The sequence below is a fragment of the Abramis brama genome, assembly GCF_963993115.1.
Source record: "Abramis brama genome assembly, chromosome: 21".
Taxonomy (NCBI): Eukaryota; Metazoa; Chordata; class Actinopteri; order Cypriniformes; family Leuciscidae; genus Abramis; species Abramis brama.
Window position 1 is genome coordinate 21,692,569 of NC_139983.1, and position 113,564 is coordinate 21,806,132.

General features: G+C 37.7%; 4 protein-coding genes across 5 annotated transcripts; 2 read left to right on the top strand and 2 right to left on the bottom strand.

The window, feature by feature from the left end:
- Positions 1-924: 924 nt before the first annotated feature.
- msrab (methionine sulfoxide reductase Ab) lies at positions 925-30,587 on the bottom strand. The gene is made up of 6 exons (XM_084097026.1): positions 30,332-30,587; positions 23,003-23,071; positions 21,777-21,896; positions 19,258-19,362; positions 8,962-9,068; positions 925-2,904 (listed from the first exon to the last, which is right to left on the bottom strand). The coding sequence occupies exons 1-6, from the start codon at positions 30,570-30,572 to the stop codon at positions 2,731-2,733; spliced, it is 816 nt and encodes a 271-aa protein (XP_083953152.1). The 5' UTR covers positions 30,573-30,587; the 3' UTR covers positions 925-2,730.
- A 9,289-nt stretch (positions 30,588-39,876) lies between these two features.
- Positions 39,877-63,843, bottom strand: ythdf2 (YTH N6-methyladenosine RNA binding protein F2). The gene is made up of 6 exons (XM_084097200.1): positions 63,660-63,843; positions 63,471-63,495; positions 60,769-60,848; positions 57,372-58,994; positions 52,125-52,187; positions 39,877-47,862 (listed from the first exon to the last, which is right to left on the bottom strand). The coding sequence occupies exons 1-6, from the start codon at positions 63,684-63,686 to the stop codon at positions 47,839-47,841; spliced, it is 1,842 nt and encodes a 613-aa protein (XP_083953326.1). The 5' UTR covers positions 63,687-63,843; the 3' UTR covers positions 39,877-47,838.
- A 14,102-nt stretch (positions 63,844-77,945) lies between these two features.
- Positions 77,946-86,877, top strand: vgll2b (vestigial-like family member 2b). Its single transcript, XM_084096401.1, has 4 exons — positions 77,946-78,266; positions 78,920-79,226; positions 84,038-84,457; positions 86,047-86,877. Exons 1-4 carry the CDS (start codon positions 78,180-78,182, stop codon positions 86,088-86,090), a joined length of 858 nt encoding a protein of 285 aa, XP_083952527.1. The 5' UTR covers positions 77,946-78,179; the 3' UTR covers positions 86,091-86,877.
- Positions 86,878-91,897: 5,020 nt separating this feature from the next.
- On the top strand, positions 91,898-95,338 carry ctsl.1 (cathepsin L.1). 2 transcript variants are annotated; one of them, XM_084097503.1, is made up of 9 exons: positions 91,898-92,059; positions 92,235-92,335; positions 93,027-93,169; positions 93,270-93,467; positions 94,123-94,314; positions 94,414-94,579; positions 94,694-94,799; positions 94,907-95,009; positions 95,155-95,338. In XM_084097503.1, the coding sequence occupies exons 2-8, from the start codon at positions 92,236-92,238 to the stop codon at positions 95,004-95,006; spliced, it is 1,005 nt and encodes a 334-aa protein (XP_083953629.1). In that variant the 5' UTR covers positions 91,898-92,059; position 92,235; the 3' UTR covers positions 95,007-95,009; positions 95,155-95,338. The 2 variants fall into 2 exon arrangements, with proteins under 2 accessions (XP_083953629.1, XP_083953628.1); XM_084097502.1 differs by lacking the exon at positions 91,898-92,059 and having other exon boundaries at positions 92,143-92,335.
- The last annotated feature ends 18,226 nt before the right edge of the window (positions 95,339-113,564 follow it).

The following is a 113,564-nucleotide window of genomic DNA, read 5'->3' on the forward strand; positions in this document are numbered from 1 at the left end:
GCGTTATAATGCATGTTACCATGAGGCAGAATTAGTCATTTGTATTTTAAATCAGGGGGTGATGTATTAGAATGCGGCAGAACTATAATGTCCACAGAGATCAGAGATTGGCCAGAGCACAAGGCATCCACAGAGCAGATGCTCTAAAGCAGACAGTATGACAGATTTAGCTTCAGGAAATATCACTGGCAGAAGGTTGCTGCTAGCTTTGAAGCTCCAACTTAGACTATCGACATTTTGTCAGGAAAATCCATTTTTACATGCATACTACACATGTATCTGTCATTTTATACATGGATCACACAATACACTTGCAAAACAGCACTCCCATGTTAAAAGAGTAATTCACCTCAAAATGAAAAAGGTTTGAATTTCTTTCATGGGGAAAAAAACTAAGCTTTTAAACTTCACAAAAAGTACACAAAAGCACAGTGAAATAGTGCATACGATTAGAGCACGATATTCTTCTGAAGATATACCATACGATAGTTTTGGGTGAGTAATGTTGTTCTCCTTTTTAAAACATGAAAGCTATAATCCCCATTTATTTTAACTGCATGAAAAAGAGCATAATTTTCTGTGCTTTACAGCAGTGTTATTTTAGTATCATTGATATGCTATTATAGTTTTTGTTAATGTTTTGAATTTTAATATTTTTTTGTTTTCATGTTAATTTAGTAGTTTTGTTATTTTTATTGGTTTTCGTTCTCATGATATAGTCTAAGTCCCCCCGCAGTCAATAATTGTATCCCTTAAAACTCATCTTTGATTATCAAAATGGCATATTTAAATGCTTTTTCCTGTGAAAATAATTTCTACATGCACAGTTGCTTCATTTTACCTGGACCCATGAATTTGCAAATCACTCACACCAGCTCGGACTACCTGATCCACTCAGTCAACTGTAGTAAATGCTACACAATAGCAAGTGGAAACATTGGTTTAATTCAGTCATATATGTTTGAACCAGAAACTGATTCCGCAGAAAATGGAGCGATTTATACAGGCTCGTATACAAGTCTATGTATCAGAATGGAAATGCATTTTATGTATCGCTCTCTACAACATCGGACACAACGGTAACTGATATTAGACTTTGGCTTGACTACGTTTTCAAACAGCTGAGAATGTGTTGCTTGCTAATGTTACACAAACGCTAATGTTCCCGTTCACCATTTGGACTAGTAACCACGTAATTATCGATATCAAAAATAAAGGTTTTTACTAGTAAGAATTGTATTTCTGATATGTGGAATTTTAACTAGTAAGATATGATATCAACAATTGAATTTGAATGGCAGCCTATGGTGACATTTCACTAGTGAAAATATTTTATTATATTTTATTTTTACTAGTTGAAATTTAATTCTTGATATCAAGAATTCGTATTTCTGCAAGTGATGACGTTATTGTTGATTTCAAGACTTAAAATTTTTACTAGTGGAAATGTAATTCCTGATATAAAAAATATCCATTGTTACTAGTAGAAATCTAATTCCTGATATTAAGAATTTGCATTTTAACTAGTGAAAATGTGATTGTTAATATCAATAATTCATATATTGAGAATTAATTAAAGTCATAATGGCTTGCCATACAAATGTCTGTTCTTGATATCAACAATTAAATTGCTACTAGTAAAAATTTTGGTATCATGAATGTGATTGTTATTAGTAAGTAAGCCATTTTCAGATGTCTGAAATTACTCTCCTAATTATTGATATCAGAAATACATTTTCAGATATCAAGAATTAACATTTCAACTAGTGAAAATTGAGTTCTTGATATTAGGAGCTTACATTTTTACTAGTAAGAATTGTATTTCTGATATGTGAAATTGGAATTTCAACTTGTAAGAAATCAATTCTTGATATGTATTTGAACGGCAGCCTATGGTGACATAGTGAAAATACAATTACAAATATCAAGAATGAAAGTTTTTACTAACATTTTCTAACATTTTTTTTACTAAAAGCTGAAATTTATTCTTGATACCAAGAATTTGTATTTCTGTGAGTGATGACGTCATTGTTGATATCAAGAATTAACATTTTTACTAGTGAAATTTGAATTGTTGATCAATAATTCATATCCTGGGAATGAATAGAAGTCAAAACGGACTGCCATACACTCCAGATATAAGGAGAAAATACTCAGCAATGGTGTTGACTGTGACTGATGAATTTGCACATGGTTTGTCTTAAAATATATTAAAACACCACATAGACATATAAACAAGATTAAAAACAGGATTTTCACCATAGGCGAGCACTTTAAGGTTACATTTTTAATTTTTCATACAAGGCTTAAGCTAGTCCCAGACTAAAATGAATGTTTGAGCTGTTTTAACTGAAAGCAACTTGCACTGACATACCTTAAAATATGTCAATGTCATTGTTTTGTCTCAAGATGTACATCAGTAATGTTTTTTTTCATGTTTATAAAAGCTACTTAAATGTCCTAATTGAACTAAGGCCTAATCCTAGCTTAATCTAAGCCCTGTCTGTGAAACCAGGCCAAAGTTAACTAAAAGAAGCTTAACAAAAATGAGAAATGTTTTGTTATAGTTTTAGATAACGATAACCCAGCTATTCAGAAGAATATTAAATATTAAATATGACTTTCCTCAGAAAAAAAAGGAACTACATAAGGGTGAATAAATTATGACAAAATGTTTGTGGGTAAACTATCCCTTTAAAACAGCAGACAATTATGTCTGTCTGCCCCGAGTCAGAGTTCGTCTTTTTCTCCTCCAAAAGAACAGGTGACACCTGTGCCCTTTAACCCACAGTATCCTTTAGGCACCTTGTGCAGATATTGCTGGTGATAGTCTTCAGCATAGTAAAACTCGGTGTGCTCCCGGATCTCTGTGGTGATCTCACCCAGGCCTTTCCTCGTCAGCGCCTAGCAGAAGAGCAGAGAAAGAGACGGTAAATGATGACACATTCTTGATATCAAGAGGGTAAACGTGATCGCTGTCTAGGGAGAAGCAACTCGATCTGAACTGAGACTTTCTTGTGTGTGAGATGTTAAAGCCAGGTATTGTGTCCAAAACTCTTTAAAAGGGACATGGTTGAAGTTCTGTCTCCCTCTAGAGGTCACTTAAACTCCAACAGCAGAAAATTGCTTTAGGTAGTACTAGTACAAAAACATAGAGAACAAAACACATTTGAACATCAATCACAGTATTTCTAAAGCTCACATGTCTCTAGAACAGAAAGAAAAAGAGGAAAGAATCATTGTGCCTTCACAACTGTCCTTTTTGAATTGTATGTAGTTTCAGATCTCAGTCACTAGGTGGTGACAGAAGTCTGCTGCATTTACTCCGGTTCTGATTTAATGTCTAACAAAAGAGGCTGTGTGTGCACCATAACATCCTGATATCCTAACAACAGCTGGGACATAAACAAAAACAAAGATACCTATACAACAACATAAAGCCAACATTTCCCATATGCTTTGTATTTAAAAATCTTGTCTGTGAAATTAATATTTTTAAAAAGGCAAAAAGGTGAGAATGATCTTACTGGATTATCACATGGTTACACTTGCTACAGTGAACAGGAATGAAGAAAACATTTAGCCAGGTGTGCATAAAGAGAGGACCAAACACTTGATGAGAAAAATGAATAAGAGTGTGTGAGAAAATTATGATTTCATTATTATTTATTTATAATGTTATTTATAAGAATAATAATAATTGTCATTACAATTACTCATAAATAAAATGCTGTTATTTTTGGTAAAGAAAATGTTCCGTAAAAAATTAAAAATAAATAAATTAATTAATTAAATTCATTTAGGCATTTTTCTGTGGTTCTAAAGAGCACATCGGTTTCCCCTTTTCTTAAATTATTAATTAATGAATTAATTAATACCTCAGGCACAAAATAATTTTCACAAAAAAATAAATATAATAATAATAATAATAATAATAATAATATATATATATATATATATATATATATATATATTTTTTATTCTTATTTTTTTGGGGGCTAGGCCTACATTGGCAGGTCAAGAACAAATCTAATGTTCCTGGCCTGGATGGGCCAACAGAAAAAAAAATCTTTATTGCTGAGCCCGGTTTTATGACCCTTTAAATTGTGGCAATTATTTCAAATAGTGTACATTAAAAGCAGAGGAATTGTAAATTTGGGGAAATTGTATGTGTGTGTGTGTGTGTGTGTGGAAAAGGTGTCAGAAACTTGGCGCTGTCAAAGCTCGGTGGTCTGTGTCTCTCCGGTGGACAGTCAAGCAGAGAGAGATAGAGAGAGAGATTTAGATAGAGAGAGAGAGAGAGAGAGAGAGAGAGAGAGAGAGAGAGAGAGAGAGAGAGAGAGAGAGAGAGAGAGAGAGAGAGAGAGAGAGAGAGAGATTACATAAGCATTTGCATATCTGAATATGCTTCATGTGACTCTGATGACTCAACTAATGCCACTAACACAAAAGGGTTTCTGCATCCTTAAACACACTCATGTTAATATTAGTCCAACTATTTTCTGGTGTATATACTGTCTTCATAACAGCTGTTTCACAACCAGAATTGCCTTAATATTCCCATCAGATTGAATTTAATTTGGGTTTCTCTGTGGGTCTCTGGCACAAACTCACCTTATAAGACTATTTACACACACACTCACAAATCTGCACAAGAGTACGCTAACTGCAACAGCTTGTCCTACTTTTAACATTACAACATAAATAATGAATATTAATGCAGCTCTTTCTATGAACCAAAAAGCTATGCTGCAAAATATCTGAATATGGAAACTGTGACAGTGTTTTAGCTTAGCTATCTTGCTTATATATCAGAAGCTGTATAGTTCTGCAGCACAAATAGAAAAGCATGTGTAGGTGTATATATACACATCTGTAAATACATGTGTGATTCACTTTAGGCTAAACATTCAAGAGGACGACATAATTATGTAAAAAGAACAGTGTAAAGGCCAAGGCTGTTCTTTGCATGTTCTCTGCATTTATGCACATCTCCACCCATGTTTAGTTTGCATGTAAGCATGAGTGTGTGTGTGTGTGTGTGTGTGTGTCTATGTGCATGAGATATAGTCAGGAATCCATTTTGTCATACTTGGCTGTTCCTGCATTTTGTGAGAGGGAATAAGACAGCGGAGGGTCATGTGACCCGTGAGAGGAGACAGATCAAAGCATCTATGTGTTTAAGATTACATGACATGGAACAGAGAGAGAGAGAGAGATTTTGTTTTTAGATAGAGCGCTTTTGGGAACCTAAGCTAGGCATCACTAGCGATTAGCATTTTGGAAGAAAAACTTGTCTATTTAGGCCAATTACTACTACTATTTATGATTATTACATGGTTCTTTTCATTCTCGAAATCTGCTAGCATGGTCAAAATGATAATTAAATCGTTTTCCTTTATTCTTAAAGTCAGAACCAAACACCATTCAAAACGCATTTGGTTTCCATAAACTGACGTATTTCACAATAAAAGGATATTCCACCCGAAAAGAAAAGAAAAACGGAAATAGATTAGATTGTGAATTTAATCGGTTAATGTCAGCTAAAAAAAATTTTACATAAAATTTGACATGGGTTATAAAGGGAACAAACAAAAACATGACTAAAGAAAATAATAATGAATTAAAAAAGACATATGGGTGCAACATCAATACGGTCTATTCATTTCATAAAAAAAGCTTTTTACATAAAAATCGTACATTTTACAAAATTTTATTTTGATAATAAAATTAAATATTATGATAACATTTTGAAGTGGGATTAACAATAGCATTAGATTGCACAAAAGACGAAAAAATATAAATAATGTAAATTTTGACTTTAAAATGATTTTTTTTTATCCCATTTGTGCATTGCCTTTTTCTTTAAAAAAACTCATCTCTCCACATTTGATATGGGCAATGAAAAGAACATATCCATGATAAATAAATAAATAAATGAAATGTTGATGTCTGCAGCATAACACAAGCAGATAAACAAAGAAAATTCATAAACTTCAATTCAAATCCCTAAAATAACTCCTCTGAGAAAGTGCTTCACTGCAGCAGAATTGTACCTCCACTCTCTCTTCCTGCGTCTCGCTCGCTTTCGCTACTGAATAAAAACTCTTTGATGTTCTGCAAATTCCTACATTTTATTACAGCACCCCTCCCGTCCTCATCCACAGCATTTAAAAGAGCGTTTCTTCCTCTCCCACTCCTGCTTTTCCTTCTCCCTGACTGCCCTCACTGATGATGGCAGAGTTTTGAGAGACTCTGATGGAGTGCAACTCTCGACGGGTGCTAATAATTCATTTCCCGTCTGCATGTGATGTCGGATTCATCACCTGAGTTTGACCTTATGGAAGAGTCCTCAAAAAGGCCTCATCAATCTCTTCACACTCATCACGTCTGTCTTTCATTTCACTGTCCCTCTTCAAATTCTCACTCTCCGCTGCGAGACAATCAGTTGTGCTTTTCCAAAGTAAGAAGGACGCAAACACACGCGCACATTCCTCAATATTTTAACAAGACTCTGGGCTAACATGTCTAATCTCATCACTGCTGCTGCTTATGTAACCAAGCTGCTCTTCGAAACCACTTCAGATTTGCTCTGCCCTCAGAGAGAAAAGGATCAGGAGAGAAGCACAAGCATCGACTGCAGGGAAAAGCTATAAAGTCTAGGAGATGTGTCGCACTTTTAATAAACATATTTAAAATAGATTTCATGCAATCCGGAGCCATTCGTTCCATTAAAAAGGCCTATAGGTTTCAGGTCATATCACCAACAACTTCACATGCCATATAGAATTTCTAGAATTTCACCAGTTCTCGTATATAATCATATATCGCTCATTATTTAGACAACATTATTTTTCTTTTTATTAATCAAGGACGCATTCAATTTATCAAAAGTGAAATATAATAATAAAATAATATTTCTGTTTCAAATAAATGCTGTTCTTTTGAACTTTCTAATCAAAGAATCCTGAAAAAAGTTACACCGTTTCAACAAAAAATATTAAGCAGCACAACTGTTTTCGCCATTAATAATAATAAGAAATGTTTCTTGAGCACCTAATCAGCATCTTTAGCACATTATGCAACACTGACTGCGAGTAATGACTGCTGAAAATTCAGCTTTGCCATCACAGGAATAAACTATTAATAAACTATTACTTTTTTCCTGTATATTTTTTCCAAAAACTTTTGATCAAACATTTTGACTTTTTTGATAAAATAAATGCAGCCTTGGTGAGCATGAGACTTCTTATATACATACATACATACATACATATACATATACATATACATATACATATACATATATATATATATAATAACTGCATGTCTGTCCAATTCATCCATGTTTTCTCCTTTCTTTATTTAGCAAGAACACTTTAAAACATTATAAATATAAACACTTTAATACACATAAAATTTAGTTGGTCAATTTTAACCCCTGCTGACATGCAGTTTGTGGGGTGCACCCCCTCGTCCTCACTACATCTGTGTGTGTGTGTGTTCATTTAAGCTTGTGGGGTCACTAGGGCCATCAACAGCATGTCTGTTTCGTCCCCTAATCTAATTGCGTCCCTTTAAACACAGCTGCCTCCCGCAAGCCTGACCTTTCACCCCTGATGCGCACAAGGCCAAGGCCAAGAGGGGTCACCCAACCTCCCTGCCACCGCCTCATTCCCCTCTCACCCAAATCACATCTGAGCCCTAGAAGCAAGACAGATGACATGAGGAGCAAAGCATACCACGGTGATGTTTACCCAAGCTCCTGCATCTCACAAAACAAAGCATCATCACGCTAGTTCGACAGGGCTAACAGTCCAGACAATCAGACGAGCAGCGTTCATGAGCATTCACAAACGCATCTTTCTGACAGGTGTGGGCGGTCAGTGTTTGACAGTGGACAGTTTGAGAGAGGCAAAGAATCGAAAAGAGAGGACAGAAGCGCTTCTGGAGATGTGATGGGGAAGAAAAAGCAAATCATTGGCTAAATCTGTGGTTATATAATGCATTCATGAAAATTACTGTTTGGGGTTGGTCTTTTTATTTATTTATTTTTACATTTCTCACCAAGGCTGCATTTATTTGATCAAAAATACAGTAAAACTACAATAAAAAAAAATATTGTGAAATATTATTGTAATTTAAAATAACTTTTCTATTTTAATATATTTTAAAATGTAATTCATTCCTGTGATGCAAAGCTGAATTTCAGCATCATTACTCCAGTCTTCAGTGTCACATGATCCTTCAGAAATCATTTAAATATGCTGATTTGCTGCTCAAGATACATTTCTTATTAATAATGTTGAAAACAGGTGTGCTGCTTAATATTATTGTGGAAATCATGACACTTTTTTCAGGATTCTTTGATGAATACAAAGTTCAAAAGAACTGCATTGCATTTATTCGAAATATAGATCTAACAATACAAATGTCTTTACTGTCACTTCTGAACAATTTAATCCATCCTCGCTTGATACAAAAATGAAGTACATTCAAAAATAGAAAAATAAATCTTACTGGCCACCAATGTTTTGAACGATAATGTACTTAATTGCTCATGAATGCCCCCTCTAATACATCATTTAGAAAAATTACATAAATGAGCACTGTATGTACAAAACTGTCCCCTAAAGTTAGCAAAATCTGATAATAAAAAAAAAATCATTCTCAAATGTAAAAATAATTATTAAATAAAAAAATTATAAAATGCAAAAAGTTATCTTGTAGGGCTTTTTGTACAGCAATTATATTTAACTTTATATAAAAACAATAAAAGTCTATGATATGTCCTTATTTTAGCTAAGTAATATCTTAATAATCATAGTAAATAGTAATAAATAACAGAATCGTAATGAATGGTTTGAAGGGGCTAGTGTTAGGGGTTATTAAATATCATTAACTCATTATAAAAGCAACAGAAATCAATGTAAAGTTTGTGTGTTTCTGGAGATACTGCACCTCCTGGTACATATGCTTGCTCATCATGGCCAGCTCTTGCTGTTCTGGGCTGTAGGTGTAGATGGCAGAACGGTACTGTGTGCCATGGTCATTCCCCTGTGCCATTCCTAAAAAATACACACACATATACATGCTTTAGACCCATTTAAAATCTCACACTTCAAGAATTTGCAGTCATGTCAGACACACTGGATATGTCAATATTTTTAATGATGTTTCTAACATTAGCAAGCAACATTCGATTCTACCGTGATGTTACTGAAAGAAAAAGTTAAAAAATGTAAAAATATAGCAGTCTTGGAATCATTTGCCCCTTGTTAATATATGGAAAGCTATTTGTGTTTCAGTACATTCCTGTAATTTAACCTCCACGGTGAATATACTGTCTCTCATCCATCTTTCCGTAGAACTGGATGTCGGCCATCTTGCTGTGCGCTCTCTACCGTGTGGTGCCTTCTGTAGCTCTCTCTCTCTTCAAAGGCCAAAACACTGCGTTCTGATTGGCTGATCCTACAAAGCCAAAGTGACAGTCACTGACCTTCCTTGTGACCCTGAGGCCTGTGTGTCATCACAGCCGCCAAACACATCACACAGCCAAATTATAGAAAATGTTTCTAGAAAGAAGTATTTGCACACTTAATTAACACTTAAAAATGTCTGAATACCACTGCACAGACCACAATATCAAATCAAACATTTACAATCTGATTTTTCTGAGACATTTTTCAACATCTAGTGGATCTAGAAAGTCAGTTCCCCACAAGTTAACATAGGTGCACACAGAATTAACTATGGAAATAACGTTTGACAACCAGAGACCACATACCTTTAGTCTGCATTTTGAATAGTATTCCATACCGTTCAAAAGTCTGGGGTTGGTAAGATTTTATAATGTTTTTGAAAGAAGTCTCTTATCCTCACAAAGGCTGCATTTAGCTTTTTCAAAAACACAATACAAGTAATAATATTGGGAAATATTAAAATGTACAATAGCTGTGTTCTATGATGATATATTTTAAAATGTAATTTATTCCTGTGATCAAAACTATCAGTATCATTACTACTGTCTTCAGTGTCACATGATCCCTCAGAAATTATTCGAATAAGCTGATTTGTTGCTCAAGAAACATTATTATTATCAACGTTGAAAACAGCTCTCTTTCAGTATTTTAGTGGAAACCGGAAATGTTGTTTTTAATGAAATGGCATTCAGACATTTTTAAGTGAAGTTTAAGTGCCCACATACTTTTTAGGGCCACTGTATTTCAAAACCATTTTTAAAAATCTCTCTCTTCTCACATGGGTAAAAAAAAGAGTTAAAAACAAAAAGGAAACAGCGAGCACTCAATGTACTCCACCCGAGACAGTGGAGCACTTCTTTTTACAGCCTCCATCACAGCGCTTAGTTATTATTGATGATCCTCCCTGTTCAAGCTGAATAATATACAGAATCTCTCCTCTCAACACACACACACACACACACACCGCACATGAACCGTGAGTGGAGACCGCTGCAAATGTGTTGTCAGCGCACAAACAGGGTGAGAGCGGAGAGCTGGGCAGAAGCTGACTCCATAAATGTCACGCGCAGTCTCTCTCTCCCCACAACACGGCTCTCCCGCAGGAAAACTATTTCTGTTAATGCAGAGGTCAAGAAGCTTCACCCTTTGATTTAGATGGAGGGAAGAAAGGAAAGATTTACTATGTGTGCTAGTGAGTGAATAAGCTGTACATGCACGTGAAAGCGCGCACGCACGCACGCATGCACACACACACACAAACACAGCATCATCCTGACAGAGACCAATCCACTAAGGATGCTTTGACCAATCCAGACATTTCAAATATCAGCACTTATGTGGCTTCTCCTGGTGGGAAAAAAGAAAAGATTTGGAAGGGTGGATGAAAAGGAAAAGATGGAAAGGACTTGAGGACATTAGTTCGCAAGTTACAAGTAAGAAACACAGATGTGTCATTGTTTATTCACCTTCATGTTGTTCCACACAACAGATGTCAATGGTTACCAAACCTGTTTGGTTAACTATATATATATATATATATATATATATATATATATATATATATATATATATGTAAAATTATTCAACCCCCATTGCAAATCAGGTTTATTGGCAAAATTTACAGACTTTCAGCTGTTTGCAATGAACAAATCAAACAAAACTTATTGAAATAGCTCATCACAACACATGTTTCAAGTCGTATCCCCAAATTCAACTGAAAAATCAACTTTTAATGACTTCTGCAGTCTCAAAACTATTCAACCCCTTCATGGCAAGCATCTTTAGTACTTAGTAGAACACCATTTTGCAGTTATGACCTGATGTAAACGACAGGTATAACCAGACACCAGCTTTTGGTAGCGTTTCTGAGGAATCTTAACCCATTCCTCATGAGCAATGGCCTTCAGTTCAATAATATTCTTGGTTTTGCGTGTTGCAACCACCTTCAAATCCCACCAGAGATTTTCTATGGGGTTCAAGTCAGGTGACTTTGATGGCCACTGTAGAATCTTCCAGGACTTCTTCTGCAACCGAGCCTTGGTGGAATTTGAGGTATGCTTGGGATCATTGTCCTGTTGGAAGGTCCAATGACGCCCAAGCTTCAGCTTCCTCACTGACGGCATGATGATTTTCTTCTAGGATTTCCTGATACTTAAATTAATCCATCTTGCCTTCCACAAGCTGCAGGTTTCCAGTGACAGAGGATGCGAAGCAGCCCCAGAGCAGCACGAGCACAACCATGCTTAACTGTAGACAGAGTGTTTATTTTAGCATATGCTTCATTCTTCTTCCTCCAGACATAACGCTGATCCATAGGGCCGAAAAGTTCCAGTTTTGTTTCATCGCACCACAGAACAGAATCCCAAAACGTCTGTGGCGTATTTATATGATTCTGAGCAAATTGGAGCCAACTTTTCTTGTGCTTTTGGGTCAGTGGTGGTGTACGTCTTGGAGTTCTGGCATGCGTTTAGTAAGCGTTTTACTGTGCAGCTGAAACCTCAGTGTCTGTTGCCACGAAGTCTTGCTGCAGGTTTTTTGCAGTCACCCGAGTGTTTTTCTGAACCTGCCTTCTCAGAAATCTGGCCGTGGCCGTTGATAGCTTCCTTTTTCTGCCCGTCCAGGTAGAGTAACCACTATTCCTTCAACTTTGAACTTGCAAACTATGCTTCAAACTGTGTCTCTAGGAACAATTTGTGCATTCGCTATCTTTTTGTATCCTGTTCCTTGTTTGTGAAGAGCGATATCATCTTCTCTAAACTTTTTGAACCATTCTTTTGACTTAGCCATATTTCTAACATGCAGTGACACTCAACAAACCCAGCCAGTTCAGATATTTCATGTGTTCTAGCTCAAGAACACCTGGTACAACTAATGAAGCCCTTGATCAGTTACATCAGGTGTGCTAGAGACAACACCTGTTTTGCAGATTTGTTCTGTTGTGAGGGATTCTATTCAGGGGGTTGAATAATTTTGAGACTGCAGAAGTCATTAAAAGTTGCATTTTCAGTTGAATTTAGGGAAACCCCTTGACACATTTGTTGTGATGAGCTATTTCAATTACTTTTGTTTGATTAGTTCGTTGCAAATAGCTGAAAGTCTGTAAATTTTGCCAATAAACCTAATTTGCAATGGGGGTTGAATAATTTCGATTGCAACTGTATTTATATCTTAAAAATATATTATTTTGTGTTCCAAAGAAAAAAGTCATACAGGTTTGGAACAACATGAGGGTAAGAAAATTAAGACAGAATTTTAAAGGAATTGTTCACCCCAAAAATGATATCATTCCCATCAACTCTTATCATAAACTATAATTTTAAAAAGAATCTTCACATAGATCTTTTCCATAAAATGACAGTTAATTTTAGTTCACGGCCAATAGCTTTATTTAGGTATTCAAAATATAATCCTTAAATACCAAATCAATTATCAGCCTCTATTTTTTTATGATTTTATTTTTTCAAGATTTTTTTATTTCAGTACTGGTTGATGATAATTAATTATATTACTTTATAAAACAGTATAATTTAATAATGCAGTTAAATATATTCTTCAGCAAATCTCAAAACAAAAAAACTTTTCATACTGTGCATTATAATGCTGTGATGTCCAAATTCACTTGTAGCATTTAAAACGACTGATTTAACTTTTCAAAGCAGTACAGAATTTTGAAATGGGCCATTTATCCGTAATCAGAAGAACACAAATTACATGGATCACTTTTATGGTGAATCTTGTTGCGTGGAAAAAAATAACATGGTGGTTTGAAACAACAAGGTGAGTAAATAATCACAGATTTTTTATTTTGAGGTGAACTATCTCTCTAAGTTAATATGGTGAACATCAGCAGTGTAGCTGGATTATAAAGCCCGTGGAATGACTCCAGAGATATCTCCACGTCTTTCAAAAGCAAAATTTTCACTGTCATATAAAATGTCAATCATGTGTCATACTGATGGCTCAGAATCTCAGTCGGATGGGTTTATTGCTTTACGCTTTCCGTGTTTCGACGACCGAAGTGCCTCTCAGTGTCTGCGGATAAAACGACTTATTCTAACCACTGAGGAGGCTCAAATGTAAGCCAACAAGAAGACACACAAACAGTTTGGCTATTGTGTGTTTGTTTTCTAAGCTGATGGAGAATGTCCATATGTGTTTGTGTAGGTGCACGTGTGATGCTTTAGCAGGGTTTTGGGGAGAGTATGTTTGTGCATTTGAGCGTGTATGATGCAGGCTTATATGTGAGTGTGTATGTGTGTGAGGGGTTGTTCAGAGCACTGTTGTATGTGCCCTGTGGGTACGGTGAAGCAGTGTGCGTGCGAGAGCAGCCAACTAAGAGGAATGGTGCAGAGCCGGGTCTATTTTTACACCTCTTATGTAACACACATACACACACAACCTTGTTCTCTCACACACTCACATATTCCCTTTGCGAATAAAAATACATGTTTAAAATGTGTAGTAAATGTAATATGGTTTGTTAATACATGTTTGTTATTTTTAACATGTAGCCGCTAGTATTTGACTGATTTTTTTATCAATTATACACCACAAATAATGTTCTCTCGCTCTCATTTTTCTTCCAGAAAAGAATAATCTATAAATTAAACACTAGATCCATAACTGTAAAATACTCTGTGGCAAACATAAATTGTTGCTGTTGGTATTCAAGGCCTAATGATGAAAAATTAAAAAACAAACTGAAGTGTGGAGGCCATGGCACAGTGGGTAGTGCACATGCTCATGACACTGAGAGCTACTGTGCTCACAGAGATGCAGGTTTGAATCTAGGCTGTCATATTCTGATCTCAATCCTTTTCTCTCTCCCTACACATTCCTTTCGCCATCATTTTAAAGGCAAATAGCCTGTAAAATAAAACAAAATAAAATCGCAATGCTACGGTTTTAAAGGTGCATTTAGTCATTTTTGTTTATGTTATGTTGTGCTGGCCGACATCTTTAGACTAGCTGTGTGGAACTATTAAATACTTGCAGTGATAATGTAATAGAAATTCATAATTTCATGAGTAAAAGTGGCCAAAAGCAGGTGGGTTACAGATATCAAGGGAGTCGTTTTTGTCTCAATATGTCAGCCCCTACGAGGTGATCCGCATTTCAGAAAAATGTATTTAATGTATTTGAAAAAAGTCTCTTATGTTCTCTAAGGCTGCCTTTATTTGATAAAAAATAAAATAAAATAAAAACTCCTCCAGCAAAATCATGAAATATAAAAATTTAAAATAACTGTTTTCAATTAATATGTTTACATTTTTATTAATTCCTGTACTGACAAAGCTGAATGTTCAGCAGTCAATACTCCAGTCTTCAGTCACTGTCACGTGATACTTCAAATATCACAATATGCTGATTTGGTGCTTTTTGATGAATAAAAAGTTTTTATTTGTAAAAGGCAATAGATTTTTACTGCAAAAAAACATCCAAATAGGTCCAATATGCCTGAAAAATAAGCTCAGTTTCTTTATTTAAAGAAAACAATGTTTTCTTATAGGAAATTCTAGCTTTTTTTTCCCATCCAACAGAAGAAGCATCTCTTCAACCGTTTCTCGTCTACTCTCCATAAATGACCTCTGTCAGCCCCTCCCCCCTATAGTTGATTGACAAACTGTAATGAGCCCCCCTCGTCGGGGAGAGGCAGGGGTCGAGGTCACCCCCCGAGAGGCACGTGCCCGTTGCAGACTGAACCCCAAAAAGAAGGGGGGGGGGGGGGGTCTTTTCTTTTTGTCTCATTTGGTGGCTTGTGCACAAAATGGTGTTCGTGAACCCAATAACCTTCGTTTTCAACGACAAATCAAAGAGTGTTGCTGAAGGATTATGGAGATCCAAACAGTTTCGGCACATAATTAGCTTGTGTATTGATGTTTTGCTCTTCAAGGTTCAATATACATAGCAAACGTGTCAATCACAGGTTACACACTGAAGGCAGGTGGAAAATAAGATTTAACGTTTACAGGCCTGAAAGATTGTAGCTCAGCCTTTACATTTGAGCGCCTGCGTCAGCCATCTTGTCTCTACCCCTTGAAGCGGGCATTAACGCATCTCTCTGACGCAGCAGCCACATAAATACTGCAAATCAAGAAAAAAAACATGACACGATAAAAGATGAAAGTGGCAAGACAGAAAAACGAGGACAAAGAAGCAGAGAAACCCGCCCTCTTGCCTTTCACTGTTAGCGGAACGAGGGAGCGCGGGATGGCGGAACGAAGAAAGTGACTAAGAGATAAAAGCGGGGGGTAAGAATGAGGAGTCACTGCGGAAATGCTGATGGGATGATGGTGAGGGGGAGCGAAAGATGGAGGAGAGAAGGAGCTGGGGATGGGGGAGGAGAGGAGAGGAGAAGAGAGAAGATAAGATGTTGTTATCCTGTAGACAGACTGAGAGCCCTGGGGTCCGCTGGGAATGGGGGGGGGGGGTGGTAAGTGAGGGGGGGGGGGGGGGGGGGTGTCTTTCTTAAACAAGGAAGTAACAAACTGCTGAGGCGATCAAGCGTGCGTGTGCGCGTTTCTCTCATGTGTGTGTTCGCACTGCACTTCTCCATTCTATGGTTTGCCACAGGCGATAGAATTGTTACACTGGCTTCAGTCATTTCCTGTTCGTCAAATCCATCCAGGAACCCAATTATCCCCACTCGCCTCTCCCCACCCTCGGCTTCCTGTACTATCTTTGTCAGCACAGCCAGAGATGTAGCATGACGGCATGAAATACAGCCTATATTTTTAGAAAATGAGCGTAGGGTTTAAGGAAGCCACCACACGTTTTCAATACCATGACCTAAAGACTCTGCCACAGCAAGTGTTGCTGGGTATAAGACGGGGGTACGAAGAGGAGCGTGCTGGGAGTGTTTGATTGGCTGTAGATGTTGCTATCCCAGCCATGATTGGACGCTTCCAAATCATGCTGCTGAAAGCAGAACCCTTTGAACTGTGAGACAGCAGCTGAATACACAGGTCTCTGTGCACAACGGGAACAATCGTGCATGTATGTATCCTATGAAACCTCACACATTTGCAGTTTCACACTATACATAGCACTATACATAGATGTCTACCCGTGATTCAGAGTAATGACGAACACACACACACGTGCACAGTTGATTTGATGTGAGCGTTCGGGTACGGACAAATGGAGTGTGCGTTAAGCATGCATGGATGAACAGCCTACAGAGACGTTCCCGATTCACGACAGCCAATTGCAGTGCAGCGGCCTGCGCCAAAAAACACAATCTGACGCTTCTGTCACGCACATGGGCCATGCTCTTCATCCTGCTTCCCTACCCAAACTCCTGCAGGGTCGTGAAACACGGCCTAAAAATGCCAAACGGGACACAGCGACAAGTTCTGCTTTAGAAGATGCTCATATTTACAAAGTGCACATTTAAATGTCAATCCAGGTGAGTACGTTTCATACAAGCAGAAGACATGTTCTCACATGACTGTGAATATGTGTGTTCATTACCGATGGGTCACGATGGTTGACTAGTCTATCTAGATTCTCAACCAAGGGGCCAGGGATCACTTGGGATATATGAGGGAATTTCAAAAGTGTGATTTCTGGACATTGAAAAAAATCACGAAAATGTATAAAATCCTAAAAATTAATGGTTCATTTTTATAATGAATATACATTTTGAACTTATGTCAAGCTGTAAAGTTTTTATTGGGTAGAAATTGCTATTCATGAATCACCTGTAATCTGTAATCACAAATGACTATGCAAGTCCTGTATATTCCTTGGTGTACAAGTCTAAACCCTTTTGGAATGATATAATTTAATTATTTTAATTGTTATTTGGAATTGGAATAAAAGGCTGAAAGTTCTCTTTTTCGGTCTAAACTTCTTTTCTAAAATGCTATGTATCTCTATGTATACAACACTTTTTTAAGACAAAGTGTCAAGTTAAAAACAGTTCAGCTTTAAAAAGAAAAAAAAAACGCACCTTGAGACCTCTTCTCAGCGTTTTATTCTGTTGCACTCTGTCTACCTGTTTTCTAACGCAAGAATGGATCTTATGCAAACACCCCCTAAGAAACACATCAGATCGGGTTGGGTAGACATCTTCCTAAGCCAGTCTAATTATAAAAGACATCTATAAAGGGATAGTGCAACCAAAAATGAAAAGTCTGTCATCCAAATCTGATCCATTTCTGTATGATATATATTTTTTCTTCCACACAATGAAAGTGTGGACAAAGTCAATAGGATCCAATGTTGTTTGGATATTATAAATGTTCTTATAAATATATTATTTTGTGTTCTGCACAAGAAAGTTATACAGGTTTGAAACAATATGAGGATGAGTAAATGATGAAAGACTTACATTTTTGGTGGACTATCCAGCTAGTCATTTAATTGTTCGGACAACCCACAGGCTAATTTTGAAAATATGTATCTGCACATCCCTTGTATTCTCATAGGTAAAGGAAAACAGAGCAAGGTAGATGTTTAATCACATTTGAAGGCCATTTCTGACAACTAACCCTGACTTCTAGGAGTAATTTTCTACGCTCTACTTTCTGGGGCGTTTTGGCTGACAGGGTGATGGTGTTCCAAGTGACTTTTTAAAGTTCAAACACCTTCAGAACATGATGTGAATTAGAGAGCTGGCACAGAACCGAACACACAGGGTAATCATGTCAGCTCAAACTGATGATTTGACATATGAAAGAGTAGAAAATCACTCCATGGTCCTTAAAACCACACTCTGACTTTTAGGGGCGTGTCTTCAACTGGCAGATATATAGGCATGCATAACTGATCTCCAAATGGAATTTGTGTACCTTCCATGAAGAAAAAAATACAAACAAGAAAAATTATTACAGGGTCTGACTGAACGAACCACAGACGTCATATAAACTATTCAAGCGGAGACTGTAGTCCCACAGTGCAGCGATGAAGGAGAGCCGAAGAGTTGTGTGAATGTGTGTGCGCTTCAGGTCCTCAGGGTCAGGCTTTATGAATGTTTCAGAGGTGTGTCTCTTCCTCTCTTCTCTCTCTGTTTTAGGGTGACTGAACACAGAGAGCCAAACAACAGCTTCATACTGCAGCCACACTGTTACATCAGATAGATAGATAGATAGATAGATAGATAGATAGATAGATAGATAGATAGATAGATAGATAGATAGATAGATAGATAGATAGATAGATAGATATACAGACAGACAGACAGACAGACAGACAGACAGATAGATAGATAGATAGATAGATGAACTTTAAATCTATTTATGTGTCTGTTTGGGATCAGATACACGCCAAGTCTCTCTGCTCAACCAATTAACTGAATGGAGTGAATTCATTTTTGCGTATTTATATATTGGGGTTTTGGGGTCTCATCTTTAGCGCTGGATTTCAAGCAGACAGCAAGGCTGATTTATTCTCAAACGAAGACCTGAAGGACAACACAGACGGCAAATATCAGCTGTGTGTTCAGGATTGGGTCTGTTTCCAGTGGATTGGAGGAATAGGTGACGCTTGCACTAATGCACACATGCACGATGTCTCTTTTCCTCTCATGGCTGAATTGGTCTCAGACACATTAACATAGCCAGTCTGAGGCTGTTCCAATTCCCGCAAGATCATCCTGACCATCCAGCAGACACACATGCACAGGGCAGTGTGAACAGACAGATGCAGCCATGTTTTAACCTCATGAGGCCGTTTGCTTTTGGACCACTGCATCTCACACCCAGGGGTCTTTCTATGGACATCTGTGTGAGTGAATGTTTGTAGATGTGAGGGAATAGGTGTGTTTGTTTACCTTGAGTGGGGTCATGGCTCTCCCAGAAGACTTTGAGAAGTTTCTCTAAGCTGACATCTTTAGGAGAGAAGACCACTCGCACTACTTCTGTGTGCCCCGTTAGACCTAAAGATATGGCAGGAAAAAGAAGTAACGCACAAATAGAACTGCGCAATTGTTGAGTGATTTTGCAGTCTATATTAAATGATGGCTATAGAAAAGGATGTTAAGTATTTTACTCTTTTATTGTCTATTAAGTTTTTTTACAGAACATTTTAAAGGGGACATACCATGAAAATCTGACTTTTTCCATGTTTAAGTGCTATAATCGGGTCCCCGGTGCATCTACCAACCCAGAAAATGTGAAAAGTGACAACCCAGTAACTTTGTTTTAGTAAGCCTTTCTCTGCAAGTATGTCAAAAAATAAGCCAATCAGATTTCACTCCCCTTGTGACGTAGGAAGGGGATCTTATTATAATATTACCACCCCTTAATCTGCAAGTTTCCACCCACGGCGCCGCCATTTGGTTTTCGCATAATTCGCAAGCAACATCAGTGTAACCAGTTCTAACGCAATGGCAAAAGTTTGAGCAAAGCACGCAAACTGTTCTGTCGTTGGCTGCACAGACAAGCACAGAACACTATTTGATTTGCTCACACCCAAAAAGGGGCAAATATGAAAAGCTATAATAAATGATCTGGCTTTTTGAGAATTTTTTTTGCTAAATTTTCACTGACACATTCTGGGGACACCATAGATTTATATTACATCTTGTGAAAAGGGGCATATGTCACCTTTAAAATGAAATGATTAAATATTCTTCCATGTGCTCATTTAATTCACAAAATAAAAAAGTATATTAATAATGACATATCGAATATCATTAAAAGGCTAAAAAATATAGACAATTAAATTCAGCTACATTACACAACCACTGAACAAATATTCAAAAAAAAACAATACCATTCATCTCACAAAGACATTAAGACATTTAAAAAATAATATTTAGCAATGATGCATTAAAGGGATTCACCCAATAATGAAAATTAGCCCATGATTTACACATCCTCAAGCCATCCTAAGTGTATATGACATTCTTCTTTCAGACGAATACAATCGGAGTTACAGAAAAAAAAATTACTGGCTCTTCCAAGCTTTATAATGGCAGTGAATGGCTGTTTATTAAGTCCATAAAAGTGCATCCATCCATGATAAAAGTGCTCCACACGGCTCTGGGGGTTTAATAAAGGCCTTCTGAAGCAAAGTGATGTGTTCGTGTAAGAAAAATATCCATATTTAAAACTTTATCAACTAAAATAACAAGCTTCCGGCAGACGGCCTACGCAAGTCGACTTACGCTAAAAGAGTAACACTTGACGATGTATGATGTAGGATGTAGGTGTAGCGTCAAGCTTTGATGCCTCTCGCGGTTCAACCAAACAGGGCTGGGCAACAAACTCAAGCTCCTTGACATTTCTCTTTAAAAATTCTCGTTTTAGACTTAATTTGTGACTGGTGTTTTGTTTTGCTCTATCGTCTGCGCTTCTGCCACCTAGGATGGCTTGAGGGTGAGTAAATCTTGGGATAAATTAAATTTTTGGGGGAACTATCCCTTTAAACTAAGCATAAGAGACAGTAAAGAAATGTATACAAATATTTATATTTCAAATAAAGGGTTCCATATTTCAATATTACTATTTTTGATAAAATAAATGCAGTCTTGGTGAACAAAAGAGACTTCTTTCAAAACATTTTAAACATTTACTGACTTAGTACGGTACAGTAAGTGTATTTGATTGTATTTCTTGTGGTTATGATACCGATTAACTTCATGAGGTGAATCCTGGGATGCTGATAAACTGTACTAAAGCAGATCTCACAAAGTCTTAAACTTTAATTCAAGAACAATTTTAGGCACACAAAAAAAGCACAATAATTTATAATTTCATAAAATAATAAATAATAATAAAACCATAATTTCAAGCTTTTAAGTATAAACCTTTAAAAGGTTTTTAAGATCATGAGAACCATTCTGTCAAATCAATCCGAACTTTTGACTGGTACTCAGACACCATGCACTTACTATGCAAAACTGTTTCTGCATATGCGTTTGCTACTCTTACAAATAACAAAGCCTGTCTACATATTAACCCAAACACCCAACACAGTTCTGACATCTGCAGGTCTTCTCCAAACTACACACTTAAAAGAGAATGTGTGTGTGAAGCCAACCCTCTGCAGAGATGCAGTCAGAACCTTCTCACTGGGACCAGTTGAGAAACTGCAACATCACAGCTGCATCCCTCCCTCCATTTCATCTCTTCTGAACTGTCTGGCTACAAGTAGGTCATACAGAGGAAGGGGGAAGGGCTGCGGATCTGGGAGAGAGCAGTGCACTCTGGGTAGTTCACTGCAGATGAAGGGAATGTTTTGGTGAAGGCTGCAGCAAAGCATTAATTTGGGTACAATGAAGCTGCTGATGGCCTTATGGTTCGGAAACCTTTTTGATATGGGAGGGGAACGAACAGTTAGACTCACCCGAACACACCTCATGATAGGTGGGGTTAGGTGTGAAGCCCCCAGCATAGCCCACTTGTGTAGAAAACACACCAGGAATCCTCCAGAAGCGCCTCTCTGCTCCCCAAAAACATCCCATACCTGAACAGAAATGGGACAGACATTAAATGGCAAATAATTATAGGATTGACTTAAAAAGAGACAAAATTGTCTTTTTGGTTCCACTACAAAGCCTTCCTAACTACAGTTGTTTGACATCAAACAAAAGTAAAATTCAGACACTGTTGATACCTCCCCAAAAAAAATATAGATAAAACCTCAAAATGGCATTTTATTCTTTTTTTTAAATATTATTTTCATATCATTTTTTATTTAATTTTATTTTTGTGCTATAACCTTTTAGCATAGTCCCAAGCTAACATCAATCTCAACTGGAATCAACTGCAAGCTTTAGATGCTTCGTGTGAAAAGCAATTATTCATGTGTGTGACCGTTGAGAAAGTTATGGCCTATGTACAGCACTTACACTACAGTTCAAAAAGATTTTGAAAGAATAAAATAATACTTATATTTAGCAAGAATGCATTAAATTGATCAGATGTGACAGCAAAGACACTTAAAATATTAAAAACCATTTCCATTTCAAATAAATGCTGTTCTTTTAAATAACTTTCTATTTATCAAATAATTCTGAAAAAATGTATCACCTTTTTCCACAAAAATATTAAACAGCAACTGTTTTTAACTGATAATAATAAGAAATATTTCTTGAGCACCAAATCAGCATATTACAATGATTTCTGAAGGATCATATGACACTTAAGACTTAGTTAGCTTAGCCATCACTGGAATAAATTACATTTTATAAAATTTAATTTACATTTTATATTAAAATAGAAAACAGTTGTTTTAAATTGTAATTTCCTTTTGAACAGTAGTGTACACGGTTCCATTTCAGTTAGAATGCTGTCTTAGATGCTGTTTATGTAGACAGCTTACTAGGTCTTGGAACAGAACTACTGTTCTGTATCAATTGATTCTGTTCATTTAAACTGGCTCTTGGCCACATTTTTATTGGCTCAGGAAATCAAGAGGAGAGAGGGGGAGAAATTAGATAGGAACATGACCCAACCTGGACTCAAACCCAGGTTTCCCATGAGCCACCACTCTAACACAAGTGGTGCTTTAAGAGGCAATGTATTAATTGCACCCAAGGATGTCTGGAATATGATCTTCTCCAAACTCACCAAACATGATCATCTCCATGCTGTCAGGAAATGGTTCCACTGTGGGGTTCCCAATGGCGGTGTGCTTTACTGCAGAAACATAGGCGAGAGAAACACAGCAATATAAATGTTGTGTTATCAATGGGGTGTACGTGTGCACAAGGTGGCGCTGTTCCAGATGGTGGGACTGTCAGACTGGTTTCTGTGGTGAGGATTATTGCAGATTTGCCTGGTCTGCTCAGGCTAAGCTGAATCACTGCTGCTGTTTCTGCAGTGGGAGACACTTAGCCGATTACACTACTGCACCTCCCCCACCCAACACACACACACACACACACACCTCTAAACCATCCAGAGAAGGTCACAAACCATGAGTGACGTGAACGCATTGGAAGGAGACAACACCAGCTCTCTGAAAGCCCTACAGAACGACCTGCAGTGGATTAGGCCACAGGGAGAAAAAAAGAGGGTGGACAAACAAAATGTTTCCTGAGTTGGATGGATGAGGCCAACTGTGCCATACTGGAATTAGAGCAGTAAAGAGGAAGAGAAAAGGGGCACAGATGTGGGGAGGATTAGAGCTAAGAAGACTGAAGTGATTTACCACCTAAATCTCCAGGCAGCAAAGGATAGTGGTTTACACACAGCGCACTAATATTAGCATATGGATGAAGAGATGTGTCATAGCCCCACAAACAAACACACACAATAGTGCATTTAGGGCAACATGCACCCCATTCCCCCTTTAATCTTCCTAAAGTTTAGACTATATATGATAATGACCTGAATACTGAAAATCTGTCCATTACTGATTGAAAAAGCTCAGTATGAAAGTTAGCCTCTAAAAACTCTAAGTATTAAACTTTGGCTGCAGACATGAATGGTGCCTCAAATTTTGTGGCTTGCTAAGGAGAGGTGTGCTATTACTTTTCTAAGACTTCAGATTTTTTCCTGACGGACATAAATGTGTGAAACAAACCTTTAAAAATGTGCATTGAAGAAGGAACCCAAGCCATTTCTAGATACCAGAACATAATAGAGACTTATAGGTGGGTACCTTTGATTTAGGGCAGTAAGCAACCAGCTAGCAATTACATTTGCAAGGACAATAACATCTCACATTTTGTTCAGAAAATGTAAAAATCAAGAATCTATAGAGGTTCAAACCTATATTTTCTCAAAATCTACTAGTACCGGTAGGTGGGTTGTCTGAATGACTAGTCAACTAATCGGAAGCCCTGAACAATTACATTTTTAAACAATTAAACTTTGAAACAATTAATTTAGGTTTTCTGAGCCCAATCAGGCAATTTAACAGACTTTTTCATTTAAAAAAAAAAGTTTTTAATTTTGACACAGGCCCTGTTTACGCCTGGTATTATGTATTTTCGTTGATCCGATTACAAGTGGATGACAAGTGTAAACGGGGTCTAAAACGTTTTGAGCTAGTTCTCTTTTGAACAAAAGACTACTCTTAGCCTACTGAACTAATACGCAATCATTGTGGGACGTGTTGTGTAAGATAGCCCACCAAGCAATTCAAACTTAGCTGCTTTGTGCTAAAACGCATGGATTGCATTTAAATTGCAGCTTCCTTTTCCATTTTATTCTCTTCCTTTCCTGATCGGACATAATCCACATAACATGGGACTAATATTCTTACTATACGTAATCCAAGTAAGACAGTGGATCACTGAAAACACATCTTAATATCAGGGCCATGGTGTCTTAAAAACACTTTTGACAAGATGCTCAAGTAAAAAAACCCGCTGTAAGACGTGACGCAATGGCCAAAGAGTTATTGCTGTCTGTTACACCAGTGCTTTAAAGGGACTTTAAAGTAGCAAAACACTCACTTAGAGGGTTTTCCCATGCAGATAACAGTTTAAGCACAGCATGCTAATTAAACAGTGTGATCTTTTTCCCAAACCAGTTCAACGCAAACTCTACTCCACAGCTGATTCTAAATGTCACCGGTCATGTCAATCACAGTGCTGATTGCCAACACTACGCTAACAACTAACCCCTAACCATACCCGCCCTACACCCTAATCTATCTTACATGGATAGTTCACCCAAAAATGAAAAATCTGTCATCATTTACTCACAGTTGATGGTAGCCATTGACTTCCATAGTATGGGAAAAAAATACTATGGCAGTCAATGGCTTCGGTCAACTGTTTGGTAACCAGCATTCTTCAAAATATCTTATTTTGTGTTCAACAGAAGAAATAAACGAATACAGGTTTAGAACAATTTGAAGGTGAGTAAATGATGACAGAAATTTTGATTTTGGGTGAACTATCCCTTTTAACCAATAAAATTGGCTGCAGGGAGGGAAACTGGTTTGGGGGGGAATCATGCTAATTAAACCATTGCCACTAAAAATATAATAACAAATAAAATAAACCCATATAAACTAGCCAGTTGTTAGATGACAAGTTGATACTGAATTCTATTATCCATTGGCACTGCATCCACAGGACATGCAGGCCAGAATTAAAGCACAAAGTGTGTTTGGTTTCTTTTGCGAAACTTTAACCTGTTTTGCACACTGAGCATATTTAACAACAAAGAACGCTGTTTAACATAAAAGGAAATGAGATGACAAGCAAACAACTGAGAGACAAAGACAGGCAGGCAAAAGCCATGCTACCAAATCAAGATAAAAGAGCTGCTTGTTTTGTCACCTTGACAAGCAAAGCTTTCTTTTCTTCTTGTCGAAGTGAGGACTTGTGCATCACACACCTCTACAGTCACATTTGCCAAATCTCACTATGTTCGAACAGACCACCTGGCACTGACCTGCCAGCCAAGCGTACAATTATGCCATTTCTAATTTCTGCGAGGGAGGATCTGAAAAGAAAAGAAGAAAAAAAAACACATTTTCCAAATAAAAAAAGGTGAGAATTGGAAGATAAATGAATTTCAGAGTGAGTGATGAAGACAGGAATGGGCAGAGGAATAAAAGCGAGGGATGCGCAACAGATTAGAGCAGCGGAAATAAGGAGCCACACGTTTTTTGTCTTTCATTCCTTCGTTCCTTTTGGCAGCAGATGAACACACAGCCGCTCAATCCAGTGAAGAAAAAAATAACGTAACAAACAAACTGGAATGAACTGAACCTAGCCAAGAACACGCCAACATAACCAACATCCACAAAAGCTCTGGCACCGCAAACCTAGTGTTTTCTCTCTCTACCATTCTCCAACCTCCTCCCTTCACCTTCCCATAATGCCTTTCTCTCTCTCTCTCTCTCTCTCTCCCTGTTCTATCTATCTCTCTCTCACACGCTCACACACCAACCACAGCAGTGGGTATTTCTCCCGAGGAGCTCTGGCATGGCTCCAGGAGGTGCCAGTCTGCCTCCTTTAACAGTGCCCCGTGACTGTGCCAAAAGACGCCTTCGCCAACACCACAACACCTTACCAACCGCTCTGCCGAAAAAAGGACAGCGAAAACAAAAGGGAAAAAAGAGGAAAAAAGAAAGTGAGGCAAAGGAAGGCGGGTGAGGCTGACAAAAGAATCAGAAGAGGACTTTTTTATTGTAGCGGCAAGATTGGAAAAAGGACCTTTCTTCTCCAAAACTTTTATTAGAACGGACCTAATTTGGGGTGAATTGTGTTCCGGCAAACAGAAGAAATAGCAATAGCCTTGTCAAATATCAGAAATCGCGCAGAATCGCAACACTATTTCTCAGGGTATTGCATGTTTTTCCTGCAAAGTCTGCCCATCCATCATCATGGCATTGGAATGACCCTTCACAATCCCTCCACACAACAACTTTCTCGTGACCCAAGGACCTAATGTTCATCTGGACTATTACAGCACGTTTCTGTTGTCAACGGTGCCGCCGACGCTTTTGAAAGGAATACTTGTCCTCTGTAACATTGGCATATGGATGAATTGTGATTGGTTGGATGCATATCACTGGTGTTGGATCTAGGACTCCATGTTTACTTTGAAGCACCTTAGTCTTTGCAGTTGCTCAAATGTTACTAACATACAAGACATGACGCAAACATTATTCGATTTTGGTTGCAAAATTCAGACAACTCAAAGTCACAAAAGAATCAATAGCATCTAGGTTTTCAAACAATTGGAAAAGATTTCACTATTCGTAAACCCACTTAAATCCTATTATAAACGCAACTAGTAAGGTGAAATATTGATTGATTCAACGTCCAAGCAAAATTTTCTTGATGGTAAAACATGTCTCCTGCTTCAAATATGATTATATAAACAAATATACTGTGGAGAAAAGGTCTATATTGTGTGTGGAGGCCTACCTGCTGAGTTTATGACTCTGAATTTGAAGAAAAAATCAAAGCAATATCAGTCTAAAAGTGTCTTAACCAACTGGTCTTCACGTTCTTGTTAAACATGGCATATTCAAGACCATTTCTGTTGGAACGCAACATAACCACCTCATGCTGGGTCAACTTCAATCAGCTGAGACACTGGAGTCACCGGCAAGTTCAAGTGCCTGTATGTCCCCTGGAGGCGACTGCTGATGCATTCATACCATACTTTCTATTCAAACCTGTATCCAAGCAACCATTTCCGGTTGCTATGGTGAAGAATGCCCCCCCCCATCACTACAGTTTGCAAGATAGTGCACTTAATCTGTGGAACACCTCCAGCATTCTGATGCCCGAGACAAAACATAATTTAACATAATACAGTTGTAGAAAAGACAGTATTTTCAGAACCAAAGCAAACAAATGTCAACTTTCTGAATGACTTGATGATGCTAAATCGAAGTATTGTAATGCCTGTATAAAAGTCTTCACAGATGAACAGATAGCTTTACTCAGCATGAAGACCCCAATAATATAGTCTATATAGTCTAATCTAGATGTTTTCAAAAAAATGACAGAAAGCTCATGATTTATACTGACAGGTCAGTGTATTGTAAACTAAGGGTTTGGAATCAGCCACTAACTCAAAGGTTACGGTTTCAATCTCAGGAAGGGGAAGCTCAGGATCTGGAGAGCTACTTTGATTTCAGTTTTACTCCTTTCACCAATGTGCCCTTGAGCAAAGCTCTTAACTACAGCCTGTTCACGACGGACCGAGCCTCCTATTTGTGTGTTCTATGTTGTTTTGGATAAAAAGCATGTGCTTAATACTTCTATCTATGTGGGGGTGATGGAAAACCAATAGCAGTCATCCAGACACTCTTTACAGAAATTGTTTCGTCGCCAAGGTCACATGAAATTGCTCTTTAATGGCACTGATGTAGAATGTGCATTATTTCAGAGGATATACACACAATAAAAGAATAATAAGGCCTATTTGAATCACAAATAATGCTAGTAAAGTGATTACATACTACAATACTAAAAACAATTTTTTCAGAGATTTCATTTGATGACATCAAATGAAATCTCTGAAAAAATTGTTTTTAAATGTGACGTCAAAATATGGATTTCATTTGATGACATCAAATGAAATGCATATTTTGACGTCACATTTAAATACACTGCTAATAAAGACATTTAAATAGAGAGGCGTGACTGTGGCGATGACATCAGTACATTTTCTCAGGCTGTGCCAGCATGGCAACAGCAGGTAAGGTTTGATCATCCTCCCCAAAACCCTGTTCCACCCCCCATGGATGCAGAGGCCCGGAAGCTTCCGCCATGCCGTGACAGCGAGCTGCTTCGACAGAAGGGCCGGGAACGCGTGACGGGGGCGGAGCTTTCATGCGCATAATGCACAGATGGGCCCCTGGACACTGCTAGGGCACCAGAACTCCCAGGATGCACCAGGCCAGCAAAACTGTCATGGTTATATCTGAAGGCACAGTCACCTGATTTATTGTTTGTTGGTGGTAATATAGTTTCGTTGATTGTTTACAGTGAGGAACTCCACAACCATTTTTGGAATAAGGGCAGAGAGTGCCTACTAGTCAACTGTGCCGAGTTTTACTCTAAAAAGACAAGAACTCAGTCCTGCCAAGTAAGCCAAGAACTGATGCATTTTTTATGACCCCTTTCATCTAACCGTAGCAGAGTATCAGACATGTAAAATAAGTGAGTGTGGGCTTCACTAGCACACTAAATGTTTAGTTCTGAACCGTTTTAATGCTGCTTCTCATCAAATCATCCCAGCCTAATGAGAGTTTGACGTCACTGAGAATCAATCAAATATCCAAAAGAGACATTTTCTCATTATTCTGTTTTTAGTCACTATGCTTTTGCTGACAAAAAGAAAAACATTTTGTTTTTTTTCCTTATTAATCTTTCCTATGATAACCATAATTTTGACTTTATTTACTACAGGTCAGCTATTGTTTCTGGGTCATTTCTACAATTTACTACTTTTTATGTCCTCAATACAAATTTACATTAATAATATTAAATTTCAATAGATTATAATTCTAATGGGTTAAAAGGAATAAAGACTTTTTTATATTGCACACTTTTGCCTAAACATTTTTTTTATACATTTAAATAATTAGTTATTTACAATATTAACACTAATAGTGAAGTAGTTTTGAGTTACTGTCCATCGTTCGATGTTAATCTAAATACTTGTAAATAAATAAATAGATACATGGATTTTGGTGGTATGCAGATTTTACTTGGTTTACTTCCCAACAATATCTTATAAGACAATGGCATTAATGTGATGAAAGTCATGTAAAATGAAGTGAGATCTGTTTAAATGTTATTCTAATAACTTTAAATACCATATGTTACTGTTAATTTGGTGTCTTGTCTACCCATTTATGGTATGGAGCTTTAAAGATATAGACATTAGGCTATATGAAATAACAGTTATTATATCTAGAAAATGCAGTATCAAATAAGATCGAAGGACAAATTATCTCTCGATTATTAAAAAAGTGTAGAAGTAAAGAGGTAGCCTATATTTTAGTTTATTAATTCTATTAGGGTATATAAAACATATAAAACATTAAAAAATAAAGATGCAAGTTTCAAAACCCAAAAGGAAATTAAAAGACATTAGCTACCATATTACAATAAAAATGTGGTAACTTGCTATCTCTTCCATCAGAAAAAAATATATTAACGTTACACAAAATGACAGAACATGGAATAATTCCACACTACACTGTATTAAGGACATTTTATATTAATTTATTGTGAAGTAACTTTAATTGTGGCATTATTCGGAATTTCGGTTACTATGGTTTTTGTTTGAATGCGGAAGTTGTCGTCTATACAACTGGCCTGATGTCCCGGATGTAATGTGCCACAGGAGAGTTTATTCTATGAGAAACGCACGAGTGTCACATCCACCTGCTTTTACATCAGTGTCCCTTCACATGTGACATGACCCGCTGCGTGGCAGCCGAATTTCACGAAAGACAGAATTTACCTGCCACGACCATTTTCTCCTCCCTGCCCTTCAGTGAGCGCTCTTTGGCGGTCAAAACGCTCTTGTTTGCCATATTGAGCTGAGCGACTGTCACGCGCAGATCGAGCTGCAGGACGATGACGATGAGGATGATGATGATGGCCGCGTGCGCTCCCGTTGCAGAAATAAACATGTCCGCGCGGGCGCCATAGAGCTGAAGGAGGAGTGAGGGGACAGCCTCGCCCACCTCATGAATATTCATCAAGTGATGGGGGACTTCGCCAGATGAATATTAACTAGCCAGAGGTTAATGTGACTTTGCCACAAAAGCCTCCCGTGCGGTATGTGCGGGTAAGAAATTGAATTAAAATAAATATCCACATTAAGATAGCAGTTCGGCATGCAAATGAGCGTCACTACGTCTGCCGGCATAGCAAAACTGAGCATCTGTGTACTGTCGTGGAGGAGCGCGGCTGCATACATTAAAATTAGCATCTGGAATCCATTCATCATGATTATTGCTATTTCTGTGCATGTAAATACTTGCATTATTCCCTTCCATTGCAGTGGCTGCTTTATTCAGGTACAAGTGTTAAAATAAAGGCACTGCCTAGCCTGTCAAAGAAAGGATGCTATGCCTTCCCTAAACATTAAATTCCTCGTTCAATTTCAAGACAGTGCCATAAAAAAGCAGTATAACACGAAATTGTCAATTTAGGTCATCGTCTAACCTTTTGATTCACTGTATGTATGCTGTGCTTAACCTTCAATCCAAATATATTCCCTGCTTTAAAATATTAAACAAGGTTAACACAGACCACCAGTGATCCACAGAATCCCATAAGCTCAAGATTTGTAGCTGTAATGTCTGCAAGTGTAGCCTTTCTTTTCTGAGTTTTTGTATACTCCTCGACAGGGTTGTTTCAACCATATTTTAACTATGGATGGATAGATACATAGGTAGATAGGCCTACATACATGCATAGTGTAAACATTGCATCAAGAACATTTGTAAAAGTAAAAGGTTTTTGAAAGTAAATAAACATTAAGCTTCATCATATGCTCAAACTGGAGTGATGAATCAAAGACGGGCATTTTTTTGCTTATTATGTTCACTTACAGCCTCTTATCTAAGCAAAACAGTAGGTTTAGTGTCACCTGTAGAGGTGTTAAGGTTAGAAAGAGAGGCTTTGAAATCGCCTTGCAAATTAGATATAATTACTAAATGCGGGCAGGCAAGAGCAGCAGTGCTAAAATAAAACCTGAGGAGGAAATGGAAGCTGTAAAACAGTTAAATACCTTGAGTCATGACATGAAAATGATTCCTGGACGGTTGAAAACTTCTGTTCTGGTCAGATTTCCATACAGATTCAGTGAAGTCTTATCACTCTCTTTTCTTATGTAATGTAGATAGGCTATAGATATTTTTTTTTATGTTTAGGCTTTTCTCAGCAAATATTAATATATTCAATAAATTGTGCTTCCATTATCTGTAGAGGAGTTTTGGTGCAACATATCGTCAAAATAGATTGTAATAAACTTTACAACTTTATTTTTCAAGAAATCTCTCTCTCTGTGGTTTTGGTATTTGTGATTCTTATCCTGAGGTCCTTAATTCTGAGTGGGTGGCGGGATGCTGAACTGGTGTCTGATATGATGCAGAAAGGCTGAATATATGGATTGTGTTAATGATAAATTACAGGTTGAGAACAGAGAAAAGTTAAAATAGGTATACATTCAAAGAGAAAAAAGGAGAGCACAAGTGATAAATGGATTTACAGGATGCGTTAATCAGAGATTAATTAAGGCCATTTCTAAAGGGATTGGCCTATAGTGTTTTTGACAGCAGGTTTGATGGGTTAGTTTTAAACATTGATTTGTTTTGTGAAGGCATTTACATCACAGTTTGAGAGTGTTGTTAAGCTTTGACTGCTTACCGCATACACACACATCTATTTCTGATTAACATGAAAAAGAAAAGAGGCAGTCGACTGTTGGGTGTTTTAGCATAATTGTGGCTTTGCTGGTCTCACTCGAGTGAGATGCTTAATTAAAATAATAAATCACGCTTCTGCGTCACCACTAAAGAAATCCTTTTTTTCTTTGCCCCCTCACTCACTCAAAACGTATCGTCAGTGTGTCCGTGAAGGTCACACTGCAACCACTGTGTCCAATCCAGGGCCGCCCGCATCCACCCAATCCCACTTCAGGATTAGCTGGTGAACTCGTTAACTGGTTAGCAGATATCATCCTCCCCTCCCCCACCACCCTTGCTGTTTTTACCCTGGAGCAGCCTTGAGTAAGACACTCTTACCCCACATGGGATGGTCAGATTACAGCTTCCCCATAATCCTACATCTCTGCATCTCTTTCTCTCTCTGTTTCTCTATCTCTGGATACGCTTGCATCGCTCAAAAGTGTCCCATGTAGTAGACAGAGGGCTCTGTCTGGACCACCTAATTGTCAAGGATGATTGACAGTTAGCATACAGTTAATGCTAACTAACTAGCATACAGTTAGCATACAGTTATATCAGAGGCCAAGTCTGACTGGACGAGAGGAGGAGCTGGGGATGGAGGAGTGTAATTAGCTCCTGAGAAACGTGATAAATCTGCTTTAATACTGAATGGAACTTATATACTGGAATGCTGTGATAGGCGTCGTATTCCTACAGGTAGACGTGGATCAGCTGAGAGTCAGCTGATGCGAGCTTGACTGACGTGACCTGCCACTAACGCTACGCTTGATTTTTCGACCACATTAAGAGATATTTCAATTTGCATGGTGTGAATATTCAGAACAGCACTGGAAACAAAACAAGTGTGCACTAATTTATCTCGGCAGAGGAAGTGGACAGGGAAACTTATCTTAGTCATTGTGCGCTACTTCAGTTCTACACAACGTTTAGCTCAAATAGACGTGATAAAAAAGGGCCCAGCATTCAGTTTAATTTTAACGCAGGTGTTTGTGGGTATGAAGTGCATGAGATGCAACCAACCGTTTCCACAAAAACATTCAAGCAATACAACTGTTATTAAATGTTTATTGAGCACCAAATCAGCCTATTAGATTGATTCCTGAAGGATCATGCAACACTTAAGACTGGAGTAATGGCTGCTGAAAACTCAGCTTTGACATCACAAGAATAAATTACATTTATATAAATATATTAAAATTGATATTGTATATTAATAAATTACAATATTACTGTTTTTACTGTGTTTTTTTTTATCAAATAAATGTAGCCATGGTGAGCATAAGAAACTTCTTTTAAAATATTACAAAATCTTACCGACCCAACCACTATATTACAATTAATACTAATAATATACATTTTCTTCACACAAATTTATCATATATAATTATTATACAAATATATAAAAATCTCACTCGAAAGCCCTATCAAGCGTCAGTCTTAATAAAGTGAAGTTCCACAGATGTCCGCAGCTCAGTGTGTTTGGTGAACACTGCTTATGGGACCTTCTGAACGCAGCTTCTGTTTCCCCTCGTTTATTCATTTAATTTTTTCATGCCCATTCTTTCCCATATTACGCACTACCAAGAAGGTAAATACATATTACACATACAGATTCTAACTCCCAAGCAACAATAATTCTAGTGGGCATTATTATATTGTAGGGTAAATCCACGCACACTGCTCCCCCTCTCTTTCTCTTGTCTTGTCTTCCTGGCCACCTGTCTTTCCTCCCACCCTTCTCTCGTCCCGTTGGAGCTCCTCTCTCACCTGAAGCCTTGTTTGGCATCCTGTGCTGGGATTATGTTTAATCTGGACACGTGCCACTGGCCTCCCTCCCTCCTTCCCCCTCATAGTCATTCTTTTCCACCCCGCTCTTGTGCAGAAATCTGTGGCTGTAGGCTTTTAGTGTCTCTTATACGCATTTTACTCCAAGCTAAATTCACAAGGAAAAAAGGGGAAGCGCTATGGGGGCGCTATGAAATGCATAAATAATATTTACAAAAATATAGCCAAATTCACACAAGCATGCTTTTTATGATCTACTCTCTTACATTGAATACATGTATATGTATTGAACAAAACAAATCTTATGATCACAAAGGCTGCATTTACTTGATCAAAAATACATTAAAAACAGTAATATTGTGAAATATTATAACAATTTAAGATAACTGTCTTCTATTCTAATATATTTTAAAATGTAATTTATTCCTGTGATGGCAAAGCTGAATTTCCAACCGCCTTTAGTGTCACATGATCCTTCAGAAATCATTCTGATATGCTGATTTGGTGAAATCAAATGTTTTCAATGTTTAACAATGTTGTGTTGCTTAATATTTTTGTGGAAACCGTGATGCTCTTTTTTTTTTTTTTTTTTTTTACATTTTATAATACATTCTATTATATAACATATTATCAAATTTGGGTATTTTATATTCATAAATGTTTTGAATATAATACAAATATTAAACACAAACTGTATAATGTAAATGCAGTTTATTGATAAAATACCAACAACAAAAAAATCCACCCTTCTTCAATCCCAGAATCCACCTGCAACTTCCTGAATGAATGCATTGAGCTCAGAAAGAGATTATAAACCAAGCCAAAACAATAGATGCAGTATTTTCGCCTCATCTGTGCATAATGTGATTGTGTCATGGGAGATTTACCCATCAGCTCATGAAAGGCCGATTCCAGTGCAAAGTCTGTGATGGGATAGGATAAACATAATTTATTTTGATCATTTATAATTTGGGTATAAATATTATTTAATAAACTTCTAACATAGTAGCTATAACAGCTTAGCTAATAACATGAAAATGTTTAAATACTGATGCCTGCATGCATCTAGTTGACAAATGTACAGTAAATCTATATCTGAAGTGCCAAAGAAATCAGAAGAAAAAGAAAGAGAGAGGGGTGGAGGAAGTTAACTAAGGACAAATAACTGCTGTTATGTGGATCCTGTCACCAATCAGTCAGGGTCAATCTGACCCACTGCCTTTCATTTACTGCAGGGCACGCACACACTTACGCAGATGCATTAATTAATAATGCACATTTTCCACATTTTTCTAAATTATGCACCTTTGAGTCAGAGATTGTAAGGATGACTGTGGGCCACTGCTCATTAAAAATAAATCTGAATCAATTCTACCCCACAGTCTGACAGTATGCAGCTGTCATTACAGAAAAACACTACGATTAAACATTACAAATGTTTACCTATTAATCCTTATAAACTGAGTCTGTATGTGTGGCCTATCGTATGAACGTAGCTGATTATTAAAAATTACCATTCGTCTCTCTGCTTAAATAGGCCGCAAAATTGATTTGCCTTCCTGTTGCTGCCTCTGACAGTCTCACTGACATGTTCTTATTATCAGCAGTACGAGCATTATCACATACATTAATCAGAAAAGAATTCAGCCGTTGATGCCGTACTTTAATTACAAATCGCGCACTTATCCAACGAGGAACCACAAAAAGCGGCAGATTAAAATAATTGTGATTGCAAAAATCCTGTTTAGGAGATGGTCAGGACAGGAGGCAATGCTGACCTTGAAGGACTGTCTTTAACACAATCAGACATACTGATGCTACACACAGAAGGCAGAAAAATCTCCAGTCTTCAGTGCGTTTATTATTAATGTAGGGGATTTTATACTGCCAGCAGGATTTTTCTGTAACCAAACGCACAGATGAAATGCCTCTGAACCTCAGAGCGAAGACAGATGCATAATTTTGCGAAGCACATGCGCACGCTAAAGTGGTGCGAAATGAAGAAGTGGGTCATGGAGTGATTTGTTTTAGAGAGGGGGTGGAAACTGGGTCACTTGGATGCAGAGGCGGTGAGAGGGGGGTTGCTTTTGGGAGCTTCTGTGTGCTGTTGCTGGGCTGACTATTGGGGCGTATTGAGAAAAGAGGGAGGGAGAGAGAGACAGAAAGAGAAGTTCCCATCCTTGCTTTTTTTTTCTTTTTCTTTTTTGTGTGTGTGTGTGGAATTAGTCATGTTGTAGGGTCTAGGAGCATCCTTATTTCAAGAAGCAACGAAGACGCTAGATCCCATCCCAAATGCAGTATTCCAGAGCTTCGACTACAAAGAGAACTAATAATGATCTGAGGTATGAAAGAAATGCAAAATGGAGCTTCATTGGATGTCATTTCAATAGGACAAAAACAATTATGCACTTCTACTTAATCAGCCGCCCTCTCTATCAGAGTGATATGGTCAGAGCTAATGAAATTACCACTAATATTAAGGGCACTGGAGGACACCAGTGACCCAGGGGGAGAGCAGGGCATCGATCCATCCACAATGAAGTGCTCATGACCAAGAGCTCACGCTTTTAGCTGTACACTGGAGACTGCACTGCGCACTGCCATAACTAGTATCACATCCTGTACTGTATGCCAACGGTTTACCTAGAGTGCTACATTCATGTACTATATGACAAATTAAAACTGCATGTCCCTTTTGCATCTATGGGATAATATTTTATAAAAATAACCGAGCATCATCTGACGGCACAGTTCACTCATTAAATGAAAATTCCGGGACCATCATGTCGTTCTAAAACGGTCTTTCTTCTGTGGAAAAACAGTTGCAACATTCTTCGAAATATCTCTTTTATGGACCGCAGAAGAACGAAAGTCATACAGGTTTGGAACAACATGAGGGTGAATAAATGGCAACAGGATTTTTATTTTTAAGTGAACTGTCCATATAATGTGTTGTTTAGGTGTTGATTTAACAACAAATTGTACATTTTGTTGCAGATATTTAGAAAAAATCCCTTTTGCAAGACAGTTGCAACATTCTTCAAAAATCTCCTTTTGTGATCAACAGAAGAACAAAAGTCATGCAGGTTTGGAACAACATGAGGGTGAATAAACGGAGACACGATTTTCATTTTCAGGTGAGCTATCCCTTTATTGTGTTGATTTAACAACAAATTGTACTTTTTGTTGCATTCATCTGTGCATTTCATGCTTTCTTTTTATGTGTGCATGCATTTTAGTGCAGAGGCGAACACAATAGCACATGCTGCCGGATTTACCAAATGTCCTACCAAGCATACTATACAGACACACATGCATCAGTGCTCGCTCACATACACATCTGTGCATAGCCCATAGGCACATACACTCCTGAGACACATATAATGGCCAACTCAGCATTATAACCATACCTTTAAAGCAGGGACACACAAAAACGAAGAAACACAATACACACAACTCAACGTGCACTGCTCTCCTTTTTCCCACTTGCATGCTGTAGCTTGCATTAGTAAAATAATTATCTTTCACCCTTAAATACCGCAGGTTTAGGTTTTAAACTCATTTAGCTTTAGTCTTTGTAATCTTGTAAATGTCCCGTTTCAGCTCATCGGTGAGGACGTTTTAGCGACCCATCTGTTATGTGACCTCTTTAAAATGATGCAGCGCAAAGACCGACCGCTTCAACAGAACATCTGGTTGCTTTGCTTTTGTTTATTTATTTTTTGATGGAAATTTTAATCTGATGCTGACATACAAGATATGAACTCTGGGATTAAAGTAAACAACAACAACAACAACAAAAAAAAATCTTTCAATGAAGGCTGAAAATTTGACATTTTTGAAGGACAGAAAAAAATATTAATATTACAAAAACATTTAAACAATTAAATTCTGTTCTGTTTTAAACATTTAACATTCAGATTTGAACATAATGCAATAAATGTGGAGTCACTTTTAAAGAGACACCCACACTATCATGAGAGTGTATTTAAATTAAGCTCTCACCGCACAAAAGCACTCGCACACAGACACAAAACACAAAAAATACAGAATATGCCGACACACACACACACACAGAAGGAGCAGGTCCTGGGATGCTCGTCATTTGTAATGAGGCGATAATCCAGCTCAAACGCTCCTATTTGCTAATCTGTCAGATTACAGATTAAAGTGCACTCAGAGGACGCTATTGCTAGGAGGAATGCAGGCTAGGCTAGTGCTGACACACACACACACACACACACACACACACTGGTCCTAATCTCTTCCATATACACTTCATTTCTGTTTGATTTGCCTGGGGCGTACACACATAAAATGCAAAAAATATACAATAATGATCTCATTGCAGGAATATATATGAATTGACAAAGACATAAATAGAGCGAGGACACATTTTCAGCGTGCTACACGCAAACACACAGTTTTAAAGACGTTGTGGATGTTAACGCGCCCACAATATTCCCTTTTATGTTTTAGCTCCTTAAAAAAAAAAGACATTCTGTCTATCATTGTTTGGTGATGTTTAAATATTTATTATTATAAGAAATATATAGGTTTATATGTATATATTTAAATGAAATATTTTAATTACAATAAATCAGAGGATAATAGAGAAAAATAGGGAATTAAGAAAATTACTATCTGTTAAATAGCCATGCATATTTTGCATACAATTTTAAGATGATGATTTATCAAAGAACAGAATGTTTTTGCAGCTTTCTAGATCAGAAAATGCTGAAGCATAGAATTGATTTAAATGTCAGATATAGTTCAAATGCTGCTCAAAATCCAAGACTAAACAGTATTGATCTCCTCTGTACAACTCGTACACTGGGGTTTCACGCTTTGAAATGCTTCCAGATTTAACACCATGTGTGATTTGGACGAACTAAGAAACAACGATTTAAAATGAAAATTTCTTTTGCATTTGAAGCTCTCGTCCTGCTGTTTCGCAGTGATACTGCGCATTAGCGAAGTAGTGGCTCGTGTGTTATATCATGCATGATGTATCGTCTGCGTGTGTGTGTGCGTGCGTGCGTGTCAGAGGAGCATATTGGGTTGCCTCCCCTCGGCCCCCCTTTTGCAATCAGCTGATCACCCTGAAAAGATGGAGTGGTCCAGGGTCAAAGGTCAACTGTGTCACCCCGCCACCCCCTAGCAGTCAGTATGTATTACCATACATTAACCCTCAACGTCTAGATGCGTGCTATTTGTGCACCTTGCATTCAGTTTATGTGTGTGTGTGCTCACCTATTTCCAAATATAGCAGCCATTTATGTGATATCAGTATATTTCTAGGCAAACATGATGCTGCACACTTTCGTCCTGCATTTATGTGCAATTTATTGTGTGTGTGTATATATCTTGGTCAGAGAGGGTCTCCCCTCCCTTGCTCAGTCAACCCCCTGCGTGTGTAATCCCTGCCAGCTGTCCCCACAATCTAATCTCTCTACCACGATCAGCTGGGACGTTACACGCACGTGTGTGTGTGTGTGTGTGTGTGTGTGCGCGTGTATGTATGTGCCCAGGGAGGTGGGGGTGGTGTCAAACGGAGAGCATAAATTGGAGCCAGAGCGTGTGCGCAGCGCAGTGTGTGTGTGTCCATGTGTGTGAACCGCTCATCCCTTGCATACCTGCTCCTTTTCCCTCTTCCTCTGGATATGTATACATATATGATGTGCTTATATATGTATATGCGCATTTTCAACTTTTCTTTTCTTTTTATAAAAAATACGTGTTTTTTTTAGTGGCGCGCACTGCTGGATTTTCTCAGGCTGATGGCACGGGGGGGGGACTCCTCTTTTTCTTTTTTTCTTTTTTGGTTTTTAAACAACTGCGGCATCCCAGCACCTGATTTTCCCTTCCTGCATGCGTGAAAACCTTCCTACCTGCCTACCTCTTCCCTAACCCCCTCCACCCCACCCCCCAGAACATCTCCCCTTGCTACCCTGCTCTCCAGCCCCCAGAAAAAGGAGAGAGCTTCGGCAGGACCCCCCCGTTCACCCTTGGATGGAGAATAGCGAGAACTGACGGAACTATGAGAACGGGAAAAACCAGGATATACGCTTCTGTTTTCTCCGCTAGAGCGAGAATGCGAGGAAAAAGAACCAATCTAAAGATAATTTGCTGCTTAATGTCAGTAGTTTTGCAGCAATTGACGGTGCTTCTGGGTAATTCTTGTATGTGATTTGATGCTTGTGGCTGTAACTGATGTGTTTTGGAATATTGTTATTTCCCTAAATACATGTACATCTTCTGTATGCATATGTATGCATTTATTTCAACTGTCATCGTCAGCTTCAACTCATTTATGTGATGTGATTTTAACCGTACTTGTTTTTGCTTGCCGTATAGGTGCGCGTATGCTGAGAGAGAGTGAGAGAAATAAAAAGACAGAGAGAGAGAGAGAGAGAGAGAGAGAGGTGGGGGGAGAGAGGGAGAGAACAGACTGTCATAGAGAAGCGCTAGCTTTACATTGCGATGCTGGCAGCCATCTCATCATGGCGGTGGACGTGCTGAATGGACGAGAGGAAGAGCAGTGCATAGCTTTGCATCTTCGCACATCCCTCACGCACAGATTTGCTGGTCCTCTTTGTTTGGCCGAGAGTGGAAAAAGGTCTGCTGGAATGAAACAGAAAGCAGGTGCCAGGGCTTCATGCAGAATGGGTACAACAAAAGGTAGATCCTCTTTATCTCCCCTCTATCTCTTCCACTGTCTCTCTCTCTCTCTCTCTCTCTCTCTCTCGTAATTTCTCAGGTCATGCATTCGGTATAGAGCATAGCTAGAAGAGGTCTGAATGTATTTGACTGGAATGTTTTTGTGCATATGTGTGTAAAATATGACCATGAGAAACACTGTGTTGCATTGTCATGTATGTTTTGTTCTTACCACACATCTAGGCCGATCGAAGACGGGAATTATGCGATTTAAAACTGCACACACAGGGAGAATCCTCGGAAAGATGTGCGATGGTGCGTTTGTAAGTGTCTGTGAGTGTGTGTGTGTGTGTGTGTGTGTGTGTGTGTGTGTGATTGTGCGAGATTAGGACTTCTGGTTTCGACTGCACTAACACCAGCAAAGCCCACATCAGATGCAGGAGGAGGAGAACAGGTGAGAAGAAATAGATTTTAGATGAGTACAGAAATGTGGTATTGTCCTGAAGGACAAGAACAGGATGTGCAGACTGCATAGGGACCAAATACAGACAACGAGAGAACCGGCAGGGAAGCTGAAGTGCACGACCGAACCGTTAGCCGTGAGTACAGACCAGACTGCAGGGATGAAGAGGAACAGAGAGAGTTTGTACGAAAAGACAAAGTGGACGACGTTCGGAAACTTGGGTTTTTGCTCTTTGTGTTCACAGTGGACCTTGATTTAATTTCAATACAATTAAGGCACGCGGTGAATGCCAAGAGAGAAGCCAACAGCAGCACTCACCTGAGCGACCGATCAACGTGACCGAGTCATGTTGCGTACGGTCACTACAACTGTGGTTTCATATTAGACATCATATGTACACAATAAAATAATACACTGCATCATCCCACTGCCATCCCCAACCTGAATCACAGCAATATCATGAAAGCAGCTCCCCTTATACATCGCAAACACTTAAGTAGACCAACGAATATTCATCACATTGAAAAACAAAACCCCACACATGAACACAGGGCCTAATACGCATATAATGATTTACGAAAGGCATGGCTGTATCTTTCCCAAACCATTAGATTATATTTAGTGACAATGCTCTGAAAAAGGCTCTAGGCAAAAACTGCAAAGGTTGCGTTATGACCTACATTTCACAACACAAGCAATCATTACAAGCACTGGAGTGCAATATGCAAATGCGGTGTAGTGAGCATGGGATTAAGGGCTTTTTAAATTACCCATATATTTTGTGCAATTATTATTTTTTAAATACTAGAATATTTCACGATTCTGTCATTTCTGACAGCATTGTCCAAATCTGTGACGCAGTGAATTCAGAGTAAGATCAGGGGCCCGTTGCAACAAACCCTTTAAGTTAAGAAAAGCCTTAGTAAGGTATTTTTAGGGTTTTTTGCAACCTGCTACTGCAGATATTAAACAGGAGTACAGCACAAACACCAACATATGAGGCCCACCGTCAAGCTTCTGCCATTCAAATAATGTCCCTTCAAACTGCCAGTAATAAATCACCTATCTGCTCTTGGCACGTGGCGCAGATGTTTAGAGGGGTCAAAGTTTACGTATTTATTTATGACTAATGATGAATTTTACTCACAAAAGAAAGGCAAACAGGGTCTGGGATGAGGCTCTGCCCCTCAGGCTAGAATGCTGTCGAAAGAACACACAACTGTGAAGACAATAAAAGCAAATATTAATCACTCTGACAGTCATTCAGACCGCACGTGACGTTGCTGGTGTTGCATTTTACGCTTTTATACATTTACACAGAGTATTTTGTTTTAGTTCGTACAACTTACAAACCTTTAAGACGGACTATTTTTTGCCCCCACACTTCACATTTGTCCTCTTGACGACTCCAAATAAACAACAATTGCGCGATCACTACCAAAGACGCTTTTGCAAATCAGTGGCCTATAGAATTTTTTTTTCTTGTTTAAAATCATATAAATATTTTAATAATGCAGTTATGAACGTAGGTTGAGAGGAACGTTAACTTGCACTTTAATCATGTCGAGGTAAGGTGTCACTCTTGAATTCCACAAAGCTTTAACGACCACATCGAATAGGCTAATAAGTAAAATAAATAAAAATTAAAACAATTTTATTTGGATCAAAGAATAATTTAGCCAAATTCTGATATAAGAAGCATTTGAACGTTTCGATAAAAATGTCAAATACATCAGTAGGCTATGTCTAATATTCGGTCTCTGCACAAAGATACAATCAAAGATATCAACAAATGTATTTATTAAATAATATAGGTCTATATATTTTTATTATTAGTTTTATTTAGTCCTATTCTTTCTAAATCCTCTACAGAGGAAAAACACAGATATGACAAATATAGCCTACGTCAGATTAGGCTATTTTAACGTAATTTCGAAAAAAATTAAGAGCAAATTACAAATCATGAATATTTTGAATTAATTAATTTGGATAATTTCTTTGTCATTTAAAAACATATGAAAATGACCGATGTTTATGAGATAATTTATTAGCCCATTTAAATCTAGAAAAACAGACAACTTTAAATGTGCAAGGCTTTGCATAATAATTAGGCTATCCTAAATTAAGATTTTGTTTTGTTTTTCTTTTTTTAATTAAAATCTTGTTATTTATCTGTTTTATTTTGAACTTGTGTTAAATATATTTGATGCAATTGAAAGGACATTTAAATGGCCCCTTTCATATTTTCGTTCGGCCTCCATATATACATATTCGTTTGAAATAAATCGGTCCCTCAGTGTAGTACAGAAATGATTTTATTATGTAAATTGCATCTTTTGCAGACATGGTCAGGCGTTACTAATGGCAAAAATACACGCGCGCGCTCTTGATAATGCGCTGAACGCATGCGGCTGCTCGACTGTCAACACACTGATAAACGCAGCGCGCGCTCCTCCTCGCCCCTCACCCCTCACCCCGCACACAATCCGGACGGCTACGGGAGCAGGATAAAAAGCGATAATGCTGTCTGGGATACAAGAAGAACCCAAATCGGAAATTCACAACATCTATTGCTCTTAAAACCGAGACTGATTGTGTTCAGGCCTGCATCTCTTTGTTATTCAGGTGCAGCCTGTTATCAGCGGCCACACGGATTTGATCTAAAAGCCTGAAAATCTCTGCAGACTTTCTTGTGGCCTGCTCTGTTATAGCGATTGATCCAAAAACTATGCAAGATAAACATATACATTAGCTTTTTTCGTCCACAAGTTTAAGAATTTTCACAAGAAATAATTTGCGAGGTTGATTTTCTTCGAAACCTAAGGCACCCCGCAGTTTTTATTACACAAAATGTAGATAATAATGTAAACATCAGCAGGGATGACCACTATCTGATTTGCTAGGAAGCTAAGCAGACTTTATTTTCAGAGAACGTTACAGGGACAGACTAGACTGCATCTGTCTTAAGCACACACTGCATCAACGGTCTCAGAGACACGTGCCACCCCCTCCCCACCTTTATGTTGTCTGGGGATCCCAAGAGGTTTTGGGGTCTCTGGGGAGAGAGAGGCCGAGGTCAAAGAAGGGCCCCTCAGGCGGCATGATATAGACAGACGGGAGGTTGGGCCATGTGCTGCATCTTATTCCCCCTCATACATAAAACACCCCCAATATCATCCGTGCACAGTCACACACACGTTTGTTTCACTATATTAGTGAGGACATTGCATAGACTTCCTATGATTTTATATTCTGTTAATTATGTTTTTATTGCCTAACCCAACCCTTTACCTCTTTAAACTACAGAACCATGCAAAACATATAAATAAAAACACATTTTGGCCGATTTATAAAACTTTTTAACTAGTGACCAGTAAAATGTCCTCACTAGTCGGTTGCCATAATATTTCACTATATAGGTGAGGACATTTGGCCCTCACAAATATAGCCAAACCTACACACACACACACACACACACACACACACACACACACACAAAAGTACCAAAATAGAAAGGCTAATATTTCACTATTTAAGTGAGGACATTTAGCCCTCACAAATAAAGCCAAAACTGCACGCACACACACACACAGTACCCAAATAGGCAGGCTAATATTTTAATGCACTAAAGACTCAAACATACACATTAAACCCAAACTGATTCAGATGCACATAAGGCTTCTTGTAAACATTTGGTTTTTGCACTTAAAGAGGCAGAGCTCTACTCCGCTGTCACAAATTAAAAGGTTTAATTGATTGATGGCTGTGACCACACTGACACTGTGGCCTTTGACAAATTACCCAAGCTCAAAACCGTTGGGATAGTTAAATTGTCTCATACTCAGTGTGAAATGTCTCTGGTAATTTAACCTCATAAAACAAAGTGAAAGGTTTGGTGATGTTGCACACTGAAATACAATACAAACCACAAAACCTTCAAAATATGGGCTGATTGTGAGTGTGTATAGGCCAACGTGATATTCTTTGACTTATGATTGTAAGGTCAGATTAGACAGAAATAAATGCTTATACAGAAACAAACATGCTGTGTCTTTCTTAACATGCATCTGTAATAATGTATCTGTTCTGAGAATGTGAATTTGTTCAGAAACTCTGGGGATTTTTAAAGGGACAGTTCACCCAAAAATGAAAATTCTGTCATCATTTTCACCCTCATATAATGTCAAACCTGTTTTCTTTCTTCTGTTGAACACACACACACACACACACACACACACACACACACACACACACACAAATGTTTTGAAGAATGTTACAGTTTTGTTCATCATTACATTCATCATTGTATAGACAAAAATCTGATATATTTCTCAAATTTTTATATTCCACAGAAGAAAAAAAGAAGTGTCAAACAGGTTTGGAACATGAGGGTAAAACAATAAGATTTTTTATTTTTTAACGAACTATGCTTTTAAAGAGTTAAGTGATATAGGTTATGTTTTGTTGAAAGTAGGCCTAGATCTAGTCACAGACTAAGGGAATAAAATAAATACATTATTTTAAACATCAAATTAACAATTAATGTCATAAGTGCGACTTCTTATTCTTCAATCAAACGGCTCGTTCAGACCAGTTTAGGGATGCACATGAAAAATGAAGTTGTACCGCCCCCTGTTGGACAAGCATGTTCAATTCTACATGGTGCCGCCATTTTAGGATTAACCCGTCTGCCTACTGTGATTTTAGGATACAGATGGACTACAACTACAAATCCCATCAGCTTTATCGCTATAAAAGGATACACAGTGCATCCCGTTACAGACATGCAACTTAAATAAGAGTACTCTATTTTCAGAAAATGATTATTCAAGAATTTAGCGATTATTTAAAACATACAAGCTTTGTTTACACACTCGAGGCACAACATCCACGTTCAGGTTGGACGTGTAAACAGCGCCATCGAAAGGCCAATTAAGAATGTGCGTCTATCTAGTAAACAGGTACAGCAATATCGCAGAGAAAACCATACAATCACTCTCGTAATTACATAATGAAAATTGGTACTAAAAAAAAAGGAAAAAGCCTATTTCTTATTACATCGAGATCATGAGAAAAGCTGGTCAACCCACAGAAAAAAAACAAAACATTTCAGCTCTTGTGAGAAACCTCATCTCCAAAGCTTTTTAATTTCAAATCAAGCATTTTCTTCTTTGAGACCTGACTCAACCACCAAGTTAAGAGGTTATTGGTGAATTAATTTAAATGTAAAGTTAAAAAGTATGTTCACAATACTTAACCCAAATATTGATTCATTATTAAGGTGGCAAACACTCAAGGTTTGCCATTGCTTCCTGAAAAGAAACACATTGTGTTAGTGACTTGACAATTAAGCAGATGGCCATGGATACAGTGTGCCATTACAAGGTACCATTACACCAAATTATGATCATACTATCAATTCAATTCTTCAGAAAGTAGACACACTTGAAGTTTTGTGCAGCATCTTTATTCTGACACTGCTAATTGCCAGCAGTTCCACTGACACGAACAAAGTAGAAGAAGGGGTGAAGTGCGCAGGCAGCTAGTGTAGGAGAGGAGTGTGGGTGCTGGGTGGAGGGCGGACCAGGCTGTTTGGGACATGGGTTAGTGCATGATGATGTATTTAGTCAAACAAGGGGAAAATGCAACACACAAGTTCTGCCGAGTATACCACATTTATTTTTTTAATGAACTGATTATGAGAAAGAGAGGGTGCAAGGCCCACCTCAATGCAGACTTAAGAAACTGAAGAGAAAGACGAGAAAAAAAAAAAAAAAAAGATGGGAGGAGAGCAGCCCATAGCAACAAATTTCTCTTTAACTTGCAGAAGAAAAGGAGTAAATGGAAAATAAGTTGACAACTCTCAAACACGGCCCCCTTTTGTACACTATAAAACTGATCCAATGAGCAAAAGCCTTAACTCAACAAATTGGCTAGTCCATTTACCGTCTCCTGCCAAACACCCTCTATTACAAAAAAAACAACAAAAAAACAGGACATTCCTGAACATTCATTAGACTTATTTTTTTAATTACACTTTTCCATTTTATAATCTTGGTAAACTTTTTTTTCCTCAGAAGGTAATGAGACTTGTACTGGACTAGTGGCCAATTAACCAACAATGGAACATCCACTGAGAAGGCGACGATCATTGCACGTCCTGATTGGATGGTTTCAGCTCCGATAACGAGAAGGAGTTAACAGAGAAATGACATAATAGAACACTAGAACTCCAGAACTCCGTTTGTTTAAAAAAAAAAAGAAGAAAAAGAAAACCCTCAAGATTGTAAGAGAAGCAAAGCCATGTGCTTGGACTGTAAAAACAATGAAAACATTTTTTTTGGGAGAAAAGAGGCAGCAGAACAAAAATGGGACCAAAAAAAGTGGGAAGTACTGGGTTCACTATTAGAATCCTATAGAATTAAGTTGTAGTCCTATGAATAATCGTGTCATTTTCTTTTACTACAAGTTCAAAGTAAGTCTTTTAGGTCAACAGAAATCAGAGTCTTCATTGAGTTTCTTTTTTTCCTCTTTTTGAATCCTTGGTTAAATCTTCCCCCAAAATAATTTCTGAAAATATCTGGTTGTAAGATTGGGGAGAGAAAATAGGGCCTGTCAGTCTTTTGCCCAAAGCGGTGTCTGTTACTTCACACGTCCTTGACGATCCTGGAAGAGAGAATAAACACACAACTGTGAACAATGGATGCCAAGAGGTCACTGACAGCAAATTCTATAAAGATTACATTTGAACTCTTATAGGGCTGGGCAATGACAAATGTCACAATACAATTTTGATTCTCAAGCTTGCTATTCAATTCAATATAGATTAAATGGGGCCTATCAGGTACAGTACATGGCATATTTCCTCCAGGAAAAAAAAGAGAACTCAATGCTTTAAATTACACACAAGGAAGTTTTTATAATAATAAAGTTAATATGAGTCTACTCATTTTTTTAAATATAAACATTTATAAAAAGATGACCGATTTATTTAAACATTTAATACTGAAGAACAGGTTAGGTAAAAATACAATATGCAATATAGTGCATATATTGAACAAAATGCTCCTCTAGAGTTCATTTTTCTAGCTGACTATAGAGTTTATAGACATTGGATGGCTTTCTGAGGTAAATAAAATTACATGACATTGTTTACAAGCAGCTTTATTGATGCCTTTCCATGGTTGAAACACTGAGCAATTACACGTGACACGATGCGGATATCGGTAAATTGTACTCTTTTTTTAATGCTGTAACTAGTAGTAAAGTGGAAGATGATCCGTTCATGTGCGCTTTTTGCTTGAACTGAGGCACTACAGCGGTTTGTCACGCCACATTAAAGAGCACCAAAATGGTAAATAATTTTTACATTTTGTAATAGTGAAAGTCCCCCGTGGTGAAAATCAAGCTTTTAATGTTAATATGTCTGTGCTGTTTTTAATATGCTTTAAGAAAAAACATGTGCAAATTCATAAGTCAACACTATTGCTTAGTATTTTCTCTTTAAAGCTAAAGTGAACCAAATACAGTCTTAAAAAAAAAAAAAAAAAAAAAAGCGGTTTGAAATCGCTGGTGTTTCTGACGTCACAAACTACCTTGTAACCAATCACGTCAACGTGTGAGTAGTGGGTCTCTGAGCTGTGTGAGTGGGGGCGGGGCTAACTTGCATATTCATAGAACCACGTATACTAACAGGGTTCCCACACCCTGGTTGACTTCAAATTCAAGGACCTTTCAAGGACTTTCCAGGTCCAATACCCTCAAATTCAAGGACTTAATGTGGGGACACATTTGTTCTGTCCAACAACAAATGATGAGGTACCATCGTAGTTTCATGCGCACTTGAACTTCATGGCAACTTACAACACAAAGTACCTCATGCGGGAAACACTTAACATAACTCAGGGTTTTTCCTGGCTCAAAATGAGGCGGATGTGGTAAAATCCCAATAATGTATTTTAATAATAAGATAATAAAATTTGTATTTTTTGTAGATCATCATATAGCCTAATGTGTTTCCCACATTGTTTTTGTAGGTGGAGGTTGGTATCTCTAGGGGGGTACGGGGGCATGCCCCCCCGTAAGAAAATTTTGTACATTTTAAAGATAAATTCATTAATCTGGTGCACTTTGAGTCACCCGAATCCACTGTTAAAAATAGATAATCCACCCGCAAACCACCAATTCTTTGATTTAGATATCTGCATCTGATCATCACATTACAATTATTCAAATTCTCAGTGTTAAGCATGATAATATGGTAACATCACACTGAAGTAGGCTGCTTTAAAATGAACATTTATTTAAAATAAAAATTATTTTTTTGGCAAAATTACATAATTCCTTAATAGCCTAAACAGAGGCTTTACTCCCTTCAAACTTAAATTGTTTAATTTCATTGTTGTTTCAATCTTTCATTACATTACTGTTTGAATACACACATTTTTTGTACCTTTTATAAAGGGCATTTTCCCCTAATTTTATTAGCCTAAATGTTTGCTCTATCTTTCATTTCAAATTCTTAAATTTGATCAATATATTCAATTAAAATAATAAGACACTAGACTGTTACCAATCAAATTAAATAATTTACATTGAAAAATTATAACTGTATTAAATGAGATTATTTTAAATATTTTTGAATATACAAATAAGAAATGTTGAAAAGAATGATACTTATGAAACTAAACCACCAGTAGGAAGCGGCAGACGACCGTCTTAATGAGCCAGTCATTGAGTCATTCATTCAAACGATTCGTTCAAACGGCTGATTTATTCAGAATGAGGCAGTTTATGAATGGGTAATTGAGTCTTTGACTCAACCGATTCTTTTAAAACGCTGAATCATTCAGTAATGCAACAAGTGTTGCTGTGAGATGCGCGATGCTTCTGCTGTGATCTTTGTTTGGAACTATTTTCGCTGCTGAAACAGAACAAAAACAGTCATTGAGTCTTTGAGTCATTGAGACTTAATTTTAACTATTTGTTTATTGAACTGTTATGAAATCAGTCTCGGTTTCAATCTTGATGGCATTCAGGCAAACTGCTCTCTGGTCGTGTGTAGCCTAGGCTATATATTGTTTCTTAACTATAATATGTTATAAATAACTGCGCGAGCCTCAACAGCGCAACATTTTTACCGTCAGTACATAGGCCTATATTATTATCAACTATAGGCTATCAATCACCACTTACTTTAAATGAAATAAAACAGAATCATCCTCATGTTTTCGGTGATTCTCTAGTTATTTTTTATTGTCGAGAGACGGAGGCGGCACAAAATTTGACGGAGGCGGCCGCCTCATAATTCTCTATGCAGGAAAAACCCTGGTAACGTAACGCGTCAATGCGCTTAACTAGTGTAAATCAAGCAAGCTAGTATGCAAAGGCCATGAAGTGTTGGCGAAATAACACATTAGGGGACTGGAGTGAAACTTCTTGCACAAAATAAATTCAAGCACTTTCAAGCACCTGTCTCTATGTATGTTTATTTTCAAAAACTTTCCAGGGCCTTGAAAACATTTTTTCAGATTCACAAACTTTCAAGGATTTCAAGGACCCGTGGGAACCCTGTACTAAATGAGGCAAAGGTGTAGTTACATTCAAGCTATTTTAAAGCATGAAGAATGTTTTTTTTTTCAAGGAAAAAACATTTAAATGTGTCATTTTGGTGATCAAAGATGAGTTTTAAGGGATAAAATTGACTACAGGGGGACTTTAAAAGATTTTAAAAAGCTGAGACCGTTTCATATCAGAAGTAACAAAGCTCAAAACTCATTGCGATTGTTGGATAGGTACGCTACAAAGCTTTATTCATTCATCAACTGAAAATAGGATAGACTAAAAGATTGATTCTAGGGATTTAAGAATCAATATTAGTTCTTCAAAATGTGAATCAATTAAAATCGAGAAATCAATATTTTTAATTAAAACAGCCCTACCGTTAGAAAAATGACATCAAAAAGTCTAAAAATCTGTAAGTAAAATTTATAATTTAAAGTAAATTAGAAAAGTTCGGGGTCGGTAATATTTTTTATGTTTTGAAAATTCTTTTATGCTCATCAATGCTGCATTTATTTAATCAAAAATACTGTAAAAAAACTATTTTAAAAAGTAATTCATGTGATGGCAAAGCTGAATTTTCAACATCATTAATCCAGTCTTCAGTGTCACATGATCCTTCAGAAATCATTCTAATATGTGACCCTGGACCACAAAACCAGTCACATGGGTCAATGTTTTGAAATTGAGATGTATATATATATCTTTGTATACATCTTTCGTGATTGTACTGCATTCACTCATAAAAATAAATGTTTTATACATTTACGGTAGGAAATTTACAAAATATCTTCATGGAACATGATCTTTACTTAATATCCTAATGATTTTTGGCATAAAAGAAAAATCGATCATTTTGACCCATACAATGTATTGTTGGCTATTGCCACAAAAATTTTTTTTTTTTTTTTAATCATCATCATCATCATCATCATCACCATCAATGTTGACAGCATTACTTAATATTTTTTGTGGAAACAGTGATACTTTTTTTTAGGATTCTTTGAATAGAAAGTTTAAAAGAACAGCATTTAACTAAAATAATTTTTTGTAACATTATAAAATGTCTTTACTGTAACTTTGAATGAATTTAAAGCATCTTTGCTGAAAAAATTACAAAAAAAAAAATCTGACCCTGAATTTAATAAATGCATATTTTTACTAAAAAACTGGCAAGTACAAACTGACAAGCCCAAAAAGACTAGTTCAAGCACATCCAAGTTGACAAACATGTCTAATGGCAGAGCCTGCTGCCAAAACTAACAGATTAAATCTATTACTTACAAGCTCACATAAACTCTAATTTACAAGCATGCTGACAGATAGAGGACAGTATGAATGAGTGGCAAATCTGCAAGATGCATCACCTGCATTCTGTAGTGGCTCCGACTGGAGTTACTGGAGTACGGGTCACTCCCCTGAACCTCCACCTGCCCAAGAGAGAAACAGAGTTCAGTCAAATCCTTTTGGAACGCCAAACAACACCATTCAAATGCAAATTACAGAGAACAACAATTTGTATACCAGGCCTAATACTGATAATTTTACAATGACCATTGCTTAATATATCAACCATTTTGGACCAAAGTATTTAAATGTCCAGTTTCTCATCACTGGACAAGAATTTACAAAATTAATAAATAAAAATTTCTTGAAATAACGAATGATTCAATGAGACATTTTTTTAAGTCACTTGTCACCAACTGGTGGTGTAAAGATGTAATCGATGCAATAGTTATTTGAAGCTGCATTTTACTTTCAAAATAGAGTTGAACAATTAATCGTTAAAAGACCGCGATCTGGATTCAAACACCCATGCAATCTCATTCCTTAAATGACAACTATTAAACCATTTATAAATCACACAGAAACATTCAAATCTGCGTTTGCTCTGCCACTGACCCAGAGAAAGCAGTTGTATAGGTATGAAGCTGCTTCAGTCTTTTCAAACGCACTGTATCATTACTTCTGTTACAAATATTAAAATTATCACAGAAGAACTGGGATAAAAGTTTAGTTAATTTATAAACACTGATGTCTACGGTAGCGATCAAAATAGAGCAATCACCTTTTTGAAAGTAACGTGGCACTTTAAATAATCATATCATTACATTGTTACGTAGGGCTGGGCGATATATCGCATGACATTGTTATGCGCATCTCGTCAGTAAAGCCGGTTCCTTGATTAGTAGTAAATCGTCATCACCTGCTTTCAGATGGAGCGGCATTTACTACACAGAGCCGTAGTTCACTGACAAGCTGAGCCATATCGCATTAATTATCACGGACGTATCGAGCGTCCGTAAAATCTGCGATAATTAATGCGATATGGCTCAGCTTGTCAGTGAACTACGGCTCTGTGTAGTAAATGCCGCTCCATCTGAAAGCAGGTGATGACGATTTACTACTAATCAAGGAACCGGCTTTACTGACGAGATGCGCATAATGTCATGCGATATATCGCCCAGCCCTATTGTTACGCCACTAAGTAGCAACAAGTGACAAATTTGTCACTGAATCATTCATTCAAAAGATTTGTTTAAAAACACCGATTCATCCATTAATGAAACAAGAATGAGTGCGTCATTGAATCTTTTATTCAAACCGATTAAAAAACATTTTCAAATGAAACATTTTAAATAGCAGCTTAAGAGTATTTGAATAGAGATTGCAATCTTTTAACGACTGATTGTGGCGCTCTACTGGAGAGTGATGAGTGCTGAAGGACAAACGCTGAAATTGTGCTCTTTTAAGCCCAAAGCATACTTCGTTTTTTACGTGTATGCGAGAGTCTGGAAAATAGTACTTTGTACGCGCAGGTTGCAACTTCGCATTTAATTTATTTTGCATTAATCAGTTGTTCCACAAGGTGGCAACACTTAACTGGGTCATTGTTTCAAAGTAGAAAACGAAACTAAGAGACAGAACTACAACAAAATACTGGAGACTGCCACAACAACAGGTGCCTGCATTAACAAGAGTTTGTGTGAGGGGGTTATGATAGTCACAACTTTAGACCCGCCTCATGCTAATTAAATGGAGTAGGCTATACTTTGAAAGGCTACTCGTTTGACTATACATAAGCTAGCGTACGCTAGAAAAAAAGTAGTATACATTGGGTTTATTCTGATAGTCATTATACACTAAAAATGACAATGAAAATTCTACTTTCTAAGCCAATGTCAAACAAGTCTGTATCTATTGTAAGAAGGTGAGGGGGAACCACAATGCTAGCATCTCTTGAAAAAAAAAAAAAGACAAAAATAAAGGAGGATGTAATTGCACATAATATTTCACTTGAAGGTGTTATCTTTATGATGTATTTCAGTAAGCAATACTTCAAAAAGCAATTACATCTTATTCAAACAGAATAACCACACTGCTACCAACATTCAGTGAGCTAAACTGGTGATGTCAGCCCACCAATACAAAAAGAACTGTAATAAGAACTCTATTCTGGATCTTAGAGCCATAATTCATGTCATGCATATAAACTCGGTAAAGAAATGAATTCTCTAAAAATTACTGATGCAACAGCACCACACACACACACACACACACGGCAGAAAAAGCATAAGTGTAAACACCATATGAAAGAGAACAGTGGATATCTGGGCTTATATTTGTTTTAACAATTACGAGCTTTCAGGTAACTCTATAAATGCTGGTCAGTGGTCACCACAATAAACTAACACCAAGCCAAAAATATACTATATTAAACAAAGACACAGCAAAGTAAAAGCATAAATCAATAAATTATTCAACAAAACAGAATAAAAGTGATCAAACCCATATATTACGTTAGTCTTCGGTCGTACCATTTTGTAACAATGTACCATTTTAAACAAGGTCTCACACGGTTTTGTTTGTGGCAAAAAAAGAAAAAAAAAGAAAAAAAGAAAAGAAATATGGGCAGCAAAATGTTTGTCAAGTACTTTGTTCTCTTGCAGTGATGCACAGTAACTGCAAGAGCTGTGCTACCTGTGGTTGGGAGTTTTTAAGGTGGGCTTAACCAAAAGTTTGTCATCTGACATACTAACATTCTGGTCAAACAAAAGGGGTTATAGGGATTCAAGCTGGTAAACGTTGTCCCACTAACAAGAAACTCAGCTGAGAGAAAAATTGAGATAAAAAAAAAAAAAAAAAAAAACCTAACGATTTAAACTGCATGAGCTCCACAGCATGAGTTAAAAGAGACAGTTCACCCCAAAATTAATTTCAAACCTGTATGACTATCTTCTGTAAAACAGAATATTTAAACTATGTCCATTTGCTGAGGGGCAACTATGTATTTGAAACTCAACCTTTGATTGCACGGACAAAACTGTTCAGCAGAAATTCATCCAGGTTTGGAACGACAGTGATGCATAGATAATTTCTTTCTTTTTACAAGAAAATAGGCTAGGCCGATTTTCATTAAGCAAATTTGTTTGTTGTTTATTTGCTATATTACAGGCCAAACTGACCTTTAATTTCAAAACTAGAAAGGTCAGACTTTAGATCTGTTAAATAATGCTAGACAACTTCACAAAACAAAAACAGCAGACAGACTGTAAATGCAAATTCACTTTCAAACAGTAGGTGGCGCTTATATACCAGTAGCAATATAGCATTTCCTTGGTTACCACTTATAAACAGGCATTATGGGAGGTAAGAGGAAAAGAAAATGCTATCAAGACTTTGCTGGACAGTCAGTTCCCTTTAGAGATACATTCATATGAAAATCCAATATTTATATATATATATATACACATTTAATATTTATATATTTTTTCTAATATTTTGCGCATTGCAAACAGTGAGCTTGTTCCCTTTTACTGACTACAAATGAGGGGAGGGAAAAAATTGTTTTATGTATACTTATTATTAGAGGTCGACCAATAGTGGATTTTACTGATACCGATAACTAGTTTTGACCGTACATGCTGATAACGGATTAATCAATCGATATTTTTTAAAATGGATACTGGATTAAAAAACAAACGTAACACTCCAAGTAAAACAGTGCAGAACTGAAATGTGCTAAATGAAATATATAAATATGAATATTAAAATGAGAAGTTCTACATAAATATAATTTAAACATTAAAATATTACAGGTCAAATATGTGTTTCTTTAGCTATAACCTAGAAACATGTAAATTTCATGGGTAACACTTTGCAAGTCCCATTTGTTAACAAGGGTGTATTAGCTAGCTTTCATGAACTATATGCATTATGCAATATACGTTTTTTACTGCATGTATTAATATTTGAGCAATACAATTGTACCTTGATCATTCATGTTAGTTCATAGTACATTAAGGTAATAAAATAAAAATTAAAACAATTTAAAATGTGTTACTAAGTGTTGAAATTAAACTAACAATAAATAATACTTAATTTATTAACCTTAGTTAATGCTAAAAATGGAATCTTATTGTAAAGTGTTACCATTCCATATAAATCCAAAGAGTCATGCTTAAAGATGACCATCTTTAAATATCTACAAAGGCCAGAGCATTAAAATTACATAAATGTAGGCCTATATTAAATGTATAGTCTCTCACTTTATTTGCTTCTATTTTAGAACACTTGATGATCTAATCAAAATAACAATATGTATTGTAGTGATACAAAAAGAACTGAAATCGAACACATTTCTGATTTGTTTATGTTTCTGTCGGCAGTTAATGAATGCATACAAGTGACCAGCTGGATATAAATTAATGCAAACAGATGGTAACAATTGCAACAAAACATTTGGGTCAGGTTTGCGTGTTTTTGTCACATTGCTTTAATCGCTTGAGGTAGCCACTACTAACGTTAGTCCTCTCAGCCTCGACGGCAAACATACTGCTGTTCTTTCTCTGCTAATGCAGCATCTAGTCAACAAATTAATTACTTTATAATATGGCAATATGGACTGTAGTGTTCTGTATTCATACCGTTTCGAAGTCGATGTTTTAAATGCCTATCTGAAGTGTCAGTGCTCTCCGTGAAGCATGTGCTCTCCGCGCAGCCTCACATGTTAACGTAAACAACTCAGCCAGTGATAGTTTTTATTTGGCCTCTAGAGGCCGCTCTCACTCTGTATAATGCCAGCAGTCTCTTCTCAGTGCTCTCGTACTGTGTAATGACCGCAAACTCTTCTCAGCCGTTCCAGCAACGGACGCAACCCGGAAAAAAATATCGGTGTGGATTTTTGCCGATAACGATAGTTCCACCAATCAACTATTGGTACCGATATATCGGCAAAACCGGTTAAGTCGACCTCTACTTATAATCTAGCTCTTTGTTGTTTAGTTATTTGTGCATCAAACCACAAATCTGCATTTCAATTACCTGTAGCAACATGCCACATTTGAGGTTGCATTTTCAAGACATTAAAAGTGTTTATCTTATGTAAATGGGTATGTGACAGAGGAAACCATCTTAATCTTCTTCTGAATTGGATAAAAGAAACAACTCAATTTCTAAGATCATAAAGGTATGATTTTAGATGGAAAATATCAAAAGGACAAAATTGACATTTAACATTTTGAAATCGACATCACCAAAAGAACTTTGTGAAGAACTGGATAAAAAAATAATCAGCTTTATATTCCTGATGGAGCAAGGCCATGGCAGGTTACCTTTTTCACACTTTCCTCCTCTTCCTGACGTTTCTCGTAGTGTGAGAAGTCGTCAAAAATGGAGGTGGTGTGCTTGTAACTTGCGATGATCTTCAACACTTGACGCGCCTTGTCCAGCGGAACCTCCTGTGTGTCACGGGAGTTGGTCACCGGCTTATTCTCATTGTTTTCCAGACGAATGTGCCTCAGTTGACTGTTGGGAACGTCCTTCACAAAGATCCAACGCACATCGAAACGGCCCTTCCACTTGTCCTGCGACCACACACCTGCACAAGTGTTGTAGTCCACGGGCGATCGCATCTCAGCCACGCCACAGAAGTGCCCGCTGCCGTTCACGCTGAAGAGCAGGTAGAGAGGCCCTTTGTTGGCCAGCGAACGGTACGCAGCATCCAGGCGCTTATTCCCGTGTTCTGTGCTGCACCAGATATTGTACTTAATGGAGCGATGGATGTCGTCCTCAGAGTAGCTCTTGATGATGAAGACACGACCGTGCTTAGGGTTCCAGTCAAAGTCCTTGGGATTGTAGTTGTTCACCATGCGCAGTTTCTCCAGAACTGGGTGGGGCTCTGCTGGCACAGCAACGCCACCCATTCCTGAATTTGGAGGGGATTGGCCAGGTCCGCCCGCTGCGTCCCCAAATCCGTTAGCACGGTTACGTGGAGGCACCCAGCGGGTTGGCTGGGAGGGTTGGGGAGGGGGAGGGCCCTGGGATAGTGGAGCTGGGACAGCACCCGGCTGGCCACCTGGAGGAAGAGGGTGCTGACCAAGTTGACCAGTAGGAGGCCCTAGCTGTCCATTGCTGAGGGGCAGCTGCGGCACCCCGCCAGCAGTAGCACCCGGTTGAGGAGACGATTGATTGGGCGGCTGTCCATTAGTGGGCAGGGAAGTCTGTTGTGGGGCTGCTGGTTTAGGCATAGTCCCTTTGTTGTCCCAAGTCCCAATATCCATGTTATGTTTGATTGGAGGTGGCGGCAGATTTGTCCCGCCAAGTCCCCCCTTGGTTTTCAGCTTAGGCTGTGGTTTGGCAGGCTTGCTGGCAATGTCCGCCCAAGATGCAGCTTTTGCAGGAGCCATGGAGGCGGGTGGCATGGTGGGAGCTGCAGACACCTGACTCAGTGGCCCTCCAGGAAGTCCAGAACCAACAACTTTGGGTGCCATGTCCCCAGCCCCAATTTTAAGCCCAGCCATGCCCTGATCCAAGCTATTCATTCCCACAGCCTTGTTGAGCGGCTCGTTCGCTGCAAAGGGAGACTGTCCGTCGATCATTGCGCCTCCTAGTGTGCTAGGAGCATAGGCGTAACTGCTGCTGTAACCTGAGCTCTGTGTGGACTGTCCCTGAGAGCTGCTGTTCCCCCAGGCAGGGAAGTCAATCCCACTGGGGAAGAAGTTGAAGCCATGCTGTCCCAGGAAAGGGTTGCTCCCCAGTGCCCCAGACTGGCCAAACATGGCATCTGGGAGAAAGTGGTGCTCCCCATTGCTAAGCTGTCCATAAGAGGCCAGGTAAGGCATCGGGGGATCACCACCTGTAGACCATGCCGCTTCATTCAGAGAATAGGTGAAGCCTATTGAGGGGCTGTAGTAACTTGGCATGTAGGAGTCGGACATGGCCGTATAGGCATTGCTCTGTAAAACAAGGAAAATATATGAGCTTCATATTGATCAACATCAGATGCACAGTTTGAAAATACAAACAAGTATGATATAAAAGCAGTGGGGAGTCAAAACATTAACAAGTGACATTGGGGTGAAAAAAGCAAAGGATCAATTTTCTACCATTTCAATTATCAGTACAGTCCATTAAAGTCATTGTTATCCAAATAGTCTTCCCTTTCCCTTAACATTACAGTTAGTTTGAAAAAGTTAAGCTTACTAAAAATAAATTAAGGAAGTGAGGCTAACAAGGGGTTAAATAAGAATTTATTCTGCTTGTACAGTCAGGCCAGTAGTACTGATTACTACTTGCCTCGTCAATTTCACTAAACAACAGAATTTAAAATGTATAAATAAATTTACACTTAATTACAGATGTCTAAACTTTTTTTCAATTGTTTCACATATACACTTTAATTTTGGGGTCAGTTCGATTTGTAAAAAATAAATAAAATAAATAACATTTATCAGATTCATTTAAATGATCTAAAGTGATAGTAAAGACATTTATAGATACACAATTTCAAATAAATGCTATTCTTTTCCACAAAATTTAACAGAACAACTTGTCAATATTGATAAGAAATGCTTTTGAGCACCAAATCAGGATATTTCTGACTGGAGTAATGATACTGAAAATTCAGCTTTGCCATCACATGAATAAATAACATTTTAAAATATATAAAAAAGTTTTTAATTGAAATGTCATAATATTTCACAATTTTAATGTTTTTACTGTATTTTTAAAATCATAAATGCAGACTTAGCAAGCACAAGAAACTTTTCAAATTTATTTTAATTCTTACATCCCCAAACTGATTTGCATACACACTACTATCATTTAATTCTTGCAATATCAACAAAAAAATAATCTGGTACACGGCTACATAAAATGTACCTAAGCTGACAAAAAAAAAAAAAGTTTAGCTTTGCTATAAAAATGCATGTGAATGATAAAAAAAAGGGGCTCTTGGGTCATCAGGCCATCTTTATCGTTGAGCACGGCTAACCATAACATAAAACTGTACTAACATCTGTACTAAAACATCTCCCTGAAAATGTTGAGCTTTGAGAATATCATTTAGGACTGGTCAAGGACCGAGACCCCCTCCAGGCACACAGCCTGCTCATATTTTCAACACCAGCAATCAGCTTTGTTAGAGCAACAGTGGCACAGATTCCCTACAAAAGATCCCAGCATTCCTTTGACAGAGAATACTAGACCCTTTATTCATTTGTGTCCCATTTTTCTGAGAAGACATCCATTGCCAGAAAACCCACTATTTCAGCATACATTAGTGCAAGGATTGATAAATTGGGGAATTTTTCATTTGAAAGTAATTCTATTATAGAATGTCTGGAACCTCTGGACAGGAACTAACATAATACTTGATCATTATTTCATTCCTTAATCACCTTTCATCACTTCATGGTAAACAGCTGTACTGCATTTTGCACAATTTCCTATGACTCATCAATGTTCACTAAGACTTAGGCTGCAAACTAAATATCTGCCTATGTAAATAATATGATGTATGACTTGTCCACACACCTCTTTAACCAACACTCGTACAGTCTTTGGCCGTAGTGTAGAGTGCCATGGTGACACCCCAATAAAAAAAAACAAAGCAGAGACCAGGATGCAATTACAGGCCATAACGAATCCTCAAGAGAATAGGCAGCAAAAACAATAGCCCTGCTCTTTGTCACTATGGGTTCTTTTGTTTAGCTCTGAAACAAGACCTACCTGTCTGGGCTGAGCGTTCAGGTAAGGCTCGAACTCATCATCGTTCAAAGTATCCTTTTGGGTAACAGCTCCGTTTTGCACTGGAAAGCAAAAGATACAGAAAGTTAGAGCATCCACAATTTTTCTTTTTTACAGCAGCCCAATGAAAAGGACACAAGGGTAAGCCAAAACAAGGAGAGGAAGGACATTTTATCTTGGAACTTGTGTGCTTCCCAAGGAACAAAATTAATACAGTAAATACAGCTTGTATTTACAAGCTGGGAAGTCAATTACAAAATCAGGTGCGTTCAAATCACTTTGGTCAGAGCGAAATGACAAAGTACCTTTTCCACAAAAAAAGCAAGCCTTTCTAACATTACTTGTACAAAATGATGAATACAATGCACATCAGGTGTGGTTTTGCATTTTTGTTTATATTCAATTTTTAAATGTGCTATAAACTGAATTATATAATGTACAATAATTTTGTACAGGGAGCTAGTTTTATTCTAAATGCACAAAAATAAAACATACATTTCAGCAGATTTACCATCAGCTACATCCATTGTCTAGGTTTTCTCACTGATGCCCCCTGCCCAACTCTCAGATTATGCCCACTCAATTACGACTTTGAGGTGGCGTTAATGTATAAAAGTTGAATGCACCACCAGATCAATGCATCTGCTGTTGAACTCAACATGTGGATTCATCACACTAACTGTCAAACTCAAAAGAAATGCTAGAATAAAAAAGTATTACCTCATTTGTAACAAAAAGGTAGGGGTGTAACAAAATATCGTGTCACAATATATCGCAATACAAAAATGCAACAATATGTATCGTGAATAGTTCACCCAAAATAAAAATTACTATGTCAGAAAAAATTTAAGTTTTCAGAGTTTTAGTGTCAGTACTACATTAAAATATTATATAATGTTGAATATAATGTATAATAATGCAACAGGGGAATATCTGTGTAAAAAAGTGGCCTACATTATTTTAAATGTATCTAGTCAGTGACAGAGAAACATATTCGTCTAAAATAACTATTTTCAGCTTCAGAATCATGAATATTTTTATTCTGGTGTCTCTATTGTCCTGTGCTTTGGGTTTCCAGCACCAAGTCCAAGAATATTCATTTATACACACAATGTAATATCAAATTTATCAGTTTAATAAACAGTACATTTTTTGTTAACCTTTTATCATACGTCTTGGAGTATCGCAATAATATCGTATCGTGAGTTCAGTATTGTGATATGTATCGAATCGTGACATGAGGGTATCGTTACACCCCTACAAAAAGGACAATCTGACAATATCTCTTTACAGTTAGAGACACAAATCAAAGACAGATCCTCATCAAATGCAAATATCAGAAAACTTCACTATACTATACTGTCAGAAAGATCAAATGCAGGTGATTATTTATCAGGGCCAAATTTATATTTCAACATCAGAAACCGGCCAGCGATCTAATCTTTATACTAGTTTATTATGTCTGTATAACAGTAAGGGATGCACGATATATCGGCCACCATATCAGTATTGGCGATATGCGTTCATTTTTAATGTTACTGTTATTCCGATAATAAAATTTTGCCAATATATTAAAGCAGATAAATAAGGTATAATTTCCTTCAGCTGAGACTCTGCAGATACGTGTTCGTAATGATGTTTTTTTAATTGCTTGAAATATGATTGGAATCACTTCAAAAAGGAAAAAACAGTTAAGTGCAACGCAAGTGTCATATAGGCTACATAAAATTATAATGATAACATTATAATTGTGTGCTTGGGACATGGCTTTTAATGGTGAGACTTGTTTTTGTAATCAGGTTCTCAAATTACATAAAAATGTGGATTTAGATCTATCGGTCAATATATTGGTTATCGGTATCTGCCAAAATATTCATATCGGTGCATTCCTGATAACGGTCTAGTAGTCTTAATTGTCATTTACACCTTGCTGAAAATATATAGCACTTTATGTCTAGAGCATTTAACTTATTCAGTATATAGTATGTACTTTATTAAGATCATTCTGGCTAGGTTTAGGTATTTCCTCATCTTTTGTCAATGTGTCTGTTGGCAGAGTCTACTTTTTTTCTAATACTGTATGCAAAACATCCTCAGTACTTTACATTGAAAATGGACTAAAATAAAGGATTAAAAGCTCTCACATCATATCCACGTGGTCATGTGCTCTAATTCAACACGTAAGTTAACTGGATAGTGAAAGGTTGATACACTTCGTGTGGTGCTGAAAACCCCCTTAACAGGTTCCTCCCGGCAGCATGTTTAAACCCCCGGCCACTTAGCCACTGTCAGATGCTGATCTAAGAGTATGTGGGACACTTACACCACCACATTTGAAGTAAACACCTAAAAACTGTGTTCAAGCAGAGTGTATGTGGGTGTTCAGGTGCTTGAGTGTGTGTCACGCGTTCAGCTGCACTCGGCCTCACTCATATTTGCCTGTGCTAGGCGGCTAACTAGCGTGGGCTCTAAACACAAGCTCTTGTCAGTTCCGTGAGACTAAAACCAACCAGATCCTCTACTATAAGACCTACTTCTCTTCTAATCCCACGTGCGATTGTTTTAAGCAGGTTTAGCCGCTTGATTTAATAGCGGAGTTGGTATGAACACAAGGCCTGCTAACAGCAGCACCAACACGAGACTCTTTTTACAGCGCAAAAACGGAATGCCAGCACTTCACCTACCTTTGTTTGCTTGGCCTTTCGGTCTCTGGATTGGGTCCAGGTGATTCATGAAGGAGTGAGTTTTGAGAGGAAAGAGGGAGAATAAATGAAGGTTTATATGAAGCTCAGGCCTGAACTCGCGCTGCGAGAGAGAAAAAAACCCGCCTCGACGCCACTTCTGCTCAATGTTCACAAAGTGCCTCTGTTTACCTGCTCCAGAAGGCTGCTGGCTGACATTTCTCTCTCCCCGGAGCCTGTGTGTTATACTGCGCGTTTGTTTGCGGGTTAAAGTCAACGGGAAATGCGTGTGTTTTTAGAGTCTTTGCGCCCGTCTCTCTCGCTCGCTCTCTCTCTCGCTACAGCTGCAGATCAGACACACAATGGCGGGCTGCAGTTCCTCCACACTTTAACATGGCCGAGCGGCCGCCGCACATTCATCCACGGCAGGACAGCGCCGCTACACGGCGGGGAGGAGGAGGTTGTGTATGTCCGTGATGGGGAAATCTTCTTTGGATTTTTACACACTTTAATAAATATATGTGCTTTAGGTTGTAGTGCCCGTTCCTCACAACAGAGCTTTGCGTAAAGGTCTTATTCCTGTTACAGAGTATGACAGGCTACGATTTGTTAAAAGAGTATTTATAAATATAAATAGGCCTATGTGAATAGGCTATTAGAACATAAAGATAGAGGGCCGGTTTGATAGAGAGGCATTAGTTCAATTAGGACATTTAAGTAGCTTTTATAAACGCATTTGTTTATAAAAACATTACTGATGTGCATCTTGAGACAAAACAATGGCACTAACATATTGTGTCATATGTCAATACAAGTTCAGTTAAAACAGCTCCAACGTGCATCTTAGACTAGTCTGTGAAACCAGGGGAGAATATTTGAAATTTTAATCTAGAAATTTAGACAATGTAGAAAAACTGTAAATCAAAATGGACAGTAAAATAGGCTAGCCTATATAAAATAATTGTTTCAAATAATTAACTACAATCATTTTTTAACAATTAAGTTATTGACTATAAATTTATTTACACAATTCACAGGCCCTATAAGTACACATTTCAGCCGTCTATCCTGACAAATTTGTATTATTTTCGTTCCATCTTAGATCCATATCAGGATAAGTCGTAGCCTATAGGTAGCCTATTCAGACTTATCCTGAAAAATGGAATGAATAGGCTATAGTTCGTTTGTCTCAGTTTAAAACATACATCCTGGAATTACAGAACTCGAATTAGGCTATCAAGAAGACACGAACATTTTAAAAGTGAAAATATCTCAATTAACTTTAAGTGGATAGGCTACTCTTATTTAAGCTCCCACTGCGCAATTAGTTCTAATGAAAGGACTAATAGCATGTGTTTTTATGGATGCTTGTTTCCGCCACAGAATAGGCCTATAGCCTACATTACAACAATATAAAAGGGTATTGCTTTTTCCCTCAGACTTGTTGGTTTAGGCTATTATCATGCAATTCTGAGGGGGAAAAAGTCAGAATTGCGAGATAAAAAGTCGTTTTTTATTTATTTAGTTTTTTATTCTGTGGCGTAGCTAAATAAGCTTCCATTAAAACACATGCAATTAGTTCTTAGTCAGAATTGCGAAATCTAAACTCGCAGTTGCAAGAAAAAAGTTATAATTGTGAGATACAAAGTTGCAATTAGCCTATCTTTTTATTCATCATATATATCAATTTAATACAATCTACTATCGTTTGTGTTGATATAATAAGTTTACATTGTATTTGTGTGCTAGTGTTCTATGATGAACTATCATAAGTCACGAGCACTATGAAAGCCACAATAATACTATTCTGCACCGACACCTGTAGGCCAGTAGATGTCCTCATTATTATGCAGCACATTCATTTGAATCAGTACATTGTCCAATACAAAGCCAATTATCAATGCAGACGTGGAACAAACGTAGGCTACTTCAATAGGCCTGCATACTGCTTTATGTTTTCTTTTCAAGGGCGATGTACTTCGATGTAAAAGATGATGTTGTTATTGCTTTTTTTATTGTGGCTTGTTATCTGTCTAATCCTGCTATCTGACCCTATCTTGACTAGGTCTCACTTGTAAAAGAGGTTTTAACCTCAATGTGACTTTCCTAGTTAGGCTAAATAAAGGTTTAATAAAAATAATAATAATTTCACTTTTAACCGAAAAATTACTATTAACATGGGAGATATATGCTATAGTAATACCTTTGATGGTGTCAAGTTTGAACACGGGAAGGGTGGCAAGCAGCATTTGTGAGATCTACCAAGTAATGAACTGCATTTAAATACACCTGCCATTATCCACACACAAAGCCAGAAATTTAACAATAGCTGCCTTACCTTTCTATTTTTCTAAATTCAATGAATAGGCAAACTGTACAACTGTATTGTAAAGCAGTGCAAACTATGTAAAATAAGAATAGTGCAATCAGTAGGACACTGTACAGTCTTAAAATAAAGGTTCTTTATTGGCATAGTTCCATGTAGAATTTCTCGTTTCTCAGCGCTATCACCATGAAATCACAGGTCTCACATGGTGAGCTCACAGTATGAGTACACACCCAGATAACAGATTTTTTTCTTATAAGAACGTTCTCCAAACATACAACTGACTTCCAACCACAGCATTAGATGAAATAAAATACATTAAATCTCTGAAGATCTCAGCAGAGGAGGATTAAACAACTCCACAAACAGCATTGCCAGCTTCACTTACTAGACTTTATTTCAGATGTCTACAGAATTTGTTATTGAGAATTAATAGAGGTTTAGATGTTTATGTTTTATAATTTCGTTTGACATTACCATCATGGAGATCAGTGTTTGCTTTAGTTGGGCTCTTGACCCCATTATATTTTCTCTGACTGCAATAACTGTGTCTGTAATACACATATGTTATGGCAGGAAAAAACAAAGGTGAATGCATCCAGGTTATGATGGGTTGTTGTTTATGATAACTGCATATTCATTACCCATTCCATATACATTTATAATATCCATGTGATTATAATATCCAGCCGTGTCATAGTCATTTATGAAGGATTCTGAATGTATGATAAGACACAATCATTTGAACAACATGTCATTAAGACACAAAGAGACATCAGAGGACAGTGTATGAATCTCAACAATGGTGACGATCAAAAACTTCATGCTGCAATGCATATTGTCTTTGTGTGCACTTTGACCTCACATTGTGACCATAGTATGAGCACACAGTGAGGGCGTGGTGAGGTTACACTTTTAGCTCACTGTGACCTCACATTGTGACCATATCAAGAGTATCCTGTGAGCTCATGGTGAGATCAAATTGGGTGGCCCACCATGACCCTAACCTATAACAAAATTGGTTGCTGCCGAATAGGCTACTGTTGAGAGACGCACAGATTCAGGTAATTCACACACGCTTAAGCAGAGCCGGACAGTAACTGAGTACATTTACTTGAGTACAGTACTTAAGTACAATTTTGAGGGATCTGTACTTTACTCGAGTATCATTTTTGGGGAGTACTCATGACTTTACTCAAGTACATTTGAGAGGCAGATATTGTACTCTTTACTCCACTACATTTCTATCCATAACTGTGAGTACCCGTTACTTCTTCTTCAAAAAAAACCAAAAAAAAAAACACTGCCACTGATTGGGACAGCCTATCAGCAATCACATTCAGCTTTCCGCCAAAGTCAACTCCATGGTCAGATTTAGATAAGAGACGAAACCATGGACGAAACAATGGATGAAGACGCAGCAGGTCCATCCCGGGAGCGATATTTTTTTCCCAGGATGGTAGGGGAAGACTCATGAATATTCATTAGGGAAGTCATCCCTGATTGGTCTTAACCCCAGTGACGGGTAGGTTTAGGGGCAGGGTTATGGAGGTCATAAGACCCCCAGTGATGGGTAGGTTTAGGGGTGGGGTTAGGGGGTAGGTCATCAGACCAGATGACTTCCCTAATGAATATTCATGAGTCTTCCCTACCATCCTGGGAAAAAAAATATCGCATCCCGGGAATGTGCCAACCCGTGGCCCCACCTCGCCTGACTATTTCAATTTTCTGAACAAGTTAATGATATTTTTCGCTTCAAGTGTTTGCTGTGTTTACCAATGTAAGCACTGTGGCAGTAGTAATGCAATATTTAGAAAATGTACTCTTGTACTCTTGATACTCAAGTACTTTTAAAAACAAGTACTTTAGTACTTTTACTTAAGTAGACATCTGACTGTAGTACTTTTACTTGTACTTGAGTAAAATTTAGCAAGGGGTATCTGTACTTTTACTCAAATGTAGCTGTGTACTCTGTCCGCCTCTGCGCTTAAGCAATCTATCAATCTCTCTCTCCAATAACTGCATTAGTCTGCATATCAATGGCTCAAGCCTACATTACAGCTCTAAAAGTTATTTTATTTTTTATTTTTTTGGTATCCGTAGAATAAGTGGAATAGTTGACTCTAGTTTGTTGAAATATTAGAAAAATAATGCACACCCAAGGTGTATTTTTCTAATAATTCAAAGGGCCATCCTCAATTATTTCTTACTTATAAAACTGAGTTTGTTCAGGTTGTTTTCATTTTTGTTCTTTGAACCGTTTAAATTTCTGCTTCAAACAAATATAAAAGAACATTATTTTTCATAAATTTATAATGGTAGTTGACATGTGAGAATGAGATTAACTTAAACATTAAAGAAATATGAATCATTGAATCTAAAATTACAAAATTGTCACAAAATCTGTTAAAAGAAAAATTAAAATAGTATTAAAATTTAGCAACAACAACAACAAAAAAACTCTCAAAGTTTCATACTCTCTCTCTCTCTCTCAAAAAAAAAAAATCAAACGTCTGGCATTTGCAACAGGAACAGAATCCTCTGGCCCACCAGGAATATCACTTGGCCTATGCACTTGCAGCTCAAAGCTGACACACACACACACACACACACACACACACACACACACACACACACACACACACACACACACACACATTAACATGTTAAAACCTGCAAAGAGGGACATGAATGACACGAACGACCAATTAAGATGGTGGCTTGACCATTTACTGAATGTGTATTGATCCAATTTGTGAGCCTCAGACTGTCAAAACAACTCATTAGTAGCTTTATCTCACCTTGTAATTTATTTAGAGATGTGAGACCTGTGTTCTAAAAACCTTTCAAGCTTCGGTCTTGCCTGTTATTTGGTCAGCGTCACATCTTAAGGTTATTCTGATGGAAAAAGGGCTTGTGGTCAAGTGAATTCTTAACAGAGTAAGTAATTAGCTCTCTGGTTTTACAGTTTTTTACAATCACTTTGTTACTATTTTCAGAACCTTGATGTCATTTTTCACAACTCTAGACACAAAACTCACAACCAATGATCAAAATGCACATTTTTCAAAACTCTAACCCTTTTCTCAATTGCTTGGATACAATACACATAAAACTTAGATCATTTGTTCATTCAACAATAATCACCTGTTCAATATGACACAACTTAACATCAAAGTACTATTTCAAAAGGCAATTCACACATTACATTTCAAATTAGTGTCTATTAATTTCCTTACAATGATCTAACTATCAATTGATACAACTGCTCAAAATGATAAGTAGGCTAACTGTTTTTTCCAAGATGTTTGGCTAATGAAAACATCCATTGTGATGTAGATGAGAACCTGTGGCCAAATCCACAACACAGAGTTGATGACAATGTAGAAGTACAGTAATCACTCCTGTTTTGTTTCTTACAGTACAAGCAAGCAAGTTGAGGAACACTGCATTTGATGTTTTACAGTACTGTCTTTTCTTTTCTATTTCATAGCTAATTATTTTGCTTTGATTCAAATAAACCTATGTTGTGATTGTACTGTAGTGTTTTGCATCAATATATTACAAACTTTGTTCAATGATTCCACTGTGTCTGTAGTATTCTCTCTACTACTGCAGTACTTTTACAGAGATGTATTTACTGTACATGTAGTACCATAATGAAACCTGTATCACCTATTTTGTTCTAATATTTAATGATTGTACGAACAATGACACAGTGAAACTATCGGTTGCTTGTGTGTGGGTGATCTATAGTTATGTTTCAATGGTATTTCACAGTAAATTTGTTTTTTGAACCAATTATTGTGCAAGTGCAAGATTTCTTTAAAGATGTGAATGCACAATGCAATGTTTTGAACATTAGACAGCCTGTGTTACAAGCATAGACTGTAAAAAAATAGGTTACAAGTGATTGAGTTTTGTGTCTAGAGTTTTGAAAAATGACATCAAGGTTCTGAAAATAGTAGCAAAGTGATTGTAAAAAACTGTAATATAGAATTTGGTATACAAATTAAGACTAACACATCCAACCACAAAATTCAATGTATACCAAATGTCCCATAGTTATACTTAAACCCTTTTAACATTTATTTTCAGAACAGTAGAAAAGAGGAAATGTCTGTTAGATTCTATGTTTTGTTGTGGGACAATAGGTCACATAAATTGTGCAAACAAGGAAAATCTCTCACATTTTATAGAAATCTATAGGTTCACATCTATAGGTTGCTATAGAACAGAATGTTTTTTTCCCAGCTGTAACTGATGATCATGGAAAGAGGAAGAAAAAGGAAGTTGTTAGTTTCACAACAACACATGCATGTGTCACATTTGAAATTCCTAGCACAATGCATATAATAATTTTTATTCAGCGTCATGAATTGCATAATGTTACTGACATTTGTGAATAGTTGAGATATTCACATGGTTCGGCTTTAACTCTTGTAATAAAGAAAACCCCCGTTTTTCCACATTTAATTAATTTCAAAGACAAGCTTACAAATTCTGTAATTTGTCCATGACATAAAATGTCTAACATTTGTCACATGGCTGTGATGTCAGCTATGCCTATCATTGATGCACATGACAGGTCGATGACAAGTGAATTTTATATTTAAAATGGATGGCACTGATCTGAGTAGAGTGTCCCACACTGACATTGCACAGGGGTGACGTTAGTGTCCCATGTTATAGGGCCCTGTGAGAAATAAGAGATGGAAAATGATTGGATAAAGTATTTGGTTTGAGTTGTGGGGTTGGCAGGGCAATGACCTTGTTATCACAGAGACAGGCTTTATTTTACAGAAATTCAAGAATTCTTACATAATTTTACATAGATTTGGAAGTCTGGTTGAAAGTGTTTTTTTCTTCTTCTCCTAGACCCTCTCTGATTGGTAACCGAGGGCAGATCTGCTAGTTTATTGGCCAATAAAAATAGCTGTGAACTCCATGATGTCATCACTGAATAAATCACTCTTAATCTAAAATGTGAAATGCACATGAAATAAATAATTTCCATAATTCAAAACAGCACAGCATTCATATAGATCCAGTAATATGGAATTCCCTAATTAGACTAAATAACAACATGCTTTATGCTGAATTTAACATTTAACATTGCCCTTTAACATTGAGTTCCAGTGATCATCTTAGCGTGCAAAAAGAACTCATCTGCGATCCTGGCATTCTGAGGCACCAACAACATCTGACTGCGGCGAAGTAAATTATCGCTGTTGGAGCATGTGACACAACAGCTTTGTAACCGCATCTTCTCTTCAATCAGTTCATCTCTCTCTCTCTCTCTTTCGCTCTTCTTTCTTTCTTTCTTTCTTTCTTTCTCTGGGGGCAGTAGTGCCCTCCTGTGCTTGTGGGACAGGAATGTTCAACAGCAGGGTGACAATCTCCTGCTAGCCCTTTACACACACACACACACACACACACACACACACACACACACACACACACACACACACACACACACACACACACACACACACACACACACACACACACACACACACACACACACACACAGAGAGAGGATGACATCAGCTGCTTGTCTACATCGCTGGGACACTCCAGGCTGCCAAAGGGGGAATGTAGCACCCGTCAGTTACTTCAGCCATGCTGCTTGTTCACGTACTATCCATACTGAGTGGGTTAGCTTTTAATAAACAGGCCCAAGGAGAAAGTGTTTGATGGAGATAAATGCTACTGAGAGAGGAAGACAGTCCATTTGTTTGGGCACAATTAAGCATTCACGTTAACAATTAGTAAGTTAAGTTAACAGTTTTTTTCCAGCTTTATTTCAGCTTTGGGTTAATAATAAAATAATATAATATAATATAAATTATATAATATAAATTATATAAAAGAATATGAATAAATAATATAAACAATTTAAAGGTTTAAAATTTAAAGTTAAAAGGCAATAAAATGTTTAGCTGTGATGATAATTGTCTTAAAAACATAAAAATAAAATATGATCCTATGGGTTAAAGGTCAATAAAAGGTTTATTTTGAGTTGTGTTAAAGGTGAGAATTCATCTGTTCCCCTGCTTTAAGAAAATAAGTAAATTAGGCATAATGATACAATGGGTTTACAAATAATGCTGGACTTTCAAAAGCATGGAATGACCTTCTTACATAAAGAGTCATACTAAACCCCATATTCATAATTGCAATAGTTTAAATTATGATTAGATGCACCAAGGGTAAAATCGAACATAACTGGACATGCAATGCTCTTGTTCAGTCTGAAACCAGATTTAAGCTTGAGATAATCCTACATGACAATCAAGCATCTTCAGTCCCTCCTCTTATCTGATGCAACACAGTAAAAAAATTTGGAGCTAAAATTAAACAAACATTAGAGCTCTGATTATAGTGCGGAATCAGACTGCTTGTGGCTTTTGTTGTGGTAACAGACAGCACACACGTGTTTGTGTGTGTGTGTGTGTGTGTGTGTGTGTGCTTATGCAGCAACTGTATGCCACACATGGAGCTATAGCTGAAAAAGACAAACAACACTATAACCTCCAGCCCTGACCCGCTTGGTGATGAGCCATATCAGGCCCTAAATGCAGGCTGTTGTTTCAGGGCCCTCACAAAATCTGGGCCCTTATATGAATGGTTGAGTGTCCAAGTGGTATTGGGAGGGTTTTGTATTTATTTTTAGGAATTAAATTAAATTCTGGCATAGGCGGAGCGTGTGTAAAGCTGGGCAAGGTTTAGTCTTCCCCTGGCCACGAACTTGAGACTAGCGTGGAATTTTCTTGTTCAACCCACTGCATGCTGCTTCTTCTGATTACTTTTAGAGGGAAAATCTGCCCATAAATAACTGCTGGTCTAGGATATGTTTTTTCTGTCGTAAAAGCATTGGCAAAACAGATTTGGCAAATGATCCAGTGCATTTCTGTTTGCTCTCTGGAGAGCATCAGAGGTTTCTATTTACAATTTGTTTTTGCAGTAGCCAATCAAAAGCATATCTGTTGACCTCTTGAACACAATGGCCAATCAGAGGTGTTTAAGTTAGAATCCACTCACCACTCAAAACGGCTGAGGTTTTGTCTATTGTTGAGTTCTGCTCGCTCACAAATCCTCTCATTATAACAAATTGCAGACATTACATAAATAAGAGAATGAATAACTTCAGTAACCACTATTAACAAGAAACTCTGATTAACAAATTAGTAAGTAATAGTGCTTTGTCAAATTTGGTAGTTGATTAGCTAATCAGTAACTACATTTTTTTTCACACCCCCCCACTAATGACTAAAGTATTACCAAATCCTTCAGAAGAATTACAATTATTTGGATCAGTATTATAAAGTAAAAAAAAAAAAAGATAACTCCCTAGTAATTACTGAAGTCATTGAAAGCTTTTGAGGTTTTTGTACGTTTTTGTAAGGTTTTGAATAATAATGTCGATGCTTCCAAAATGGGTGAGCGGTGCTGTCGTAGCGGTGGGTTGACCCACCAAAACTCCACATCCATGTGCCTTTCTCTAAAAAGTTATCCCCGGCGGAGCAGAATCATGACATTGGTAACATGGGAACATCTCACTATCAAGCTTGATTGGAAGAATGACGTCACTGGCTGGAGGGGGTGAACCATCCATGAAACCATTCAAGTGCTGATGCACTTTCTCGTATTTATGCACCTGATCAATCCAACAGTTAGCCCAGAGCCCATCCTCCTTCCAGCCGCCATCGTCTGTCCTATCCAATGGGACCTAGACGACCAGATCGTCAAAGCCACCCACACTATATCTGCTTTGGCGGGAGGTCCTGAGGGACGGATTTATGTTCCATTTGCTCTCGGCTGTCCCTCATGGACTCGGTACACTCTTTCCTGAGGTCTGGACATCCAGGCAGTCAACAAACCCTCTTGCTCATCCGCAACTGTTATTGGTGGTCATGTCTCAGGAAGTCAATCGCTTTGTCCAAGGATGTACCACCTGCACCATCTCCAAGTCACCATGCCTTCTCCCTGAAGGGAAACTCCAATTGCTGCCCATTTCTCACCAACCCTGGTCACACCTAGGAGTGGACTTCATCATGGACCTACCTGCCTCTGACTAATTTACCTGTATCCTTATGGTCGTGGACCGATTGTCCACAGCCTGCCGCCTCATCCCCTTGTAGGATTACCATTGGCTATAGTGACTTCTGAGGCTCTGTTCACTCACGTGTTTCGCAATTACAGCTTACCTGAGGACATTGTCTCGGACCGAGGACCTCAGTTCATATCCAGAGTATGGAGAGCATTCTTCTGTCTCCTAGGTGAGTCAGTGAGTTTAACATCCGGCTACCATCCACGATCGAATGGGCAGACGGAGAGGAAGATCCAGGAGATAGGATGCTTCCTGAGAACGCTGAGATTGCCATAGCCACAAAAACAGCTGGAGCCGGTATCTTCCCTGAGCCGAGTACGCCCAAAACTCTCTGCGCCAATCCTTTCAGTGCATACTCGGCTTTCAGCCGTCCCCGTAACTTCAGACCCTGTAACTCCGCCTCCTCATTCAAACTCACTCGAGTACTGATTCCTCGGACCTGTCACTAATCACCTGGGACTTGCATAAACAGTATACCCATTCTCATCCACATGTAGTTGTCTTACCAGACTCCCCGTCTGATCATCTGCCTGTCATCATCATCCTCATATTCAGACTGCATCCATTCTAACAAGTCCCGGGTCATCCTGCAAAGACAAAGAACTGTTAAGTTAAGTCATTCAAGTGCTTTTCACCACACTGTGATATTTACCTGGGCTGTTTCTTTGAATCTCTTCAATAAGTACCTGAGAACATTGTTCCTGTTGCCTGTTCTTCAGTAACGCTGACAATTATAGTTAACTAAAACTAACAAAACATAAAACCTTTTTCTGTTTTATCTGTCTTATCTGTTTGAGGTTTACTATAATAAGTTGTTTTTTGCTGTTTTTCCCCCCTTTTTCCCACTTGTTGGTTTCCTTACTCATTGTTTGATTATAGTTTGCACCTGATGTTCATTTACCTTTTAACTGCTTGCAATTAGATCCTACAATCAACTATATTTCACCCAAATGTATTAATTAACACATTTGCATAAATAATTATCAAAAAACATATAAATATTTGGTTTACAAATGTTTTAGAAATGTTCTTTATTATAGCATGTCACAATGCAGGACAAAGTATTTCATAGCAACTAAAACAAGCTGTAAGAGAATCTGAAAGTATTGTAGAACATTAAAAACTATCAGTGATTTTATTGCTCATATTAATACAATCCTGCAATATGTTTTACATGGTATTTTAATCCCTGTGATCACCTGACTGATTTGTCAGTTTAGTTTTATGGCTGAGAGAATTGGTCTAGCATCAAGGGTCTAAACCAAACAATGATGCAATCATTGTTTATTTTCTGCTCGTTCACAAACACACACACACACACACACACACACACACACACACACACACACACACGCGCGCACACACACACACAAACACACAGTCTTAGGAAGATGGTCCTGGAAAGTGAATGAAACAGGAATAAATAGAAATGGAACGAGAGAGAGAGAGAGAGAGAGAGAGAGAGAGAGAGAGAGAGAGAGAGAGAGAGAGAGAGAGAAGGGAATGAGGGGGAGTCATCCTTCTTCTCTGTTCCCTAGTTTGGTCACTCAGAGCTGAACATCAGGGGTCATTCGCTGTGGCTCAGAGATTGTGATACAGACTGGGCTAGACATCACACGCACGCATATAGTCATACAACCTGTTTTCTTAGTAATGACAAATGACTTACTGTTCCAAAAAGGAAGGAGAGAGTGATATGTGTTGCTGGGAAGACTTTGAGAAAGAGAGAGAGAGAGAGAGAGAGAGAGAGAGAGAGAGAGAGAGAGAGAGAGAGAGAGAGAGAGAGAGAGAGAGAGAGAGAGAGAGAGAGAGAGAGCGCAATCGGTCATGGCCATTAATATAAATGGTTCTTCCTTCATGTGGTCATAGTGCAGAGTCTGTTTTAAACCCTGTGCTGCGTGTCGTCAGGAGCAGCTGTCCGTCACGCTGAAGCTCTCAACCCCTTTCCCTGTGGCATTGCATCATTCAACTCTGTATCCCAAAAAAAACACACCAATGCGAGTAAAGTTTCACAGTGTGCTTCAGCCGAGACAGACATTATGGGCAACAGCATGTTCATGACCCCAGAATGCATTCAGATAACAAGTCTTATAAATGCATGTAAAATGAGAGGTTAATAGTCTCAGACCTCTTGACCTCCAGCAGGGAATAGTTAAACTCATGACAGCAGTGTGGAGCTTGATCCAACTTTGTCTCAAGTGTCCTTGTCTCTCATTCCCGTAAATGTTATGCATAATTGTACGAGTACATTTTAACGGTTTCGTTTGTACTAATCATTAGTTCTGCAAGTGATTTCTTTAGTTTTAGTACTGATCAGAAAATATGTGACAGTATAGATGAGACCTGCTTAAACAATGAATAATATCTTGTTATATAATGTACATTTACTTTTAATGTAATAATGATAATAATAATAATAATAGAACACACTTGAGAGGGTCCAATTCTCACTATTAAGTAAACTAACTATGACTTTTGCTTTAATAAACCTGCAATTACTGCTTATTAATAGTTAGTAAGGTAGTAGTACACTTTAGGTGTTGAGTAGGATTAAGGGATGCAGAATATGGTCATGCGGAATAAGGCATTAATATGTGCTTTATAAAAATATGAATAAACAGCTAATATCCTAGTAATATGCATGCTAATAAGCAACTAGTTAATTATTATTATTATATTTTATTATTATATTATTATTATATTTGTATTATATTTTTGGATAATATTTTCATTTTATTAGGTGATTTGTTTTTGTTTCAGAGTTTATTAAAAATGAAGGGAAAAAAACACAGCTATGGTATAAACAGTTGGTCTGAAACCGATCATATTAGACAGAGTTTATTGGTCAATTGAAGCTGACATAGTTCTGGCACACATCGCCTCTGTCGACCCTGAGCAAACACTTCAGAGGCATTCCTCTCTGTTTAACACTGCTGGATGAAATTCTGCAAATATTCCACACGATTCTCTTAACGTTCTAGAATGTCTGTCAGAAAACTCCTGGCACTCAATGTGCACATATTAATATCTGAGAGAATATCTAAAACAGTTTACAGAGCAGGATCTGGAGGAGGTCCCTTCTTGAATAAAGCATTAACAGCTTTGATTTGGAATATTAATCTAAACTAGTGGAACAGAGACAATATTTATGGGTGCGTGTTTGACTGACCTCGAGTTTGCTTAAGTGAAGGTGATAATGTGAGCTAGATTTGAGAGGAATCTCTTTGCTGAAGTGCTGGTATGGATTGGGTGTCTAGTCTATATCTCACACCAATGTGCCACCCTGAGAATCAGCCAAATACCTCCAATGTTCTTCAGCGCAGCAAGTTAAGTTTACTACATGATGTTTTATAGTTAAGCAGATGGTATCAAATGAAATTTTAAAAAGTGATTTGAAAACTTTTCTTTTTCTTTTGTTCTTCTTGTAGCATTTTGCTTAGCACTGCCCTAAGAGCATAAAAATATTTCTATTTTTTTAAGTTTATTATTAATATGCATTTATTTTATATTTACATGTATTAATATATTTTATGTTTTTAATCATCATTTTTATTGTATTAATTACAAGTATTATTTAAAAAAAATATGATTACACAATGTAAAATAATAATACAAGTAAAATAGATTTAAAAAATGTCTATGTTTTCTCAGAGTTACAACTATGGGGTACTTTGTAACACCCCTAATTAACACACACATACATATTAATTTCTAAATAACTTTAACTTTTAGGAGAAACATATGGGAATACAATAGCCTATATCAAGGTTTGAGACAAACTAACAAAATATTTTTTAACACTTATGTCTCTGCTATCATTTTAAACCTGTAGACCTGCATGTTAAATTTGTGTGTATAGAAAAATGCTTTGTATTTAATTTGAACATATTCAAAATCCATCGCGTAATTGCTTTGACCATCAATCATGGCATGAATGTTGCCTGTGCAGTAGCCCAAACTCACGGACGTGCTCTGCATTGTGTGGACCACGCAGTTAGATTTTAGGGGGTCTTGGGGTGGGGTGGGAGGGGTCGTCATGTGAAGCTCTGTCTTGGGCACATTCTGTGGTATAAACCAAACCACAGTCCCGCGAGCGCAGCTGTCAGGTGTGCGTCACCTTGGACCACTGATCAGTCTCCGCGCGCTCTGCTTACCGACACCGAGATGTTGCACTGTCCTACCTGACTTTCCTTACCCGTTTCTCTGCTTCAGCACGTGAAACAGAGCGCGACTGTTCCGTTGCCTGCGAGCCAAGAGGAGCGAGCGGGTTATCATGAGTTGTCTGGATGTTATGTACCCGGCTTATGGTCATTACGCACCGTACGCGCACAAAGCTTCAGCATTCATCAGCACTTTACCGGTAAGCACGTTTCCCAGCAATGCATATGTGAAATGCATTGCTAAATTACTATTAAATTAAACATGCAAGTTTTTGCGTATTTTATCCTCACTTTTAATTTTTGTATATATGACGAATGTGTTTGCTGTGTGTGTGTGTGAGGTCGACTAGACCAGGGCATGTTGTCACACTCCAGTGACCATTTCTCAGTATAGGCGCAAACCTTCAAGTCTTGGCTATTAAAAGCAGTTGAACATTTTCGTTAATGCACAGAAATACAGCTCAAAAAGATTCAGCTCACTGAACACATTGACCTTTTGCTCTGGGCATGTTGTCTGAGTATATAGCCTATATTAATTTTAATTTTGAGGATATAATTCATTAAAATAATCCTAATTTAAGAGAGTTTAATTCTAATGTAATAGAGACTGCAGAGAAAACAAGCATTGGCCTAACTGGATTTTTGATACATATCTGTATAGTTATTCAAAATGTAAGTTCACTGTGTGACAAGCCCTGGTCTTGCCTATATCTTTTATATATGATTGCAATTGCATTCACTCTTACATATAGATTGATAATCACACAGTTCAGGCACACAAACATAAACATTGACACAGTCAGACACACAACAAAATGTGTCACAATGGTTCACAACTACTTCATTTTCTTAGGCACCCCTTGGTCTGAGAAGCCCCTCGTCTCGCTGCAGGGATCTGATGGACAGTGTTGGGGTCCCGGTTTCTGCTGGAAGTTCCAGCTCGGGGGGTCCGTCCCCATCACCATACCCTTTGTCCGGACAGGTAGAGGAGGCTACGAAGGACAAGGAGGTCGGGGAGGCAGAATATCTGAGCTCACGATGCATTCTCTTCACCTACTACCAAGGGGACATTAGCAGCGTGGTGGATGAACACTTCTCCAGAGCTCTCAGCACCTACATGGAGGCCGAGGGCAAAAAGAGGCACAGCGATCCCAGCACAGGTGAGAGTGTGGCAAAAGTGTCCATCGGCTTGATCTGAGACAGATGCAAGAAATAGGCACAAGAAAAGGAATTTAAAATCACTGCATATAATTTGCGTGCACAAATTATCTCAGCTAAGCAATCTCAGCTCAAACTGCAAAGGAAAAAACGTTTTAGTTTTTAGTACATTGTTGTCATGTTAACGTACCATAATTTACCAAAGAATCCACTGTGAAATGTACCAAACAAACAAATAATGCTCTACTGAGACATTCACATAGTTGAAAATAAGTAACCACTTTCCTAGCATTAGGATCAAGGTAATGTTACTTTTAGTCCAGTGGTCCTGTATACCTCTCTTCTATCATTCACATCTTAATAATGCACCAATGGATTGGGCCAAAGATGCGATGATGTAGAAGTAGGTGTTGATCTGATTCTGCAAAGGTGGTCTTTCCTCGCACTATGTCATAATGTGACAAAATCCAAAAACGAGTTGTTTTCAGAGCTTGGTTTTAAGTTGTTTTTGGATTAAAGAGGAAGTTTTGAGTCGGTCACACACATGACCAACGCTGGTCATGCGTGTGATGCGTGTGATGCTGGCCAATAGTGAGCCTACGTTCTGACGTACAACCCAGAAGCGCTGCGCTGTTACACTACATGAACTCACTCAGAGGCCCACACAGAAGAAAATTAATAGTTGAAGAAAGTCGTTATTTATTTATTTATTGTTTTGCGCACAAACAGTATTCTCGTCACTTGATAAACTTATGGTTTAGTCACTTGGACTATTTTGAACATTGTCTTTACTAACTTTCTGGGCTGGCAAGTTTCAATTACAGAGAAGCCTATGGAGCAGTGAGTCAGCTCTCAGATTTAATCAAAAATATCTTAATTTGTGTTCCGAAGATGAACAAAAGTCTTACAGGGTTGGAACAACATGAGGGTGAGTAATTACTGACCGAATTTAAATTTCTGGGTGAACTAACCCTTTAATAGTACAATGACCTCTTACTAGGGGAGTAACAATATATCGTGTCACAATATATCGCAATACAAAAATGCAACAATATGTATCGTGGATAGTGAGAATATTTATTGTGTGTAGTTCACCCAAAATAGAAATAAAAAAATTCACGTTTTCAGAGTTTTAGTGTCAGTACTAAATTAAACTACTATATAGTATAATGTTGAATATAATGTATAATTATGCAATGGGGGAATATTTGTGGGTCCTGATAATGCCAAATATCTTATGTTACCAGTAAAAAGTGACCTACATTATTTTAAATATATCTAGCCAGTGACAGAGTGCAAGCATATTCGTCTAAAATAATTCTGTATTTGTATTCTGGTGTCACCATTGTCCTGTGCATTGGGTTATCAGCACCAAGCCTATTCATTTACACCCACAATGTAATACCAAATCTAGCATTTTAATCAACAGTACATTTTTTGTTAAACTTTTATCATAATGTCTTGTAGTATCGCAATAAAATCGTATTGTGAGTTCAGTATCGTGATATGTGTTGAATCGTGACATGAGGCTATCGTTACACCCCTACCTCTTACATGTCAAAATATCAAATTTAATTTCTCAATTCATGTACTTTTTAAAGTCACTAAGTTTCAAACTACTAAAAGGGCAGCATGAAAGACAATAACAGCTGAAACAGCTGTGTTCTGCAGAAGATAGAAAATCATATGAGCTCACAATGCCATAAGGGTGAATAAATGACAGAATTGACAGAAACAGGAGCAATGACAATGTCGTATAGTCACAATTAGTCACAAATGTCTTTTACTTTCTGCCCCTTTTGTGCCGCCAAGTGAGATAGCGTGCAGAGCCTGTGGAATACCAGATCACACAAGTGTCTGCAGTGCAAGGTGGTGCTTAATGTGTGTGTTTACCTTAATGAACCTTTGGTATATTCCCTCCCTCCCTCCCTGTGACATCTTCATCTAGCCTCTCAGACACTGCCTGCCTCCCAACAGATACTATGTTTATACGTGGCGGTAAGCGCAGTGGCTCGAGCTCGTATCGCGTTCAAACAGCTCACAATACCAAGTGTCAGATTTATGAGGAGCTCGTCCACCCCTCCTCTGATCACGACTACATCACCGGTGTCTTTTTTCAGAAGAATTCTAAATATAAAAGTAACGGCTAAAAACATACTTCACCCCTCCCTCCACATTCTACGAGAGGTTACAGGGGTGAGAGGGTTAGTAAAAACAACAGGTGAGGGCACGAGCAGAGACAGGGTTCTGCAGGTCTGTGGAGGTGTTGTGGAACTGGCATGACAGTAGAAGAAAACCACATGCGGTTCTCTAGGTTTAAACTTCTGCCTTATATAGACCTTTAGGACAGACAGAGACTGTCCTAGGGGCCATTCACACAGAATGCAGGTCAGTGGAACGAAAAAAAAAAGCAAGCTCTTGAGCTGTGTTTTTGAGTTCACAAGTGACAGCAATGGGCGCAAAAAATAATTTGTTTGGCACGGTTAGGGATAACAACTGTTGGTTTTCTGTTTCAGAGAACTTCTTTTAACTTTTAACATGTCATGTGCGAAACACTGCAAAAGATGTGAGTCAAACATGTCTGTTTTTCTTCAGTCAAACAAATTTTCTTGTCTTGACCTCTTCTTTTGTATATCTTTAGTGGGTTTTCTTAGTCCTTTCTAGCTCTCTCTCTCCCTCTCTCTCTCTTTCCGTCTCTCATCTCTCTCATGTGGCTGTGTGTATTTCTGTGATGTGTGCTAAGCTCTTTAGAAGCAAATGGAACACCATATGATTCAATCAGAAAGACATCTGAGGGCGTGGGGCTGGAAATCATGTGAAATCATGTGACAAGCCTGACCTGAGAGTCTAAGGTGCAACGGCCTTATATGTGGACAAATGAGACTCAGAGAAATGTCATCTCAGCTTAACCTATAATAATATGATAACTAACTGACATCAGCGTGCAAATTATGGGGTGTCTGACCCCTCTTATTAAAGCTTGAACACTCCAAAGGAAGTGTCAATGGTGTTCACACAACATTTCAGTAATCACCAACGTGAAATTACAAGTTAGTCAGAGCCCCCTGAAGAGATGCTAGTGAACAGAGGGCATATTTGCCTGAGGAGGTCACCATAACAACAGTAGCAATGATAGAAAATGAACTTTCCATTGAACTTCATTAAACTTTCTTAAACAGATTCCCAAGGGCATCATTGCACATTTATAAGAACAATATTTTCTCTAACCTTATTGAATGTCATATCACACTTTTTTGTTATAATGGTTGAAACTCTCTTCACATCCTAATAGCAATCAATAATAGAAGTTTGTTAAAACATGTACATATCTTCTGTGAATGTCTCAGGACCAAAAAAATTTCGTCCAATAATTGCATTCGGTCCGAATGTAATGATACGATGTCCTACCTACCTGCCAACATGTATTTCCATACCTCCGCGCACCCTGCTTGTGCAGACATAACACGTCATCAGTGCGTTCAGTAAGGCTTTGCAGAGTTGTAGACAGACATCAGTCACAGAGTGCCACAAAAAAAAATAACAGCTGCCTTTTACAGTTCCTCCTGAATTAAAACAACATGCCATTTCATATACGTAGTTAGAGACGGCAACACGTGATGTACTACCCGGAGCTGTTCACGTCGTCAGACTCAGATTTATGCGTTTCTATGTTAACACTATCAATGGCAAAATGAATCTGCAGCAGTCAGGTGGTACAAGTAAGAGCTCTGTAAGGTGTTTATGTTAATTTTTATTGTAATGTTATGTGCTTTGAGACATGAGGTAATTTAACGCCGTCTCTCATCTCGTGATGCTTTGCAGACTCTGCTGTCTGCTTTCACGTGTTTTGAAGGAGGAGTGGCTTTGGAGAAGGGAGGGTGGGATCTCATGCTTTCAAATCTAGCTTGCTATTGCTAGCCTCTAGGAAATTGCCTACCCTACCTTTAAATGTAACGAGTAACTTCAATTAGAATAATAAGACACACCATAAAGCTGTGACAATTGCATAAATAATGTTGTGAGATTAACGTTTTAAATTTTGAATATAGAAATATGAAAAAAAGACTTTTATCAAACTAAAATCGCCAGTAAGCTGCGGTAAGCACATTCAATTAATGTGTCATTGAATTCAGGAACAAAATGCTCAGAGAAGCACAACTGTTCTGTTTTGGGCTTTTTTTTGGAACGATTTCCATTGACAAAATACATCAAAAACAGACATTTTTGTGCCTTAAATGTAAGTCACTTAATGCTAACTTTTTGTTCATTGAACTGTTTATTGTATTAAATCTATATAGGAAAATATATACAATTGTATAAAAAAGATTTGCAATTGTACTGATATCTGAAAAAAAAAAAATAGCACTCTTGCTCATATGATTTGCTTAGCTATATTGTGTTATAAATCTAAATAAACAAAATAAGGCTCATAAGGTTCATTTTGTGCACCAATTTGAATTTTAGAGGCATTTTTTATTAATTTTGGTAGCATTTTTGCCCCAAGCCCCCATTAGTGTCTGACCCTGAACAGTAGTACTGTACTGTCATTTTTAATCATAATTTTTTACATTTACATACCACAAAAATGTTTTGTTTATTAGTTGACTGTTAGCTAACTGAGCAAGGGGCGCCAGACACATTTTGTTGTGTGGGACATACCTCAACAGCTCCCCAAATTTTATGGACAGGACATCCTTAAGAAGTTGATCCTAAAAATGCATATTAAAAATGTAATTTCTGTCCATGCAAACATAACATTATTCTCTTTGGTCTCTGTTTCTCTTTGTCATTCTTTCTTTTCTCTCCCCATCAGAAGCTTCATCCTCAAGCAGTCGGCGCAGTTTCCCTCCATCTTTCTGGGACAGTAACTACCCCCCTCCGCCTAGCCGGCCCCATTGTGATCCCATAGGTGCTCCCACCTACGCTATGGACCCGTACGCACAGGCCTTGCACCCAGGTCTGCCTCACTCACACGCTCACCCACACCCATCAGAGTCCTGGAGCTACTCTCAAAGCCAGCCCTATCCCCCCCCACGGCCCCTTCACGAACTGTACTCCAATCCCGGGCTGGATGCCCACTATGGACCTCTGCTGATGCCTGCCGTCCGGCCGCCTCATCTCTCGACGCTGCCTGGGCATTATGAAGTGGGAAAGCTGGAACCCACTGCAACATGGCCAGGGCTGCTTCCGCCTGGGGAAGTGGCACAGAGTCTGGCTCTCAACATGGAATCAGGTAAGGTGTTCCAATGTAGGCAAAACAGCAACAAAATAAAAGATAATGTGATAAAAAGAGAAGAATTGAATGTGTCCCTGAAGAGTGTACTTCTTGAAATTATGATTATGTTTGTGATTTATGTTGATTTATAAAATAGTTCATCACTTTAAAAAGGGAAAAATATGGGAACAAGGTTGATGCCAATCCTGGGGACACAACATCAGAAATGTCAATATTAACAAATAGTATACCCTTATGAAAAGAAAATATATTTCCCTATATATGAATGATCAATATATTAAATGGTTTAACTGTATATTTGAAAATATACAGAATATATTGAATAATACATAAGGAATTGCCACTTTTCATATATGGAAAAATATGTGACAATATATTTACTAATATATCATAATGTATGTAATTTTATATTCAGTAATACACTTCATAATATATCGATGTATATGTGATCAGATATGGTACTGCATGTGTAATATATTGCAGATATATTTACTCATGCAGCATAAACACACATATATAGAGAATATATATATATTTATATATTTTTATATATAAATATTTATGTTTATAATAATAATCTAAATGTTTATAAATGTTTCATATTTTCAAGCTTATACTAAAGCACAAGCACACCTGCATGTACTAAAGCATTTCTCCAAGAGACTATCACTGTGCTGAAGAGTGCACAGCCATTACTTAAAAAATTTAGTAATTATAGTTTTAAGAGTTTTCGGCCAATCCTCAACCGGACCACAGGCTCTACTCTTCAGCACAATGGTAACCCCAAAAACTCAGACATACCAGAAAACCTCTTAAATTCCAAAATAATAGAACATTAAACACCAACAGATCTCCCCCTATATTAATATTGAGTAAAACATTAAATAATACTCTCCTTTAACAGTCAGAAGCAAAGCATGCTGGGAACTAGAAATCTGTTGTAACTCATTCCGTGAATGTGTGTATATATATATATATATATATATATATATATATATATATATATATATATATATATATATAGGCTATATATATTTCAGCATCAGCTATTCATTATCAAATTTATTTCTTACACATGTGTAAAAAGGGACACATCTGTTTTGTAGAATGATCTGTACCTAAAATGCCAAAGACGTGCCTAATTTAACACATAAATATAGCCTAATACATACAACTACCTTTGTAGCTTTAGCATTTTAACTATTTTTCATACACTTTTTTTTAAACTGAACATTGTGAAAACTTGCTCAATAATTTGCAGGTAAACTTACAGTTTGTAAAATTAAGTTTTCATTTCATTTCATTTCATTTCATTTCATTTCACAGAGCTTTATTTTCCAAACTAACTGAGAGTTTACCAGCAATTACCCATCAAGTTTCCAGAATGTTCCGTTTAGAAAGGTGCATGAATTATGTTAAAAGCAAACAAGCCACATGCCCTACAGGTTAATGGCAGGAAATGGATTGTTTGGCCTCAGTGGTTGGTGCTTATTATATAGAGAGTTTGCAGCCACCATTGAGATTGTGTGTGTGTATGGGTCCTCCTTGTTTTCAGCCTTTGTGTTCATGTCTGCTTTGCACCGCAGGTCTCCAGCACCACAAGAAAGGGAAGGAGCTCTACTGGTTTTAATGAGAAGCCCTTCATCGACCATCCAATTAAAGCCTGCAGTTTGGCCCATTGTAGCCGAACTGTTGTTTCTTTAGCCCCCACACACACCGGCTCTCCACCAGCTCTGCACACGCTCTGAACACGCTCCAGGACTATTTGTGTGCACCATGGAGATATGAACACAGGGTGATGAGAGAACGCCTGGGGGAGGCAGGGGCACTAGACGTCATGGTCTTTCTGTTTTTGATCCGTTTTCCTCTTTTTGATCTTTTTTTAATTAATTTATTGTCGTGAAAAAATCCAGCTTGCCCTCTTCGGTTCTCTGTTTGGACGTTGAGACGTAAGAAACATCGCATGGTGCAGTGTATATGGAATGATACATTTCCTAAAAATCTGGCTGTTTATATTGATTGAATAAGGATGGCAGCAATATGTTTGTATTGTATCTTTGCATTATTTGTTTCTTCTCATGTACAGTATTATTTATATATACAATAGTATTTATGTGTTTCAATTAAAATACACTCACGGCCAGTGCTGTTTTTTTCTTTTCTTTTTTTCTTAACATGGTGTGAAACAGTTAAAATAAAAAAATCTTTTTGAGAGATCTCAAAGAATGAATAAACCGCCAAAAGAGTGAAATAAAATTATTTCCCAACAACCACTGTATAGAACTGAAAAGGTTACATTGATGTTGTTAAAAGGGGAAAGTCATTTGTGGTGTATTTTGTATGTTTATTGAATTCAAAATGAAAAGACTAAAAATGCAAGAAGGTGTTTGTATTTCCTTATTAAACATGCATTTAAACATGTTGCCTTGATCTTGTCATGGCCTATTACTAATTTCAAAAAGACTTCTATGGTTATATGTTATAGGCTATATGTCAGATTTGAGTTGAACATTAAAAAGCTGTTTGTCTTCATGGTATCCAAATTGTGAACCAAAGAAACCGTTCCAGCTAACATATAAGTCATAGGAACGGAAAGCCATTATTCATTTTTTGTATGTTGGGTAACGATGATCTCCTGAAGCCTAGATTTAATACTGTGTTTATGTTCCTCTGGAAGGAAAGATGTTCCAGGCTTATCACTGATGTTGTAGGGCACAAACTCACTCTTGTCCGATGATGAAATTATAAACGGGTGCATGAATAGATGGTTCCTCTAAGACTCCCCTGCCAAAACTATAAAACATGACAGCCAGCTGGTACAAAATCTCTGTCTGTCAGGGACTATTTATATTCATGTTTTAAGCTAAAACAGAAGCTAAAACATGTTTCCATGTGTTATGGGGACTTTCCATAGACATTATGATTTTTATACTGTACAAACGGTATATTCTATCCCATAATCCCTACCCCTAAACCTACCCATCACAGAAAACTTTCTGCATTTTTACATTTTGGGAAAACATAATTTGGTATGATTTATAACCAACACATTAGGTCCCCATAAGGTAGGAAAAACCCACCTGAACCCCCCCCCCCACACACTAATAAAGAGATAACAACGACCTCTGCTGGTCATGTATTGCAGTTGTTTCTTAAAAATGGTGTGAATAGAAAAAATTCTGAAACTAATAACAAAGTTATAATAGCGTCAAGGGTCGAGTTAACAACCACATTTCTTGATTTGCAGGCCAGCTGCAAAGTATTGGCTGAGACAGAAGTTATATTGTTGTTAAATGGAAGTTATATGATTGTTAAATGACAATCATGTGTTAGATGGTCATCTGTCTGTCTGGGTTTTTAGGACACAGATACAGTCAGTCACTTGACAGAAGTCGTAAAGATTGTATACTTCAAACATGTGCACTTCAAATAATGCAAGCAAGTGATTTTGTGTCATGTTGGCTTCTCTCATGACTTCTAATGTACCTGGTTTGCAGTCATTTGCATTTTGCTTTGCTTCAGAACCCAGATTTTATGTTGAAGATCAAGTGGCGCTCCCATACAGTACCGAAATTGTACAAAAGTAAATTAAAAAAACAATATTCCAAGATATATATTAACTGCATAGACTCAACAATATGCAAAATGATTATACAAACTATGTGCAACTATATGGTCAGTAGAATTTTATTACACTACCCGTCAATAATTTCGATTTTTAATGTTTTTGAAAGTCTCTTATGCTCACCAAGGCTGCATTTATTTATAAAATACAGTAAAACCAGTAATATTGTAAAATATTATTAATTTAATTTAACTGTCTTCTATTTAAATATATATATATATAAAGATGTAATTCATTCCTGTGATGACCTTTGTGACCCACCAGACCTATGTACACTACAACAATATGATGAAGCATATGAATTTATAATAGACAATAATGAGAAATAAGACGTGTGTATGCACAAACAACACTGTAAAAAATTTCTAACCCTCCCAAATCAAAAATTTCAAGTGACCGATAACATCTAAATTTTTCAATTGGCCCAAGTGAAATTCTTGTTGCAATAGTCTGTTAACATTGGCTCAATGAGAAATAATACGTCAGACTAATTGAAAAATTTAGATGTTATCGGTCACTTGAAATTTTTGACTTGGGGATGTAATTTTTTTTACAGTGAAGAACACACAGATACTTATACATACAATGTATACTAAGCACTAACACATGAGCACACACAAATACCTATATAGCCTACATTTCAAACCACACACACAAATCACACGCACAGAACAAGATGATGACTGTACTTTTGTCCATTCCGTTCAAAACAGCTCATTGTCCATTTAATGGGAACTGCAACACGTTACCCTAAACCACATCTGCCATGTTTTTCAAATGCACAGAACTCTGCTGTCATGTCACTTGATCTTTAACCTCTGTCATGACAATGCAAAAAAACAGCTGAGAGAGACTGATGAATGAAGGTGAATAATCGTTGGCAAGGCCTTGACTCCACAGGACTCATGATCATCTGAGAGGGTGCCAAAAAATATAATGGCACTATGTGAAAGAGAGAAAAGGTGATAGAGAAGCAGGGAGGATATGTTAATGGGGCAAAACCTTGACTGAGGTAAACAGGATGTCTGATGTGCGGTAAAACCTTTCAAAGAAATGGAGACAAGCTATGTGTTTCAAAATAGTTTGCATCTTCCCACTCAAATGACATTTCACATTAACAAGAAATCAAATGCTACATTAATCATAATATTTACAGGCAGAGAAGAGAGAATGAGTTTAAAAAAACCCTGAAATCATAACAGTACGTGTAGTAAAATCATTGTGAAAAAAAATGCACATGTGAATGTGTTGACAGGGAAGCTGGTGATCTTGGTCTGGAGCTTCTTAAAATTATTTTACTTTCGCTTTGTGTTCTTGAATAAACATAATTATTGTATGTATGTACTTTATACATTCAAATTCTCATTGACTCTTACAGTATTGACAACTATTCAACATTTCCTATATGTTTTTGTTTGATCAGCTCATGCCCTTCCTGACTCGAATATGTAAGTGATAATCCACGATGCTTTTTTCATAACGTATACACTTTTATCAAGCAACAAAAAATGCTAAATGAGCCACACAAACCCAGTTCCAACCCACTCAGATTCACACGCTCACATTTTCTAAATGAAGCCATATAGCCAGACTACAGTGAGCCCATCAATATCACAAAACAACCTTCATAGGGTGATTCAAAATCTCTTCATGACATTATCCTGTTTATAACATGGTTGTTTAGGGATCTGTGTAATAATTATTATAATTACAGATTAACCAAAATCCATACCCTAACCTTAAAGTCAGCATGAAACGGAAGATGTGATAGTTTTCTTCCCCATTGTGACGTATATCAGAGTGAAACAGCTCTCGAAAAAAATTAAAGATTTTGTTCATTGGGAATTGATTGGATCATTGTGCTTCTCTTCTCTTCTCTTCTCTTCTCTTCTCTTCTCTTCTCTTCTCTTCTCTTCTCTTCTCTTCTCTTCTCTTCTCTTCTCTTCTCTTCTCTTCTCTTCTCTTCTCTTCTCTTCTCTTCTCTTCTCTTCTCTTCTCTTCTCTTCTCTGATGACATTTACTGGAACGAGGGTATAGGACAACCTATCACTCAGATCACAGCAACAGCAAGCCACAACCATCCAATGATCCAATCAATTCCTGATGTACAAAATCAAGTCCTGCATGTTTTTCTTGTTCGAGAAGCCGTGATGCTCAATAGCATTTTTTCTTATACCTTAATAATTTGTATTAGAATAAAAGCCATCTCTGTCAGAGGGTAAAATTACTAATGTTTTTTAAGTATTTTATTTATTTTACTTTAATATTAATTAAAGTATTTTTTTATTACAAAAAGCTATGGTATGAGGAAATTATTTTTATTTACATTAATTTACAGTAATATTTTGTACTTGCATGTGGGTGTCCTGAAATACAAGTTTGAACAGGAAATAAAATGTATTTGTTGTTCACTTTTGGTACCTGAGAGCTTTTGAACCCGGAAACAATGACATCAGCAAGTGGATTGAGACACATAAATGTTTTAAAGTGAAGTATCCAAAACATATTTGATGCACTTTTAATTAGTCCTGATGTTAACGGCAACAAAATTGGTTTTAAATTTTATTCATGCATTTTGTATTTGGTTCAGTTTTTCAGTTTGTTAATTATAATATAAGTTAATGGTAACGAAAGTACCAACAACAACAACAATAAATAGATAGATAGATAGATAGATAGATATATATATAGATAGATAGATAGATAGATAGATAGATAGATAGATAGATAGATAGATAGATAGATAGATAGATAGATAGATAGATAGATAGATAGATAGATAGATAGATTCCCAGGTTCCTCCAGGATCTTTTCATTTTTATAGTGAGGGAAGAAAAGACTATTGCAACTTCCTTTTTAAAGATTAGGAGGGCACATTATTTGCATGGATAAATAAATGATCATAAATATTGCAATATTCCATAAAAAATAAGAATGATCAATTTTGATTTTATGGTGACTTTATGGAGAAAACCTAACATTTTTAGATTAAAACAAAATTATTATTTTATTTATATATATGTTGTTTTTAACAAATGAGGATGTTTCATGTTTTCAGATTAAGCCTGAATGTTTTCTGTAGGAACTATAGCTGTAGCACACACACTCTCACACACACACACACACACACATACATGCACGCATACCGGCTCTGAAAGTGTCACGATGTCAGGTTCTATGGTTCCCTGTCTTGTCTATTAGTTATCCCAGGTGTTTCTGATTTACCACACCCCCTTGTTATCTTGTCTAGCTCGTTTGTCCCTGATTATTTAAACCCTGTGTTTCAGCCTTGTCTTTGTGAGTTCTTGTATGTCTTACAGTTTGCTGTAGCACATTAATGTTGATGTTGGTTGTTCCTGTTTTTGTATTCTGTCCTGAGTCCTGTATCCAGTCTAATTTGTATAGTTTGTGGTCTGTTAAAGTGTGTGCTGCATTTGGATCCTGCCTCATCTCTGCCTCATCTCTGCCTCAACCGCACCACGTTATACAGAAAGAATGTCACATGCTGTTTGTTACTGGAAGTGTAGTAAAATTTGCAACTTCAACAAAAAAAAATTATGATTTATCTATAGGGTGTTGTCACTGTCATGAAAGCTGACAGTTTTTTTTATATACAGGAAACAATTTAACTCTTATACCGCTGCACTGAAAAAGAAAAAACTAATGTAAAAAAACAATACAAACAAAAAACAAACAAAACAAACTGTAAAAAATAAAGGAAAGAATAAAAGATTCACCGATCGGCGATGACAGGAAACTTCCCTCTACGCAGCATTTTCCCCAGCATTACACCAATTGTTGTTATGTAATTTCCCCTCTATTTTTCTCTACACTCAGCATCACTGTTTTTATGGGTTTATGAGAGGCACCTGATCAAAGACACTAAAGACTCCTATAAAAACTCAGATCTTCATTCTCACAAACACTGACACGAAGGTGACTGACATCAAGGAAACCTATACATTCCATCACAAGTAAGTACTCAGGTTTAACCACATTTCAGTCCTATGGAACTATACTGAAACTGTACAGAAATATGTGTGGGAGTGTTATAGAAGAAAGGAAACAGTGACATGAGCCACGCAGTTCTGTTTTAACTTGTGCACCTCAATCCAACCTCACACTTGTCACATCTCTTTCTTTGTGCAGGATGAGGCTTTTGGTCGTTGCTGCTGCTTTTCTGGCTGTTGCCAGTGCTGCCAGTCTTTCTCTGGAGGACATGGAGTTCTACGCTTGGAAATTGAAATTTGGTAAGAGAGTCTCCTTCTTTAGTTTAATTAAATTGGGAAAGAGTTTCATAAGGTTCTCCTCGTTGACTGAATGAACAAACTAGACAAAACAGACAAACACTGAAGCCATTCAGACTCAGACAGTGAGCAAAGATAGAAGTGCCAAAAATGCCAACAATAAATCAATAAGTATATTTTTAAGAGTAATTTTTGTAACTCCAGGATTATGGTTATATCAGTAGTCAAACGGGACACTGTGAAGGTGACAAAAGTCAGGAGATGCTTATAAATGTAACATTGATGTAAAAAATAAATAAAAGAAAATGGTTTGTTAAATGTTTTTTCCACATATGAAATTTCATAATAAAAAGTATATTAAAAATAAAAATAAATATCTATATTATATAAATTATATTTTTTAATATAAAAGATGACTACAATCAAACTAAATTCATTTAAATCAAAATTAAATCACTTGCCTTTTTGCGAAATGTTTGATTTACTTTATACACATTTAATTTATTTCTAAATTATTTTATTTTTTTACTAACAAATTATTTAAATTTGACTTACTTTATACATTATACACATTTATTTCTAAGTGAATTTCTTTTTACTAACAAATGTCTATTTAAACATTGAAACTAGCAAAACTTTTGCAGAAACTACAAGTTAACGCTGTTTAAAACAATGCCTCATCAACTTTTCTCAGGTAAGAGCTACCGTTCAACTGAGGAAGAATCTCACCGTAGGATGACCTGGTTGTCCAATCGCAAACTGGTTTTGGTCCACAACATGATGGCAGATCAGGGCATCAAATCCTACAGGCTTGGCATGACATACTTTGCTGACATGGTAAGAAATTCAAATATATTCAAATATATATATTCAATATTTAAAAGTTTTACTCAAAAGTTCAGAATTCATCATATTTCTTCCATCTATCCTCTCTCAGACCAATGAGGAATACAGACAGGTGGTGTTCCATGGATGCCTGGGCTCCATGAATAACACTAAGGCCCGTGGTGGCTCTACATTCTTCCGGCTGAGAGATGGCGCTGTGCTGCCTGATAGCGTTGACTGGAGGGAAAAGGGCTATGTCACCGACGTTAAAGACCAGAAGCAGTGCGGATCATGCTGGGCCTTCAGTGCAGTAAGACCCACATTTTTGCCGTTACAAACAGATCTTATAATGGCAAATGCTTAAATAGTCCATAGTCCAGTTTAGTGGCAAGCTGTTTTAGCTTAAAATGTTCTCAGCGTTACTCGTCGTAATTGCATTTTTACTAGTAACAATTATGATTAGAGAGCTCTCTAATTCAATTATTACTAACAATTACAATTACAGAGCTCTCTAATTCAATTCTTACTAGTAACATTTCAAATTAGAGGGCTCTACAATCAAATTTTTACTAGTACGAATTCCAGATAGAGAGCTTAATTAAATTTTTACTAGTACGAATTTCAATTACAGAGCTCTCTAATTCAATACTTACAATTACAGAGCTATCGAATTAAAATTTTATTATTAAAAAAAACACATTAAAGATGTTTAATTGCAGAGCTCTGTAAATGAATTAGAGAGCTCTCTAACTGGAATTCTTACTAGTAAAAATTAAATTAGACAGCTCTCTATATTGGAATTGTTACTAGTAAGAATTTAACTGTAGAGCTCTCAAACTTAATTCTTAAAATTCAATTACGACAAGTAATGCTGGGAACATTTGAAGCTAAAACGGCTTGCCATACCAGTTCAGCATTCTTATTTTTCTGCCTCTGCTGCTATTCATCCCTCTTTTGTCTCTCAGACTGGTTCCCTGGAGGGTCAGACATTCAAGAAGACAGGAAAACTGGTGTCCTTGAGTGAGCAGCAGCTGGTGGACTGTTCTGGTGCTTATGGGAACATGGGCTGTGATGGGGGACTAATGGACCAGGCCTTCCAGTACATCGAAGCCAATAAAGGTCTGGATACAGAGGAGTCCTACCCGTATGAGGCTGAGGTGAGTCCTAACAATGTTAGTGAGAAAAAATCTCAACCGTAAAGCTTCAGCTGAAGGTTTTTTTAAAATCATTTTTGCTCTTCAATATTCTCCACACAGGATGGTCAGTGCCGCTTTAAGCCAAGCACTGTCGGTGCCAGTTGCACAGGATACGTCGATGTTGCCAGTGGGGATGAAAGTGCACTACAGGAGGCTGTTGCTACAATCGGCCCTGTATCTGTTGCCATCGATGCTGGACACAGCAGCTTTCAGCTCTATGAATCTGGTAACTGTCATCACCTATTTTTTAGGTGTTAGGTTTTACTTTTTTTTTTTGACACTATTTATTCATCTTTTTTCGAATTAATTGACAAGCTAATTTACTGATTATTGTTTCTAGGTGTCTACGACGAGCCCGATTGCAGCAGCTCTGATTTAGATCATGGCGTTCTGGCTGTTGGTTATGGAACTGAGACTGGAGCGGACTATTGGCTTGTTAAGAACAGGTTAAGAAAAAAGCACAAGACAATGAAACAAGAATGAATTAACACAATTATAGTGCGCGACTGAACAGAGAAATAACTACTAAACACTCAAACTGCTGTGATTTTAGCTGGGGGCTGGAATGGGGTGTCAACGGCTACATCATGATGACCAGGAACAAGAACAACCAATGCGGCATTGCTACTGCAGCCAGTTATCCTCTGGTCTAATGGGTGAGGTTTTATGTTATATGCTTTTATGGCTTTAGTCAGTTCACAGAACTGGGGCAAGTTTTATATAAAATTTAAGACATAGGTTTACTTTTTTAGAAAAATTCCATAGTTTACATGAATAAAACAATTTTCTTATGTTCTGCAGGAAAGGGGACCTGGAGCAGATGGGAGAAAATGAAATGTGAACCGATTCTACAATAATACCTCATAATTGTACTTTTATTTGAATGAAAAAAAAAGATTTTAGCTATGGTTTTTATTATCAAACCCTCTGACTATAGGGAAACACTATGTTAACACAAAATAGGAAATAAAAAAACATTAACACATCTGTGTGGGGTATATTTTATTATCAAGCATAAAAACTCTCATCCTTGTGGTTTAGTTTCCTTTATTTCCTCTTCATAATTCACAATCAAGCACAATGTACACTCAGTACAGTATCTTTTAAAAAGCACTACGTGCCAATGAGTTAACAAAGTGTTTGGCTTGTTTTTATTTAAACAGTTCTTTAAAACAGTCAGGAATAAGCCTTTTTTTCCTCCATAAAAATCATGAAATCATTGTGTTATGCCTCTGAACCTGCTGGAAGCTTAAAGCTTGAAATAACTGGGACATATACACTTTTACTTTCAAGAGTGATAATGTCACATCTGTTCTTTCCCATCTGTCAGTGACTGAAAGAATTCATGAAAATAAAACATTACTACAGTTTAGAAGAGCTTAAGGTCCCGAGGGGGTGTTTCAGTAAAGGTTTGTTTGGAGGGAACAGATGCAGTTTTTTTATTTTTATTGAAATTAACAGTTTTAAAATAGACCCTGTGAAGTGAAAATACAATTACAGATACCAACGACTCTGGCACGGATACCACCGTCTCCGACACGGACAAGTGCACAGACACTGCCATCTCCGGCACAGACACCACCGTCTCCGGCACGGACACCGGCATGGACACTGCCATCTCCGGCACGGACACCACCGTCTCCGGATACCACCGTCTCCGGCACGGACACCGGCATGGACACCACCGTCTCCAGCATGGACACCACAGTCTACGGAACGGACACCGAATTCTCTGGCACAGACACCACCGTCTCCGGAAAGGACACCACCATCTCCGGCACGGACACCACCGTCTCCGGAAAAGACTCCACCGTCTCCGGAACGGACACCACCGTCTCCGGCATGGACAAGTGCACGGACACCGCCGTCTCCGGCACGGACACCAACGTCTCTGGAAAGGACACCACAGTGGACAAGTGCACGGACACCAATGTCTCTGGCACGGAGATAATTTGTATTTAAAATTACTTTTAACATTTAAAAACACGCGTTTTCAAATTCCAAAGCTTGTAGAAGGTTCCTATTGGTAATACTGACTTAGGCTACAGCTTTCCTGGTAGTCTTGAGTAAATTAACTTGTCTAAGAAAATGATTCATAAAACATATAAATGTGGGCTGGTGTGGCTATGTGCCAGGGCTGAATTTATGTCCCAGTCTGCCCCTGACAGTTGCTGTTCTAGCCAGAGCAAGTGGATGTTGCAGTGGAGTTAAAAGTCAAAAGTGAAGTAGGCTAATGTCAAATTTACATAATTGTGGTTGTAATTTATTTCTGTTATAGTTGTCTTCAGCCATTTTTATATTTGAATTTACATTGTGAAACACAAGGTTGTGTTCCATATTGTGGTGTTCAGCAATTTTAACATAGTATCGTCATAATATCAGTGTAGATGTAGATGGACCAAAATAAAACCATTAAAATATCAAGTAAATAAGTATTGTGATACTTGGTCCCACAGTGACACTCTTGTCCCAAAAAGTATTGCCATACCACAATACTCAATATGTTGTCCCACGGTGAGTCATTTTTCCCTGTTGCACCTACACAAAATTTGAGGGTTTTGGCCCCACCTGCCAAATCCCACTTTAACCACTGCCTGTGATACGACTTCAAACGGGTTCCTGTATATTCACTATTTATTGTTATTATTAGTGGCTTTTGTGCAACCTCAAACATTAAAGGGTTAGTTCACCCAAAAATGAAAATTCTGTCAGTAATTACTCACCCTCATGTTGTTCCAACCCCGTAAGACCTTCGTTCATAACACAAATTAAGATATTTTTGATTAAATCTGAGAGCTGTCTCAGTCCTCCATAGGCTTCTAAGGGAATGAAACTTGCTGGCCCAGAAAAGTTATTAAAGAGATCGTTAATATAGTCCAAGTGACTACAGTGGCTCAATCTTAAGTTTATCAAGCGACGAGAATACTTTTTGTGCGCAAACCCCCCCAAAAAATAACGACTTTATTCCTCTATTCATTTCCTTCTCTCTGGGCCTTGAGTATTTTCACGTAGTGTTTTAGCGTAGCGTGACTGTGTTGCACGTCACCACGTAGGCTCACTATTGGCCGACGCTTGTCATGTGTGTGATGCGTGTGACGTGCAACACAGACGCGCTGTGCTAAAACACTACGTAAACTAACTCGAGGCCCAGAGAGAAGGAAATGAATAGTGGAATAAAGTCGTTATTTTTGTTTGTTTTTGCGCACAAAAAGTATTCTCGTTGCTTGATAAACTTAAGATTGAGCAACTGTAGTCACTTGGACTATATTAACGATCTCTTTAATAACTTTTCTGGGCCAGCAAGTTTCAGTCACTTAGAAGCCTATGGAGGAGTGATCCAGCTCTCAGATTTAATCAAAAAATATCTTAATTTGTGTTCCGAAGATGAACGAAGGTCTTATGGGGTTGGAACAACATGAGGGTGAGTAATTATTGACAGAATTTTCATTTTTGGGTGAACTAACCCTTTAAGTCTGTTCATTCATAATCTAATTTTCAAATACACATCAGTGGCTCTTTTCGGTACATCAGTTTATGCTCTCACAAATAGGCTACCACATATACTGAGTTAATTTCTCCCCTGTAGGCGCGCGTTTGTCCTATTTCTTTAGATCATTGGTTTTGATGCGTTTGTTTCTTGAACAGATTAAAATAAAATGCAATATCCATACCTTTGAAAATAAAGTTAGATATTCCAATCCCTTTATTGTCCATTTCCTTCCAAATTAAAAATAAATAAATAAAGGAATCGTCCATTTTATGCATTTCATCAAAACAATTCATTCAAGTCCATCACGATCAAAAAGTTTACTTGACCTTCTTCGTGCACACACTTCTGTCAAACTTGACAACATAAATACATTATGTGCCCTCTAGTGGTGTGAAAGAAAATTACTTTAACCCATTAATGCTCCTACACCCCAAGCGGCAACCTCCCCGTCTCTCTCTTGAAACCAACACGGAAGTGAGTTAAACTGCAATTCGTTGACTGGCCGCTTGAGGCTGTTGTCAGAAGTGAGTCAAATTTGTATCTCCCCCATGTTAAAATGCCAAATTTTACAGCAGAAAAAAACGTGTTTAAAGCCTGGTGTCTGTATGTGGATTTGGTCTATACAGCTAATTTTGCCCTTCATAACAACTGTGAGGGGGGTGAATTATTTTATAACTCGTCCGTTTAGTTGATTAATATTTAAATTTAAGGGTGTGGCCAAGCCACTTGAGTGACAGATGGATTGCCGCTGTCACTGCTAGCCGTTTGTCTGCTGTTACTAGCCGTCACTTCACCTCATCAATGTTAGCTGCTGAACTTGCCATCTCTGCAGTGTTTGTGCTTTTTTTCGGGATTATTATTTCATACAATTTAATACTTGGGTAACGTTACAAAGCCCACGTCTTTGGATTCCGTCGTTATCGTTCGAGAGAACAACCAGCGCTGTATTTCAGTTGTTTTCCTCTGTGAACATGCACTAATGGATGTCTGACAATTTCGTTGCTTTTTGGGGTTTTCAAATTTAAAACGTCAATAAATGCTCGTTCGTTCTGCTCCCATGGAACAGATGGATTATAATATGCTTATGTAAGTTACCGTCAGATGAAATCATGCAGGCGTCGGCGCTTTCTCCGTCCGTGCAATAAATGCACATGAATGAGCGCGGATTTTCTAGCGCATTTATTTGCACTTCAAAGGCAATATATCTATGGTTTAACGGTTAAACCATAACCCATTTGAGAGACGGCCAACATCAGAATTTAAAATGGACTGAATAAGCTCTCTACGAACTTGAGCGATGCCGCGCTGACGGACCACGAAAGAGTGACGGACATGTATGCACATAAATCACTGTCATACACAAACACTCTCGAAGTAATACACAGTCTCACTTGTAGCCATGTCTTTTAACTATTATAATATTTCGAAGGGCAAAAATAGGAACGTTTAATTGGCTTTACATCATCAGCTAACTCGATCACGTCGAGCTAGGTGATTTCAGATAGCCAGGCTCCTCAGCTCCACTCACGCCCCGCCTGTTTGTCTATTTTCTGTTATCCGGGAGTGACGCAAGGCCAAGATGGCGACGGCCGGCTCCGCCCACTTTAGGCTTCAAAAATGCTCTTCAGAAACCTACGGGTGACGTCACGGACACTACGTCCATATTTTTTTACAGTCTATGCTACACCCCCTTTAAAAAAGGTGCTTTTATTTAGACTGCATCCCTCACAGACTTTATGAGAGAGTTTGTTCATATGTGTGTATCTTTATTTCACACAGTTAAAAACAGACTTATTTGTGGATATTTGTATGACATGACTTGTCTTGCTTGACTTTAATATTTATTTTGATGGCATTAAATGTGCTCTAAGCGATGTTGGGTGACGTCACTTCTTGTTGAAAACTGGATTTACCCACCTGTCCAGCAAAAACAGAGCCACCTGAATTTCGGATTAGAAGCCCTTGCACATTCCTTCTCCTTTTCCCTATTCTTTGTTATTTTGTTCATGGAAACGACGTCTCTTTGGTCGTGTGTCGGCTATCAAAATTCTCAAGAATATACATTTTTAACGTTAGTCGTTGTCGTTGTCTAGGACATCTCTCCTCTAGCTAACTTCCCTAACTTCCTTCTTCTCTCCTCCAATCCCCACACCCCCTTTCATGTGCACGCGCACTAACCCCCCAACGGGGGTTGGGGGTTAGTGCGCGTGCATCTCTGTATTTTCTCTGAAAATACAGAGAATTAGATTTAGATTAGATTAGACATCACACATCATCAGCATGTTCCATACTATAAGGCTATGCCAGGGGGCCAATGTTTCGGAAAACATTGAAGCTTCTCCGGGCGCAACCATTGATTAGCAGACCCCCACCTGCTGTTAGCATTCCATTGACTCCCATTCATTTTGGCGTCACTTTGACAGCGAATAACTTTACATCTGATGCGTTTAAAAACTCCATTTGTCCATTATTTATTTCTAAAGAAACACGAAAATGTATAAAAGTCTCCATTACCTTGTATCTTATGTTATGGCACCATAGAAGCCATTTTTGTAAAAATAGGCTAACGATTGCGTCATAACCACGCGACTCTGTCGCACAGTAGAGAGATTACCGTATGGACAGGAGGATAAGCTTGCAGGCAATCGGGGGGACGTGGAGGCAAAATGACAAAATAATCAATCAGAATACTTAGCAAAAGTTGCTCCTGCTCCTAGCTCATGGACAGCTCCTACTCACGCTCTCCGTCTCTGCAAGTTTCGGAAGGGAATGATTCAGATTTCTCTTGGCACAGCTAGAAGACAGACAGGTTGCTCACGTCACATCTACGTCATCAAGCTCAGTTTGAGTCTGCGCAATACGCTCGGCCATCAGGAAGTGAGAGCTTCTAATTGACTTCACTTTTCTCCGTTGAATCCAATGGGGTCGCTGTGTCCATTTCTTTTACTGTCTATGGGCTATGCAGAGTTGTAGACAGACATTCACAATCACCGAACAGCAAAAACAAACAGTAGCCGCCTTTTACAGTTCCTCTTGAACCAAAACAATGAGCTTATGCTGTGTTCACGCCATGTCGTAACCGTAATTACGAGATGGCAACCCGTGTCGTTCTTCCCAGAGCTGTTCACGTCCTCAGAATCGGATGTCAACACTATCAACACCGAAATTAATCTGCAGCAGTCAGGTGGTACAAGTTAGATATTAGCTCTGTAAGTTCTTTACGATCATTATTATAGTAATTTTATGTGCTTTGAGACATGAGGTCATTTAATGCTGTCTCTTATGCTTTGCTGAATCTCCTCTGGCTGTGCGCATTCATGTGTTTTGGAGGAGGAGTTGCTTTGGAGAGCGCTGTGAAGGGAGGGTGGGATCTCATGCTTTCAAAGCTAGATTTTGAGATTTTGCGAGGTTTCCCATTTTCGCAGTCAGGACTCTCATTGTTTGTGAATGGAATCTGTTAGTATGTGTGGTGTGCTCTCTTGATCACATCGTGGCACTCCACAGACTATAGAGGAACAAAACTGTTAAATCTTTGATTTTTTTTATCGTCATGTTTGTGGTCTCACACATTGTGAAAATCTGATAAGATTTTTGCCAGCCTTAAGCAAACAATCAGTTCTTGTAATCAACGTGCTGGATGCAGGAGAAATGGGCAGGAATAAAGATCTGAGTGACTTTGACAAGGCGACTTTCTACTGCCTATGCCAATCAGAGTGCCAGTGGTCCACCATCGGAATGGGCACGTGAGCATCGGAACTGGAACTTGGAGCAGTGGAAGAAGGGCGCCTGGTCTGATGAGTCCGGTTTTCTTTTGCATTAATTGAACAGCCGTGTACGTGTTTGCCATTTACCTGGGGAAGTGATGGCACCAGGATGAACTGTGAGATGGTGACAAGCCCATGGAGGGAGTGTGATGCTCTGGGAAATGTTCTGCTGGGAATTTCTGGGTCCGGCCATTTATGTGGATGTAATTTTGACACGTACCACCTACCTTAGCACTGTTGCAGACGAGGTACGCCCCTTCATGACAATGTTGTTCCCTGGTGGAAGTGGCATTTTTCAGGAATGGATTAAGGAACATGACGAAGAGTTCAAGGTGTTGCCCTGGCCTCCAAATTGTCCAGATCTAAATCCAACTGAGCCTCTGTGTGATGTGCTGGACCAACAAGTTCAATCCACAACGGCTCCTTCTTGCAACCTTCAGGACTTGAAGGATCAGCTGCTAATGTCTTGGTGCCAGATACCACAGGACACCTTTAGGGGTCTTGTAGAGTCCATGCCTCTGCGGGGCGGTGTTGTTTTGGCAGCACGCAGAGGACCAACAGCATATTAGGCAGGTGGTCATAATGTTTTAGCTCATCAGTGTACACTCGACACAAGGCCCAAAACCATAAACAATAAGAAGAGATTGGGTTTCTGTTTTTTGTATTTTTGCCTTTATATTGTCTTGTTTTGTTTATTTTATGTCACATGTTATTTATTTCTAAAATTATTGATAAAAAGAAAAGTGCTTCAACCAAAAAACAAAACAAAACTGAAATGCAGTTTGTGCTTTTAACCACTGGATGGCGAGACAGTCCTAAACTTGCAGGACCTTTGTGATGTGCTGTTGCTAAATAGTTTCTATGCTGCTGTGTGGGGTTACGGTGAGCTTTTGCTTCTGTATAGTCTCATGTTTTCATTTTTGAAATTCACATTATTATTGTGGAAAGTTTTAAATGGAAGAAATGATGGATTTCTATCCAGGTAAAACGTCTGTTTTTGCAGTGACTTTTGCCATAATTATCTAGTCCAACATTTGACAAACAACATTCGAATGCTATAAACAAGCTACTGAGAAGCAGTTACAAGATTGATGAGGGCGTTTCATTAGAGTGTCACATGCAATAATAATGATAATGATCCTCCCTCTCCTGTTGATAACCATAGGAGGCGGCGATGGATTGAATCATAGAAGAGAATAAACAACTTTCTGTAATTCAGCTGTCCTTGATTTACTAGTTCAGAGTCATTCAGTCTCATACTGCTGGTCTTAATATTTGTGCGGGAATGAAAAGCTGCAGCATCCTAGCCAAGGTTAATATGGGATTAACACCCACTGACTCACTCTTGAATCAAAAACACAAACATACATTTGTTTTTCTGCCATGGTGGGGACTCACAATTGACTTCTTTTGTTTTATATTGAGCTAATGATAATGAGACTGCCAAAAATCAAGGATGGCATAAGCAACCAGCTAGCAGAAATAATATGTACTTAGGAGGAGGGTTATTTCATATTTGTATCACAGCGCCTTCATTTGCATCATGCACATTTGGTGTAGCACAGATATTTACTTTTAAACTACGCATGTTATTCGTTTAAATGTAAAAATCACAGAATTATTGGGCATTTAATAACTAATGCATTGAAATTGCAGCATGTTGATTAGGAGTGTTGTGAGCCCTTGTAATGCTAAATAAATCTCTGAATGATGAAGAATTTGCATCATGAACACATGCACATAGTTACAATTTACACAGCATTGATTTACTCTATTCATCCTCCATCATTTTCTCTTTCCTTCCTTCCTCTTTTCCTCTCTGTGAATCTCATCATCACCACACAGCTGTTGGTTAATGAGACTCTCAGCTCTCATTTTCAGTGGTGGTTGTGATGAAAATGATTTTTCTGCTCTTCCAAAAATACAGAGTGATAGTTGTGGCAAGTGAAAGAAGAAAAGATTAATTAGCAAAACTAATGTTGGTGGGCAGGAAGGGTTTTCTGTGCTTGTAGCTACATCGCTTTATGTAGTTTAGCAGTTTTTGATGCCAAAACTTTCTGATGGCAAGGACCCCTAATATGATGATTCCCTCGCAAAATACCCCTAAATTATAAAGGTAATTATATTGTCATGCATATAAAAAAATATTTATTCTGTGTTAGAAAAATAACACGTTATCAGGGGCGCCTGCAGGATTTTATCTCGGTACGCATGAACTAGCACCCCACCCCTCTAAGAGGTCAATTAAATCAATTATTCCTTTGATACCATATTTGTGTTCTATTGTGCCTTGGTGCAATGATCTAATAAATAATGTCTTTTTCCTGTACACACACTTAGGAAATCTGATGCATGTAGCTGAGAATTTTTTTTAACGTTACTCCAGTGTCACTCACGCCATTGTCTATTTTCTATTGTCTGTTTTCAGAGAAACACGTGGTCAACGTTTCATTTTGCGTGTCGAAATGTTTGAAACCAGACCACTACTCTACGGGTTTATGGAAGTTCAAGTCCATTTACTCACTGGTGTCTGGTAAAGGCCAAGTATGGTAACCCATACTTGGAGTTTGTCCTCTGCATTTAACCCATCCAAGTGCATTAGGAGTAGCGAGTAGTGAACACACACACACACACACACACACTGCAAACCGTGGACACACACCCGGAGCTGTGGGCAGCCATTCACTGTAGTGCACAGGGAAATTAATAACATTTATATAAACAAATATATATTATATGTAAACCTATAATACATTATCATATATTCTGCCATATAAACCATATAAAAACCATAAAATAATTAGAGCACAATTTCCTTGCCTCAAACAACTCTGTTGGTATTATTATAATACTACAGTATATAAAATACAAATATTATTATAACTGTTTCATGAAACAATCAGAGAAAAGCGTCAGATTTAAGTGGCTTCATTTCTCCATCCCGATTCCTATACTCAATAGTTTAAGGCCTTTTTGCAAATGCTTCAATCAAGTGAACGTTTACTCATTTTGAGCCTGGTTTTAAACACTAACTATCTGTAATGTAATTTTTCATGTGGGGAAAAAGTGCCAATTAAACAAAACTAAACTATTCAATCATACAACACACAAACGCACACCTTTATTTATTCTTATTTGTCAATATGTTGAGTGTACACAGATTAATAATTCATTATCAAAATTCTGTAAAAAATAAAAATGGCTGTAATTAGCACCCTCTCATGTTATGCACAGTGTGTACAGCCATATAGCTGTAGGCGCTACTACATGTGATTATAAATGGGTGCACATAACTTTTTTGGTCTGGTTCTCAAGGGAGCACCTGGGGAAGCTGCTTGTTACTCACACTTTACACGGCACACTTATCCTACCAGCTCTCGTCATCGGTTTCCTGCTGACTGCTCTCCTCACTATCTTCTTTTCTCTCGAACATGGTAGATGATGATGATGATGATGTTTTAACATTAATGACACAGACAACAGCAGGAATATTAGGCTGCTGTCACTTTAAGACCGAATGCACGGACCGAATATACTGACACACATCCGGTTTCTTTCTCAACTGTTCACTTATGACATAACCGAGAGAATACTTGCTGAGACCGGTATTTTGACAATTTTGTGAATATGTGTTCGTTCAAGCGCAGTAAATGCGAAAGAGGAATCAATTCGGTGTTCGAACGCTGTCTGAAACTCGCCTCTCTCTCTCTCTCTCTCTCTCTCTCTCTCTCTCTCTCTCTCTGTGTGCGCTTCGGTGTGTGAGGCTGTGCACAGATAAGAGCACACGAGTCCCGATTTTCGCCTCATCTTCCGCGTGTAAAATCGTTTGAATGTGTAAATTGGCAAGACAAAACATGCCCAAATGATAAACTTTCACTCTATGATGGTTAAACTTAGCAGTTAATCCGCGAATCACATGCATGCCGACCGTGGGGCATGGTCCGTACGGATAACGGATCAACTGCGATCCGTCGCACCCCTAATAACTCCAGTAAGTAAACCTGTCTCCAAAAATGTTGGTACTCAAAAGCGCTTTTCTGGTGCCATTTTTACCATGTCAGTTATGTGCACCCCTGATTATAAAGACAACAGTGGCCTTGGTCCTGGAAGTTTTTTTTCCCATAGGGATTTCAAAACCATTTAAGAGTTATAAGCCATGAACAAAACAAATCGGCTATGAGGTGAATCACAACATTACAATCTTTGATTTGAAAAGTATTTGAAAAACAGACAAAAAGACAAAGGTACAAATTAGTGCACTTAACGATAATCCCATAAAGCTGACTCTACGTCATTTGTAGTGTTTCATGGGAGTAGGCGATAATGTAGTTTTCCACTCAACAGCAGTGAATGCCATATTGACCAATCAGAATTGTTGGCTTATGTCCCCACAACAAAGTTGGAGTTTGCAGTGAAAAAAGTAAAATGTAAATAAATGAAGAAAAGGCACTGAAGTGAGTAATCTTGGATGAGACCAAAACCATGAGGCTCTTTCACTCAGTAAGTAAATCAGATAAACAGCAAAAACTAGGGCAGTCAGCACGACTCCTGATTACAGCTTGTAATACAAAAATTATACCTCTTTCCAACACACACACACACACACACACACACACACACACACACACACACACACACACACCTGCCTCCAGCTGTTAGTCAGAAAAGGACCCATCCCTGCTGTGCCCACAGATTGCCAGAGTTGCCTGATGACCCACTTGGTTAATTACTGGGCACATGTGTGAATCTCTGCCCACATGTCTAAAGACTGAGTTATATTTGCATTAGCAAAGACTTTGCATTGTACTCAAATAGCGCTGAAGTGAATGAAGATCAATGGAGCATGTGACAATCCGAACAAAAGCATCACAGCATGTTTCTTGAGTGGGAACAAAAGTGTCAGTCAGGATGTCATTCTCTGTCAGAACACAAATTTATACGCAGCATCAGTTCAGATTGAAAAGTGAATCTTAAAGTCACTTGGTTCAATCCATCAGTTGTTGATTGGATGGAGGTTTAAGCAGACTAAATGATTTGAGATGTCCTGCATACGTCACCAGAGAGAAGTTTGTCGTTTCAGCGGAAAACCGAGTTATGACATTTTGATTAAAATATATGAGGTAAAAAATATGTACAAAATGAAACATGCATTGAAAAATTGTTAACAATAAGATCAATAACATGCAATTAGAAAATAGATTTAATTTCACTTAATTTATGGTGGGATACATTGACAGGAAGCACTTGAATATCTTCTCATTTTTCATGCTAATATGATTTCCAGTTTGTTTTATTGCATACTAAACTCAGAAATCTCACAAAAAATAGAGAACTTAAAATAATTTCTAAATATTTTGTAAAAATAGATTTCGCTGAAATAAAGAGTTCCCTTCAAGCTGTTAGCTAGACTCCAACATAACACACGAACCCAACATTTTGCAGTTCAATTGCTAACCCAACATTTTTGCATTGCATGCAGATTAATTTAGTTGTTGATGTCAGGCTACAATCTATTTTGAAATATTAAACAAAAAGGATTAAAACAAAAGCCAAAAAAATACATCCTCTCTACTCTTTTAATTCTCCAGGCTAACTGTCATCATACTCGTATAGCATATTCAACTACTCATATAGCTAAAGGCCAAAGTATACTTCAGTACGCACTTACTATGCTAATGATATATATATGCATTAACAACTGAAGTATACCTTGGAATTTATGCCCTAAGTTAGCAGTTTTGCTAATTTATTTAGCTACTCCCCAACGCTATATAAATGTATCCTTGAGAAAGTGGCAAAACCTTAACATGTGATGACACCATAGGATTCTGTGCATGCTAAATAACATCAGTTGGTAAAGCATTCTGACACACACACACACACACAAGCAGAACAATATGAATAAAACAAACAATGTAACTGGTACGTGTGTGTTTTTGGTTGTGTGTGTGCATTCATCTGGCTTTGTTTACTGTAATGGGCCTTCTGAGGAGATCAGACTGACATATAATCAATGAGTATAACCACCACACTTGGCTGATCCTGCATACTGAACTCACCAGAGTGCTGAAGTTCCCGGTCTACACCACAACATTTCTCAAGGACTTCTTCATTTCTTAAGTTGCTTAATCTAATCACCGAGACACAGAGCACCTGTATTTTTTCTACTAAATTCTGTTAATGGAGTGAGTGAATGAGAGTTGTGTTTTGGTATGTCAGACAGCAGAGGGCACTGTTAAAACACTATCAGTCAGGCATTTAAACCAGACAGACATTCTCACACGCTTAAATTCACACATATGAACGCACACGCATATTCACATCCCTGCTGTCAGGTTGTTGAAATGTCACTCTTCTGTAACTGCCACTTTTCAGAGCACATATGAGACACAGGGCAGATTATCCTAGCAAGCGCGCTTCAGAAAGAAGGTTATAGTGAACAGGGTTAGATACAGTGACCTCTCTTCCCCGTGTCACTGACAGTGTGTGTAGAGAGCTCTCAAAGGCTGGATCGCATTGGTAATCTCAGTTTAAATACACAAATCCCCAGCCTCAATCCAATCAAAACTAATACATTTCCACACATAAAGATTCTCAGCCAGTGTTGTTTAATGCTGTCCCTACGGGATTTAATCCAGATTACCCAACGTAATGTAAGAGTCTTAATCTGAATGCTATCATCTGCCTCTTTCAAATACACACGCAAACACACACACTCCTCTAGGGGGTGCTACAAACCAGATGTTTTGGATGATTTTACATCGTGACAAGATTAGAGACATTTTAAGAGGAGGATAAAGCGTGTATGTGTGTGTAGAAATCATAATGCTAAATATGGCAGCTGTTAAATACTGTATAGCAATATCAGTTTACAGTTTTAATAAAATTGTGAAGCACAATTTATGATGTTATTGTTGTCAGATGTTATGATTTAAAATGTTAAAAATGTCTTGAATTTTAGAGATTTTGGTATTTCGCCATTCAAGTAGATAAGAGCTTGCATGAATAGAAATAGCAAATCAGTATAAAATTAACTGACTTGCCTTAAAAGGCTAAATTCAATGGCTGGTCTTGTTCTCTTGGTCTTGAGAATTCTTTTGAGGGCTGTTTTTCTCTTATTCATGAGTTCACATTTTTATTTAATACTTGTGTGTGAGGTGAATGTCTAGGGCTAAATACTCTCACGGACTACAGAATTCATGAAGACTAAAATATTTATTTGTAATAGAAATGAATAGAAAAAGAGATGGCAAACAGTAGTGCATGGAGCAAGCAATGCCAATATCAAGGGTTTGATTTCCAGGGAATGCATGAGGTGCTGTATACCCTGAAATCAATGCAAGTCGCTGTAAAGCGTTTGCCAAAATGCCAAATGCGTAAATGTGAATGAGATGGAGTTGGGGAGGTGGAGGGATGTTGGATGTATTGTCAGTGTCGCTTTATAACACAGAAGTTAATAACAAGTAACTTATGTTTCAAATAAAATCTGGGCAGTAAGTAAGTGTATCTTCTTCTTTGCCAACAAAAATAGTTCCAAAAGAAGCCAAAAAATCAAATGTTGTGTGTTGCCAAGTAATGCAGACTGGAACAAAGCATCTGAGTGGACTGGAACGACAGCAAGTCTGTAGGCCTACTGTAAATCTGATCGAGTTTTTCCATTGATGAGAGAAACAATCCAGGAGCGAGAGAAGATGCAGACACTCAGACTTTCAAAACACCTCCAGGCAAAATCATCTCTGCTCCAAATCCGCAATGCTTGCATATTTATTAACTTAACTACATTCTTCATTTTCTTATTTTCATTTTGTTTATTATATTTATTTGAATATATATATTTATAGCTAAATACACACCTAGCAAATGTGCACCACTCACGTATAGCCATGGCCAGACAATGGTCATTTCCCCCTCAAATAGATGGTAAATATAATTTCCTCTGCTACATAAGAGGGAATGAGACATGCCTTGTCCAAGCTCACAGCTGCCGCGTGCTGTCGCCCGGCTTTCCGATGTCTTTTTGATTTGGTGCAAATTAGGCTGAAAATGAAATATTAACCTCCCGAGAAGCGGGGAGATTCCATAATACGCTTTGATCCGTTTTCGGTGCATGTCTCTCCATGCCAGCCTCGTCAAAACAGCATTTAATTAAAGCACTTAAATGAAATTAACTACTGAGAGCACAAAGAGAAGACTTTTTAGTTAGAGAGTAAGAGGTGTTCAGCACACGGCACGCTCAACTTATTAACAGGGAAGAGATGAAAAGGGTACACAGAGTCTGGCTGAAGTGAAATCGCTTATTATATGCAAAAGCCTATGTAACAGTATTGGACAAGCTACTAATTTAAAAATTAAAATGCAACCCACACATTCAAAATTTTCAGGAATGTTTCACGACATGATCTTCAGTTGAAGTGTCTAAGGAGAGCTGTGTGAATGTGATCAGGTCTGTTAGCTGTTGTCATGGGCCGTAATTGTTTGTAAGTGTTTTGAAATGATGTTTCTGGTATTCTCAGTGTGTCTGACACTGTGAGAGAAGCACGCAGATATCGACTGTTTCTAATTCACCCAGACAATCAGAGTACACTGTTCTCTCCCTCTTCCATGAACCCGCTCTGACCCGTCTCTTTTTCTTTCTGTCTTTTCCTTCGGCGCCTGTTCTTATTCAGACCTTTGTGCTTCAAACAGACAGAAAGATTCACCAAATCCTCCCCTCGTTTCTTGAGGCTTGTGTCACAGAGCTCCCTCAGGCAAGACTTGACCTTGTGGCCTTTGGCTGCTAATGAAGGGTCTCAGCCCTGCACTGTGTCTGATGTCTCTGTGTCACCTCTGCCTGTCTCATCCTCAGACAAGCCCACCAGGTTTGTTCCAGCAGGTACGGCTATTGACCACTTATTGATCTGACATCGGGACTAATCTATCCGAGTCACATCTTGGATTCAGTGACCTTTGGAAAGCAATAATTTAAAACCTGACCACACTGCCAAGTTCAGCTCCTGGTTTATAGTAACACAGTTGTTCTTAATTTAAAAAAAGAAATGATGCTAGAGGTGACCCTTTTGGGAGGAAAAACAAAACAGTTTTGGGACCCTTGTGAAAAAGAAGTGTGCTTGATTGTATTCTATGTGCAATTAAAGAGACACTTCCATGACTGTTAAAAAAACACTTAATGTACATTTTAAACGTTTTAATAATCTTTTGTTGTTCTTTAAAGACGCTTATTTTGATGTGTTAACTAACACTAACATACTCACATACACATAGCACTTGATTAGAATTTTAACTGTAGTGTGTTACATTTAAAGTTAATATAGTCATGACTGTGTTTTGTGTTTAAGGACTTTTATTGTGTTTCATGCCTTAGTTTCCTGTGTCTGTTTGTAGTCCCTTTGTAGTTCTTTTGTTGATTGGTTCCCCTTGATTATATCTTGCTTCTCTGTCCAATAAAGTAAAAAAACAATTGCATTTAAAATACATTTAAATTGTAATACATTTTCATTTAACTGCAATTAACATGCAATTAACATGTCCAAAAATATTACATTTAAGTAAAATACACTTAAGTATATTAGTTTTAAGTAATAAGTTCTCCAATGTGGAGCACAAAATGAGCTGTTTTGTAGAATAATTACTCTTGTCTCTTCAATACAATGAAAGTGGATGGGGACCAGAGCTGACAGCCAAAAAGCACTGTAAAAGCATATGGTTTTTGCAGTATATTGCATGTCTTCTGAAGTCAAACACTATCTTTGTGTGAGATTGTTTGAAATTTAATTTATTCACTGAAAATCTTGCCTTAAAGGATAACTCTCGCCAAAATGCAACCTAGGGTCTTTTTGTCAATCTACCCGAGGCGAACTTTCGTTTAAAAGCATAATTAGAATGGAAACGCCACTTTTAAGTTTGACCGTATTTTCGTTTTCGGTCGAACTGCCTTTTGAATGGGAGTGCTTGGGACACTACTATGATAGCATCAAAAATCGCTATTTTCAAAACACTAAGAAGGCTCGACACAACATGAAACCAGAGGCTCTATACATGAACTCGAGCATTGAGAACATTGTTTGTGTACACAGAGTTTACTAAAAAAGAAAGATTTTGAACAACTCACTGTAGCTGTGTCCGCCGGCATTTTGACAGTCAAAAATAATCGATCTCCGAATGTGAATGAACTGACTCTGAATTTTAGTATTGCTTCTTATATGAGCATCCTTTTTCAAATACAAGGTCAATATTGATTTTCACTAATGACAAAACAACAGATTATCCGTGAATTTATATGGAACTAAGCTTTAGGAGCTTTCCATCTTTACTCTCCTCCCTGTTACATTGCATTCGGAGATCGACTATGTTTGACTGTCAAAATGCCGGCGGACGGAAACAACAACAGCTACAGTGAGTTGTTCAAAATCTTTCTTTAGTTTTTAGTAAACTCTGTGTACACAAACAATGTTCTCAATGCTCGAGTTCATGTGTAGAGACCCTGATACTTCGAGCAAAGTTTCATGTTGTGTCGAGCCTCCTTAGTGTTTTAAAAATAGCGATTTTTGATGCTATCATAGAAGTGCCCCAAGCACTCCCATTCAAAAGGCAATTTGACTGAAAACGAAAATACAGTCAAACTTAAAAGTGGCGTTTCCATTCTAATTATGCTTTTAAATGAAAGTTCGCCTCGGGTAGATTGACAAAAAGACCCTAGGTTGCATTTTGGTGACAGTTATCCTTTAACATGCTTGATAGCCGTGGTACCATTCACTTTCATTGTATAGAAAAAGCATTTTTTTTAAATATCTCCTTTTGTATTTCACAGAAGAAATAGGTCCTACAGGTTAAAGACATGAGGGTGAATAAATTACTAGAGCATTTTTATTTTTGGGTCTTTGACGTACAGATAATGACAGCCAGCATCCTATATTTGGCTATTGGATCTCCATATTGCATCTGACTCATGGCCCTCTCACGCTCTAAATTTATATCGAAAGCGATTTACAGTAAAATAGACCTCTACTGCGCCTCGCATTGATAAACATCTAAACTGATACAGCGGCTTTCATTTGTCTGCCCGCCCTGCATTTATCTGTGCTGACACAGCTCTTCCAGTTACAGCAGAACCTGTCAATTAACCGACATGGTGATGAATGACATGGTAGTTAAGTGATAGGCTGTGCTGTATTGCCAGTGTGATTAGGTGGCCTCTTGAGTGCCTGAGCAAAAAGCTGCTCAGCATCCCACAGAGGTACTATATGGCATGGCACAGGGCCCTCAAAATACATGGCATCAGGCAGACGGTTAAATGAAAAGAATGGCACTACGGGTAAAACATGAGCTGAGCAAACCTGCCACACTAAAGAGAGGAGGGGAGGACCCATGAGTGTGTGTGGACAGGTGTTCACTGTTGGCTGCTCTCTCTTACTAATTCACTGTTAATTAATGGACTGTGTAATGAGATCATAAACTGATGTGTCAACAGACAGGAGTGTCGAGGGGTGGATGTGTCACAATGCTCTTACAGTATCTCGACAGCAGATGCATGTCATTGAGTTACTGGTTCAGGCAAAGTCCTCATTTTGTGAAAACAGTAATATTGTGAAATATTACAATTTAGAGTAACTGTTTTCTATTTTAATATATTTTAAAATGCAATTTATTCCTGTGTTGGCAAAGCTGAATTTTCAGCATCATTACTTCAGTGTCATGATCCATCAGAAATAATTTTAATATGCTGATTTGGTGCTCAATAAACGTTTATTAGTATCATTCTTGAAAAGTGTTTTGCTGTTTAATGTTTTGTTGAAAACATGATATATATATTTTTTCAAGTTTCTTCAATGAATAGAAAGCATTTGTGAAACTGATTTTTTTTGTAACAATGTCTTTGTTAAATATCTTACTGACCCCAAACTTTCAAATGTTAGATCGGTTATACATTTCAGTTTGTGACCTGTGTGTGTGTTTGACAA

What these genes read in the sequence shown, in the direction of transcription:
- msrab (XM_084097026.1), bottom strand. Translation starts at nt 30,572, where the DNA reads ATGAATATTCATGAGGTGGGCGAGGCTGTCCCCTCACTCCTCCTTCAG. An exon ending in CATGGAGATGATCATGTTTG is followed by an intron (nt 21,897 to 23,002) that starts GTGAGTTTGGAG and finishes ATTTCTGTTCAG; the next exon opens with GTATGGGATGTTTTTGGGGA. An exon ending in GCAAGCATATGTACCAGGAG is followed by an intron (nt 2,905 to 8,961) that starts GTGCAGTATCTC and finishes CTCTTCTGCTAG; the next exon opens with GCGCTGACGAGGAAAGGCCT.
- ythdf2 (XM_084097200.1), bottom strand. Translation starts at nt 63,686, where the DNA reads ATGTCAGCCAGCAGCCTTCTGGAGCAG. An exon ending in TGAACGCTCAGCCCAGACAG is followed by an intron (nt 58,995 to 60,768) that starts GTAGGTCTTGTT and finishes CTTGTTTTACAG; the next exon opens with AGCAATGCCTATACGGCCAT. An exon ending in GGAGCCACTACAGAATGCAG is followed by an intron (nt 47,863 to 52,124) that starts GTGATGCATCTT and finishes TCTCTCTTCCAG; the next exon opens with GATCGTCAAGGACGTGTGAA.
- vgll2b (XM_084096401.1), top strand. Translation starts at nt 78,180, where the DNA reads ATGAGTTGTCTGGATGTTATGTACCCGGCTTATGGTCATTACGCACCG. An exon ending in GCACAGCGATCCCAGCACAG is followed by an intron (nt 79,227 to 84,037) that starts GTGAGAGTGTGG and finishes TCTCCCCATCAG; the next exon opens with AAGCTTCATCCTCAAGCAGT. An exon ending in GGCTCTCAACATGGAATCAG is followed by an intron (nt 84,458 to 86,046) that starts GTAAGGTGTTCC and finishes TTTGCACCGCAG; the next exon opens with GTCTCCAGCACCACAAGAAA.
- ctsl.1 (XM_084097503.1), top strand. Translation starts at nt 92,236, where the DNA reads ATGAGGCTTTTGGTCGTTGCTGCTGCTTTTCTGGCTGTTGCCAGTGCT. An exon ending in CCTACCCGTATGAGGCTGAG is followed by an intron (nt 94,315 to 94,413) that starts GTGAGTCCTAAC and finishes TTCTCCACACAG; the next exon opens with GATGGTCAGTGCCGCTTTAA. An exon ending in CTTTCAGCTCTATGAATCTG is followed by an intron (nt 94,580 to 94,693) that starts GTAACTGTCATC and finishes TATTGTTTCTAG; the next exon opens with GTGTCTACGACGAGCCCGAT.